This window comes from Lepidochelys kempii, chromosome 11, assembly GCF_965140265.1.
Source record: "Lepidochelys kempii isolate rLepKem1 chromosome 11, rLepKem1.hap2, whole genome shotgun sequence".
Taxonomy (NCBI): Eukaryota; Metazoa; Chordata; order Testudines; family Cheloniidae; genus Lepidochelys; species Lepidochelys kempii.
The window spans coordinates 1,519,600-1,658,879 of record NC_133266.1 but is presented as its reverse complement, the minus strand read 5'-3'; the positions used below and the strand labels follow the sequence as shown (position 1 = coordinate 1,658,879).

The 139,280-nt window shown below is 58.1% G+C and overlaps 3 protein-coding genes and 1 non-coding gene across 10 annotated transcripts; 1 reads left to right on the top strand and 3 right to left on the bottom strand.

Moving 5' to 3' along the window:
* Positions 1 to 2,751: 2,751 nt before the first annotated feature.
* On the bottom strand, positions 2,752 to 6,286 carry CRYBA2 (crystallin beta A2). The gene is made up of 4 exons (XM_073304679.1): positions 6,129 to 6,286; positions 5,493 to 5,634; positions 3,409 to 3,551; positions 2,752 to 2,899 (listed from the first exon to the last, which is right to left on the bottom strand). The coding sequence occupies exons 1-4, from the start codon at positions 6,284 to 6,286 to the stop codon at positions 2,752 to 2,754; spliced, it is 591 nt and encodes a 196-aa protein (XP_073160780.1).
* Positions 6,287 to 35,067: 28,781 nt separating this feature from the next.
* CFAP65 (cilia and flagella associated protein 65) lies at positions 35,068 to 91,934 on the bottom strand. 7 transcript variants are annotated; one of them, XM_073304873.1, is made up of 32 exons: positions 91,859 to 91,934; positions 91,424 to 91,611; positions 90,323 to 90,425; positions 88,375 to 88,541; positions 85,453 to 85,652; positions 84,719 to 84,864; positions 78,964 to 79,186; positions 78,364 to 78,629; positions 77,199 to 77,399; positions 76,177 to 76,539; positions 75,135 to 75,272; positions 73,946 to 74,191; positions 67,200 to 67,424; positions 66,502 to 66,660; positions 65,847 to 66,012; positions 65,032 to 65,160; positions 64,275 to 64,500; positions 63,274 to 63,402; positions 62,550 to 62,726; positions 61,828 to 61,894; positions 55,308 to 55,418; positions 54,249 to 54,440; positions 53,168 to 53,326; positions 49,768 to 49,911; positions 49,193 to 49,309; positions 48,477 to 48,614; positions 47,885 to 47,950; positions 46,132 to 46,346; positions 44,367 to 44,513; positions 37,633 to 37,956; positions 36,924 to 37,061; positions 35,068 to 35,738 (listed from the first exon to the last, which is right to left on the bottom strand). In XM_073304873.1, the coding sequence occupies exons 1-32, from the start codon at positions 91,931 to 91,933 to the stop codon at positions 35,615 to 35,617; spliced, it is 5,469 nt and encodes a 1,822-aa protein (XP_073160974.1). In that variant the 5' UTR covers position 91,934; the 3' UTR covers positions 35,068 to 35,614. The 7 variants fall into 7 exon arrangements, with proteins under 7 accessions (XP_073160974.1, XP_073160975.1, XP_073160976.1 ...); XM_073304874.1 differs by lacking the exon at positions 53,168 to 53,326; XM_073304875.1 differs by lacking the exon at positions 73,946 to 74,191.
* Positions 56,157 to 56,272, top strand: LOC140896004 (U5 spliceosomal RNA). The gene has a single exon (XR_012154418.1). It is a non-coding gene; the product is annotated as a U5 spliceosomal RNA (small nuclear RNA).
* Positions 91,935 to 100,555: 8,621 nt separating the features above from the next.
* Positions 100,556 to 136,909, bottom strand: LOC140895243 (uncharacterized). Its single transcript, XM_073304678.1, has 3 exons — positions 136,148 to 136,909; positions 102,987 to 103,147; positions 100,556 to 101,100 (listed from the first exon to the last, which is right to left on the bottom strand). Exons 1-3 carry the CDS (start codon positions 136,581 to 136,583, stop codon positions 100,804 to 100,806), a joined length of 894 nt encoding a protein of 297 aa, XP_073160779.1. The 5' UTR covers positions 136,584 to 136,909; the 3' UTR covers positions 100,556 to 100,803.
* Between the last annotated feature and the right edge of the window lie 2,371 nt (positions 136,910 to 139,280).

The window sequence follows — 139,280 nt, the reverse complement described above, 5'->3', positions numbered from 1 at the left end:
GGCCAGGGTCTGCCCGGGGAGCCGGGCTGCGCCCCCCACGAGATGTCCGGTAACCCCCCGCCCCCGGTGCGCCCCCAGATGTGCCCCTGGCCCCAGAGAGGGACTGCCCTAAAGCCCCCTGGACTAGCCCTAAGGCCCCCAGGGAATCCCCTCTTCATCCCCAGGGAATACCCCTAACTGCCCCACAACGCAGCCGTAACTTCCCCCGCGGATCCCCCCTAACTGCCCCCACGGATCACCCCTAACTGCCCCCCGGATCACCCCTAACTGCCCCACAACTCACCCCTAACTGCCCCCACGGATCACCCCTAACTGCCCCCACAACTCACCCCTAACTGCCCCACAACTCACCCCTAATTGCCCTCACAACTCACCTCTAACTGCCCCACAACTCATCCCTAACAGCCCCCACGGATCACCCCAACTACCCCTCACAGCTCACCCCTAATTGCCCCATAACTCACCCCTAACTCCTAACTGCCCCCACTGTGGTTCGTGTGACCATTTACTGCTTCTGTTAGGGTTATCCCCCCTCGCCCCCAGCCCACCTGCCCCATCACGCCCTGCCCAGCCCCGTCCCCTGGGCCAGGGCTGATGGTGCCAAGGGCAGGTGGGAGCCGTGGGACTTGTGTGCTAGTCCCCATTCACCCCCCCCCCCCTAACAGGTCAGCGCTGCACCCTGTGGGGGGGGCTGTCGGTGGCTGGTATTCATAGGGGCCCCAGTCCCGGCGCTGTTTGCATTGTTCCTGCATCTCATGGTATTTGGTGTTTCTCTTCAAGCCCCAGCTGCCGGAGTCATGGGACTTTGGGAGACTCTCGGCTTCCACGGAAAGAAAAGGAAGTTCCTCGCCCTCTGGACTGTGGTGAAAAACCCGAGAATCTGATCCCCGAGGACTCGAAAGCAAATCAACACAACCCCCCAGATCCTCTGTGAAATCTCCTGGTTTTTAATCCAGTCTTGTGGGCTGGGGGCCCTGGCTGGCGATTTCTGAATGCTTGGGATTGGCACTGCTGGTTCGTGTGTGGGCAGCCCTGCCCGCCCCATGCGGGCAAAGAAACTCCACTGCCTGCCACCCCATCTGCTGATCCTGCCTCACCACCCCCCACTCCCCCTTCTGCTGGCCCTGCCTCACCCACCCCCACCCCCATCCCCATCCGCTGGCCCTGCCACCTCCCCATCCACTTCCCAGCCGCTTGCTTCAGCTGCCCTGGCTCGGTCTCCCACCCACCCTCGCCCCACATTCTCCACTCATCCAGCACCGGCCTCCTCCCCTGCTGCAGCTTCCCTGTATCCCTGACTCTCCCCCTCTCCCTTCCCCTGGGCCTTAGACCTTCCACTGCCTCTCCTGCCACCTGCCCTGTGAGGCCTGGCTTGTACGCGCGCACGGCGCTGCACGAGCCCTGCACGAGGAGCTGTGCTCTGCTAAACAATATCCCCCGGGACGGTGATTGCAGAGGCACCGTGCGTCCAAGCCGGGGATTGTGATGGGCGCAGCTACACGTGCTGGGATCAGACCCCGCACCTCTCAGTGGCCACACTCCCACATCAGCCACCTTCCTTCTGCCCCAGCCGGGACCCACACAAGGGACAAGGGCCCCAGCTGAGCTGTTCGAGCCCTTTCTTTGGAGTAGGCAGTATAGGACGCTCACTTTGCCAGTGCCCGGCTTTTGATGTTACTGATTAAATGATCTGGGCAGTCCCTGTGTGTGAGAGAGCGCACTGCCCTCTCCTGGCTGCACTCAGAACTGCTCCACCATGTGTCAGACTCTATACTGCTAACAGCGAAGGGGATTCTCCGTTAGAGCAGGTGCTTTTTGGAGAAGTGGATCTGTCCCAGCTGTTGTGTATGGTGCCTGATGGTAATCTGGAGGGGCCAAGTGGCCTCTGAGTTGTTGCACTAATTTGCAACCAGAAAGGCCAGCAGGTGTGCATGGGATAGAGGCAAATTGGCACTGGCGGGAGGGGAAAGTGGAGGGGACCTCCCCACCGATTGATCCGCGAGGGGAGAACTGAGCTCGTGTGCCCAATGTCTCCAAGGGGGCTGCAGACCCGGTGACCCACCTGGCTAGCCGGTGTGTGGCTGATACAGTGCCACCCTGTCAGCTCGCAAAGACTTCTGGCTCCCGAGTGCGTGTGCACCAGTGTGCGTGCAGCTGCCTGAGTGCGCGTGCAAAGCCAGTGCTCCCTTGCACACTCACAGGGATGTCAAGCCCCGTCCCCCGGGAGGAAACTCAGCCACCAGGGGGAGAGTCGGACCCGACGATCCAATCCTTCTGGCCTCTTCGGCTCTAGGTTTCTGCCCACTCCTCAATTTCCCTTTCCCCAGGCGCCCACCCCCATCTGGGCTACGAGTCCCTCCACCAGGGACAAGCTTGGCTCCTGCGGCTGCTGCAGAGACCTGGGGGCAATGGGGAGGCCTCCCTTTTCATTTGCTCCTTTCCCTGCCCACTGGCCTCTTCATCCCAGCCAGCTAGGAGCCCGAGTTTTTGCTGGGGCTTTGCGCTCTCTTTCGGGGGGTGCAGCATTGTCCCCCCGAAACAGCCCGGAGTGGTTGGTGTTTTGTCCCAGCCACAGAGAAGTGGAAGAAAGAGGCCACAGTGGCACCGTTCCCCGCCACATCCCTGCCCCACGGCAGAGCTTTCACCCCCGACAGAGAACGCGAGCGGCCGAGTCTGGTTGAGAGACGCCTTTATTTGCTAGCGGGTGCGGGGCTCTCACCCTCCAGGCCCCGCGGCGGGGCCCTGCCCAGCTCAGTGCTGGATGCGGCGGATGGACTGGACCTGGTTGGTGTGGGCCTGGGTGCTGAACTCTGTGTACTTGGGGAACTCGCCATTCTGCCTGTCCCGCTCCAGCACGTACTGGTAGCCCCGGTATCCTGGGTACTGGTACGCGACCCACCTGCAGGGGGCAAAGCATCGCCATGGGGCAGAGCCCCCCCCCAGCTTTCCGTCTTCACTCCCACCCAGCCACCCTCCCTTGGGCCCTGGGCATCCTCCTGAGTGGGTGGGGGTCCGGCTTCAGGGCTGGGGAAGGGGGATGCTCTCCCCACCCTTATGGGGCCTCCCACTTCCTCCCTTTGGGGTTGACAGAAACATGCACCCTCCTCTGAGCCTCTCTTGGCCTCCCTCGAATTTGGGGCCCCTTTCTCCCACGAATGCTCGGCCCCTCACCCATTCTCCCCCACTCACAGTGCAGGTCTCAGCCACAACCTCTGAGCCGAGCTCAGGGACCAGGATGGTGCATAGGGACTACAATGAAGTTTAGTGCCCAATCCAGCCAGGTGCACCCTGGATAGCCAGTGACCCCAGTGGATGTTGGGGGTGCTGAGCACACTACCGGCCAGGCCCAGTGGGGTGACTGTCCGGGGTCACTCAGCCCCTGGCACCCCACGGCTGGAGGCTACTTACGCTCCCGAGTTCACCTTGATAGAAGCCACCTCTTTGCTGCCCCAGCCCATGGCCTGCAGCGAGGGGAAGTCGTCGCTCAGCTCAAACTTCCGCCCCTGGAAGTTCTCCACCTCGTAGAGGGTGACTTTGCTGTCGCTGTGGTTCTGTGCGGGGAGGAGGCCAGTCAGAACGGGCCCCCACAGCCAGACGGGGCTCCCTGCTCGCCCCCTCTCCAGCCCACTCCTCTCTCGTGCCCTCTGGGCTCCATGCCCGGCCCCTCTCCCAGCAGCTCTGCTCTGGACGGCCCTTGCCGCTTGGGGGCCGGGCTACACTCCCCCTGGGGCCTGTGGCAGGGCAGCCGTACCCCGCTTAGTCAGTGGGGTGCCCTGGGGAAGGGAGGGGGGAACTGATGCCCCGACAGCGCCTGGTCTTTTCTTTCTCAGCTGCCTCCTTAACTTGAAATCGCCGGCCACGGCTGGAGACACCTTGCGCTGACTCCCAGTGCGGGGGGCAAGCGGTGCCAAGGGAAGGGGCGACTAGGCTGGGCCAGGGAAACGCCAAAGGGTCCCACACTGGTGCCAGGCGCTGCACAGACCCAGCACGAGCCAGCCCCTGCCCCAGCGACAGAGACAAGGCGGACGAAGCTAAGGACACCCTGGGGAGCTGAGACACTCAGGGTCATGCGGGGAGGGCTTGGACCAGAACCCACTTCCCTTGAGTCCCAGCCCAGTGCGTTCACCACCAGGTCAGCTGTGCAAACCTCTCCTTTCCTCTCCAGCTAACCGTGCCCGTGTCCTGCGCCTCCCATTGCTCTCCTCTTCCAGAGACACCTGCCCCGGAGCCGCCCGGGGAGCTGGGGGCCGGAGCTTCAGGCCCATGCTGGCCATGTCCGTCTCGCTCCAGAGGATGCTGATGTGCTTGCCTCTCCCTAGTGCCCACGCCTGCCTGGGGGGTGCGCTGGTACCCCCGTGCCAGGGAGAGCCAGAGGCAGGCGTGAAGATGCCAAACGCCCAGTGGTCTCGCTGGCGAAGATGCCAAACGCCCAGTTGCTATCCCTGCTTCGGCTCTCAGGGCTTCTCGAGGCCTGAGTTGTCTCTGCTACAGAGGGACGATGCAGACGCTCCGGGCAGCCGTGGCCTGCGGCTGCCCGTTGGCACCGAGAGCCAGGGTTGGTACTTAGCCCGTGCCTGGGTGCCGGCTGGCTGGGAGACTGGCGGGCACCCAGGGGTTAATCTCAAGGCCCACACTAGATGTGGTGCTGTCCCCCACCCCCACCCGTCTGCGTTCTTCCCCACCGAGCAGCCCTGCCAGCGAGCAGCGATCTTATCTCAGCCCCTTTATTAAAGCCTGAGCATATCTGCCTGGCGGTTATTAAAACGCCGGGGCGGGATGCGGTGCTGGAGCCAGGGGACGTGCCAGGGTTTACAGCCCTTGTGTCTCTGCAGATGGAGTGATAGGGCTACAGGCTGGCATGGGGAGAGCCGAGACCTGGGTGGGAACGTCCGGGAGGCCCCAGCAATGTCCCTTCCTGGTGTCACTGGCCCCAGCTGGCAGGAGCGTGCACCCCATGCCAGGCTGCCCCTTTGCTCCTTCTCTGGGGAGCCTGGCACGGCCCAGACAGTGACACTTGGGTTCCCCTGCACTAGCTCCTGGGTTGGGGGTGGTTTAAACACCCAGCACTGCCGGCTGCCTGGTGTGTTTAGAATCACAAAATTGGTCCGTCAGAGGGATCCTAGAGGGGCTTTTAACCTCAGCAACCTACTGCTGTCCTGTAAAGGCAGTGACCTGGCAACTGTATGACTGTCTGTCTGTCTGTCTATCCATCCCCATACAACCCCTGTCTGTCTGTCTATCCATCCATTCCCATACACCCCTTCTATCTATCTATCTATCTATCCCCAGGCACCCCCTCTATCTATCCATCCCTGCTCATCACCCAGGCACAAAGAGAATATGAGATTTCCATGAGACTTTCCATTGTCTCCTTGGCCCCAGGCCCCCTGCTGGGCCGTGGCCCCTGGGCCAGCTTGATGGGCGCATGGGCCAGTGTGGGAGGAGATGGGGACGATCCAGGGGGGGCGCGTCCGAAGGCGCATCTGACTCACGGCGCATTTGATGGGCCGGAAGGACAGCAGGTGCTCAGTTCGGTAGCCGCTGTTTCCGCTCCAGGCCTCCCAGCGGGGGTAGTCGCCCTTCTCCAGGATGAACTGCTGCCCCTGGTACTCCGGGTACTCGAAACCCACCCAGCTGTGCGAGAGGGGGAGGGGACGGTGTCAGCAGTGACAGCTCGTCTGCAGGAACCTGCCCCGGAAAGCGGGGCTGGCAAAGTCCCCGGGAGGAGGGGGCAGGGCAGGCACCCAAGGGACCCAGTCTAAGCTGCCCCCTCCTGGACAGATCAGCTGCCCCTTGCCCTCAGTGTGGCCTGCGGGGAGGGAGCCCGTCTCTTGCCCCCTGCAGCCTCGGCCTCACCTTCATGCGCCCCATTGCACAGCAGGAGAAACCGAGTCACAGAGCAGGGAAGCAACTTGCCCAAGGTCACCCAGCGAGTCTGTGGCGGAGCTGGGGATAGGACCCAGGTGTCCTGCCTCCCTGGCGTGTGCTCTGACCCCTGCTGCGCTGCAGAGCTGCCCTACGGCCTGGCGCCTTGCGGGAGGCAGCGGCGAGAGACGTGCCATGCTGCAAAGCAGCTGCCAGCACGAAGGGGCCCCAGGGCGGGTGAGGCTGGGGCCTGGGGCACTTACGGGCCATTCTCCACCTTAATGGAACGGATCTTGCGGAAGCCACGGTCCATGATGCTGGGACACTCCTGCAGAAACTCGCTGCGCTTGCCCTGGAAGTTCTCCTCCTCCCAGGCCGTGAGCTTGAACTGGCCCAGGGCCTCCATGGGCGGGCTGGTCATTGGGAGCTCTCCAGCTGCAGGGACAAAGCCCACCTCAGCCCTACGAGACCTCTGCCCTGGCCCCCCAGAGCGACACAGCTCCAGCCAAGGCAGGGCACAAGTCTCAGCTAGGACCATAGGGGAATCTGGGGTCCTACAGCTTAATCGGCCCCATGGTTTGCCTTTGCCCTGAGGGGGAATAGCAGCACGGCTGGGACAGCTACATTTTGGGATTGAGGAGTTAGGGGCATGAAGCCCAGGGCTGGGCTAGCAGGGGCTGCGGGTCGGGAGTGAGGGGCACCGGCAGAGCTGGGGGTAGCCCAGGGCTGGGCTAGCAGGGGCTGCGGGTCAGGAATGAGGGGCACCGGCAGAGCTGGGGGTAGCCCAGGGCTGGGCTAGCAGGGGCTGCGGGTCGGGAGTGAGGGGCACCGGCAGAGCTGGGGGTAGCCCAAGGCCGGGCTAGCAGGGGCTGCGGGTCGGGAGTGAGGGGCACAGGTTGCATTGTGCCCGCCCGTCACATTCCCATCTCTCCCCAGTGCTCTCAGCCCCTCACATTTCAATCCATCTATTTCCTCCGACAGCTGGGAGAGTGACAGCCCCTCCTGCCAGCTCAGGGGGAGGGCTGGGGGGACGACGACAGGACAGACCCTGGCTGGCAAATTCCTGAGAAACTCACTCCCATAAAGGTGTGGCAGCAGCTGAGACCTCCCCAGCTCCCACCGCCCCAGGTCCAGGTCCTCCATCCTCTCCCCAGCGCCCAGCCCCAGTGGCCCCCCATTCCACTGCCCACAGGGGCCGGCAGTACAGTGGGGGTCCTGCTGGGGACAGTGCAGCCAGTGGGGCTGAGAGACAGAGCAGCCGCACAGCTCAGCCCCACAGGGTCCTGTCCTGTCCCAGCACCAGGGCAGGATCATCCCGTCTCTGGGGCAGAGCCCAGCAAGGGGCCTCCCGCTCCCCACCCAGGGAGGCTCCTGCTGCCCACGGTTGGATCCAAAGCAGGCTGTGGCTGGGGGTGGATGACAGCCCAGTAAATGGTGCCTGGATCCCCCAACAGTCTGAGCCTCTGCCCCATAAAGCTGAGGGGCCCCCCCTGGAAAGATGCCCCCCCAGCCCAGCCACCTCCCCGCCCAGACCAGAGGGGCTCCTCTTTCTCCCACCCTGTGTCCTCGGCCTTCCCAGCTGTGCCCTGTTGCTCTCCACATAGGGCTGCAGCCTGGCGCCCCTTTGCCCCAGGGCCCGGGCCAAGGATCCTTCCTGCCATAGCCTGTCTGCACCCAGGTCCTGTTCCCGGACAAAGACAGGAGGGGTCACTGGCTGGGCAGCGCCAGGTCCAGGAGCCAGGAACCCAACACAGCCAGGGACATGCTGCAGAGGTGTGGCACGGCATCGGGGCACCATGTGCTGGCTGCAGGCTGCCCCCCCACAGGAGCCCCCCACACCCTAAAATCAGGGCAGCAGGCAGGGCATGGGCAGGCTCTCTGTCCCAGCACCCACTGGGACGCTCACACAGCAGCGGGGTGACTCCACGGTGAGGTTATCGGGGTGCATGGCAGATATGCCCTTGTGGGAGGGCTCTGCCCCTCCAGCTTCCCTAATCCCATGCCGGGGGGAGCGGGGGGGGAGAAGGAGGCAGGGGGCTGTCAAGAACATGGGCAAGTCCCCGAAACCAGGATTCACCCCCAAAATACCAATGTGCCCCACACGCTGCCCCCCCAAGCACCCCTGGGGAGTCTCATGGGGGGTGGCTGCAGGGGCACCGGGGGTTCATAGCCGGGTACTTACTTGGTCTGCAGGGACAGAGGCGAGGGTGGCGCTGCGGGGCTGGGGGCCCCCCAGGGCCTCTTATAGCCCGGCCGGCTCAGTGCAGCGTGTGCACAAGCAGGCAGGGCTGAGTCAGCGGGTGGGAGCCCGGGGGGGGCGCGGGGGGCCAGGCGCCGGCTTGTCCATTCCACTCAGCCATTGTGGGGAGATCAGCCGCCGGGGCCGCCAATGGAAAGTGCTCGCTCCGGGGCTCAGGGGCACAATAGGGACAGGCCTGACGCGCCACTTTCCTTTCTCCCGCGGCACAATGCGCCCGCGCTGGGGGGGATTAGGGGCACAGCCCGGGCCAGTGGGACGCCAGCCAGGGCGGGGGGGGGGGATAGTGGTGCCATGGGGCGGGGGCAGGAGCTGTGCTGAGCACTGGGCCGCTTGACGAAATGCCAAAGGGACGCTGGGGCAGCCGCTTCCCTTCCTTGGGTCACTGATGCCACCCAGTGCCAGGCCCCAGGCCCGGGGCTCACCACCCTGGGGCTCCTGGGGGGCTCGGCCCACCCACCTCCCTCATCGGACCCTCTCGCCAGCCTGTCCCCCACCTCGGCGGTGTCGAGCTGGGGCGGTGGGTCACAGCCCTGGGCTGGGGATCGGCCCATCCCGGCGCCCCGCCTGCGGCCAGCAGCCAGCCAGGAACCCTGAGCCAGTGACCGGGGGGGGGGGGGGGGCTGTTCAGGGGTGGCCCCACAGCGGGAGCAAGGCTAGCGAGCCGCGGCGTGGGGGGGGGAATAGAGCAGATTTCAGGGGATTCCCCCTCCTGTGCTCCTATCGGGCCCCTCTGGCCGCACGCTGTACGGGCGGGGCCGGGCCGGCGGGCGATGCATGTGCCCAATTCCCATCCCTGTCTCCTTCCCACCCCCTCCCCGGGGGCACTGGGCTTTGCAGCAGGGCCAAGGCCGCCCTGTCCGGGGAGGGACCGTTTTGGTTAAACGCGGAGGCAACTGGGAGCAGCTTTGCCTTTAACTCCTGACGTGGGGCCCGGCCCCAGGCCCAGACTGGCCCCGGCCTGCCTCCTCCCCCACCGGCCGCCTGACGGCTGGGGTGTGAAAGGTTCCCCTTGGGAAGGGGCAGGGACCGGGCACTCCTGTCTGGGAATGCCCCTAGGAAATGTCTGGATCCCCCTGGGCTCCCAGGAGAACAGGAGAGCCGTTCTGGCCCATTTGGGGGGTGAGGGAGTGCTTAGAGTATGGGGCGGGGGTGCCCTGGGAGTCAGGACTCCTGGGTTCTCTGCCCTGTTCCGCCACTGACTTGCAGTGGGACCTTCGGCGAGTCCCTTTCCCCACCCCGTGCCTTAGTTTCCCCAGCCGGGGGTGACACTGGGGCGCTTTGTGAGCCCAGGGCGAGGCGCGCCAGCTCCCCACAGGGCTGACGCAGGAGCCAGACTGGCCGGCTTCACCCTGCTCCTGCCATGACCCCAGCAGCGCTGGGCCTGGTCCCAGGGGCCCGGCTAAGAGCGGACAATCCCGCAAGCCCCCACGAGAGGGCGCAGGAGGGCAGGGATTGCGCCCTGGAGGCCCAGACACCGGGGGCTGGGGCCAGGACATGGGCATGGGGTTGGGGGGGACCCACTTTGCTGGGTGTTTTCTAATGCAGGGGGCAGCGCGGGGCCCCCAGAGCCGGACTGTGGGGATGAGGCTCTGGTGGGGCCCTGCCACGCTCTCAGCCGGCCCAGGACCGGCAGCGGGACCCCACAGGCCGGGCACTGGCGTTGCTAGGGGTGCTTCGAGCATCTCCCTCCTGCCAGCCCCAGAGCCCCCGGCAGGGCTGGGCAGGGGCTGGGGAGTAGGGCTGGGAAGGGCATCCCTTGCCGAGGGGGGCGGGAGTGGGAGCAGGGGGTGTCCCTGCCCGGCGAGGGGGGGCGGGGAGGATGCAAACAGTCAGAGGGTCCTGAAGGTGATGCCAGGGCCCAGCGCCAGCCTGGGCCCCAGGGGGCTCTGGGTCCTTCCCAGGCCAGCGGCTCCGGCTGGGCTCGCTGGGCGTTGTGCGAAGCTGGGGAGAGGCAGCGGGCAGGGAGTGCTCAGCTCTGCCCCTAGGGCGCCGGAGCAGCCTCGCCCGCTCCCCAGCACCCGGGCAGCGATGCCGCCCGTCCCCTGGAACAAGGCAGCTCCCGGCACGGCTGCCCCTGCGGCCACGCTGCCAGCGGCAGGCGTCTCCAGGCCACAGACACCCCGGGCTGGGGACTCATCGGCCTCGAGGGCAGCAGCCGACGCCGGCTCAGCCAGCTCATTGGTGTGCCCGGGGCTTGCTGACCGGCTGGGCCCTTGGTCCTTCTGCCACCCTCCCCTCCCACCCCGGGGACCTGGGCCCTTCTGCCTCCCTCCCCTCCCACCCCGGGGACCTGGGCCCTTCTGCCTCCCTCCCCTCCCGCACTGGGGCCCTGGGCCCTTCTGCCTCCCTCCCCTCCCACCCCGGGGCCCTGGGCCCTTCTGCCTCCCTCCCCTCCCACACTGGGGCCCTGGGCCCTTCTGCCTCCCTCCCCTCCCACCCCGGGGCCCTGGGCCCTTCTGCCACCCTCCCCTCCCACCCCGGGGACCTGGGCCCTTCTGCCACCCTCCCCTCCCACCCTGGGGACCTGGGCCCTTCTGCCTCCCTCCCCTCCCACCCCTGGGCCCTTCTGCCTCCCTCCCCTCCCACCCCGGGGCCCTGGGCCCTTCTGCCACCCTCCCCTCCCACCCTGGGGACCTGGGCCCTTCTGCCTCCCTCCCCTCCCACCCCGGGGCCCTGGGCCGGTCTCGCCCTCCCTGGAGAAGCAGCAGGTCAGAGACTGGACGGGAGACAGGAGCTGGGGCTTCGGGGAGGCTGCTCCGGGGGCAGAGGGGCGGCTCTTGGGCCTGCAGTGGGGAGGGACGGAGAGGGGGCCGGTGCTAGGGAAGAAGCAGGGTGCCCTGTGGCTCATGGGACAGCAGGGGCCAGGGCAGCCCCATTTCCCAGGCGCAGACCCCAGCGGTGCCCTCCCAGCAGAGCAGAGCTGGGGACGGGCTCGAGACCAGGCGGGGCAATGCCAAGGCGCTGGGCAGGCAAAGGGAATGGGGGAGAGGATTGTTGCCCCCAAGGAGCAGGAGGGGCCCTCAGTGATATTGACAGGGATTGGTGGGAGGAAAGGCTGCCTCGTTACTCTGTGGGACTGCCCGCAGCAGGGTGTTTGGGCAGCAGAGGGGTCGGTGAGGGGTAACGATGTAGCGGGGGAAGGGGGCCAGCTGTACACACTGACAGCCTGGCTTCTTCTCTACTCCCTCCTACAGCGGCGATCACCGCAGGGTTCCCATGCTAGCCCCCAACCCACCCCCTTTGGGGTGGTGACGTCCCCGGCTGGGGCAGTGCCTGGAGGGGAGCTGGGCTGACCCCTGTGCCAACAGCAGCGGGCATTGGGCGGTGCTGGGGCGGGGATGGAGCTGTGCCCTGAGCTGCATGGAAGACACAGGTCAAGACCAGGCAATGGCTGGACAGGAGGAAGGATGGGCCATTGGCCTGATCCGGAGCAGCCGGAGGTGGGGTTCTAGACTAGCTGGACTGAACCAATGCAGCAGGAGGTGGGTTCGGGATTAACTGGGCTGAACCAAATCTTCAGAAGGTAGGTTCTAGATTAGCTGGTCTGAACCAATGTAGCAGGAAGGGGGTTCTAGACTAGCTGGGCTGAACCAAAGCAGCAGGAAGCCGGCCACCGTGGCCAGTGCTATGAGCTGGGGCCCGCGTCCCTAGTGAGCTGCCCTGACCCCACATCTCTGCGCCAGCCCCCTGGATTTTGACAGAGGCAGAGGGCAGCTCTGAGCCTCTGCCCCCAGTGCAGAGGGAAGTTCAGGGCCTGAGTGGGGAGCTGCCCCCACCCCCCCCAGCAGATGGAGCTGAGGCCAGGCCCTGTTTATCTTGCTCCCAGTTGCCTGGTGCCGTGTTTGCTCTGGGGATTGTTTCCTGCCACCAGCAGCAGACACAGGTGGCTTTTATTTGCAGGGTCTGGCTGATTAGATCAGGGCCGGTGCGGCCTGGGGGAGCCTCATTTCCCTGCAGACTCACCCTACAGGGAAGGGATGCAAATTCACCCAGGGCTGGGCGAGGCCGTTATCCTGCCGGGCTCACCACCGCCAACCCCCCTGAGCCCCAGATCGGGGCCTGGCGAGCTGACCCACTCCCCAGCCACCAGGCCGCCCTGTGCCTCTCCGCTCCAGGGCCACCAGGGAGCGGTCACGCCGAGCCCCGCGGCCCACACACGTGTTCTCACACACATGCTCGGTGCCGGCATGTGCACGGAGCGAGCCACCAGCCCCGCTGCACCCCCGGCCACCCCCCCATCATGTCGGAGCCCAGGCCCACGCCCCTCGCTGGCCTGGACACGTGCGAGTGCACCCAGCCCCCGCCTGCCCTGACAGCAGCTCCTGACCACAAACAGGCTGGCAGATGTTGCTCGGATTAGCCGCCCCCCCGCCCCCGTCCCTCCTCCTGCAGATGGGGAGCGGCTCTAACCTGCTCTGCCTCCGGCTGCTGCAGCCCCTTGGCCCCCCCAGCGCCTGCTGCTCTGTGCCAGGGAATTTGGGGAGCATGAAGATGAGATCAAGGGGGCAACGGCTGGCAAAGCTTCCCCCACACAGCTCCGCTGGTGCCCCTCACTCCCGACCCGCACCCCTGCTAGCCCAGTCCTGGGCACCCCCCGACACACTGCTCTGCCGAGGTCTCTCCCTCTGGACATTTAGCCCCATTGCTGGGAGATCCCCCCCCCGCCCCAGAGGAACGGTAGCCAGAGGCAGTGCGGCACAGCTGGGTGGGCGTCTCTGTACCAGGGAATGGGGAGCGGGGGGCAGCCGCTCCGGGTGGGGCTGTGCTAAGGACTGAGTGTGTCTTTGCTCTAAGTAGGGGGCAGGGGCGGGGCAGCATGGGGCTCAGCCCCACTGAGCTCCTGTTGGTACTGAGTGGGCCGGGTCCCTGCCCACGGAGCCGCCAGCCGGTCAAGACAGCACCCGCGGGGGAGGGGGGGGGGCGCAGCCGTTATGTTGGGGGCTGGGGTCCTGCCTGGAGCCAGGACACGCAGCGGGACCTTCCCCAGGGCACGTTCCAGAGCCCCTGGCACCCAGGCACTGTCTGTCCCCACCCCGTCCACCCCCACCCCCGCGAGCGGGAGCAGCCCATGACACGCGCCACGTTCATGCCTGCCAGGGACACCCGCTCTGCCCGCCTGCCCCAGGACTGGGGCATGTGCTACCCCCAACCCCCCCTCCCCGGGGACCCATCACCTGTCTCCCAGGTGTGTCCCCCCGGCGAGGCCCACGCTCCCCGCCCCACGCTCGCTACCTGGCCTGCGATGGGAAGCAGAGCCAGCCCTGGCTCCTGTTCCCATGGGGATTAATCCCGTGTGAAGGTCACCGGAGCCCCGCCAGCTGCCACGCTCCCGCCGGTGGATTACTGCCTAGGTGCGTACAGGGCCTGACGCCAGGACGGGCAGCACCCGCCACCTGGGGCCAAGTCCCAGCGGCACCTGCTGGGCGCCCTTAAAGACCCTCAGGGCTTGGAGACAGGGCTGGGGGGGGTCCTCTCCATCCAGCATTAGAGCTGGTCTACAAGCCACCCCCCAGGCCTGCCTGGAGACGCCGGGCTCCATCCCAAAGGAGGCAAAGACACCCAGCCCCTCATGGGCACCCACCAGCTGGGCACTGGGGGTCTCCGGGCACTGTCTGCCCTCCTTGCCAGCTGGGGCCTGCAGGAGTGAGGGGCTGGGAGGGTGTAACGCTGGGAAAGGCCCAGCCTGGTCCTGCCCTGGAGGCGGACAATGGTAACGAACCCCCAGAGCCCTGGGTGCCCCCTGGGCCCCATGAGGAGGCATCAGGCCCAGGGGGCTGGGGAGGGGGCACCCACCAGCCCATTGCCACGTCAGCCGCAGCCCGAGCTCCCTGGGCCCCCTGCCAGGCCCGGCCAGCCCCAGGCCTCACCCTACCCACAGCGCCCCAGGCCACGCTCACCCGGCCTGCCCAGTGCCCAGCTCCCCAGGGCCCACAGGGGCTAAAAAGGTGGGTGAACCATTAACCCTTCACTGGGCAGCTGCTCTGCCAGTCCAGGAACGTCTTCTCCGGGGCAGTTCGTCCTCAGGGCTTTGCCCAGCAATGCTAGCCGGCAGCGCCTGGCGCAAGAGTGTGAACCTGGGACAGTACCAGCCCCCCAGGGGAATCTGCAGCTGCCCCTCTGCCCAGCAACCCCCGGGCACCTGAGCCCATCCGCCTGGCGTCCCGCCCCCTCCCAGCGCCCCACTGATACAGGGCCCCGTGCAAGGTCTCTGGCCTGACATTCAACCCCCATCTCCACACGGGCTCAGCCCCAGCCTCCCTCCACGAACATGAATCCCCCCCCCCCCCCAAGGAGGCAGCTGCACCTGCCAGACGAGCCTGTCCACACAGACTAAGAACGAGCTTTGACCCTGCCATGGAGTGTGGGGGAGTCCGGGGCCTGCCCCCCTCTTCCAGGGATTCACTGAGACTCTCAGCCAGCCAGTAAAACAGAAGGTTTATTGGACACCAGGAACACAGTCCACAACAGAGCTTGTGGGTACAACCAGGACCCCTCAGTTGAGTCCTTCTGGGGGAGCAGGGAACTTAGACCCCAGCCCTGGGGTTCCCTGCGTTCCTCCACCCAGCCCCAAACTGAAACCAACCCCCCCCCAGCCGGCTCCCTCCTGCAGCCTTTGTCCAGTTTCCCCGGGCAGAGGTGTTACCTCCCCCGCCCCCTCCGGGCTCAGGTTGCAGGCTCTCAGGTCTCCCATCCCCAGTGAAACTCCCCTGCCACATTCCCAGGTCAACCCTCCCCCCTCCCTGCTGCGTCACAGACCCTCAGTGCCAGCCAGGGGGGCGGGGAAAGTTGGCGCCCCCATGGTGTAGTTGGGGAAACTGAGGCACTGGGCAGGGCAGTGTCACACCCAGCCAGTGGCAGAGCTGGGAATGTCTCACAGCTCTCCTAGGTCAAGCAGCCAATGCTGGGACTGGGGCACCGTGTCACAGGGAACCCTGTCTGGGCACATTCGATCGACACGGGGGAAGCCGGGGGGACCCTGCTCCCTTCCTGGTGCTGGGGCGTAGCCCCCCTCAGACGGGCCAGGCAGCCACAGGCCAAGTGCCCCTGCCCAGTGCATGCTGCGTGCACCAGGGACCTGGCTGGGGGCAGGGAGACGGGGACATGGGGTTCCTATAGTGGGGTGCCCAGCACCTCCTGGGCATTCGAGGGCCGGCCGTGGCAGCCCAGCCAGCCAATCAGAGCTGGGGTGGCCTCCCTTGCCAGCCAGCCAGGAAGCCCCAGGCCGGGCACGCCAGCTTGCTGAGCCCCATCCCGGCCGAGGCCTCGTGTTAGCCTGGCATTGCCCTCCGCCGGGGGTGCCAACCCAGCCAGTCCCACCCCCCCCGACAGCAATGTCTCCACAGCCGCGCAGGTGTTTCCAAGGGGGGGGAGGCAAGGGACGTTCGGCGGGAGGGGAAGAGCCCCACAGTGCATGGGGGGCTGCCCCCATGCCGGCCGCCCCTGCCCCGCCCGGGCGAAGGCCCAGCTCCCTGCTGGCGCGGTGTGCACCCGGATGCGGCTGCAGGACGCTCTCGCCCGTTCAGCTGCCATCACCCTGAGCAAACAGCAGCGCCGCTGAGGCGATAACTGCAGCAGGTGTGCCTGGGACTGGGCCCGGGGGGAGGGAGCCCGGCAGCCCCGGACCCACTGGACCGCCGGGCCAGAGCCACAGCCGGCGCAGGTCGGCCCCGCTGCCGGCCTCACCGTGGCTGCTCGCGCCGGCTGGGGATCTCGCCCGCCCCCTCGCTGCCCCAGCTCCAGCCTGGCCAGGGCGGGGGGCAGACAGGGCCTTTCCCCCCACAGTGCTGCCCTCCCCCGCCCCACCTTAGCGCTGCCCACATGCCCAGCGCGGGGCAGGGTGAGGAGGTCACTGGCTTCTCCTGCGCCCCAGCACGGGCATCCTTCTGCTGCTCAGCAGGGAAACGGGCCCGCAGGACTCCTGGGTCCATTCCCGGGGGAGGAAACGGCAAGAGGTCAGAGCCGGGGGAGTCGGGGCTCTAGGGGCTCCGCCCTGAGCCCAGGGAAGGCGCGAGGGCAAGTGGCTGTGTCCGTCTCCGGGCTGACACCGAGCTGGGCCAACTCCCCGGGCAGGGGCCGCCTTTCTGTCCTGTGTCTGACAGCGCCCAGCCTGGAGGGTCCTGGGCCGGGCCCGGGCTCCTGGGTGCTGCAGCTACACAAATAACAACCCAACACGACACAGTTAGGTACCTGGCAGTCTGCTCGGGAAAGGTCCAGGGCTGGGCTGGCAGGGGGCTGCGGGTCGGGAGTGAGGGGCACCGGCAGAGCTGTGGGGGTGTCCGGGGCTGGGCTGGCAGGGGGCTGCGGGTCGGGAGTGAGGGGCACCAGCAGAGCTGGGGGGAGCCCAGGGCTGGGCTGGCAGGGGGCTGCGGGTCGGGAGTGAGGGGCACCGGCAGAGCTGTGGGGGTGTTCGGGGCTGGGCTGGCAGGGGGCTGCGGGTCGGGAGTGAGGGGCACCAGCAGAGCTGGGGGGAGCCCAGGGCTGGGCTGGCAGGGGGCTGCGGGTTGGGAGTGAGGGGCACCGGCAGAGCTGTGGGGGTGTTCGGGGCTGGGCTAGCAGGGGGCTGCGGGTCGGGAGTGAGGGGCACCGGCAGAGCTGTGGGGGTGTTCGGGGCTGGGCTGGCAGGGGGCTGCGGGTCGGGAGTGAGGGGCACCGGCAGAGCTGTGGGGGTGTCCGGGGCTGGGCTGGCAGCGGGCTGCGGGTCGGGAGTGAGGGGCACCGGCAGAGCTGTGGGGGTGTCCGGGGCTGGGCTGGCAGGGGGCTGCGGGTCGGGAGTGAGGGGCACCGGCAGAGCTGTGGGGGTGTTCGGGGCTGGGCTGGCAGGGGGCTGCGGGTCGGGAGTGAGGGGCACCGGCAGAGCTGGGGGCGGGGGTGTCCAGGCTGTACCACTGTGGAGAATCAGGGGATTCAGCCCCCAGAAGCCGCCGGGCCGGCCCCTTTCACCAGCACAAAATTAATCTAATGAGAAGGGTGGAACCGCCCCTCCCCCACCTGCTATTAAAATCCCAGGCGGGGGCGTCGGGGGCGGGGGGGGTGAGCGCTGCAGCGAGAACAGAACATCCTGCCCCCGGCGCTCGGCTCTGCAACAGCTGGGCCTGGCCCCTGACAACAGCCCGGCTGCTGTGACAGCCTTGCACCCCCCACCCCCCGGCTGCCTGTCCCGGGCGCCCGCATCTCCAGCACCTCTGCTCGGCTGGGGCCAGCGGGGACGCCCCCAGCCCCCCCCACGCGCACCTGGTGGGAGCGGGACCCCCCACTCTAACAGGCTGGGACCCGGAGCCGCTGCGGCCTCTGCTCAGATTTATGCCGTGACCGGCTGGGGGCCGGGGAGCGCTGGGCTCACTCCGTCCGTCCACCTGGCCCCCGCCTGGGCCCCCCAACCTGCTTCCCCAGGGGCCGTGTGGGGCGGACTCCCGGGCTTTCCCCGCGCCCCTTCCCTGGGAGCGATGGGAAATCCAGCCCCTTGGGCCTGGCCACTCAGGGAGCCGCCCACAGCTGCATCCCCTGCCCAGAGCGCAGGAGCCCGGCCGGTATCACCCTGTGACATCTGCTCCAGTGGGGGGCTCCAGCCTGGCCCCTCTGCCAGCCCCACGCCCGCTGGCTCGCTGCTGCGGACACGTCTCCCTGGATGGCAAACTGTCGAGGATCCTCTCGAGGATGCCGGGGCCCAATAGGGGGCGCTCTCCCCCGGCAGTCACTGCTGGCCCCAATGCAGGGCTAGGGGGCGCCGTGCTGCAGGGAGCAGGGTGGGGGCCCAATAGGGGGCGCTTCTCCCCCAGCAGTCACTGCTGACCCCAATGCGGGGCTAGGGGGCGCCATGCTGCAGGGAGCAGGGTGGGGGCCCAATAGGGGGCGCTTCTCCCCCGGCAGTCACTGCTGACCCCAGCGCGGGACTAGGGGGCGCCGTGCTGCAGGGAGCAGGGCGGGGGCCCAATAGGGGGCGCTTCTCCCCCGGCAGTCACTGCTGACCCCAGCGCGGGACTAGGGGGCGCCGTGCTGCAGGGAGCAGGGTGGGGGCCCAATAGGGGGCGCTCTCCCCCGGCAGTCACTGCTGACCCCAGCGCGGGACTAGGGGGCGCCGTGCTGCAGGGAGCAGGGCGGGGGCCCAATAGGGGGCGCTTCTCCCCCGGCAGTCACTGCTGACCCCAATGCGGGGCTAGGGGGCGCCATGCTGCAGGGAGCAGGGCGGGGGCCCAATAGGGGGCGCTTCTCCCCCGGCAGTCACTGCTGACCCCAGCGCGGGACTAGGGGGCGCCGTGCTGCAGGGAGCAGGGCGGGGGCCCAATAGGGGGCGCTCTCCCCCGGCAGTCACTGCTGACCCCAATGCGGGGCTAGGGGGCGCCATGCTGCAGGGAGCAGGGTGGGGGCCCAATAGGGGGCGCTTCTCCCCCGGCAGTCACTGCTGACCCCAGCGCGGGGCTAGGGGGCGCCATGCTGCAGGGAGCAGGGTGGGGGCCCAATAGGGGGGCGCTCTCCCCCGGCAGTCACTGCTGACCCCAGCGCGGGACTAGGGGGCGCCGTGCTGCAGGGAGCAGGGCGGGGGCCCAATAGGGGGCGCTTCTCCCCCGGCAGTCACTGCTGACCCCAGCGCGGGACTAGGGGGCGCCGTGCTGCAGGGAGCAGGGCGGGGGCCCAATAGGGGGCGCTTCTCCCCCGGCAGTCACTGCTGACCCCAGCGCGGGACTAGGGGGCGCCGTGCTGCAGGGAGCAGGGCGGGGGGCCCAATAGGGGGCGCTTCTCCCCCGGCAGTCACTGCTGACCCCAGCGCGGGACTAGGGGGCGCCGTGCTGCAGGGAGCAGGGCGGGGGCCCAATAGGGGGCGCTTCTCCCCCGGCAGTCACTGCTGACCCCAGCGCGGGGCTAGGGGGCGCCATGCTGCAGGGAGCAGGGCGGGGGCCCAATAGGGGGCGCTTCTCCCCCGGCAGTCACTGCTGACCCCAGCGCGGGACTAGGGGGCGCCGTGCTGCAGGGAGCAGGGCGGGGGCCCAATAGGGGGCGCTTCTCCCCCGGCAGTCACTGCTGACCCCAGCGCGGGACTAGGGGGCGCCGTGCTGCAGGGAGCAGGGCGGGGGCCCAATAGGGGGCGCTTCTCCCCCGGCAGTCACTGCTGACCCCAGCGCGGGGCTAGGGGGCGCCATGCTGCAGGGAGCAGGGCGGGGGCCCAATAGGGGGCGCTTCTCCCCCGGCAGTCACTGCTGACCCCAGCGCGGGACTAGGGGGCGCCGTGCTGCAGGGAGCAGGGCGGGGGCCCAATAGGGGGCGCTTCTCCCCCGGCAGTCACTGCTGACCCCAATGCGGGGCTAGGGGCGCCATGCTGCAGGGAGCAGGGCGGGGGCCCAATAGGGGGCGCTTCTCCCCCAGCAGTCACTGCTGACCCCAGCGCGGGGCTAGGGGGCGCCATGCTGCAGGGAGCAGGGCGGGGGCCCAATAGGGGGCGCTTCTCCCCCGGCAGTCACTGCTGACCCCAATGCGGGGCTAGGGGGCGCCATGCTGCAGAGAGCAGGGCGGGGGCCCAATAGGGGGCGCTTCTCCCCCGGCAGTCACTGCTGACCCCAATGCGGGGCTAGGGGGCGCCATGCTGCAGGGAGCAGGGTGGGGGCCCAATAGGGGGCGCTGTCCCCCGGCAGTCACTGCTGGCCCCAATGCAGGGCTAGGGGGCGCTGTGCTGCAGGGAGCAGGGTGGGGGCCCAATAGGGGGCGCTCTCCCCCGGCAGTCACTGCTGACCCCAGTGCGGAGCTAGGGGGCGCCGTGCTGCAGCGGGTGCCATCTTTCAGCCGAGAGGCAGCGCTGGGGCCCTGACCCCTGTGCTCATGGCAGGACCAGGGCATTTTCTCCAGGAGTCAGGTGTCAGCCCGGTGTCCTGGCCAAAACACAGCGCAGGTGATTCCATCCTGCCGCCCTCCCGCTAGTTCTGAGCTGCCTCCTCACTGCCTGTCCTAGGCTGCCGCACACTGTGAAGCAGCTGCCATGTTCCACCCCAGAGGTGGCTACATTGCAGTGATGGGCAAAAGGATCCCTGTGGGCAGAGTCTGGGGCAGGCAACAAGAGGCCCAGCTGGCTCCCCTTGGCCTTCCCTTGGGCGACTGTGCCCCGGCCCTTCTCCTGCAGCCGGCTGGGGCCACCTACTCCCTGGGGCAGGGGCAGCATCTCGCTGTGGCCCCGGTGGCTCCCCATTGTTACCCAGGTGGATGCAGCCCCAACCCCAGGATGCCGGCTCCTTCTGCAGCCCCTGGCTTCTCCCCCATGGACAAACTCCTGAGCCCTGCTCAGGCTCCCAAAGCACGCCAGGGCCAGAGGCTGCCTCTCCGGTGGGCAGGGCAGGCTGGATCCAGGGAGGGGCACAGTCATGGGCGGTGCCCAGCACCCAAGGGAAGGCTGGTTTGCCCTCCCTGTCTGGTGTGAGACTGCTCGCTCTCCTGCAGCTCCCCCTCCCGGCTCTGGATCCGGCTGGCTCTCGGGGGGGCAGGCTGGCGTCTCCCGGGCCGGAATGCTATGATGCTGGCAAAGCACCCAGGGCAGTGCCAGTCCCTGGGGCGGTGCGACCCTCCTGGGTGGGGAGGACCCATTCATCACCCTCCTGAAAGCTGCAGGGGTGGGGCTGCGGAGCCGGCAGGCGTCCGCAGGGAGCAGCCTCTGCCCCGGGCGTCTGCACACCCCCATGGGCAGCTCGGCTGCACCCGCCCTTCGTCCATCCGTCTGTCCATCCGCGTCCCGCACGGGCTGCTGGAGAGGAGCCTTTGGAGGTGCCCCACTTGGTACTTAGCCCTCCCCAGAATCCCCCAGGCCCTGGCGCCCTGGGGAGCCTGTGAGCAGCCAGCGGCTGCTCCCAGCCAGGCCGTGCCCAGCTCCACCTGGCTGCCTCTGCCCACGGCCTGCTTCCCCGCCAGCCAGCAGCACCTCCGGGGCACAGCACGCTGCAGAATCACAATCAATCACACACATGCACAATCATCGACATGCACACTCACACACTCACACACACAATCATCCCACACACACAACTTCACGCACACACCCCGTCACGTGGCCGCAAGCACACACCGTCTCTCACATACAGTGGGGAGGGGGGCAGCAGGACGGTGACAGCTCCTCAGGCTCCCCCCAGCCCTGCGGCTGCGTGTTGCCGTTGCCGTGTGGGTCCCAGGACGTTAGGCGGACAAGGTGGGGCTGGGACCATCCTTTACTGGACCCACTCGGGAGGAGACGAGGGCAGAGACTGGAGACGGGGGTCTCTCTCACCAACAGGAGCGGGTCCAGTAAAAGCTCGTCCCTCCCCTGCCCCACCACTTGGGAAGACACAATCGCACACACATGCCCATGCAAATGCGCCCAGCCCGAATCCCACACACACTCTGCCCCAGCCATGCAAATCGCCCCGGCCCAGGCCAGGTCTCATACCCACATACACAAAACACATGCAAATCCCTCCCCACTGCCCCAGGCTGAGCCCAGCCTGTTGGTCCGGGAGGCCACAATACCACGCACTCCAGGCTCCCTCCCGGTGTCGCTCACACCAGGAATCACAGCAATATTCCGGCTACACCCAGCCCCAAAGGACCAGTCGCTTGCCTCAGGCCAGTTACACCTGAGATCTCGCTCCAAAGAAAACACTTGTAGCCAATCCTGTAATAAACTATCTCGAGGTTTATTAAACAGGAAAAGGAAACAAGAGAGTTATTTACAAGGTTAAAGCAGGTAACCACAGCTACACAAGGAGTTTCTATCTTAAGTTTCCAAAGGGAAGGGAAGGGGCTGTGATAGACAAGTTTTCTATGGCCGCTCGGGCTAACCCAGGCTGATTACCAGCGTGAACACACAGGGGAGCCAGAAAGGGAGAGATAATGGACAGAAAATATCACAATGCCACTATCTAAATCCATGGGACTCCCACACCTTGAACACTGCGTGTGGATGTGGTCGCCGCAGCTCAACAAAAGATACATTGGAATTGGAAAAGGTTCAGGAAAGGGCAACAAAACTGATGAGGGGGATGGAACGGCTGCCGTATGAGGAGAGATTAATAAGACTGGGACTTTTCAGCTTGGAAAAAAGACAGCTAAAGAGCGGGGCTGGGCGGATGTCACGGAGTCCCCGGGCGATGCTCTGGGACTGCTCCCCATGATGCCAGTCAGGACTCTGGGGAAGCCGCCTCTTTGTGAGCAGCCTGACTGCAGGACACACAGCTCACCCGGCTTCCACCTTCCTGGGTCTGACCTCGGAGCATTCAGCATCCTCTGCCCCTCCGTGCGCTTCCCACAGCCAGTCCGCCCAGGCGGGGTCCTGGAGAAGCCAGAGGGTCCTGCCCCCCAACTCCGCAGTCAGACGGGACTCTCAGCCAGCCAGTAAAACAGAGGTTTATTAGATGAGAGGAACATGGTCTAACACAGAGCTTGTAGGTGCAGAGAACAGGACCCCTCAGCCGGGTCCATTTTGGGGGACAGTGAGTCAGACAACCCCGTCTGCCCTTCACTCCATGTCCCCAGCCAGCCCCAAACTGAAACTCCCTCCAGCCCCTCCTCCTCTGGGCTTTGTCCCTTTCCTGGGCCAGGAGGGCACCGGATCCCTTTGTTCTCCAGCCCTTTAGCTCTCACCTTGCAGAGGGGAAGGGCCCAGGCCATCAGTTGCCAGGAAACAGGGTGTCGGCCATTCTCTGTGTCCAGACCCCTGCACACACCTGCCTCTAGGGCTCTGCAAGGATCACGCACCCTTATCCCACCACCTAGATACTTAAGAACTGCATAGGGGAAACTGAGGCACCCCACAATATTCAGAGGAAATATTAAGAACAGTCCCACTTTGTCACAGCGGACATGACAGAGGTCTATAAAATCATGTCTGGTGTGGAGAGAGTGACTAGGAAAGTGTTATTTGCCCCTTTGCGTAACACAAGAACCAGGGGTCACCCAATGAAATTAACAGGCAGCAGGTTTAAAACAAGCAGAAGGAAGGACTTCTTCCCTGTGACAAAGTGGGAATTTTTTGTAATATTTTTCCAGCACCTCAGTTTCCCCAAAAAGAAAAGGAGTACTTGTGGCACCTTAGAGACTAACCAATTTATTTGAGCATAAGCTTTCGTGAGCTACGGCTCACTTCATCGGATGCAATATGCTGCATTGTTACCAGGGGGGTGGGAGGTCTGTTCGCTGTCTGGGCAGGCTAAGACACAGGTGTGAATGGCTCCCAGCTGTCTGGCCTTAGGTCCCACATCAAGGGAGCTCTTGAGAAGACAATGGCAGCTCCAGTCGCCCAGACATGGACACCTAGCAACCAAGGAGGCAGAGAGATATGGACTTCCCCGCCTCTCAGCAGGGGGCTGAGCCACATCTCCGCAGCTCGGGAACAAAGGACTGGGCCAGGGGGGTGAGGTGACAGTCAAGTATGGGCTGTCCCTGCAGATGCTTACAGAGGTGCAGTGTTCCCTAAGATGGTACACGTCTCCCTCCAGGGCTGCCTCGCTGACCGCAGCTCGCAGTGTGAAGCAGGGGGGCTGAAGGACCAGGGGCCCAGTCTGAGGAAGTGGTGAAGCCACAGGGCCTGCCCTGGTGGGGTCTGGCTCACTGACCCCCAAGAGATTGTTCCAAAGGTGGGGTCACAGCGTTGGTCCTGTGGATATGTGACATTCACACAACGGCCAGTACACCTGTGGAACTCATTGCCAGGGGATGTTGTGAAGGCCAAAAGTATAACTGGGTTCAAAAAAGAACTAGATACGTTCCTGGAGAATAGGTCCAGCAATGGCTACTAGCCAGGATGGGCACGGTCACAAGCCCCTGCTCTGGGTGTCCCTAAACCTCTGACTGCCAGAAGCTGGGAGTAGAGGACGGGATGGATCACTCGATAATTGCTCTGTTCTGTTCATTGCCCTGAAGCGCCTGGCACCAGTCCCTGTCGGACGACAGGACACTGGGCTAGATGGACCATTGCTTTGACTCAGTCTAGCCATTTTTATGCTGGCTCGTTCCTGGACCCATGCCAAGCCTCACGCGTGAGTTAGGGACGGCGATGGGCGTGAACCAAGCGTGGCTGGTGAACTGTTATTAATTTGTTCTGCGGGAGCCTGGAGCCCTTGGCCCCGCAGAGCCCAGTGACACACACACAGACGGTGCAGGGACGGGACGGCTCACATCCCCGTCTGGGGACAAGACAAGAGATGGATTCTTGGGCACTGGGCCCGCTGCCCTGGCAGGCGCCGGGATCCCCAGGCCGGCTGCTGTTTGTTTCCATGGGGTTGGGGAAGCTGGACCTTGCACACGCTCTTTGGGAATAAACAAGCCTGCCCCAAAGAACGGCCCCGGCCTGCAGCATCCATTTCTCCTCCTTGTGGAAGGCCCCAAAACCGGGGGAACTGCTCGGTCATCGGGCACGGCCAGGGTCCTCGCCTTGGTTCTGCCACTGCCTCTGGCCTTGGGTGAGTCGCGGCGGTCTTTGCTGGTGCCTCGAGTTACCGTAAGGCCCCTGAAGACGCGCAGGGTTTGCCAAAGCACTGACGTGATTTAGGGGCAAGGTCCCAGGGACGTCCAGTGGGACACAGTCCTACCCAGCGCCCGTCTCCCGTCTCTTTAGGGCGAAACCTCCCGAGGAGGACAAGGGGTGTCTGGGCCAGGTGTCCTTATGTACCTGGCTGCGGAGCTGTCACTAGCGTGTGGGGCAGCCAGGTGTGTTATCTGAGCAAGCCCGGCGTTAGTGAAGGAGGCAGAGGCCCTGGGGTGCCAGGCTTTGGTCAGGACTTGTGGCAGGGTGGGGTGGGGTCGGGCTGGTCTTTTTCTGGGCTGTGTTTGTTGCAGGGGTTTTTCTTTCTTTCTTTTTAACTTTGTCAAACTTTTACCGCAAAAGGAAAAGGGGAACCGGGGCCAGAATCCAAACTCAGAGGGACGCCCCCCGGGGTGCGCGTTCAGCTGCCCCGGCATGGGGATGCCCTCCAGCACCACTTGTGTGGGTCAGAGAGCCCACCAGGCAGGTGCACCTCAGACAGCGCCCCCCATGGGGCGGCTGATGCCAGGTCAGCTGCATCCCGCCCTCAGACAGCTGCAGTCGGTCGAACCCCCTTCTGTGCAGAGGGAACCCCCCCCCCGGGCAGCGCGGCCTCAGCCCACTGGGCCAGCAGGGCAGCGGGGTGCTGCCCCATGTCCCAGCGGTGAGAGCTGCAGGAGGCCCGTCGGGCTGGTCCCTGGTGTGAAGCCCTCATGTCGGAGTCGCAGGTGCTGGGCTCTGCCTGGTTGCCTTGCTGGTGCAGTGCGATGCGGCCCCAGGGGGACCCCACCCAACCTGCAGGGCTTGGACTCCACGTCTTCCACCCACCCACCATCTCCACCCCGGCCCCTCTCTGCAGCAGGATCCCCGCTGAGCTTGCCAGGACTCCCCCGCTCGGGGGAGCCCCAGGATGCTGAGCCAGAGGAGGCCAGCGGAGGTGAAGGGGTCACCTCCAACAGCTCCCTCAAATCACACCCCATCACCAAGGTGCCGCTCAGGCTGAGCAGAGCAGCCCGAGGCAAAGCGCCAGGGCTGGGGGGAGCAGGGCTGCCCAGTGGAGGCGGTGCCAAGGGGAAGGGGGCAGGGAGGGAGTGCCAAGGTAGAGGGAGGCATGGGGGTGTCAAGTTGCCCCAGCAGAGGCCTCTGTGGCTAAGCCAAGGGCCCTCCAGGGCAGCGCCAGGCTCAGGGGCTCCCCCCGGCCTTCGCTGCTATCCGCAGGGACGTTCTGAGCCCAGCTCAGGCCAATGCTGCTCCTAGGCCTGTGAAACGGCTGCATCCCCCCTCCGCTGACCCTCCTGCAGACAGTTCCACAGGTTAACTGGGACCAAAGGCCTTGCCTGCGCTGTAACTGCCTTTTAACCTGCCCTGAGGTGGAGGCTGTGGGCATGTCTCCGGGGAAGGGAGTTGTCAGCAGGAGCAGTGATTTGTCCTGCAGTGTTGCTGAGGGGCCCTAGGCTGGGATCGGGGCCCGTAGTGCTGGGCAGGTGATGACAGGCAGCAGACAGTCCCTGCCTTGCTCAGAGACAAAAACTGGAGCCAGCCAGCTGAGGGGGCACAAGGGACCAGGGCAAAATCCATCCTCCCCCTTCCCCGCTGCCCCAGGGGCCTCCTCAGCCTTGACTCGCCCAGGAGAACCGCCCTGTGGGTCTCCCCGCTACACCACTATGGGGCAAGGTCCTCCCCAGGGAGTCCTAATGGCTCTGGGGGACCTGGGCTGTGGAGCCTTCCAGCTCCAAGTCCCTGGCCCCAGCATAGCCCGGGTTGCACAGAGGACAGCCCGATGGTGAAGTGACACAGGGGGTCTTAGCTCCGGCCCTAGGGGAACCAAGGGGTGCACATCACACCAGGCCCTGTGGCTGGCAATCCCAGCAGAGAGCCCTCTCACCCCCCAGGGTCCCTCTGGGGAAGAGGGGGTGCTGGGAAGCTCACCCAGGCACGGCCCGTGCTGTGGGTAAGGGCTTATCTTCCTGTACAGTGGTGGGGGTCGTCCCCCACCTCCCCAGGGGGTGGGCACTGGGCGAAGCTCTGTGCTGGCTGCCCAGGGGCTCGGTCGGTATCACTCCGTCGCTGGGGGCTGGATTTTTCACACCCCGGTGATGGAGTTACACCAACGGGTCTGCAGCGTAGACCAGGCCTTCGGGGAGAGCGGGCTCCCTGGGGCCCCCAGCCCGGCCCTCGCCCCTATGCAGAGTCAGTTACTGAGCATCTGACTGGGCACTGGGGCGGGGGGGTAGCACAGGTGAGAGCCAGGCGCCCACCGCCCCTGCAGCTGGGGCTGGCTAAGGGGACAGAGCCATGGGGGCCAGGCCCTGCTCTGTCACTGGGCACAAGGAAGCAGCTGGCTGCAAATACTTAATGACACCAAGTATGGGGGAGGGGGCTGAACTAAGAGATGCGACCCCCCACCCCATCCCCCTACCGCTGCCCTGCTCGCCCTCCCCGCCCTGCGGGGCTGCTGGCAGCTGCTGAGAGTTCCCTGAACTCGGGGGAACAGTGAGACCTGCCTGGGGCGAAATAGAGGTGAGCACCACCCCCGCTGAGCCGGTCCGCTTGGAATGGACGGGACTCACGGGCAGGGGGTAACTCTGGCATTCCCCTGTCTCTCCCCCCAGACTCGCTGCCGGGAGCTCCCTGGGGCTGCATGGTACCTTGCACGCTGGAGGTGTGCGCACTGCGTGGCTGGCATATTTCACGGGTGTGCATTGCGTGTACCTCATCTGACATGTATGTAGGGTCCCGGCATGTTGGCCAGGGGGCTGTATGCCACTGGTGTATGATGCACGTCACACATGACGCGCAGGTCATGACAGCGACACGCTGCATGTCCACCGGGTGTGCACCTTGCACGGGCATTGCACGGCGTGCACACACATTGCACATGTGTCACAGGTGTGTCACAGGCGTGTCACAGGCGTGCCGACAGGCTGGACCTGCCTAACGCGAGCCGAACGAACAAAACGTTCACGTCAGGTCTTGCACGTGGGGCTCGACGCCAGGCAAGTGCAGAGGTTGCTCCGGGCTCGGCCTGCTTGCGCCCGTCCCTGGCCCGAGCCGACAACTGGGCAGGGGGAAGACGCCTGGGCGGGTCCCTCTGCCCCTTGGATCTGACGTGCAGGAGCAGGGGTCCCTGCCATTGCCCTGGGCCTGGAACCGGTTCACCCCGGGGGAAAGTCCGGAAGGTGCAGCCTGGGGGAACAAACAGAGTAGGGAGAAGGAGAGTTAAACGGCTGGGGGCAGGGGCAGGAGAGTAGTGAAAAGAGAAGGAAGGAAATTAAATCCCCAGGGAGAGAGGGGCAGAGAAGGGCAGAGAGCAAGAGAGGAAGGGAAAAGCGAGGAGAGGGAGCGAGAGAGACACCGAAGGGGGCAAAGCAGGCGGATCAGTGACTCCGGCCGAGCCGAGCCCCGTTCCCTCTGCTCTCTGGGGTGAGTCCCTGGGGCAGCGGAGGAAAAGTCCCTGGGATTTCAGAGCCTCCCTTGCAACCCGACGGTTGGGGTGCAGCCCCCGGGAGCCCTGAGCACTGACCCCTCAGCCTGAGCCGAGGACAGTCCTGCTCCCAGCCGCAGCCCCAGGCCCCGAAGGCGGCAGGATCTCACCTGGTTCCGGGGACACGCTGGCAGGTGAGTCGCTCACCTTCTCCGGCTGGCTCCCGAGCAGAAAATGAGGGCGCCGGCGGCTCGGTGGGGCTTTTATAGCCCTGATAAAAATAGCGCTGACTCCCAGGGAGCAAGGGGGGCCGGGGAGCTGGGGCTGTGCTGAGCCCGGGGAGAGGGCTGGGTCGGCAATGGAGAGCTTCTCCCAGCACACCTGTCACAGGCTCTGTGTTTGCTCAGCGCAAATATTGACCCAGAGGAGGCAGGCTGGGCAGGGGAGGTGATTAGCCCACCTAGATTAGAGCCAGAGCAGGGCTCTCTGCAAACTCCCCAGGGCTGCTTTGTTAATGGGAGCCTGATGGGCTGACAGGAGCCAGGAGCCTGGGCGCTGGAGGGGGGCGGAGGGGGCCAGAGGAGGAGACACTCATTAACCTGCCCTGGAACAACACCAGCTGTCACTTTTCCGCCCACCTGCCTGGATCACTTTGCAGCCACGGGGCGGGGCAGGGGGGACGGGGGGGGAGCAGTGGGGGTGCGCAGAGGAGCCGGGCCTGAAGGCAACCTGCATCGTTCCAAATGGAAAGGAAGGAAGGATGGAATGGGGCAAAGGAGCGAGAGATGGGGTGAGGATAAACGGCTCCCCTCCTGGGCAGGCTCTGGCAGGGCCTGGCAGAACATGGGTTTGGCTGGCACTGGGAAAGCCCGGCACTGGGAAAGCCCGGGGAGAGTTCCCTGTCCTCCATGCAGCCTGCGTTCCCTGGATCACTCAGGATCCAGGACCTGTCACTTCATTATTTACCCCTCCCTCCACTCCCGTGTCACCTGCAGACCGTATCCGGGAGGTTTGGGGGTTTTCTCCCAGGTCATTGCCAAAGATGTTAAACAGCGTTAGGCCAAGAACCGATCCCTGCGGGACCCCACTGGACACTCCCTGGTTCGAGGAGGAATCTCTGTTCACAATTACACCTGGAGACCTCCCTGTGAGCCCGTTTTTAATCCATTTCATGGGGGCCCTGTTCATTTGATAGTGGTCTGGTTTTTTCATCGAAATGCCGTGCGGTACCAAGCCAATGGTAATGCCAGGGGATTAAGCAACCACATCTCCAGTTCCAGCAGACGCCCCCCAGAACGTGTCCAAGATACAGCCACAGGCTCCAGGAGAAACGCTCCAGAGCTCCCTGCCCGTAGGGCGCCCGCGGGATCCCCAGGGCCTGCTCTGACTCTGAACTACGCTGGGGTAAAGCAGGAGTCACTCCCCTGCAGTCGACGGAGCGACCCCAGCGTGAACACAGTGGGGGTGAGGGGAGCTCACGCCCAGCTCAATGAGGGGCTCTGTGCCAGGCAGCCATTGGATGCACTAGCTTCCCTCCACATGCAGGAGCCCTGGCAGGTAAATCGATGCTGCGGCTGTGTGTGACCCTTTCTCCCAGACAGACCGCACTGAGTCCACTATTTACCCAACAGCAGGGGCAGGACAAGCTTCCCCCAAACCTGCCAAGGGATGGTGGGCTTGTGATGCAGGCCCCTGGCCCCCCTAGGAACCAGACTGAGACACTCCCCCCACCCAACCCACTGCAGACACCAAGCAGCCATCAGGGGAAGGGCCTCCAGTCCCAGGTTAGACACGGCCAGGGAGGCTCCAGGCCCAGCTCTTAGAGCAATCCAGCGCCCTGTCCCAGAGCACTGAGTTGCTGGAGCTGTTCGGCCTAGTGGGTGGGGGCTGAGAGTCAGTTTGATGCCTGGCTCCGCCACTGTCCTGCTGAGTGACCTTGGGGAAGTTACTTCATCCTCTTTCCCCTCTCATCCTTTGTCTGTTTGGCTATTTACACTGCAATCTCCTTCAGCCAGGGACTGTCTCGTGGCATTTGTACAGCACCATGCGCGCTGGGGTCCTGATCTGCACTGGGGTCTGTGCAGCACTGTGTGCACTGGGGCCCTGATCTGTGCTGGGATCTGTACAGCACCATGCACGCGGGGGCCCTGATCTGTGCCGGGATCTGTACAGCACCCAGCGCGCTGCAGCCCTGATCTGTGCTGGGATCTGTACAGCACCATGCGCGCTGCAGCCCTGATCTGTGCTGGGATCTGTACAGCACCCAGCGCACGGGGGCCCTGATCTGTGCTGGGATCTGTACAGCACCATGCACGCGGGGGCCCTGATCTGTGCTGGGATCTGTACAGCACCGTGCACGTTGGAGCCCTGATCTGCACTGCGGTCTGTACAGCACCCAGCGCGCTGCAGCCCTGACCTGTGTTGGGGCCTCTAGGTACCACCACACTAATAATGAATTGTGCAGACCAAGGGACCTATGGAGCCATTCATTGCTCCTCGGCACACGGTGCCAGGTAACCCACGGCGAGGACTATCTCTAGGGCTGAGGCTCACCCCATCTTTCTGCCACACACGAGGCTGTGCCGGTGGGACGGACGGAGCGCGTCAGCAGCAGGCCCTGGTGGGGCTGCGAAGCCGTGTGGTGCAGACACAGGGTTCTCACCGGTGCTCCCAGCCCAGGTGCTGTTTTGTTCTCATCTCATTGTCTCCCAGACAATGGCATGACTCGCCTGGTGTTAAATGTTTTAAGGAGTCAGGATTCCTTCTGTTCTCCCCCCTCGGGCTCTCCCCAGAAGCGGGGCCCCGGCAGCAGAGCAGCGGGCCGAGAAGAAAAGGCTGGGTGTGCATATCGTATGAAATCCATGGCGACGGATCTCTCTGCTATCTAGCATCGGGCGGAGAGCATCTCATTAGCTGCGCCGCTGGTGAGAGCTCCCTGCTCCTACTCAGAGGAGACCTCAGTCCTCAGCCCTAGGAGATCTATCAATTGCCCTCCTGGGAAACATCCAACACCCCAACCCACAGGAAACAGACCACAAAAGTGCTCCCTTCTTTCCCTCCAAACATGCCCCAGGCAAAAGCAGGGCCTGAGTCTGCAGCACCTCCTAGGGCTGGAAATGACACTGCCCCGAGTGCTGGGCAGCCAGCATTCAGGCCTGGCCCAAGGGCAGGGTTAACGTGTGATTTCTCAGCAAACAGCAAGGCTACGTTCCCAAGCTTTCTCCCAGCAGAGCTGGGCAAGCAGGTTTCCAGCTGTCCCTCCATCCCTGCGGCTTCTCACGGTGTTTCCCTCTGTCCCTGGAGCTTCTCGTGATGACAGGTCACAAAACAACGGCACCCTGGCCCATCTTGAAATGGGCGCTTGGCATGTCTACAGCATCTTCCATCTCATGGCCCCACTTCCCAAGCCTCGGTGAATTCAGTCTCTCCTCCATGAACGAGCAAGTTTCCGTGTTGCCCATTGTACAAATGGGATAAACAAGATGAAGCCACTTGCCCAAGATCACATGGCAAACGGGTAGAAAGGCTGGGTGTAGAACCCAGGAGTCCTGGCCCCCACACCCTGTGGTGGTGCCATAAGGTTTAGCAGCTGGCTGGAGACATTCTCCAAGCTCTTTAGACCTTTGGTAGAAGTTTTGTAACTGCACCTTCTCCTGTCATGCCTGGCTATGGTACCGATGGCAACCTGGCTTTGCAGGTGGAGGGAGATGAAAACTGGCACCGAAGCAAAACGTTCAGCCACTTTTCTCCAGAACGGCCGAGGCAGAATCCATGATGGCGGGTGGCGCAAGCCGTATTTCCGACTTGTTAGCATCGTCTCTCAATCCCTCTGAAGAGATGCTCCCTGGAGAGCCAGCTCCCTGGAGAGCAGCATAACTCTGCTGAAGCCAGCAACCCCCGAGATTAAAACGGCCCAGAGGGAGAGAATAAGATTCGTTGTACCTAACAGCCATGGACCAATGTGTGAGAAAAGGCCAACAGGGCACCACAGCTGGGGGAGTCTCGGTTCATCACAGCCTGGTGCCAGAGAACGGACAATAAACATCAATCGCCTCTTTCTTGAGAAGGGTCGGATCTGTCACCAATAACACCCCCCCCCCCAGGACAGGATGTGAGCTGTTAACAACAGGAAAGCTGTTCCCCAGGCATCACACTGCATCTAGGCTACACACGCGGTCTGTTTGCTTTTCAATATTATGCCCTTAAACATATAATAATGCTTAGCACTTTCCAAACATTAACTCGGTCATCCTGCCGCCCCATGAGGGAGGGGAGCTGAGACCCAGAATGACTCAGCCCAGACAACAGAGCGCATCAGACTAGAAGGCAGGAGTGCTTGTTCCCATGCTGAGATGACTAGATCATCCTGCCTCTCTGAGCTTTCCAGGTCACCCCTGGTTCTGTTCCCCATCTCGATCCGGTGGGATCCCACCCATGGGGCGCACAAGTGCATCTTGGCCCAAAAGAGGTAGATCCAAGGACAGAGATGGAAGAGGGGAGCAGATCCCGGGCTGGTTTTACAGATCTAGGGCTGAATGTTGTGATCAAGGGTAGAGGACTGTGGAGAAATACCCCTTTGAGGTGATTGTCTGTCTGAGATGCTTGCTGAGCCCCGGGCGGGGGGATCCCCTGGAAGTCTGGGATCGTGCTGCTGGTGGGAGTTTGTGCATCTTTGTGCCGTTTCTCCCTACTGAATTTGCCCCAATCACTATATTTTAAGAGCACCGTACAGGGCAGAGCAAAGACTCTCCTGCCACGCCACCTCTACAGAGCTTTCTTCCAAGGGACAGACAGAATCGGGATGCGCCTGGGAAGAAATTAGCCAAAAGAATCCCTGTGAACCGCATGGTATGGGTCTGTCTGTCCAGGGGTAGCCTACTGTCTAAGTACTTCTGCGGCTCTCGGCACCGGTCTCTGGCTTCTCTGACAAAAGAAAAGTCTTGCTTTTCAGCCATTCTACTAGCCACGTGCTGTCACCAAGGTTAGAAATACCCACAGGAAACAGGGATCCCACCCACGACTGACACCCAGGAACCCTCCCTTTGCTGATTCAGCCCCATCCTCGCTGAGCTGGAGGGGTGAGGAAGAGCTCTCGCCACCAGGGAGCTGGCCTCCCCCGGAGTTCAAAGCAATCTAATGAATGGGATCCATGCTGCATGAGGATTGTCTGGGCCTTTCCCCTTCTAGGGGTCAGTTGGCTTAAGAGCCGTAGATTCCAAAGCCAGAAGGGACCATTGTGATCATCTCATTTGATCCCGTGTTTAACACAGGCCAGAGAACTGCCCCAAGTAATTAAGAGGGTAACAGTCTACTGCAGCTGCCAGCTAATGAAGTTGCCCCTTTAGCTCAAGCGGTAGAGGCCTGTGCTTTCAACCTGCTGGGCCCGGGATCACTTGCCACTGAGGAGCGGTTTGATGCCTTTGCTGGACAGCCCCCAGGATTCCTTTGGCCCAGGACTGCAGCAGGGCAGCCCTGAAGGTTATTACAGGAGGAGCCTGCAGCCAGCTGACATGGCAGGAGGGAGTCCTCTGTGTCAGGATTCCACTTGGGCACTGGGTTCACCCCCCTTCGTGGTGTGATCCAGGAGTCCGCAGGTCCATTTCCCACCTCATTAAAAGAGTGTTCCCTCCAGCGGCACAGTGCCCCATACCCCGAGCTGGGACACTGAGGTCAGCACCGACTCAGAGGGGAGGGGGACAGCACCCCCTAACGATTCACCCACCCTGCTCCCTGCAGTACAGCGCCCCTACACTAGAACCATGCTGGGTCAGCACGGATGGGAGAGTGCCCCCTATTGAATTACCAGCACCAGCTCTTCCCCTCCCCAGCCAGGGTGAGTGTGCATGATGTGCCAGGATCCCAACCCAAGCTGTGCCAAGCATTCCACTGGCCTGGGACAGGGTGACCCCGGAGCACAGGTTCCGCCCAGGCAGAGAAAGCAGCCAGCGCCCTGGTGCAATGAGCTGTGGATCACAATGGGCTGGGCTGGGCGGTGGGGACACCTCACGCTGTGCTCTCAGCTCGGGTGAGCAGAAGGCCCCGCTGGGGAGAACTGCAGCCCCAGCTCAGAGGAGGGGAGCAGGCTGCTCAGGAGAAGGATCCAGACTCCATCTGGAGCCCCCAGGCACCTGGCTGAGCTCTGGAGCAGCCAGATGGGCCCTCGCTGTCTCTCTGACAACAGGAACAGCCCAGCCCTGCGGCTTGGGGACATTTACAAACATGCAACTGCTGCTCGTAGCTGAGTGCTGGGTTCAGCTGTGTCATGTCCCTGGGTACAGCAAGCGGGTGGTGCCTCCTGCACCCACTGCCAGCACTGCTCCGGGCACCTGGGGCACTTCACCCCCCCTCACTCCCCAGGTACCAGGGGCATCGGGTCAGTACCACAGGACCCAACTACAGAGGAACATGCAGTGCAGCACTGCCCGGGCACCAGGCACGATGCACTGCCCAGGCTGCTGCACCAGGGCCATTTTGCCAGCCCGCACTGAGGCACAGCACAACTGGCCTGGCTCATGGCCAGGCACGTGCCCAAAAGATGGCTGGAAAAAGGGGTAGAGGTGGGCGGCCAGAGCTGTGTCTTGCACCCTCGTGTTACCCCACGCAGGAGCTGGCCGGAGGGGTGGGGCCCACTCTGGCTCAGCCGCACTCCGCAGCGTGACTCCCCTGCCCAGCCACTCCCCAGACCCACAAAGCCTGGGAGCAGGGGGGCCCTTGGCAGGTGTCTGGCTGAACCATCTGGTACTTTTACTCATGGTGCTGGTGCCACCTATTGGCCATTGCTAACCCTGCCTGTTTCGGGTGAATCTCTCTCCTCTAACACTCGGCTCTTGGCCTTGCCTGCCAGACCATGGGGTGCTGAGGGGGAGGCACAGACAGGCCATGCACAGTCCGCAGGGGTCCCTATTCCCCCCACCCCTGGGGGAGCAGCATGAACGGCTCTGCGGGGCCCATGGGCCATAACAGGACTCTGAGCGGCGAGGGGGGCGCCCAGTGGCAGCAGGAGCTCAGTCCAGACACGTTAGCCACCTCACACTCTCCCAGAGAAGGGCACAGCCATACAGCGCATTTTATTTGGGGGTAGCACCCGAGGGAGTCAGTGCTGCAGCCAGCCGTTCCTGAGCGGAGCTGCCCCAGTTTCACTGACGTGGGGCATTGTGGCAGCAGAAGGGCCCGGGTTCCTGCCGCCGCTGCAGAGAGATTGAGAACCGGAACAGCGCGCAGGGAGGGGGTCGTCAGCGGCAGGCTCAGTTTCAAAGTAGGCATGTTCAAAACCCACGGCCCACCCACAGGGACGACCTGGGGCATGCGGGGGACACTTCACCGACAGAGTCCCGCTCCAAATGCCCAGCTCGATGCAAGGCAAGATGCCCTCCACACTCAGTGCCAGGTGGCTGAACTCCCCTGGGCACAGCCACCCACCTCGGGTCTTGGGGCTGGCTCCTCTCTGACCTGGCCAGCAGTGGAGAAAGCCTGGTCCCCAGGAGCCGGCTGCTGTGGGGGATTCCAGTAGGGGCTGTGGCCGCTGCCATTCCTCAGAGACCAGACTGAGCGCTGAACTCAGCTAGCATGGGCAGCGGTTCTGAGCCACGCAGGCCATCTAGGCAGACAGGACCATCTGAGGGTGACCCTCAGTTTCCTTCCCTTCGGTGTGGAGGCTGGGCCCAGGCCCTGACGTGCGCGACAGCGATGCAGGGTGGCCAGGCGTGGCTGGGCTGATGCCTCTGAAAGAGAAGAGATTCCCTTTGGATCTGGCAGCATCCGGCCAGCGGCCTTTCCTCAGGGCCTCCTGCACGTCACCCTCCTCCTCCACCACACAGCCCTGGGGGATCCAGTAGGAGGAGCCGCCCCCGTAATGCCGGGAGATGGGCAGGTCAACCACCGAGCCTCTCCCACCCCATCCCAAACACTGTGCCCCTGGCCTAGCCCCGAATGCCGCTGCCCTGCCCATGCTCCCCTTCCTCAGCACCCACAGCTGCCCCTTCCCGCATGCAAATGGCTTCTCAGTGCCCGGCCCTGCTAGATAAAACCACTTGGCCCTGCCTCCCTTGGCCTCTCTGGCCCAACCCACAAGCAGTGGGCGAGAGCTCTGCCATTTAGGGAAGTGCCCCCAACCCCCCACAGGTTTCTCTCGGTGGATCAGAGCTCAGGAGAGGTGTGCAGGTTCTCAGCTGCAGTGAAGCCCTGGTGTGGGGCTGCCAAGCGTGAGTGTCGGAGCTTGGCTGCTGCTCCATTACGCTCTGGGATATAGACACCTACTGAGGATCGTTCGCCCGCTGACCCAGCCCAGCTCAGGACTTGTTGTGGAAATCCAGACTCGCACAGACACGCGTATGAAGGGTGGGATTTCGTCCTCACACACAGCCGGCCCCCTGGCCTCACCCAGCACCCCCTCCTCTGGCACATCCACAGGCGCTGAGATGCGGCATGACTGCCCGCACCTGGCGCCAGCAATTCCGCACGGACGTGGAGCGTGTGCCCAGGAGGAGGCTGGGGTTGGACCCACGTTCCTCCCCCACCATGCTCCCAATTTTAAAATGCGACCCAGCATGAGGAAGGTTTGGATGTTCGCTCAGCCACCCCCTATTAAACAGGGGTGCACTGTAGGGCTCCAAACGACGGGTGTCCACCCATCCTCCCCCTCCCCCTGCTGGAAAGGAATTAAACGACAGAAGGGGAGACTCCCCCCTGGAGCCTACACCCTTGGCCTGGATTCTCCAGTGCCCTGGCCATTCCTGCTGCCCCCCTCTGGATCCTGCAGCGGGGTGATGGTCGCACTCTCTGGGAGGAACCTGCCCATTTCACACCCGGCGCATGAGCTGCTGGCAGATGGGACGACAGAGTCAAGCCCTGTTGCCAGGAGTGGAGGTGTACTACAGTTGGACACAGGAAGCATTCCCTCCCCTTACCTTTGGGCGGAGGAGGGGGGCAGGGCGATCACCCTGGGACGGGCCGTCAGAACCACCTCGCCACGGCTGGCCTCCACCATTATGTTCTGGAGCGTGTTCTCCAGCACCAGCTCCAGCAGGTTCCCGAACGCTGGCAGCCTAGAAAGCCCAGAGGTGCGGGCGGGGGATGTTTAATGCCGCAGAGAGGGCAGCTGAGATTCCCCCAGCACACACCGGGCTCCAGGAGGTGCTCCTAGTGCACAAGGCGGGTGCCAAGGTGCCATGGCCAGCCACACGGAGAGCGGAGAAATGCAGCACCTGATCCCATGCCCTCCCCTGGAGTAGCCCAGCCACTCTCTCGGCACAGATTGTGCCTGAATCGGGGGCTGATGAGCAGGAGCCTCCAAACCGCCTCGTCTGAAAACCCTGCCTCGTCTGCACGAATCGCTGTGTGCACAGCTGCTCTCATCTGCAGTGCTGCGTCGGGTCAGGAGCACTGCATGCTGGGGCCTGTCGCCTGCACAGGCCGCACCGCTGGACACAAGAGGAGGGTGGCTAGCAGGCTGCGCGGGAGAACTCAGTGGGTGGCCACACGTAGTGCATGGCTAGCCCACTGGAGGTACAGTGTGAGAGGGGGAGACAGATTCGTGTCGAAGGTGACACCAATGCCACGCAGTGGGCTCCCCATGGCCATGCTCCCTGCATCACACCAGGCGGGCCTCCTCCTCACCTGGTGATTGTCTCCTTCTCCTCCCGTAGCTGTTCCTGTTGAAGGATGTCACGCAAGCTATCTGGAGGCTCCTCCCCAGCCGCCCTGGGAGAGGTGACCAGGCTCATCTCACATTCTTCCTGTCTCTCCCCCTCCTCCTCCTCTCCCGGCTTGTCCTTCGCACAAGGGGCTGGGGAAGGAGACGCTCTGGAGGAGCCGCCCAGGCTCTGCTTCCTGTCCTGGTGCTTTGCTGATCCTGCAGCCCTGACCTGCTGGAAATAAGGCAGGGGCTCATCCAGGCTCCTGCTCACCGCCTGGTGGAACTGGATGTCCTCCAGCAGGCCTCTGCGATGGGAGGGAAAGGAACAAAGGGATCAGAAATAACAGGCCATGGTCCCCTCTGACATAAGTAGACGCATGCCCGTGAGGCTGATGTCCTTGCCAGTGTAGTGATCCCTAGGGATCAGTGTAAGCCAGCTGCTCACACTTGAGTCAGTGGCCAACTTGGCCCCCTGCTAGCCCTGGGGAAGATGGCATCGATCCCTGAGTGCCTATGCCCAGAGCCTGTACAGCCAGTTAGTCGTAATGTAGCATCCTCCAGCAGGATCTCGCACTCCGCAGGTGGGTGGGGTGCAAAGGCCACAGCCGGGGGACTGGCAGTGCCTCTGAAGCCAGGACAAACGACAGTTCCAGAATCCAGCAAGCAGCTGGGAGCCACACAGGAGGAGAAGCGGCACTGACATTTATTACAGCTCCTCCCCAGCAGCTGGTGGGCATGCGAGGGCGCGCACACCCTCTGGTCAGCCCTCGCGCTCCTGGCTTAGCATGGCTGGCGATGCACAACCCCCAGGGTAGGGCTCCTGCGCTTCTGTCTTTCGCAGGCCCAATTTCCCATTCCACGCCACTGGTCTGACACAACGTTCCCGCCAGTGGAAGGTGTGACGATGTGACTCAGCAGGGAGGGGGGAGTGTTGACCTGGGAATGTGCCCTGGGGATGGGAGACCTGAGAGCCTGTCACCTGAGCCAGGAGGGGGAGGGGGAGGTGACACCTCTGCCCAGGAATGTGAACAGAGGCTGCAGCAGGGAACCTGCTGGGTGGGTTTAGTTTCAGTTTGGGGCTGGGTGGAGGAACACAGGGAACCCCAGGGCTGGGGTCTAAGCTCCCTGCTCCCCCAGAAGGACGTGATTGAGGGGTCCTGGTTGTACCCACAAGCTCTGTTTTTGGACTGTGTTCCTGTTGTCCAATAAACCTTCTGTTTTACTGGCTGGCTGAGAGTCTCAGTGGATCCCAGGAAGAGGGGTGCAGGGCCTGGACTCCCCCACACTCCGTGACAACTGGTGGCAGCGGTGGGATCTACTGCACCCCGTGAACGGCGCTTCCTGCAGTAAGTGACTGGGGAGCAGTAAAACGAAGGGGAATTGACGGGGACCCAAGACTGCAAGGAACTTTGATAAGTGCTTCCTGGCCCAGCGGAAGGAGGGGGAGGACATAGATAGCTTCCTGACGGCCTTTGAGAATGCCTGTGAGCTGCACAGGGTTGACCCTGCAGACAGGCTCCAGTTCCTCACCCCCTTACTGGACCCCAAAGCCGTGGAGGTGTACAGCCGAATGACAGGGGCGGAGGCAGGGGACTATGAACTGTTCAAACAGGCCCTGCTCCGTGAGTTTGGGCTGACCCCCGAGATGTACCGGAGAAGGTTCCGGAGTCAGCGTAAAACGCCTGAGGTCACCTACCTACAACTGGCCAACTGGATGCAGAGGTATGCCCGCAAGTGGACAGCTGGGGCCCGAGCTAAAGAGGACCTGCTGGACCTAATCGTACTGGAGCAACTGTATGAACAGTGCCCTTCCGACCTGAGGCTGTGGCTGGTGGACAAAAAGCTTGAGAACCCCCAGCACGCAGGGCAGCTGGCCGACGAGTTTGTGAACAGTCGGTCAGGGGGTAGCCGGGAGGAGTCCCAAAAGAACAGACCCCCCCCGATGCAGAGAGAGAGTCACCAGGGGGCCTCCCAGCGGGGAAATAGGGAGAACCCCCTCCCAAGGGGAACGCCTGGTGTCGGGCCCCTCCGACCCGCTCGAGGGGACCAACGTGACCTGAGCTGCTATCACTGTGGCCAGAGAGGCCACGTACGGTCCCAGTGCCCCGGGCTCAGGGACAAACTGAGCAGACCCAACCTACCCAGGGTTAACTGGGTAGGGACCCCGCTGGACGAGGGGAAGACGGCCCAGGCAAGGGGGGCTACCAGTTTACCACCTGCTCAGGAGGGAAGAGTACCCCCGGCCAGCTCCACCAGAAGGCTGGAGGCTCTGGACTCAGGGTGCTCAGTTTACAGGGTGGGCGCGGGGCTGTCCCTCCGGAGCGAGTGCCTTGTTCCCCTGGAGGTGGATGGGAGGAAGGTCAATGGATACTGGGATACGGGCGCGGAGGTGACGCTGGCCCGGCCCGAGGTGGTGGCTCCAGATCGGGTGGTGCCCAACACCTATCTGACCCTGACAGGGGTGGGCGGGACCCCATTTAAGGTGCCCGTGGCAAGGGTACACCTGAAATGGGGGGCCAAGGAGGGCCCCAAGGATGTGGGGGTACACCACCATTTGCCCACTGAAGTTTTGATGGGGGGAGACCTAGAGGACTGGCCAAGCAAGCCCCAGACCGCCCTGGTTGTGACGCGTAGCCAGAGCCGGCGAGGGGCACTGCGCCCTGACCTCGGGGAGGGTATCACACCAGAGGCGCAGGACCCTACCCTGGTGGGGAGGGAGGGCCGAGGGGCACGGCTCAGAGAGGCGGAGGCCTCGGACCTGGCCAGCGAGAGGGAACCGGGCCCCATCCCTTCCCCAGCCGCTGAGTTCCAGGCCGAGTTGAGGAAAGATCCCTCCTTGCGGAAGCTCAGGGACCTGGCCGACCTCAGTGTGGTACGGACCATGAGGAGAGGCTGCCAGGAGAGGTTCCTGTGGGAGAAGGGGTTCCTGTACCGAGAATGGGCTCCCACAAGGGAAGTAGAGTCCTGTGGGATCAGGAGGCAGCTGGTGGTCCCCCAGAAGTATCGCCGCAGGCTCCTGTACCTGGCCCATGACATCCCCCTCGCAGGGCACCAGGGAATCCGGCGCACCCGGCAGAGGTTGCTACAGAACTTTTACTGGCCCGGGGTCTTTACCACGGTCCGGCAGTATTGCCGATCCTGTGACCCTTGTCAGAGGGTGGGGAAGGCCCGGGACAAGGGGAAAGCGGCTTTGAGACCTTTGCCCATCATAGAGGAGCCTTTCCAGAAGGTGGCCATGGACATCGTGGGGCCTCTCAGTAAGACGACCCGGTCGGGGAAGAAATACATTCTGGTGGTGGTAGATTTTGCCACCCGCTACCCCGAGGCAGTGCCCTTAGCTTCCATTGAAGCAGACACCGTGGCCGATGCGCTCCTGACCATTTTCAGCCGAGTGGGGTTCCCCAAGGAAGTCTTGACAGACCAAAGCTCCAACTTCATGTCGGCCCTGCTCCGGTGCTTGTGGGAGAAATGTGGGGTCCGGCACGACTGGGCCTCAGCTTATCACCCCCAGTCCAACGGGCTGGTGGAGAGGTTTAATGGGACGCTAAAGATGATGCTGAAAACCTTTATGAACCAGCACCCGCAGGATTGGGACAAGTACTTACCTCACCTGCTGTTCGCATACAGGGAGGTGCCCCAGGAGTCTACCGGATTTTCGCCTTTCGAACTGTTATATGGCAGGAGGGTGAGGGGCCCCCTGGACCTGATGAGAGACGAGTGGGAGGGGAAGGCCACTCCCGATGGAGAGTCAGTGGTGGAGTATGTCCTGATCTTCCGAGAGAGACTGGCTGAACTCATGGGCCTGGCCAGGGAGAACCTGGCCAGAGCCCAGAGGAAGCAGAAGGTCTGGTATGACCGCACGGCACGGGCCCGTGCCTACGCCACCGGGGATCAGGTGATGGTTCTCATCCCAGTGAGAAAGAACAAACTATAGGCCACCTGGGAGGGCCCTTTCAAGGTCGTCAAGCAGCTCAATGAGGTAAACTATGTGGTGGAGCTGTCGAACCGGGCGCACCACCGCCGGGGGTACCATGTGAATATGATGAAGCCATATTATGCCAGGGGGAATGTGGTGTTGGCCGTGTGTGGACAGTGGGAAGAGCAGGGAGATGACCCTTTAGTAGATCTATTCCCTGGGACCAGAGCTGGTTTCCCCCTGGAAACAATTCCCCTCTCGGATCAGCTAACCCCTGCCCAGCAAGCTGAGGTCAGGGAGGTGCTGCATCCGTACCGACAGCTGTTTTCCAACCAGCCTGGACGCACTAATCTGACTGTCCACCGGGTGCAGACAGGGTCGCACCCGCCGATAAGATGCTCCCCCTTCCGAGTCACAGGGAAAACTGCTCAGGACCTGGAAAGAGAGGTCCGGGACATGCTGGCTTTGGGGGTGATCCAGCCATCTGCCAGCCCTTGGGCCTCGCCGGTGGTGCTGGTCCCCAAAAAGGACAGGTCGGTCCGGTTCTGTGTGGACTATCGGAAGCTCAATGCCATCACTGTATCTGATGCCTACCCCATGCCCAGGCCGGACGAGCTCCTAGACAAGCTGGGAGGAGCTCGGTACCTTACCACCATGGACCTTACAAAGGGCTACTGGCAAGTGCCGCTGGATGCAGATGCCCGACTGAAATCGGCCTTTATCACCCCTCTGGGGCTCTATGAGTTCCTGACCCTGCCTTTCGGCCTCAAGGGAGCACCGGCCACCTTCCAGCGCCTGGTGGACCAGCTCCTGAGGGGGATGGAGAGTTTTGCCGTGGCGTATATTGATGACATCTGTGTCTTTAGCCAGACCTGGGAGGACCACGTGTCCCAGGTTAGACAAGTGCTGGACCGACTCCAGGGGGCTGGGCTGACTGTAAAAGCGGAGAAGTGCAAGGTGGGGATGGCGGAAGTATCTTACCTGGGCCATCGGGTGGGGAGCGGCCGCCTAAAGCCGGAACCAGCCAAGGTGGAGGTGATCAGAGACTGGCCCGCTCCCCACACCAAAAAGCAGGTCCAAGCCTTTATTGGGATGGCAGGATACTACCGAAGATTTGTGCCCCACTTTAGCGCCATCGCCACCCCCATCACGGAGCTATGCAATAAGGGGAAGCCAGACAAGGTGGTCTGGACCGAGCAGTGCCAGGTGGCTTTCCGGGCGCTGAAGAAGGCTCTGGTCAGTGGCCCAGTTCTGGCAAACCCAGACTTTGACAAGCCCTTTGTGGTGTTCACCGACGCCTCAGACACGGGACTGGGGGCGGTGTTAATGCAGGAGGATGAAAAGGGGGAGAGACACCCCATCGTGTACCTGAGCAAGAAGTTGCTACCCCGGGAGCAACACTACGCGGCCATCGAGAAGGAGTGCCTGGCCATGGTGTGGGCCCTCAAGAAACTAGAACCCTATCTCTTCGGGCGACACTTCACCGTCTACACCGACCACTCTCCCCTGACCTGGCTGCACCAGATGAAAGGAGCCAACGCCAAACTCCTGAGATGGAGCCTGCTCCTGCAGGATTACGACATGGACGTGGTCCACGTGAAGGGAAGTGCCAACCTGATAGCGGATGCGCTGTCCCGGAGAGGGGGCCCCGAACTTCCCCAGGTCACTGGTCAGCGTGACCCCGCTCAGTTCAGTCTCGAAGGGGGGAGAGATGTGACGATGTGACTCAGCAGGGAGGGAGGAGTGTTGACCTGGGAATGTGCCCTGGGGATGGGAGACCTGAGAACCTGTCACCTGAGCCAGGAGGGGGAGGGGGAGGTGACACCTCTGCCCAGGAATGTGAACAGAGGCTGCAGCAGGGAACCTGCTGGGTGAGTTTAGTTTCAGTTTGGGGCTGGGTGGAGGAACACAGGGAACCCCAGGGCTGGGGTCTAAGCTCCCTGCTCCCCCAGAAGGACGTGATTGAGGGGTCCTGGTTGTACCCACAAGCTCTGTTTTTGGACTGTGTTCCTGTTGTCCAATAAACCTTCTGTTTTACTGGCTGGCTGAGAGTCTCAGTGGATCCCAGGAAGAGGGGTGCAGGGCCTGGACTCCCCCACACTCCGTGACAACTGGTGGCAGCGGTGGGATCTACTGCACCCCGTGAACGGCGCTTCCTGCAGTAAGTGACTGGGGAGCAGTAAAACGAAGGGGAATTGACGGGGACCAGGCATGCTGAAGATTCAGAGAGAGACGGTTTCGGGGGGCGGTTAACCCCTGGGAATGTGTGACCAGAGAGAAAGACTTTTGCAGTAACAGGGTCCCCCGGGGGATTGCAGCGAGCGGTCCCAGGGGCGGAGGAATCTGCAGCTCGACCCTGGCAAAGAGGTGGTGACCTCGAGAAGGACTGGCACACGAGGGGCTTTTCCTGGAAACCGTGGGAAGCTGCCCGGCCTGCGAGGGGCCAGCAGGGAGATGTACGCTAAACGCCTGAAGAGCGACCTGGTGGAGCTGTGCAGGCAGAGGGGGCTGCGCATCGGGAGGTCCACCAAGGAACAGCTGATTGCCCAGCTGGAGGAGAGGGATCGCTTGGATGACCCGATCCCTGTCCCTGAGGGAAGCCGCCCGGCAGACGCAGCGTGGGCCCTGGGGCCTGACCGGGCTGGGAGGGGTCAGACTGCTGCTGAGTCACATCGTCACAGAAGGCCAGTAGAACGGAGCGGAGAATCGGGCCCATCTGCAGCAGTCCCCGTCCCAGCCCCCCCCAGCCCCCATTACAGCGGGGAGACACTGACTCCGAAAGGAAAGGGGAGCCTGTACCTGATCACAGCAGCCAGCAGGTCAGTCACCACCTGCATCTCCTGTTCGGAAGAGCCAGCCAGCGCCAGAAGAACAGGGTCTGTCCTGACGCCTCCCTCGTCCTTCCGCCTGCCCACAGCCTTGTCTCCCACCATCTCCTTGAGATGCCTTCAAAATAAGAAAAAGCAGAGGGGGCCTCAGAGACAAAGTACAGTGCCTGGAACTTGGGAGGGGGCCTGAGGGAAACCAGGACATGATCAGGTAATTAGAGTTGGTAGCATCAAGCACATCACTAGGGGCTGGAGCGGGGCACCTGGCTCACCCAACCTTGCACCGAGTAAGTTTTGGTGCAGAGAGAATCGTTTTTACCACAGCTCTGAGGATACATAACAACAGGGCTTTGGAAAGACGTGGGACCCTGCAGCATCCATCGGAGGGATAATGCTGTAGACTAGAGGGCTTGCAGTGCTGGCAAACAGCTGGAAGCAAAGGGGAACAAGGGAGGGCACAGAAGTGTCAGTGTGGAGCAGAGAGGCACCTCTGGGTGAGAGAATGGACTGAAAGAGCGCCCCCCTGTGCCACACACAGGCACTGCTGAGACAAGCAGCAACCACCTCCGTTGACACATGCAATGACCAGATCAGCTAGTTCCACAGGGATTTACGGATGCCAATAAATTGCAGCCAGTCTGAAACCTGGCTCTCAGCACCTGGCTGAGGGACCTGTGCTCCCTGCCTACGATTCCAAGCAGCAGCCTTGTGCACCAGCCGACATGCATTACCTGGGCCAACAGAAGACTCAGGGAAGGTGTGAGCAGGGAGGCTGCCAGCAGGAGAGCGGACATGTGCTGGCAGCTCACTCGGGAGAGCTATGATTGAAGCCCTCAATCACCATCCCCCAAAGGGCCCGAATTGCCCCTCCAGAGGAACAGCTCCTGATTCACATCAGGACCAGTGAGAGGGGACCCAGGCCCCAAGTGTCTGCCAGGAGCCTTCCCGGTCTGTTCCCAACTCCCCAGGCAAGCGTCAGTGCATGCGGGGCTCACAGTGCATGTACGTCGATGGCAGAGAGTCGTGAGCTCAGCCCTTGCTCAGCTCCAACCCGAGGCACTTGGCGTTGAGGGATTTAATGCTGCTGACAATGAGCAGAGCACCTTGAGCCCCACCAGCATCAGAGCCCTGCAAGCACAGATCAGACGATAGTTTTTCCTAGGCGAGGCAGGGAATCAGCTGGTGGTTTCTGAGCTAGGGCTGGAGGCAGCAGAGGGGAAGACAAGGTGCCACTTGGTGGTTCTCAAACTTTTGTCCTAGTGACCCTTTTAACACAGCAAGCCTCTGAGTGCGATCCCGCCATATAAATTAAAAACACAGATTTTTAAATATTTAACACCATTATAAATGCTGGAGAGAAGCAGGGTTTGAGGTGGAGGATGACAGCTTGCAACCCCCATGTAATAACCTCACGATCCCCTGAGGGGTCACAACCCCCAGTTTGAGAACCGCTGAGGTAAAGGGACACAGTGGCATTACAGATCCCTGGGTTCACTTCCCAAGAGCCAGGTGTCAAGCCAGATCTCAACTCAGGTTTCTGGATTCAGCCACCCTAAATTCCTCCTGCAGCTCACGGAGAAACATCCTTGTCCCGATGCAATTGCTGTGCACTGTGAAACAGCTGCCATGTTTCTAGTCCAAGGGTTGAGTCGACGTACACGGGCATGCGTCGCAGCAGGAAGAGCTCTGGGTCAGGTGGAGATGTAATTCCAAACAAGAGGCCTGTCTTTTCTTACCGGCAAAGGAAGTATTTGGGGAGCTCGGAGCAGAAGTTACTCAGGAAGTCGTCCATGGAATGGGACCTGGCTGTCACTCCGAGGTGTAGCAGATGGGACTTGGGAGGCTCTGGTTTGGCCCACAGTCTACTGGCTTCTTTGTCCATCAGGTGCCTCCTCTGACTGTGGCTGACAGGTGGATTGGGCGCAGGGAGGTTTTTAATGGGGGGCAGAGTCTGTTGGGGAAGAAGTAAAATTAGCCTTTTACTGAGCTTACTGCTGGCACTAACTTCTCCTTCAGCACTGAGCCCTGGTGCAGGAAATGACCAGAACTGGGTGTGGATACCTGATCTCACATCACCATCCACACAGTGACCAGAGAAGGAGGAAGCGTCAAAACACGGAGGCCAAAAGGAATGAAATGGAGACTGACCCCTCTACCCAGCCTTGCAACAGGTTAGCAGCAGGGCCAACTTCCTCTTTACACTGCCTAAGACCCAGGGCCTCAGCTCCTTTCATGGCATTATTAGCCTGGGTGATTGGCGCCCAGGTCTGAGTGCCTGGGTTAGTCCAGCCCAGGGGTGAGCAGCCGCACTGCAAAGCCCTGCCCAAGTCACTGCGCACCCCCATGTGTGCGGCCTGGACCTCTGGAGGCAGACCCCAGAGTTCTCTGTGCTGCATTAAGCTGAGTCCCTCTGATTCTTTCCCAGTGAACTGGGGGACAACTTGTCTGTCCAGCTGGATACAGGTGGAATTGTGGGAAGGCACTGGAAGACTGTCGGCACTCGAGTGATTTAGCCTGCATCTTCACTCCAGAGTGGACTGCTACCAGCCCACGTGAAAGCCTATACTCTCAGTCATGCCAGCTAGACTCAGTTCCCAGCATCATCAGTCTCAGGTGAGAGGGTTTTGTGTACAGATGGGAAAGGGTTGGGGCAACACCCAGAGAAGAGTTTGTGTTAACTCTGCAGTGAAGTCAGATCCACAGGTGAAAGGGCAATTCAGTCTCTATGGTCACGCCCTGGCTTCTCCACTGACAAGGGAGAATTAGTAACATTTCTGTCAAGGACGCCCAAGTAAGCAGAGATCTCCCTACACATTTCACACAGGGAAGGTGGGTCATTGCCAGCAGGTTCCAATCAGCCTGCAGCTTCCACCTAAACTGCTCATCCCTTCTCAGTCATCTCCCTTCCCCAGCCAACCGCCCTTCCATTCCAGTCTGATGTATGGTGAATGCCCCCAGCTCCCCAGCCCCACCCTCAGCCCAGGAAACTCCCCAGGCTGGCTCTGGCAGGTCGAGAGACTCACCATGCTAGATGCACAGAGCCATCTTCAGTCTCAGTCTGTCCTACAGTCCCTGCTCTTGGAACTCCCTGGGTCCTGAGACCCTCTCTAAGGTCACACCCTTCATCTCACAGCCCTTTAGTACAGCCCCCCACAGAGCCACCCCAAGACACTGCCGATGAACCGCATGACAGGCAGAACCCTCTGTCCACGGTACCAAAACTTTCACTCCGCAGCATCTTATCTCCAGCCATCAATGTATGTTTGCTTCTAATTTAACCCACCTCTTCTGTAAAGCTAGCAGCCAACAGTCACAGCCAAACAGCCTAATTCTTCTATGTACGAACATCTCCTCCCAGCGTGGCAGTCTAGCCTTTCAAGCAAGCGTTTTACTGGCTCTGTGCACCCTGTCAAGCCAGCCTCCTTGCCCCACATTCCCCAGGATCTCACTGCTGGGCTCGGTCTACTTCCGGGGATGGAGCCATCTTACCTTGCACTGTCTGGTCACAGCGGGCGACTTAGTGAGTTTTTCTTCTGCAGAGGAGTCTGATGAGCTCTAAACAGAGGAAAGGAAATGAGAACCAGGTTCTGTTTTACCCACTCCCAACCGCAACAGAGCAATCTCACTTCCCAGTTAGTCAGTTTCCAGAGCCTCCAGTTCTGCTCTTCACCAGGCTCTGATCAGATATTCCCTTCCAAATGTCAGATGATCTTTAGTAAATTCAGAGTTTGCTGGATGAGGATCATTTTGATTTCCTTACAAAGCTACCACACATGCCAGCCCTTCTCAAGTGTTACACATACAGCGGAAGGGACTGAGGTATTCTTGTGGGTAAAACAAAAGACAAGGAGCCAAGATCATCTTGGGTTTTAGTAGCCATGGAGCAACTGACCACAGGAAGCTTGGGAAAGTCACATGACCCCCTTGCCTGTCATCGGCCCAGAGGGGTTTATTTTTAGAGAAGGCTCCTCACTGAAACCCAGATGCTCCTCTGCAGCTGAGAAGCTGGAAAAACAAATTACACACAAAGAAGCATCTTGTGCCCTTGGGGCGCTGAGAATTCCCAGGAACTGTTCCTTACTCTGGCATGCTGCTTTAGATTGCTCTCGGCCCCCAGGTCCTGCTCGGTGATGGTGAATTCCACAGTTTGCCGTTCCTTCTCAGCCTCCCATTCCTGGAGCACCTTCTCGTACTTAGCCAGTGGCTGTTGCATGACAACCTAGGAAACTAACCCGAGATTAGAAGGAACAAGGCCAGCAGGAAGGCGTAGAGAGCTGCCCATGCCACATTCTTCCTGCAACAGCATAAGGCCATGGACAGTGTATGGTTCATGCTCTCTGGCTCATAATACATGATCGTCAATAGTCATGCGAACCAGCATTCAAACCCGCGGTCCTTTTCCCTTGCCGTGCCTTCCAGGACCTTGGAGGATATGCCCTGAGTCCTGCAGAGAGGTTGACCGATCTCATATCAAGAGAACTCAAGAGAGTATTAGCAGCATGGGTGTGTCACACATTCTGCTCCTAGCAGTACAAGAAGCAAGCGCCCCAATTCAGTGACTGCCCCAGCTCAGTACATTACTCATTACACAAGCATTTCTCACAGTTAACCTTAGTGTGACGAGCCACAGCCACACCTCCATCACGAGTGGGGATCGAACCCCAAATGCCTCCAGCCCATGAGCTAAAGAAGAACTCTGTTGTCAGCAGTAGGCTGTTAGTTGCTGGGGGCAGCCCTAGAGGGAGACATGACAGCATCACTGAGCCGATGAAAGAGGCAGGTACCCCCACGTCTCACCTCACACACCAGATCCGCGTTGTAGAAGCATGGGTTCCCAGATGCTTGCAGCGTGATGATGCAGTGGGTTCCGTCCCCGGGCTGCACGACCCCCATCTCTGGTACGATCTGTAGTGTCTAAGACACAGTGTGGACTCATTACAGTGACCTCTGTCCGGTATGTCTCTCCTCACTGGCTGGGTAACACAGGCCTCGGGAATTCTCCCAGGCTGCCCTCCACATGAAATCACTAGACCTGGGAGGGATCCCGGAGCTACCACAGGTTTCACTGGTGTGGAAGGGTTATGGGGACCCAGGCTGCCGAACAGGAGGCGTGATGCACTACTGCTGATTCTGCGCAGCTAGAATCCACTCAAGTCCAGTCTCCAGACCTCCCATTCCCTGTCTTCCTCTGAGCTCTGCTGCTTTGCCCAAATCCCCAGTCAGCTCCTTCAGGTTTCTAAGTACCCTTCTTCCCCCATGTGCTAATGTACATGCCACCTCCATCAGACTGCCCGCTCTCCCCTTGTTCTGATGCAATCAGAGAGCAGGGCCCTTTCACGGCCCAGCGTGGCAGAGCTGAAAGCAGAACTTACCTCACTGGCGCTAGAAGTGCCGACGTGCCAGGCAAAGATGACTGCCTCGCTCTCAGAGGCATTGTTGAGAAAGACGAGCCGGCTGGACTTGCTGTAGACTGGGATGTTTCCAAGGCAAATCCTGTGCTGGGATAAGAAGGCTGTCTGGAAAAGAGAAACCAGGCAGGAACTTCAGCCAGAGAAGATGGGTGCACGTTCCAGAGAGATGAGCACAGCTCTACCCTGTATCTGTCTGATGTCCAGCAATCGATGGGTCACGTTTGGCTAGCACCAGATACACTAGTCATTTATATAATGCTGGACATACTGTTCCAACAAGACAATTACTGCCTGGTTCTAGGGCCATTCCTGTCCTCCAAGGTGGGGTTCGCAAACCGGGGCACTGCCCTGCCCAGGTTACAAAAGCTGTCTCTTTTCGGCAAGGTGGCAACCCTTTCCAGCAGCAGGAGGTTCCAGGCCGTGCAGTGTAACGACATGGAGGATGTCATGCTGCAGCTGGGTTAGGCAAGAGACATCCCTGGAGCACAAGAGCTGCAGCTAAGCCAGAGTCTCCAATCAGAGCAGCTGCTCTTTTGGCAAGTTCTGAAGACCCCCCACTCAGTAATAGCGGGCAAACCCTGGGGTCCTGACTTGGACAAAATCCCCACTGACCGGACTGCGAGTTCCAGGTAAGTACTCCATAACTCAGCCTGGTGCAAGGTGCTGCAAACACTAATTAATTACACTGAAGAGTTAGAGAAGTTTAACAAGCTTCGGATTACAAATTTCAGAACCCCCTAGGGACACTGATATGCATGGCATTCTAGAGCACGTTGTAAATTGTCCTGTTGGCTTTCCACAAGAGTGCGATCTTCCTTACAAAAAAAAAAAAAAAAAAAAAGGAGTACTTGTGGCACCTTAGAGACTAACAACTTTATTAGAGCATAAGCTTTCATGAGCTACAGCTCACTTCATCGGATGCATTCAGTGGAAAATACAGTGGGGAGATTTTATATACACAGAGAACATGAAACAATGGGTGTTACCACACACACTGTAACGAGAGTGATCAGGAAAGGTGAGCTATTACCAGCGGAAGTGCGGGGGGATGGAACCTTTTGTAGTGATAATCAAGGTGGGCCATTTCCAGCACTTTACAAGAACAGTAGGAGGGGAAATAAACAAGGGGCAATAGTTTTACTTTGTGTAATGACACATCCACTCCCAGTCTCTATTCAAGCCTAAGTTAATTGTATCCAGTTTGCAAATTAATTCCAATTCAGCAGTCTCTCGTTGGAGTCTGTTTTTGAAGTTTTTTTGTTGAAGATCTCTATCAAGCATTCTTACAAGTACAATACCCACCTGCGGAAGTGAAGAAATAGACTGACAGAGCCAGAAGAGTACCCAGAAGTTACCTACGATAGGACAGGCCCAACAAAGAAAATAACAGAATGCCACTAGCCGTCACCTTCAGCCCCCAACTAAAATCTCTCCAGTGCATCATCAAGGATCTACAACCTATCCTGAAGGACGACCCATCACTCTCAGAGATCTTGGGAGACAGGCCAGTCTTTGCTTACAGACAGCCCCCCAACCTGAAGCAAATACTTCCAGCAACCACACACCACACAACAGAACCACTAACCCAGGAACCTATCCTTGCAACAAAGCCCGTTGACAACTGTGTCCACATATCTATTCAGGGGACACCATCCCAGGGCCTAATCACATCAGCCACACTATCAGAGGCTCGTTCACCTGCACATCCACCAATGTGATATATGCCATCATGTGCCAGCAATGCCCCTCTGCCATGTACACTGGCCAAACCAAACAGTCTCTACGTAAAAGAATAAATGGACACAGATCAGATGTCAAGAATTATAATATTCAAAAACCAGTCGGAGAACACTTCAATCTCTTTGGTCACTCGATTACAGACCTAAAAGTGGCAATTCTTCAACAAAAAAACTTCAAAAACAGACTCCAATGAGAGACTGCTGAATTGGAATTAATTTGCAAACTGGATACAATTAACGTAGGCTTGAATAGAGACTGTGAGCGGATGTGTCATTACACAAAGTAAAACTATTGCCCCTTGTTTATTTCCCCTCTTACTGTTCTTGTAAAGTGCTGGAAATGGCCCATCTTGATTGGTTTCAGAGTAGCAGCCGTGTTAGTCTGTATTCGCAAAAAGAAAAGGAGGACTTGTGGCACCTTAGAGACTAACCAATTTATTTGAGCATAAGCTTTCATGAGCTACAGCTCACTTCATCGGATGCATTCCTTTCCATCTTGATTATCACTACAAAAGGTTCCTCCCCCGCCCCCCACTCTCCTGCTAGTAATATCTCACCTTTCTTGGTCAGTCTTGTTACAGTCTGTATGGTAACACCCATTGTTTCATGTTCTCTGTGTCTATAAAATCTCCCCACTATATTTTCCACTGTATGCATCCGATGAAGTTAGCTGTAGCTCACGAAAGCTTATGCTCAAATAAATCTGCTAGTCTCTAAGGTGCCACAAGTCCTCCTTTTCTTTTTACGGATACAGACTAACACGGCGGCTACTCTGAAACCTGTCATCTTCCTTACAGGAAGTCTGCTCAGCTCTTACTAAGACCTTGTCTACATTACAGGTTATATCAGTCTAACTTTCACACCCCTGTGTGATGTAAATAATCCACCCCCTGAGCAATGTGACCTAAATGCCAGTGTAGACAGAGCTCTCTCAGCAAAAGAGCTTCTCCTGCTGACAGAGCTGTTGCCTCTTGCCGAAGCAGCATTAATAAGCCAACCGGAGAGCTCTCTCCCGCCAGCTTAGAGCATCTCCACCGTAAGTGATCACATTGAATCCTCTGAACTTGTGTTACACCACTGGATCCGGGCTCTGGCAGGCCAGCTCTCAGCTGGGCCAGGCAGCCCGCAACCAAGTCTCACGACACTTTTCACTGTGAACAAGTTGTTAGTTGCCTGTTTAATTAGCAACCCTGCTGTCTGTGTCTGGATCAAGTGATGCCTAGTGTACTGCTGTTAGCACATGGATGTGCGAGCCTGGCCCAGGAACGAAAGGAGCATAGCTTTCTTTTAATGAATAAATGACCACGGAAAAGCTGCCGTACTCACTAAAGGTTACCGTTAGCTAGCTTTAATCTTTAATAATGCGATGGTCACATGACAACACCCCAACAACCATCTTGATTCTGGTTCCAGTGGAGATGGAATTGCGAGTAAATCGTCTTTCGGGACAACAGCTACCATGGGCAGGAATCTGGCTTTTCCAATATCAGGCCAAGGCGCTCCCCATGCAATCAGAGCCTCTAGAAAAGAGGCCACCCACCAATTTCAGACCTTTTCATGCACTTCTGGAATGACTGCCCTTGCCATGCTGTGGCTATGGTAACATCACACCTGGTGCTTACCTGCCCGGGCACTGTTAGTTTTGAAGAACCTGGAGTCACTGAAGGAGACAAGACTTGGTCGAACTGGGCAGTCTGTCCCATAATATTTGGATCGTAGCCTATTCCCTGGAAGGTGATCAGAGCCGAATCTCCCTCCAAGATGTGGATGGGAACATCCACCTGCCACAGAAAGGGCAACCGGGATAAATTCAGGGCTGCATTTTGAGGGACCCCCTTACAAAGCAATGTCTATGCTAATGAAGCTGGACTACAGCCTCCTCGTTTGGAATAAGTGACCTGTGCAGTGGGATTCTTAGAGACACTGACTAGCCAAGTCCCCCCGAGACCCACTAAGTGCAGGGACACTAGCTGCCTGCTGGGTATGTGGGTTACGTAACAGCACTGTACAACAGACACCTCTTTGGAGTAACTACCTTTGAAAGACTTCCCAGTCTGATCCTATAGCCAGTTTTGGATGTGTTGCAACTTCAAGAGCCTGATTCTCCTTTGCACCAAGGCCCCTTTAAACCACGCAGACCCAAAGTCTCTAGTATTTAGGCTCTCTCTGTTCTCATCCTGATTCCTCGCCCCCCAGTTTCATGGTGGCATTACAGGGGGCCAGTGATACTAGATCCCTGCAAGCACAAGGTGCAGAGAAAGCTAAGATTCTGGCGAGGTAGAGCAGAGACCCCTGGCCAGGGGCACAAGGAGGAGGACAAGACCCCAGCTGTGGGGCACACCACCCATTGTTGAATGGCTCCTGCCAGGGGATGGCCCCGCACTCCCAGCAGCGAGTGCGTGAGCAGGGTCATGGCAACAGGGCTGCAGAGGGCAGCTGAGGAGTATCAGACCCAGGAGTGACACCGGGCCCCTGCAGGCGCTAAGTCCAGCAGGGGCTGTGCTTGCCCACTGTAACCAACAGACTTTTTTTTGACAGTGTCAGCGTGCCAGGTGAAATCAATGTTTCGCGAGGACAAATGATTTAAATCCTACCAAGCCAATTTCTGATGTGAACAGAGAGGGCTGCAGGATCTTGGCCTCTTCAGCCGCCCCAGGGAAAGCACTTTACACAATCACTCGTTTATACTGAGGAGCATCTTACCGAGTATGTTCTGGCTTCCAGTGGTGAGAAGACCCACTCAATGTGGCTTGTCATGCCGGGAGGGATCTCCCCCCTGGGATTCAAACAGACAAACACGGGGTGCTGGAAATTCTCCTCCTGGATTTTCATCACAGAGTCCAGCTGAACCTCATAAGCCACAGCCATGGAGCCCCCGTTGTACAGCTCATAGATCTGCAGGTAACAGAAGTTCACTGTACCACGCTGCAGTTAAACTAGTTAGCAACAGCCCTCAGGCCTGAGATGAGGATTAATGAAGTTCATAAGTCAGGGCATTTAATAGAACAGAGGTTCAGACGGAGGAGACCCCATAACGCCAGAATTTATAACAAAGGGTCTGGTAGGTGACCATACAAAGCCAACATCTATCACCACATCTACATACACTCTTTCTGCTACAGCTCCTCCCACACACTGCCCACCGAACGCAGTTTTACTCAGGTCCAGTGGCAGCAGGCTGCAGGAATCAACAATATATGCTAGCATCTTATGGGACAATCAGTCCAGTCAGATCTTTGGAGATGGGAACCAGAGTTCAGAGATGGTGACCTCCCGCCCGCCTCCCCAGTGCAGAACAGGCCCTACCGCCCATCTCCAGGGCTTGGGCTAGTTCCAGTCTCAAACCACCATGTGATGGGGCCTCACTACTTCCCTTGACAGGTTTCAGAGTAACAGCCGTGTTAGTCTGTATTCGCAAAAAGAAAAGGAGGACTTGTGGCACCTTAGAGACTAACCAATTTATTAGAGCATAAGCTTTCGTGAGCTACAGCTCACTTCCTCAGATGCATATCGTGGAAACTGCAAGCCTGCTGCAGTTTCCACGATATGCATCTGAGGAAGTGAGCTGTAGCTCACGAAAGCTTATGCTCTAATAAATTGGTTAGTCTCTAAGGTGCCACAAGTCCTCCTTTTCTTTTTACTTCCCTTGAGAGGCTATTCCACAGCCTAACAAGTGCCGTTGCTTCCTTCCCTCCCCAGCACAGGCCGGCATTCTAGCTATTTTGCTCTGCCTGCTGGTAGCTAAGAGTCATGGCCGCTCACCTGTTTGGGCGGGCTGGAGCTGCCGATGGCGATGGGGGTGAACAGATGCTTAGTGGAGGTAAAATGAACGTACCGCTGCTCCCGTTCCACCGTCACGCCAATGAAATTCAACTACAGTGCAGGCCAGGGAAAAGAACCAGTAATTCTCTCCAGGAAGAAAGCATCATGCTATCACAGTTACAGAACTAAATCAGTAATAACAGGAGAGGCAGATAGGAGCTAAGAGGCATAAGCAAGGAAGGTAAATATTACTGACCTGTACAGTCTTCCTCTCGGAAGGTTTGAATTGCACCAATCCCCACCCCCGCCCCATAGGTGCACACTCCCAGCCCGACAGCTGTGAGACAGAGCTTTGGCGCTTTATCCCCTATACCAGGAGATGGTACCAGCCTTATCAGGGAAGAGCTGTAAGTGATTCCCTTCCTCCAATTCTCAGTCACAGGCCCTCACGCTTGGACAGTGACCCATTCCAGGGAGCTCTCTAACGCGGGGGAGCCTAGAAGCTGCCACAGGAACTAACAAGCATAAATGTGAAGTGGCAAACCAGTGGAGTTATCAACAGTGTCCCCTCTGCAATGCAGCAGAAAGGAACCTCAGAGGCTGGATGTCCTCCCCTCACCAACTCTATGAAGCCCCTGAGAAGGCAGACCTCGAGCCACACGGGGCAGGGAACTGCAGGCTATAATTTCCCGTTGGAGTGCATCGGAGAAACCCAGAGCTGTTTGATCTAGAGCGTGACTGCAGCGTTGAGGTGGAGACTGCCGAGGAAGCCCCAGATACAGCTGTTGGACAGGGAGTAGGCAGGGTTCACAAGAAGCTTGGAGGCCTCAAAACTCCACAGCGAAATGGTGGAGCCGGTTTCTCTTCCAATCGTATAAATCTTTCGCCTTTTACTAAAGATTTCCGTGGACAGGAACATTTATGAGTTTCTACCCAATTTTTTTGTGAAACTTTTTTAAGAGCCCAGGTGGGAGAGCTACTAAAGCAAGGGGGAGACAGGAGCTGCGATGACCCACAGAATTCCTGGGTTCTCAGAAACCCACGGGAGATGCTGATGTAGTTCTGTAGTTAAACAAGAGCCGAGTAGACAAGAGGCTGGTGGTGCCTCTAAAGTACCTCCTCACCCTGATCAGGAAGTTGAGCCTGACACAAGAAGAGAATAGGCACTAACGGATTCCCAAGGCACGATATCAGTATTTATCATCTCAGAGCACCGTACAAATACTTAGCGCCCCAAGGATCAGGGCTCCATTGTGCCAGGCTCTGCACAAATACAAGGGAAGACAGTTCCTGCTCCAGACAATTCACAATCGAGACAGACAAGCAAGAGTGCCTGGGCATGCGATAGTCCCCAAACCCGGCACTCCGATGAGAGTGGAAGATTCCATTTCCTGAGTTTGACTCAGGGAGCCAGGCCTGCTGGCTTTATCCAGCGGGCCCTGCTTTCACAGGACTCTGATCCCCAAGGTGAAACACCTGTTCCCCTGGACACAGGGGATGTTACCTACAGGCGGTTGTCTCCATACAACTGACAATCAAAGTAGCAGGATGGAACTTAGAGAAAGAGATCAAAAGGCTCAGGCTTGCTGAGATCAATACTTTCAATCCTGGCTGAGACCAATACTGATGGACTCTGTTAGCACTGGAAGTCTGCCCGTGATGATCACTGTCTGTCTAAGCATGCAGAGCCCAGAGACGGACACCCACGCAGGGAGCAGGGTTGCTCAGAGAATGCCAGCTCCAGGTAACTATATGCAATGACCAGTTAATAAGCTTTTGAAAGCTTGAAGCATTTAGGGGTCCATCCCGTGGATTCCACATGCCAGTGGGGATCCCCCAAAGATCTTGCCCTTCAGTGGAAGTGATCAAGCCCCTGCTCTAATCTGCGCTCTGGGAACCAGGCTCTATGGCTCAGACTCTCTCAGCATCTACAGCCTGCAGTCGGCTTCCTTTCAAAGCCGCTGATGGCAGCAAATTCTGTCCAGCCCACTTTCCTACTCCACCGCTGTGCTCTGACAGTGAAGTCAGAGCTGCAGTGCCTTGGATAATGGAGACTGGCCAAGCAAAGGGTTTCCCATGCCAAAAGCTACCACCTCTCTGGAAGAGTGGGGCATGAAGGTTCCCAGAGCTGGGAATTTGCTCCTGCAAAAAGTTTCCTGCAGGAAATCAATGTGGTTTCCTTCAACACCCCCACAAACCTAGAGTCACCTCAAAGCCAGAACAAGTCACTTTCGACCATTAGCCTGCACCCCAGTGGGAGGGGAGGGAGTGAAGGCCCCATAAGAGACCAGGCTCCAGATGGAAAAGGTCACTTATGAAGAAAGGCAGTGCCAGGGGAGGGAGAGAGAGGTGGGAACAGATCCATCATCTTGATCCTTTCTGGGCTGGCTTGCTAATGATCAGCACCAAGCTGTGCTTAGGGCTCAAAGATGGACAAAGAAAATCCATGCCTTGGGTTGGCCCACATGCCCCTAACATAGAATCATAGAATAACAGGGTTGGAAGGGACCTCAGGAGGTCATCTAGTCCAACCCCCTGCTCAAAAGCAGGACCAATCCCCAACATCATCATACAGACCCCGGCCTGCAGGCAGTCTGCTCTCCAGTCTGGAAGCACACAGACGGCAACGACCCTCACCCCAGAGCTGCTTACTGATGCCATCTGAGATATCCCGGGTCCAGTTCTTGGGACAAACACTAAAGCAGCTGTTTCCCTTGAGGCTACGATGGATTCTCCAAATGGCTCCAAGCCTCAATGAATTCCCAGGCATGTCTCTGTTCCCCTTCTTTCCTATGAGTGCAGGCAAGGAGCAATCTTCTGCACCATTCCTGCTCCTCTTGAGGGGAAGGAGCCATATTAGCAGGAGTGTGGTAAGCAATACACAAGAAGTAATTGTTCCGCTCTACTCCATGCTGATTAGGCCTCAGCTGGAGTATTGTGTTCAGTTCTGGGTGCCACATTCAGGATAGATGGGAAAAATTGGAGAAAGTCCAGAGAAGAGCAACAAAAATGATTAACGGTCTAAAAAACATGACCTATGAGGGAAGATTGAAAAAATTGGGTTTGTTTAGTCTGGAGAAGACTGAGAGGGGACGTGAGAACAGTTTCAAGTACATAACAGGCTATTACAAGGAGCAGGGTCAAAAATTGTTCTCCTTAACCTCTGAACAGGGGTCAGCAACGTGTCCATGGTAAAAATTTTGAGGTCTGTGGTAATTTTGAAAGAAACGTTGAATGACTGATTGACATAACCCCCCCACAGTGTCTGTCACTAAATACGGTAATTTGTCAAGTGTCCATTGCGCAACATGGTGGTGCATAGGACAAGCAGCAATGGGCTTCAATTGCAGCAAGGGAGGTTTAGGTCGGACATTAGGAAAAACATCCTGTCAGGGTGGTGAAGCACGGGAATAAATTGCCCAGGGAGGATGTGGAATCTCCATCACTGGAGATTGTTAAGAGCAGGTTAGACACACCCCTGTCAGGGACGGTCTAGAGATAATACTTAGTCCTGCCATGAGTGCAGGGGACTGGACTAGATGACCTCTCAAGGTCCCTTCCAGTCCTACGATTCTATGGTTCTATATCATGCTTCAGCTCCTGTCTAGCATCCTCCATGTGCCATGGGCGGGGGGGGGGGCATGCAGAAGGGTTTCCTCAATACCTCTCCCTTTTCTCTCTCTTCCCTTCTCTCTCTCCCCACAATATATCAGTGCAGGAGAGGGAAAGTGTGGGGGACGGGCAGCTCCTTTCTGATGCAGCATATCAGCACCCTTGACACACGGGTGCACCGTAGCCTGTGAGTGCACGGGAGGGTGGTGTTCCCTTCAGTGCACAGATGCTGCATCTGCCCCTCCACTGGTCCAGGACTCCCTGAGCACGGGGGCCAGAGCAGCTCTCTGTGTAGTGGCTGCGGCCGCTCCTACAGCACTGAGCTCTCTCCAAGACTCCTTCAGCATCGTTCCATTCTCACTCTCCTCTGCACCTCGGTCTGGGGCAGGGTGGTGGCCACTGGTCTTAAGCCACTAGAGTCTCTACCGGGCAAGTCAGGGCCATGTGCCCCACTGTCCTCTGGAGCTCTAGGCCTAATCCCTTCCTGGCTGGCTGGCAGAAAGCTGTCGGCCCCTCTCTGGAGTGTGCCAAGCCGGCATCACACAGGGAGCCCATCCAAGGGCTTCAGGGGCAGGTACAGTTAAGCCACTGTTTGAACAACTTGTTCAACGGGCTGGATTTCCAGCTGACGACAGCCCTGAAAGAAAGGAACGGAAAATAAAACACAATGTGAACACAAAGCTCTCCGAGGAAACTTCAGAGACAGACAGGAAGGCTCACGGAGGTCTGAGCCGTGCCCAGAAGAGCACAAGGTGACTTTGGCTCTAACTGAGAAAGAGAAATTAGTTCCAATCCCAAGGAAACCCTCAGGGAAAAAGGCAAAACAGGAGCAGCTCTTAGCTGTTTTAGTGATCTGCAAGGCAGGGAGAACAAGTGGCAGCTCCTCACTCACGGTTGCGGAGAAAAGAACTGACAGATGAAGGCACGTGGGCTGCTGTCCCCACCTTTGTACAGGCAGGACAAAATGCACCACCTGCCGGCACTGAAGGAATAGCTGCCTTCACACCTCAGAAGCTGTGGGAGATCCTGACGATCACACGCTGGAGCTCAGAGGGATTTGAAGTGAGACGGTGTTGATGAGGAGGAGTGATGAAGGGAGGGTAAATATACCAGAGAGAGGGCATGAACTGCAGAGGTGAAGACTCTTGCACCAATTGTGTGGAGCGGCAGAGAACCAGCCAGTGTGAGACTAGGAAAGGGAGTCTGGAAGCAAGTAGAGAAGCAAGGTCCATGAGATACTGCAGGGTGGGCAAGTGTGTGGAAGATTGAAAAACCAGGAAGGCTGTTCTGAGCTGGCTCCTGAAATGAGTGTGGAGCCAGTGGAGCCGTGGAAGGATGGGGCTCCTCTGCACCGGCTGTACCATGTAACAATCCTCAGGGCAGAATCCCAGACCCCCTCCAAGGAGAACGCCAGTGGGGTTCAGGTGGCAGGACGCTGGCACCCATGCAGGAATTTTGCCATGGAGCTGACATTTGTAGCCCACTCTACAGGGTTCAACTGATAAAGGATAGGAACTTAATTAATGCCAGTCAACGTGGCTTATGGAAAATTGGTCTTGTTCAACAAAGCACATTTTAAATGTATTGAGAACTGACTAACTCACAGATCTCCAAAAATAGCCATCGGGGGGAACCCTTGTCGAATAGGGCATTTCTATGGGGTCCAACAGGGAGCAGTTCTAGGCTTGATGCTATTCAACATTTTCATCCACGATCGGGATGTAAATATAAAATTGCTGCTGATAAAATTTGCAGATGACACAAATGTTGGCGGAATGGTAGTAATGAGGGAGGGCTGTCCTACAGAGCGAGCTGGATCACTTGATGAGCTGAGCTCATTCAAACAAACTGCATTTCATTACAGCCAACTGCAAGGTCACACATCCAGGAACAAGGACTTCAGGCCACACCTACAGAATGGGGGACTGGAAAGCAGGGACGCTGAAAAGGGTTTAGGGGTCAGAGTGGGTAAGCAGCTGAACGTGAGCTCCCAGTGCAATGACATGGCAAAGAGGGTCCATATTTTAAAGAGGACGTTGAAAAACTGGAGATGGTGCAGAAAAGAGCCACAAAAATTATTCAAGGGCTGGAAGAACACCCTAGAGTGAGACTCAAAGAGCTCAAAAAGAACAGGAGTATTTGTGGCACCTTAGAGACTAACAAATTTATTTGAGCATAAGCGTTCGTGAGCTACTTATATGCTCAGATAAATGTGTGAGTCTCTGAGGTGCCCCAAGTCCTCCTGTTCTTTTTGTGGATACAGACTGACAGGGCCACCGCCACACTGGCACCTGCCAAAGAGCTCAGTCTGTCTCGTTTCTCAAAAGGAAGGCCGAGGGGAGAAAACGCTAGGTAGTAGAAGGCATGTAATCTCAGTAGTCAGGGAAAGGCAGAATAAGAGCCAAGGGCTGGAAGCTGAAGCCAGACAAAGTCCAATTCCAATAAAGCACAATTTTTTAACAGAAGGTGATTAACCAGTGGAACCAACTCCCACGGGAAGGGCTGGATTCTCCTTCTCTTGATGTCATCAGCTCTAGACTGGAGCCTTTCTGGAAGCTGTTCTAATCAAATGAGTTCTTGGGCTCAATCCTGGTGTAACTGGGCGAATGTCAATGGCCTGTGCCATGCAGGTGGACAGACTAGACGATTTAGTGTTCCCTAATCTATGAAAGGTGCCATGGGACTACAAACTGATTGAATCTGGGTTTCATGCCTCATCTGCAAGAAGGCACCTCCATCACAACGCCCCCTAGCCCCAGGCTAAGGTACTGGTTCGGTACTGACCCCACGGGAAGGCCACCATTTAGTGAATGCTTCGCAGCTCCTGTGTAAAGTGCCTCCGTGTGAATTCAGCTCCTGGAACTCACTGGCCTGCTAGCTGCGCGACAAGCAACGCCTGCTATCTTACCAGAATCTCTCGGCCATGGGAGACCTTCAGCAGGACCGGGAGCCGATCAGTGCCGACGAAATCATGTCTAGCAGGGCAAGAAAAACCACCAGGGTCAGCGAGAGAGAGAGAGAGAGGAAAACATTAAAAATCTAACCCTGTGCCTGGAGTGACAGAATCGAGGGTCACACAGTGAATGCGAGACAATTCATCTCCCTGCTAAAGAGAGTCACCGTAGAATAAGGGCCATTGACGCAGGGAGGGGCACAACTGTATTTGATATAGACACGCACCAATGTACAGGCCGAGCCCTGGAGCTCCTGGAGTCCAGAAGAGTTAGGGGCAATCAGGGTTAGACCCCAAGGGAATGCAAAGCTGGTTCATTTTTCTATACAGCGCCGCTGTCACTGACTCAGCCAGTCCCTGGGCCACCCTGATTTTTTGAAAAACTACTAATCGATAAAACCACACAAACCGGCTCTGGGAAGCAGCTCCCCAGCCACCTTTCCAGTCCCCACTCTGTCCAGCTAGCACAGTTTTAAAAGATATTAACGTGATTGCTGTAAAGACCACACTGGGGTCAGAAAAAAGGGGACAAAGTCAGAGGGACTTCTCTGGGGGCCTGCTGGGGACGCACCGTGTGATGGGAATGTTTCCAGCATTGAGGTACAGGAGGATCCTGGCAGGTACGCACTGACTCCTGTGGAAGGGAAGGCCCAGGAGAGGGGGGCATGAACTGTCACCTGTGAGAGAGCTGCACTGTTTGCTCCTGTCCTGGGAAGAGTCTTCCTGACTTTGGGGAAACACTGAAGAGCTGGTTGTCCTGAACTCTCATCTGGTGCAGCTCACTGGGGTTGAATTCTGTGTTTTCTGCCCAGTGCTCCACATCAATCTTCTGGTCAGACGGGAACAGAAAGGCCCTATGGACTCAGCAAAGCCAGTCAGCCAGAGCAGGAATGAGAATGGGCATCATTCCCCTTGTTCTGATGGTAAATATGCCAAGGTCTGGGATCATGAAGATATCAGCTTTAGCACAAGGCATGGAAGTGCTGGAAACTCCTCACCACTGCCATCCTGCCAGTCCCCCCCAGGCTTGGTCTGCAGAACCCTCTGGAACCCAATCCTGGGTTCCCCACACAGATAGAGCCATGAGTCTCAGGCCTGACCTGCAGGACACAAGATGGAGCCATGAAAACTGGGACAGTCCCGCACAGTTTGTGATGGGCAGCGACCCTTGCTTTTCCTCTGTAGAAGGGCCCCAGGTGGGTGATGGGACGGAGTTCAGCCCAGCCGGGTATTCAGAACCCTCCCGCTGAAGTCCCCTGTCAAATCTCCTCCAGCTCACCCCCTCAGAACACAGAGCCCCTTAGATGCCAAGTGCACTCAGTGCCCTGGGAGCAGCTCCGTGTCCTGGGGCAGCAGCTCTGATTCCAGAGGAAGGCACTGGGTTTAACGAGAGCTACGTACCATTCCACCGGCACCACCCCATTGTTCTCCAGCATGAGGATCACCACAGACGGCTCGGCTTCGATTGGAGCAGCCCCAAAGTTGAAATCCAGCAGGACGGGAGTGTGCACGGGAGGGACTGGGCAGATGCTGTGCAGGGCAGAGAAAGAGGAGATGAAATCAAGCCAAGAGGAAGGAAAGCTCCCTGGAGGTGCTGCTGGAGCTGGACATAACACAACTGCTGGGAGGCTCCTCCCTTGGGTAACAGCAGAAGCTCGTGACCTTCACTCCTCTCGAGGGCTCCACACTCCAGGAACATCAGCTGCCCAGAGGAGGCACCCAGATGCTTAAACACTTTCCCCTCCTCCTGAGAGCTGCCTCTGTCTAAGGTGGCTCTTCCCTTCACACCCATAAACTGCCACATGGGGAATCTCAACACCCAGAGGGGGCTGAGCGCGCTGGGTAGGCACAGCACACTTAGTGCCTAGAGCGGGCACAACACAGGTCACAGCAAGGAACCCCCCTGGCTGACCCAGGAGCGCTACTGCCCTCCTGAAAAGAGAGATGACTCCACACAGCACAGCCAGAATGGCAGCTCAGCCAGACGCTGGGCCCTGGAGAGGAGATGGGGGCCTGAGGGAGAGCAGTGCCCACCCAGGCTCACTGCATCACCTCTGGATGGCTGCACGCAGGGGAGCGGGGTGGGACTCATTCCCATTCTCCATGCCCTGCTACTATCCAGCAGGGCAATGCTGAGTCCATGGAGATGGGCCCAAGAAGAGAGGGAGAAAGGCGAGGTGAAATTCCAAGGTTTACAGCCTCCCCGCAGAGGGGAAAGGACAAGACAGGGCACACAGGCAGCGGGCCAGGGAGAGGTGAGGAGCTGCCTGCTTTGGGGCTGAGAAGGAGTCAGCAAAGATTTCTAGGTAACACCGAGCTGCAAATCAAACCCTCTGGCCATGCTTTCCCTGCCTGGATTGTACTGCAGGTTACAGACTCCTCTGGGCCAGGTCTCAAGTCACCTGTGCCTTGTGGGAACCCTGTAGGTGAGCTCTGCGGAGGTGGGGTCTCGCTCCAAGTACTGGTTCAGAGTTTCCAGTGCAAAGAGCCTCCAGAGGTGCAGCTTGCTGATGCCGCGGGCACTTCCTGCTGCACACACATCCGTGACGCAGACAGAGGGGTAGACGCCCGTCGCTACTACACAGCAGAGGGCCTGCTGCTCCCCTACCGTGTTTGCAGGATCCAGAGCTTGTGGGAGGAGAGACAAGAACTAGTCAGTGCAATGTTGAGGGAAGCTGCCCAGGCTGGGCTAGAAGTAGGGTCTGGATCCCCAACAGAGAGCCAGACCCCTGCCTGGCATGCCCGGGCACAAGTTTCAGAAGCAACCAACACATGACCATGTCTGTTATAAGACATATAAAGGGAAGCTGCCTGGGTGGGACATCGGCATGTGGAGGAGAGGGGACAATGTGGGGCCTGGGTGGACTGGGAACCATCTCTACCTCAGCACCCCAGGGCTCAGCTGTGTCAAACACCATCTCTGCAGACAGCATAGGGGCAAGGGAGAAAGCAAAACATCCCCTGTGAGTCCAGCCAAGCTGTTCAGCACAGAGACTCCCGCCGGCAGGAGTAATCCACTGGGAATGGAGGGAGGGACGCAGCTGGGAGCTGACATCTTCACAGATTCAGACACAGTTTATGTCTGGCGTAGAAAGGGCCCCCTGGCTGGATGGGATGGAATGGCCCTTTTGGTTCTTCCCGGCAAGCCAGGGCTCTCACCTTTAGGCATGGAAATGGTGTAACTGATTGACCAGGTGTAATGCAGTTGACGGGCTGGGCTGACGGTTACTTGAACAATGGCCTTTGACCTTGCAGGAATCATTCCCTTGTAATGATCCAGCTCTAAAGCTACATGAGAAAGGAAAGGGAGTCAGTACCGGGAGGGCACTGACCTCTTGGTCTCAGTATAATTCTCTCTCTATGTATATATCACACTATATCTGTATATACCGTGTTCAGAATGTACATATTTGTTCTGCACACACCTAGTGTGCCATTTTCAGTCCAGACCAAACACGGACACACACGAGTCCTCATGGAGGACTGTCCAGGACAAGCTCCAAGTGTCAATCTGGAGATTGTTTTGCTTCTAGCCCTGTTTAAAAAGGTGTGCACTGGTATTATTTTTAAAAGAAAGGTTTTTCTCCCCAAATCCAAAAACTTCTGAATTGATTTTGCTCAAAATTTTACCCTTTGAGCTGAAACTTTGAGCAGGACCCCAGCATGGAAATTTTCAGCTGAAGTGAGCAATACTGGTGGAACTGGTGAATGATGAGAACAGGAAGCTTTTGTTTTAGTAGACATTTGTTACACCTTTAACAATAGTGGCAGAGGTTTGTACAAGGTACCCAGTATAGAATGAGAGACAGACAGACAGACACACCTGCACCTTCTCAAACAGACCAGCTGTCACAGAAAGAATAGGTGTTTCTCGAGCTGGCAAGAGCAATTCATCCATTTTAGAATGCCTTTGTCTGCAATAAAAATGAGGCCCAATGCCCCCCACTCTACCTCCCCAAACATTCTTTCAATACCTAGCGGATCGCTGAGAACTTCCTCAGGGTCACACGGTCCTGTGATCATCTGCTCCACGTGGAGGATGTAGTTCAGAGAACAGGTCCCATTATTCAACAATACAAGGTCACAGGACTGCAGGCCGCCAACCAGAATGTTCCCTAGGTCCAGCTGCTCCTCTTGAGCCTAGAGCCCAAAGGCGGCACACAAGAATCAGGGTGGTATTGTTACATCACTGCCGACTGCTCAGGGGGCAGGACAAGGCTGCTATTTGGCTAGGCCAATATACACAGTGTAACGCAGCGATGTGCAAAGTTTGACTCCAGGACCCAATATGTACCAAGGAGATTATAAAGCATTGCCTGCTGGGACTTGTAGTCTTAATATGGACCTTTGCCCAACACATAGAGCAGGGGAGCTGCATAGGCACCTGATAACAAAAGGAAGGATGGGTGATGGATTCCTGCTGAATGCAAGGCCAACCCAGAAGCACAGCAGAGCGGGAGTAACATTCTTTCCTCTACCACCACCTCCCTCTCTCTGGAAAGAAGCCGCCACTGGGCTCCAAGTACCCTCCTCTAGTACATTACTAGGAGGCTGGAGATTCTGCTTAGCCAATTAATCCCCCGGGGAGATACTCCTTCTCTTCCCCCTCTCCCACATGCTGGTACTTACCCCAATGGTGCCCAGTGCCCCCTCGCCAATAACCCGCAGGGTGTAGCGGGTGCTCTCAGGAGACTCAGGGGCTGAACTCCCTTGGGGTCTCCACACTGACACCCAGCTTCGCAGGAGATACTTGGTCTCCTTGCCAGGAGTAAAGGTCCATGCCTGAGCCTAGAATCACAGGAGGGAGAGGGCATTCACTGGTGTACCCAGCCTCTCTGCTGCCCGGGCCAAGGAGTCAATTCCAAACACATTATGGAGCAGCTGACAATCCTGAGTGTATAAGACAGACAGCACCTTCCTCCCTCACTGCTGTCTTGGTCACACTCCAGCTTACCACCTGCCAGCTTCCATTCAGCTTTGGCCTGATCCTGATTGTGTCTCTGCCCATTACCTGACCCCTGTTTTGGGGGTTCTTACTGGGAACACACGCCCAGACATTCACAGCCAGGCCTTCTCAGAGGCTCCAGTTCTCGCTGCCCTCCACAATATATTTGCTCCTAGTGTCTGGAAGGAAACAAGCATGTGGTGAACCAAATCTACTTCAAGATCAAGCTGGAGGAAGCTGGCTAGGTCCTCTACCCAAAACCCGTACTGGCACCCTCCGCCCTTGGCCTATGGGGCTGTGAACTACTGCCATGTGTTTTTGCTCTCAGCTCTCTACAGCTGTATGGTGGGTGGCGAAAGAAAATGACTTCAGCAGAACTCACCAAGGCTTCGCTGGGCTGGATGACCCCTGTGGCGGGCTTGACGGACAGGACCTTGCTGTCAGACTCCTGGATCTTCCACTTGAAGTGCATTGGCAACCTTGTGCAGTTCTTTATGGTGTAAGTGCGTGTGGTTGAGGTTCCCACACAGGTAGGCTTGAAGTACAGATTCCCATCTCCTTCTAAGAGCAACAGAAGGGACTCGCCATTGCTCCGGAGCAGGATCTCCTATGGGACTCAGGGAAAGGGAATATACAGTAGCAGAAAATCTTAGCTGAGCTCTGAAAGAATCAGGCAGATTTGCATCTCCTTCCAAAAGGCACCTGGGATCACAACACGGCTGAGCTCAGAGGGGGAAGGACTCCGGGCCTGCCTGTTGGGCTGTCACGGACAGTTCTGGAGAGCAGGCACAAGGCAAGCAGGACAACAAGGGGCACCAGGCCCTGGAAGGCACCTGCTGTGCCAATAAGAAATGGGCACATTGACAATACCCAAAGGACATTTTAGAAGACTTTTGTCACGGAGTGTGGGGGAGTCCAGGCCCTGCACCCCTCTTCCTGGACTTCACTGAGACTCTCAGCCAGCCAGTAAAATGGAAGGTTTATCGGACAACAGGAACACAGTCTCAAACAGAGCTTGTGGGTACACCCAGGACCCCTCAGTCAAGTCCTTCTGGGGGAGCGGGGAGCTTAGACCCCAGCCCTGGGGTTCCCTGCGTTCCACCACCTAGCCCCAAACTGAAACTAACCCCCCCCAGCAGGCTCCCTTCTGCAGCCTCTGTTCACATTCCCGGGCAGAGGTGTTACCTCCCCCTCCCCCTCCTGGCTCAGGTGACAGGCTCTCAGGTCTCCCATTGAAACTCCCCTGCCACATTCCCAGGTCAACACTCCCCCCTCCCTGCTGCGTCACATCTCTCCCCCCTTGAGACTGAACTGAGCGGGGTCACTCTGACCAGTGACCTGGGGAAGTTCAGGGCCCCCTCTCCGGGACAGCGCATCCGCTATCATGTTGGCACGTCCCTTCACGTGGACTACGTCCATGTCATAATCCTGCAGGAGTAGGCTCCATCTCCGGAGCTTGACATTGGCTCCTTTCATCTGGTGCAGCCAGGTCAGGGGAGAGTGGTCGGTGTACACGGTGAAGTGTCGCCCGAAGAGATAGGGCTCTAGTTTCTTGAGGGCCCACACCATGGCCAGGCACTCCTTCTCGATGGCCGCGTAGTGTGGCTCCCGGGGTAGAAACTTCTTGCTCAGGTACACGATGGGGTGTCTCTCCCCCTTTCCATCCTCCTGCATTAACACTGCCCCTAGTCCCGTGTCTGAGGCATCAGTGAACACCATAAAGGGCTTGTCAAAGTCTGGGTTTGCTAGAACCCCTTCTCCCACAGGAACCTCTCCTGGCAGCCTCTCCTCATGGTCCAGACCACACTGAGGTCGGCCAGGTCCCTGAGCTTCCGCAAGGAGGGATCTTTCCTCAACTTGGCCTGGAACTCAGCAGCTGGGGAAGGGATGGGGCCCGGTTCCCTCTCACTGGCTGGGTCTGAGGCCACAGCCTCTCTGAGCCGTGCCCCTCGGCACTCCCTCCCAACCAGGGTAGGGTCCTGCACCTCCGGTATGGTACCCTCCCCAAGATCAGGGCGCAGTGCCCCTCGCCGGCTCTGGCTACGGGTCACAACCAGGGCGGTCTGGGGCTTGTTGGCCAGTCCTCTAGGTCTCCCCCCATCAAAACCTCAGTGGGCAAGTGGTGGTGCACCCCCACATCCTTGGGGCCCTCCTTGGCCCCCCCATTTCAGGGGTACCCTTGCCATGGGCACCTTGAATGGGGTCCCGCCCACCCCCATCAGGGTCAGGTAGGTGTTGGGCACCACCCGATCTGGGGCCACCACCTCGGGCCGGGCCAGTGTCACCTCCGCGCCCGTATCCCAGTATCCATTGACCTTCCTCCCATCCACCTCCTGGGGAACAAGGCACTCGCTCCAGAGGGACAGCCCCGCGCCCACCCTGTAAACCGAGCACCCTGAGTCCAGCCCTCTGGTGGAGCTGGCCTGGGGTACTCTTCCCCCCCGGAGCAGGTGGTAAGCTGGCAGCCCCCCTTGCCTGGGCGGTCTGCCCCTCATCCAGCTGGGTCCCTACCCAGTTAACCCTGGGTAGGTTGCGTCTGTTCAGTCTGTCCCTGAGCCTGGGGCACTGGGTCCGTACGTGGCCTCTCTGGCCACAGTGATAGCAGCTCAGGTCACGTTGGTCCCCTCGAGTGGGTCGGAGGGTCCCGACACCAGGCGTTCCCCTTGGGAGGGGGTTCTCCACATTTCCCCGCTGGGAGTTCACAGGGTGACTCTCTCTCTGCATCAGGGGGGCCTGTTCTTTTGGGATTCCTCCCTGCTACCCCCTGACCAACTGTTCACAAACTCGTTGGTCAGCTGCCCTGCATGCTGCAGGTTCTGTAGCTTTTTGTCCACCAACCACAGCCTCAGGTCGGAAGGGCACTGATCATACAGTTGCTCCAGTATGATTAGGTCAAGCAGGTCCTCTTTAGCTTGGGCCCCAGCTGTCCACTTGCGGGCATACCCCTGCATTCGGTTGACCAGTTGTAGGTAGGTGACCTCAGGCGTTTTACGCTGACTCCGGAACCTTCTCCGGTACATCTCGGGGGTCAGCCCAAACTCAGGGAGCAGGGCCTGTTTGAACAGTTCGTAGTCCCCTGCCTCCGCCCCTGTCATTTGGCTGTACACCTCCATGGCTTTGGGGTCCAGTAAGGGGGTGAGAAACTGGAGCCTGTCTGCAGGGTCAACCCTGTGCATCTCGCAGGCATTCTCAAAGGCCGTCAAGAAGCTATCTGTGTCCTCCCCCTCCTTCCGCTGGGCCAGGAAGCACTTATCAAAGCTCCTTGCAGTCTTGGGTCCCCCCACACTCACAGCACTCACCCACCCCACTGCTCCTTAGCCTGGCCAGCTCCAGTTCATGCTGTCTTTGAATCATAGAACCATAGAATATCAGGGTTGGAAGGGACCCCAGAAGGTCATCTAGTCCAACCCCCTGCTCGAAGCAGGACCAATTCCCAGTTAAATCATCCCAGCCAGGGCTTTGTCAAGCCTGACCTTAAAAACCTCTAAGGAAGGAGATTCTACCACCTCCCTAGGGAACGCATTCCAGTGTTTCACCACCCTCTTAGTGAAAAAGTTTTTCCTAATATCCAATCTAAACCTCCCCCACTGCAACTTGAGACCATTACTCCTTGTTCTGTCATCTGCTACCATTGAGAACAGTCTAGAGCCATCCTCTTTGGAACCCCCTTTCAGGTAGTTGAAAGCAGCTATCAAATCCCCCCTCATTCTTCTCTTCTGCAGGCTAAACAATCCCAGCTCCCTCAGCCTCTCCTCATAACTCATGTGTTCCAGACCCCTAATCATTTTTGTTGCCCTTCGCTGGACTCTCTCCAATTTATCCACATCCTTCTTGTAGTGTGGGGCCCAAAACTGGACACAGTACTCCAGATGAGGCCTCACCAATGTCGAATAGAGGGGAACGATCACGTCCCTCGATCTGCTCACTATGCCCCTACTTATACATCCCAAAATGCCATTGGCCTTCTTGGCAACAAGGGCACACTGCTGACTCCTATCCAGCTTCTCGTCCACTGTCACCCCTAGGTCCTTTTCCGCAGAACTGCTGCCTAGCCATTCGGTCCCTAGTCTGTAGCTGTGCATTGGGTTCTTCCGTCCTAAGTGCAGGACCCTGCACTTATCCTTATTGAACCTCATCAGATTTCTTTTGGCCCAATCCTCCAATTTGTCTAGGTCCTTCTGTATCCTATCCCTCCCCTCCAGCGTATCTACCACTCCTCCCAGTTTAGTATCATCCGCAAATTTGCTGAGAGTGCAATCCACACCATCCTCCAGATCATTTATGAAGATATTGAACAAAACCGGCCCCAGGACCGACCCTTGGGGTACTCCACTTGATACCGGCTGCCAACTAGACATGGAGCCATTGATCACTACCCGTTGAGCCCGACAATCTAGCCAGCTTTCTACCCACCTTATAGTGCATTCATCCAGCCCATACTTCCTTAACTTGCTGACAAGAATACTGTGGGAGACCGTGTCAAAAGCTTTGCTAAAGTCAAGAAACAATACATCCACTGCTTTCCCTTCATCCACAGAACCAGTAATCTCATCATAAAAGGCGATTAGATTAGTCAGGCATGACCTTCCCTTGGTGAATCCATGCTGGCTGTTCCTGATCACTTTCCTCTCATGCAAGTGCATCAGGATTGATTCTTTGAGGACCTGCTCCATGATTTTTCCAGGGACTGAGGTGAGGCTGACTGGCCTGTAGTTCCCAGGATCCTCCTTCTTCCCTTTTTTAAAGATTGGCACTACATTAGCCTTTTTCCAGTCATCCGGGACTTCCCCCGTTCGCCACGAGTTTTCAAAGATAATGGCCAATGGCTCTGCAATCACAGCCGCCAATTCCTTCAGCACTCTCGGATGCAACTCGTCCGGCCCCATGGACTTGTGCACGTCCAGCTTTTCTAAATAGTCCCTAACCACCTCTATCTCCACAGAGGGCTGGATATCTCTTCCCCATTTTGTGATGCCCAGCGCAGCAGTCTGGGAGCTGACCTTGTTAATGAAGACAGAGGCAAAAAAAGCATTGAGTACATTAGCTTTTTCCACATCCTCTGTCACTAGGTTGCCTCCCTCATTCATTAAGGGGCCCACACTTTCCTTGGCTTTCTTCTTGTTGCCAACATACCTGAAGAAACCCTTCTTGTTACTCTTGACATCTCTTGCTAGCTGCAGCTCCAGGTGCGATCTGGCCCTCCTGATATCATTCCTACATGCCCGAGCAATATTTTTATACTCTTCCCTGGTCATATGTCCAACCTTACACTTCTTGTAAGCTTCTTTTTTATGTTTAAGATCCGCTAGGATTTCACCATTAAGCCAAGCTGGTCGCCTGCCATATTTACTATTCTTTCGACTCATCGGGATGGTTTGTCCCTGTAACCTCAACAGGGATTCCTTGAAATACAGCCAGCTCTCCTGGACTCCTTTCCCCTTCAAGTTAGTCCCCCAGGGGATCCTGGCCATCCGTTCCCTGAGGGAGTCGAAGTCTGCTTTCCTGAAGTCCAGGGTCCGTATCCTGCTGCTTACCTTTCTTCCCTCCGTCAGGATCCTGAACTCAACCAACTCATGGTCACTGCCTCCCAGATTCCCATCCACTTTTGCTTCCCCCACTAATTCTACCCGGTTTGTGAGCAGCAGGTCAAGAAAAACGCCCCCCCTAGTTGGCTCCTCTAGCACTTGCGCCAGGAAATTGTCCCCTACGCTTTCCAAAAACTTCCTGGATTGTCTATGCACTTTGTTTCTCCTTCTCCTCCTGCTCATGCCTACGTTGCCTCTCCTTCTCCTGACGTTCCCTCTCCTTCTCCTAAAGTTCCCTCTCCTTCTCCTCCTGCTCATGTTGACGTTGTTTCTCCTCATGTTGACGTTACTTTTCATGATCCTCCAGCTCCCTCATTTTCATCTGCCTCTCCCATTCCAGCTGCATCCGCTCCAGGGATGGGGAGCTCCGTCGGGAGGATCCCCTGCTGGCTGCCGGGGTCAGGGTGCCCTCGGTATTCGCCGGGCTTCCCCCAACCCTTTCCCCAGGCCCAGGTAGGAAGGGTCTCGGGATGTCCTCGGCAGCAGTCTGACCCCTCCCAGCCCGGTCAGGCCCCAGGGCCCACGCTGCGTCCACCGGGCGGCTTCCCTCAGGGACAGGGATTGGGTCATCCTTCTCCTCCAACTGGGCAATCAGCTGTTCCTTGGTGGACCTCCCAATGCGCAGCCCCCTCTGCCTGTACAGCTCCACCAGGTCGCTCTTCAGGCATTTAGCGTACATCTCCCTGCTGGCCACTCACAGGCCTGGGCGGCTTTCCATGGTTTCCAGGAAAAACCCCGAGGGTGCCAGTCCTTCTTGAGGTCACTACCTCTTTGCCAGGGTCGAGCTGCAGACACCTCTGCCCCGGGACCACTCACTGCAATCCCCCGGGGGACCCTGTTACTGCAAAAGTCCTTCTCTCTGGTCACACACTCCCAGGGGTTAACCGCCTCCTGAAACCTTCTCTCTCTGAATCTTCAGCACGCCTGGTCCCCGTCAATCCCCCTTCATTTTACTGCTCCCCAGTCACTTACTGCAGGAAGCGCCATCCATGGGGTGCAGTAGATCCCACCGCTACCACCAGTTGTCACAGACTGTGGGGGAGTCCAGGCCTTGCACCCCTCTTCCTGGGATTCACCGAGACTCTCAGCCAGCCAGTAAAACAGAAGGTTTATTGGACAACAGGGCACAGTCTCAAACAGAGCTTGTGGGCACAGCCAGGACCCCTCAGTCAAGTCCTTTTGGGGGAGCAGGGAACTTAGACCCCAGTCCTGGGGTTCCCTGCATTCCATCACCCAGCACCAAACTGAAACTAACCCCCCCCAGCAGGCTCTCTCCTGCAGCCTCTGTTCACATTCCTGGGCTCACATTCACCTCCCCCTCCCCCTCCTGGCTCAGGTTACAGGCTCTCAGGTCTCCCATTGAAACTCCCCTGCCACATTCCCAGGTCAACACTCCCCCTCCCTGCTGCGTCACAACTTTAAATTCCCATTTCCAAAACAGAAGAAACAAACTACCAAAAAGGAGAAATAACCAGGCCCACGGTGAAGGTTATCACAAAGAGAGAGACCAGAATACAAAACAGCCCTTCTATCCTTGCTCTACCTGGGTGTACTTGGGATAGGAGTTCAGCTGCAAGGACAGGATGTGCTGGTGTGTGGCCATGTCCACCGGCTGCGTTGAGAGAAGGAAGATTTGGTGGGCTCCTGGGGCTACGGACCCTGAGCAGGGTTTGACCAAAACGGAGGGACAGATGTCCTGGTTCATGCAGAAGGTGATCGGGGAAGTGCCAACGTTCCAGAGCAGCACGCTGCGGTAGGTGTTGGTGTTCGGACCCACCGCAGGGAAAACCTGATGGACAGAAAGCGAGCCGGGAGGGCTGGGTTCATTTCAGAAGGCCAATTTACACAGGAAATCTTTGTCTAGTTGAATTTCCCTTTCCAAAGTCTGACAAGTGCCAGCCTGAGCCCTAGGTGAACCCTGCCACTACTTCTAAGGAAGCAAGAGAGGAAAGTGAATTCACTCTAAAGTGGGCAAAGTGCGGCCAACAGCAACCCATGGAGCTGTGAGGACTGCACCTGCCCACTCCTTTATTTGTCTGAAGTGGCCTGCTGAGACTCCAAGCCCAGCATGCAATGCTTCTTACCAATCCAAACAGCCAGGCTGCACACTGGGACCAGCGACCTCTGCAGGCCCTGCTTCTGGGTTAAAGACAAAGATGGCTGCAATCTGCTCCACTTTATGCAAATCACATGTGGCTATTGGGTTCTTGGCAAGTTACCCAGGCAGCCCCTGGGCTAGCTGGGGAGTCTCGCCTGACGTCTCAGGAGGACTCTTCCTAGAAGGCTGCAGGCTCCTGGAGTCGGATCTTCCTTAGCCTCATGGGAAGGACGACGACCCCTGTGCCGGAGAAGCAGCAGCAAGAGCCTGGCTTACGTCGCACTTTGCCTTGCAGGAGACCTCTCTTCCAATGAAGTCTTGGTGCACCGCTCTGCTGCTGACCCCCCAGCCCAGTGGACGGAGAGGGGAGAGGGGCGAACTCAGCAGTCCTTACCAGTGACGAGATCAGCTTTGACAGGAAGGACCAAGATGTTCACTGCAAGCTGGGACACAAGAGAACTGGGATACAGGGGGACCCCCCGACCTGTCCTAAGCTGGGAGTCTCCATACAGTAGGAAGCCACCCAAAGCATGTCTCTGACTAGGACAGCAGGAAAGAGGGTTCTGTACTCCAGGACTCTCCACATCAAAGATTCACCACATACTTCCATGTGACACACACTAACCACACTCACCTTGGGGGAGTCCAGGACATAATGCGGAATGAAGTGCTGCCGATCTGCTTCAAAGGTGTGGCCCCTCAGCCGGATGGTCAGGCACCAGGATGGACACATGGTGCTGTCCTCCTCAATGTTACTATAGTGTCTCAGCACCTGCAGGCAAAGGAGAAAGAGAATCGTGCATCTGTGGGGAGGGAATGTGCCACAGAACCATCTTTAAATGAGATAGCACATGGGCCAGCATGAGCAGCCATTCATGAGATTGCCACCCTCAGGGGATACAGAGGAGATGACATGCGTCAGGGAAGCAGAGCTGGTCAGGGCGGGATCAGGAATGACCTCCAGAGAGTGACATCCCAATGCCTGGAGACCTTCGCTGTCTATCTTATGTACTTATCTGGCCCCCACTACTGCAGGTATCTGAGCTTCACAATCTTTAATGCATTTACCCTCACCACGCGCCTGTGACATGCTCTTATCGCCATATTACAGCAACTGAACCCCAGAGAAACTAAGTGACATGCCCAAGGTGACACAGGAAGCCTGTGGAAGAGCTGGGAACTCAACCTTGGTCTTCTGAGTCCTGGACGAGTGCCTCAACCATTGAACCAACTCTTCGCTCCCCAGCCATCCTGCCGCTCACACTGACTGGCCTGAACTCAGGACATGGCAAGAGGAGGGTGTCAGTGAAATGATTCTCAATCATTTTGTTGTCAAACTTTGTGGGTACTTCCAAGCCTGCCCACAGACCGGGAAGGATCAGCAATGGAACAGGCAGCTGGTTGGGGAGCATTTATCCTCCTTAGGTTACTCACTAAGACCAGAGAAAGTCTGATATAACAAAATGCCATTTAAAGAAAGCCAACTCAGCCTAACCCACCCAAACAGTGTTGTGGCAATGTGATTTCTCCTTAACTCACTCCCTACCTTGGGACTGGAGCACTGGGGTGGACAGATCTTAGGCCCAACAAGGTGAAAGCCATAGGTCTAGATTTCAGTCAAGCCCTTGACATTAATGCTGCTGCATTTGGTGTGGATACTGGTAACTCCTACTGACCTTGTAGAAGGCAAAGCCTTCCAGCTCTGCTGCATACAGAGTGTTGAGCTGAGAGGGCTGGAAAATGAGGCGAAAGGCTGTGGATTTCAGAGGTGGGATGTCGCAGGTTTCAGGGGTCACTAGGAAGGGACTCTCCGGCCTGCATGTCCACGTAACAGTGATCTTTCCTTTGGTGTGATTGGTCAGGCAGAGAGGAAGTGGTTCCACCTCTTGGAGCCGCACACAGCAACCAAAATCAAACTCCCTAACGCTGACACTGACGTGAGGGGGAAAGATGGTGAGGTCGCTGGTTATGCCATCATGGAAATATTCAGTCATGGGGTCAATGTATGGGTACTCCTCAGGGGGCTTGTCTTCAGGGACCTAGGAGAAGGAAACAGATCTCTGTCTACCTCAGGGGTAAGCACTATAGTAAAGCACACTCCCTTGAGGGAAATGATTCTCAAGACATGGGAGCCAGGAGACCCCACAGCCCTGACTGCCAATGCAACCGACAAGCTGTAGTTAAGCACAGAGGACTTCCCCTTTATAGCATGTTTCCCAGGAAAGCTCAGCATTTAGGATCCAAGAAGGCTCCTGCTTTTTAGCCAAATTTCAATCTGAGGTTGACTGAGGCAAGAGAAAGTCCAGTGATTCATTCAAAGGCACACAGTGGGCTACTAACTGAGTCGGGATAAGAACTCAGGCAGATGAATGCCAATATATGCTATGTTTCAGAGTAACAGCCGTGTTAGTCTGTATTCGCAAAAAGAAAAGGAGGACTTGTGGCACCTTAGAGACTAACCAATTTATTTGAGCATAAGCTTTCATGCATCCGATGAAGTGAGCTGTAGCTCACGAAAGCTTATGCTCAAATAAATTGGTTAGTCTCTAAGGTGCCACAAGTCCTCCTTTTCTTTTTGCAAATATATGCTATGTACATTTGTAACTGCACAATTAGCATGAAGGCATCTGCAGTGAGCAACCGGTACCCTGCTGGGCAGAGCAAGGGCAGCGTGGCATCTGCCCAAGGCAGCCCATACCTGTGGAGGCAGCTTGAGGGCTCTGTTTTCATCCATCTGCAGCTTCCCCTCCCTCAGCATCGAGCTCAGGATGTCGGGTGGGTAGAAGGTCAGCCCTCGCGCCATGTTGGTTCTGTACCACGAGAGATGTCTTGGCCGCAGGATGGCTGGTTTAGTTGTATCAGAATGGCAGGTACCAAACAAATCCAGGAACAATGGATTCTGGGGAAGTGCCAGAAACACTTGCAGGAAACAGGCTACTTTGACTGCCCTCCGGTTGGCTGCTTTTCCTGTTACGCAACACCCCACCCCCCAAAGTGTAAGTTACGACTTAGCACTGTGTAAACACACACCACCATTGACATTGCCTCTGGATTTGGCCCAATATCTTTGCTAGAATTAGGGAAGGATGTAGGTGGCACACGATGCAAGGTCAGTGCACCAGACTTTCACTTCCAGACACCTAACCTGACTCACAAGGGAGAGGAGTTTGCAGATCTCCCTCTAGTACTGGTGAACATCAACAATCTACCACACCACCTGGCAGAATACACCCCAGTGAAGAGTCTGCTCAGAAAAGGCCCAGGCTGGATTAGCAGGAGACGCAGTGATGGATTTACAGGGCTACGTAGGGGAACCCAGGACTAGAAGAGAAGGAAGCATTGCAGACAGGTCAGGGTTGAGGTGGGGGGCCCTGTAGGCCAGGCTGTGAAAGAGAGCCCCACCCTGGAACAGGAGGGTACTGCAGGTCAGGATTGAGGTGCGCTGGCAGAGCCATGTGGGGGAAGCTCGTGTACCACAACCCGTACCAACACAGTGTGTGTTCATAGCCCTACATTCATCAACAAACAAGGGGAGGGAAGCAATTTGTGTTTCATTTTTTAACCTGGTGTTAGAGACAGACGTCTTGCTCTGAAATGAGCGCAGTTGCCTGGTACCTAACACAGCCAGATCGAATAGATGACACTAGCCCTTGACCCTATACACATCTCCTCAGCAGAATGACGGGCAGCACTCTCCTGTCACTTACAGATCCCTTCCTTCTCTGGAGACACATAACCACGAGATGAGCAGGGTTCTGTAACAGCATGTTACCCATCCCCTCTCTGATGCAAGTTCCCAAACAGAAAAGATTTCCTTCATTCTTGGACATCTCAGTAACAGCGTCACCCGTTGCCCCTCCTACCTGGTGATGGACGAGGCAAACCACTCTGCGGTAACAGATGATAGGGTGAGCAGGCCGAAAGGTCACCCTCAGGATGAGAGTGGCCATCCCGCTCAGGACTCCACATGGGCAATCAAAGGAGAAGACGCTCTCTCTGCCATCAATGTCAAACTGGTAATAGGCAGGGACATCCGAAATGTTGCTGATTTCCAAAGGCTGCGTCAAACACTCTCCAAGGTTGAGCCAGCCAAAGTTCATGAAGGAATGTTGCAGGAACACTAAAGGACCTGGAACAACAACCAATGCCTGGGTCTTTCATACTAATTTCTGTCCCTGCAGCACACTCTATTCCAGCCAAAGTGGATCATCCCAAGTCAGAAACGAATCATCTGACAGGTTCCCTGAATCAATCTGCCTCAGCAAACAGCTGGACGTGCTCTTCCAATAGCCTCATGCCCAAGCACAAGCGGGTGGTAGAATTTACACCCCACTACGGCCAAGAAGAACATGGAACCCTGCAGAAGGCCAGTCCCAGCCCATGTCCTGGGGCACTCCGTCAGCCACTCCCCTACCCCACAATGAGAAGGGGGCCTGAAGACGTGGGGGACTGTCCTTTGATACCTTTGCATGATCCAATCACCTTCAGGACCGTTTGGGTGAGGTTCCCTACCGGCTTGATGGTGAAATAGTCCACACTCTGCACCCCTACTGTGTGGGGGCTAAAACGCACAGAGATAAGCAGCTTCCCATTGGCTGGAACAATGGCCTGTGTGACATCACAAGAGAAGACATAATCCCAGAGCAGGGGTTCCTTTGCTCTCTCAATCCTAAACGGGACGCTGACCTGTGAGGGGAAGACGAGCAGGTTCATACAGTTCTGGTCCAGATTAGGCTGCTCTGCATTTTGAAGACTATCAGTTTAAGATCTGTGTTCTTATGTCAGCCGAGCCCTGCGTAGGCAAATGTACTTGTCTTCCCCCTTGGAGAGCTGGGTCTTATTTACAGCGAGTCACAAGTGACGTGAGTTGGGGAGAACCTCCCCCTGGTTTCTAGTGGGCATCTGCCTACGTTCCCAAAGCAGCAAGGTTAGCTGCTTCTGTTCAGGAGACACCAAGACCGGGTTTGCCACAGGGTGAGGCAGCTCAGAACTGTGGTGCATCAGCCCTGCTGGGTGAGGTCCAGCACTGGAATAGCACAGGGTCCAGCACTGGAATAGCAGGTCAGAACTGAGGTGCATTGCAGAGCTGTCTGAGGAAGCCAGCACAGCACCCACCTGCATGGTCACTGACTATCTGCCCCTCAGTCTGTTCAGCACCCAACTCAGCCAAAACACTAAGCAGCCAATGAGGCCTGACAGCAAAATGCCCATCCGGAGAAGGGAGCTCACCCTCCTTTGGGGTCAGCTGGCTACACAGTGTAAAGCAGGTGCCTTTCCTGATTTCCCAGGAAATGCTGCCATCTGCTGGGCTGCTTTTAGGGACAGTAGAGAGACAAGGTCAGCGAGGTCATATCTTTTATTGGACCAACTTCTGGTGGTGAGAGACCAGCTTTCAGGCTTACACAGAGCTCTGCTCCTTTAGGGATGGTTGTCTTTTGTGTCCCAGAAAGCATCAGCCAATGGAATGTAAAGCTGCAGAAGGGGCCGGCTAACTACTGTTATTCCCACTCAGACTGATACCCATCTCTACTGCTTCCTGTCCCCTATCCCCGTCTGGCTGTTCAGACACCTGTTTTACCCTGTAAGAATCTTAGACAAGGACAGGGACTGACTGACTGACTAACAGGGCCCTCGTCCCTGCTTGGGATTTCTGGATGCTTTCACAACAGAAACAAGAATAAAGGAGAAGGCTTCCTTAGTCTGTTTCTCAGGCTTTACAACCTGTGGTTGATTCTCCCCTCCTCTGTGCTCTTATCTTCTAAATCGATGATCCCCTTCCACATCCAACCCGTAAAGTGAGTGAGAACCGGCTGGCCTAACAGTGTGAAACAGGCGGTTTGTTTTGATGGAAAACAACCAAGGTTCTTGAGCCCCAAGGTAGAGCATGTCCTCCTCGCCAGCAAGGCTCAGCCAAACCCCAGGGGTACATCAAACAAGCTGCAGGAGAGGCACTTGGGTATGAAAAACCACCAACCCAAGAAAGACATCTCTCTGGCACCAGGACAGACAGAGATCACTCTGAAACCCAGGGTTAGAACTATGCAACCCCAACGAAGTCAGCAGGGCTCCTGGGTGTATCAGAGCAGATTTTAGCCCCATCACTAAAGAGCATTGAAAGGCAGTTTACTTGGCGAGTTAGGACACCATGGTATTATTGTGGTATTATTTATGTCGTGTGTTGCCACCTCTGACATTTGACTGATCAGCACTGGCAGATCGGGGTGCAGGGTGGCCAGGACCAGAATAGCAGGGTGTCAGGAAACAGGGTGTTGGCCATTCTCTGTGTCCAGACCCCTGCACACACCTGCCCTCTAGGGCTCTGCAATGATCATACACCCTTACGCCACCACCTAGATACTTAAGAACTGCCTAGGAGAAACTGAGGCACCCCCACACTATTCAGAGGAAACATTAAGAACAGTCCCACTTCATCACATCTCTCCCCCCTTCAAGATCGAATTGAGTGGGGTCACTTTAGCCAGTGACCTGGGGAAGTTAGAAGCCACCAGCGTTCCCATGGATGCCCCAGCATCTCTCCCATTCCTTGGTGGGAGTTACACCAGGCCCTTCCAGTTTCATGCCCTCCCTTAGGTCGGGGGTGATCGATAGCACTCGCAGGCCGCATGTGGGAAGGTTTATCCGGCCTGTGCCCTTTGGCCACTCCAAAACCCCAGGGGATCAAACTGGGATTGGGTCTTCTCCCCAACAAGCTGGCCAAACACAGCCACTTGGTTATTGGACTGTTTAACTTTCCTAACAGTTTTCACTCCATCTGAGATCTTCTCAAAGCTATCCACACTGGATCTTTCAACAGGACAGTCAGTGGATCCATTCACAACAGAAAATTTCTGGCTGTTAGGAACTGAAACTGTCTTAATTAAATCACTTTCACACCCTTCAGTTGCAGTAAACTGCTTGTAAAGACTCCATGAGGATTCCTTTCCCTAGGGCTTTTCCAACAATTCACTCCTCACAGAAATTCTGCTCTTACCCTTTTCACCTAGGGCTTGCTCTAGAGGAACACTTTCCTGAGCAAGAACAGACTCTTTCTGGGTCTCCCTTACATCCAGAATTACCTCTGGCCCATCCAGCGGATTCCTACACAATCCCCTTTCAGGCAAACTTACAGACTTCCTAGATAAAAGGTCAGAAGCATTCTCCTTCCCTTTGCCACACACAAGTTCAGGAATCTTTTCCCTCTTGCTACAGGTTTCCAGACCCTCAGTAGGTAACACAATCACATCACCTTCATGCTCTCCTTGTGCCCTGGCTAGGATCTCACCCTGATTAATCAGAGTTGCGACACCCTTTCCCAACAACACACTAGCAACAGGCAAAATACAAGCACCAGAATTGTCGGGTCTCTGGGATTTTACATAGACACTGACTGGATGCGACCTAGTTACAGGGCCATTCTCCCGAGCAGACACAAACTTAGGACCCTTCCCTTCCTGGGCTTTAGCTGAATCCAGAACCAACTCTGAGACAACTGCACGACCCTCAACCGTCACAGGCTGAAAGGCCCCTTCTGTCTGCTCCACAGACAAAGAAGAGCCGGACACACTTTCTCCTTTACCAGACACACAGGTTGGGATCTCTTTCCCTTTGTCCCAGCACACAAGGCTGGTCACAGACAACTGCTTGGAGATCAGGGTAGCTCCCTCCAGAGGCAAGTCAATACCCCAGACAGACACAGGCACATTTCCTTCACTGTCACAATTCTCCACCCAGCTAACAGGAAAGGTCCAGGGACTCTCATCTTCCACTCTCCTCGCCTTCCCACGCTGCTGACCAGACACAGCCATCAGCTCACAAGGCTGCCTAGGCTCATCCAAACTTTCCTTACCAAGCACCTTGCCACTCCCAACAGATCCCCTGCCCTGCCTGTGTCTCCCCCCACTCAGCTGGGGTCTCAGCTCCCACTGTGCTCAGCGCTGCCCTTGCTGTCCCAGTGGGGGTAGGCAGCGAGCTCGCTGCTTTCCTCACTGCATCAGAGCCAGCGTGAGCCCCCTCTCCAGTGTGCAAGGGGGGCGGGGGGCCCCAAGGGTCTGGTTACAGGCAGGCAGGTAGCCTGAGCCCAGCAGCTCCTCCCTGCTGCCAGCCAGGTCATCTGCATTTTCACTGACCGTTTCCCTCTCCACCAATTGGTTCCCTGGATTCAAATTCAAACCCTTGGCAGTTACAGGAGCAGGGCCTGGATCCTGTCCCAAAGAGACACAGTCATCCCACAACAGGGTCTCGCAGATGGTGTCCTGGAGCACCCCAACGACCAGCCAGCCCAACCCCTCCTGGGTCTGCACAGGGATCTGGGTCATAGGCAGGGCGAGGGGCTTCATCCCTGGTACTCTCACCCAACTCACACAGCCCCTCAGCATCTGAAGCTGCACCACCCAGGGCCTGATAACAGTTCTCTCTGTCCCAGGATCTCGCCACCCCAGGAACGTCTCCCCATTGACCATCACCTTCTGCTCCCACTGGAGGTCCGAGGGGCCCGACCCCAGGGAACTCCACACAGACATATAGGTTGGGGGTCAGGAGTGGGAGCCTGTCCACCTCCCCACCCATCTGGCTGACGGAGTCTATGGCCTTGCGACCCAGCAAGGGAGCTATACACCGGGGCTTTTCCGCAGGGTCCCCCTGGTTCAAATCGCCAGCCTGCTCAAAGGCAGTGAGGTGGGCATCCACATCCCCCCCTCCTTAACCAGGGGCAACAATTTAGTCTCGAGGTTCCCTGCGGAACTCGCACCCCGGGGTCTATCCCCACTCACCCCTGGGAGGTCCCCTAGGCCTCTCCGCCGCACCACCGCCAGTTCATGCTGTTGCTACTTCTGCAGCTCTTCCTTGGACTATCGCTGTCTCTCACAGTACTCTTGCTCTCTCGGACTCAGCTCCAATCCCGTCCGTCTCCGATCCCCCAATGGGGAACCCGATCGTGAAGACCCCCGTCTGGTCGGGGACAGGAGTCTTGGCGATGCCTGGCTCCCACTCCAGCTGCTCCCAGATCCTGCTATAGCCCCATTTGGGGTCAGGAATCTGTTCCTTAGAGCGGTCATCCCCCTCCAGCTGCACGATTAACTCTGCTTTGGTGAACTTTCCAATGCTCAACCCTCTCTTTCTGCACCAGGTTACAATGTCCTTCTTGAGGAGACAGTGACAGGCCATCACTCCGCTCTTCCCAAGTTGTTGTAAACTCACAGGCCTGTGTGCTCTCAGCTTCCCACAGTTTCCAGGGAGAACCCCTAGCGTGCCAGCCCTTCTCGAGGTCACCACCTCTTTGCCAGGGTCGAGCTGCAGACTCCTCCGCCCCTTGGACCGCTCACTGCAATCCCCCGGGTAACCCTGTTACTGCAAAAGTCCTTCTCTCTCCCAGGGCCAAGCCGCAGGCTCCTCCCCCCCTGAGACTGCTCCCCGCAGTCCCCAGGGGGACCCTATTACTGCACAGTCCTTCTCGCTGGTCACACACTCCCAGGGGTTAACCGCCCCCCGAAACCGCTCCTCTCTGAGCCTTCAGCATGCCTGGTCCTCGTCAATCCCCCTTCGTTTTACTGCTCCCCAGTCACTTACTGCACGGAGTGCCATCCATGGGGTGCAGTACATCCCACCACTGCCACCAGTTGTCAGGAAACAGGGTGTTGGCCATTCTCTGTGTCCAGACCCCTGCACACACCTGCCCTCTAGGGCTCTGCAATGATCATACACCCTTACGCCACCCCCTAGATATTTAAGAACTGCACAGGGGAAACTGAGGCACACCCACTCTATTCAGAGGAAATATTAAGAACAGTCCCACTTCGTCACACAGGGGGCTAAGGGTCAGGAGTGAGGTGCCCTGGCAGAACTGCAGGGGTGCAGGAAGCCTGCGCAGTGCCTGTCTGCACTATGCCTGGCTCGAGCTCACTGCTAACCGCACCCACCCACGCTTTTCTCAAGCGTATTATTCATTTGCAAAGTCCAGTTTTGCTCTGAGAAGTGGCTGATGCCCAATGAAACAAGAGAGAAATGCATGGCTTTTCTTCACTGGCTATCAATCGATTGGTCTCTCTCGAATTCGTCAGCCTTATTCCGTGCCCACGCTCCCAGCTTCCTGACAAAGACCCCCCACCTCGCTCTCCCCTGCACACACCCATGTTATTTGTACAGCTTTGGTAGGGAGAATAAAGCACGCTAGCTGCCGAGGTCTGGGAGGAACACAGACTTACACCCACCTTGCGAACTCACCATGGTTGGGTTGCAGATCTCCACATGTCTCTCCACGGTGGCACCGACAGCCACAGAACCAAAACACAGCACATCCCGGAAGTCCCCAGGCTCGACATCTTCGCACAGGTCCCCAAGCACACTCACCAGAAGATGAGGATATTTGGCTATTAAAAATTAGAACACACAATCAAGAGGCAAGTCCTTTTGTTTGTCACTCTACTGATAACGCACATCAGGCCCCTAGCTGTTCTCTTTACGTCAGCAGGGCCCTTGGCAAAGAGCAGTTCTATATCTTAGTAATTGTGGTTGTTCAAGACAATCGCCCGCATGGAGCCACACTTTGGCCTTAGAAAAAAACTCCCATTGGCAGCACTCATGAGAGCCCTAGTATAGGCAAGGCTCCTGCCATGTCTAGTGTTTTTACTACTGTGAAAATTAAATCATCTTGTCTACCCCCATCAAGTTACTGAAGAGCAAGAGAATTGCCAGTTTGGACCAAGCTGCAGCATTGCATGCTGGGTCTCCAAACTCTCTCTGTATTAAAGATGAGGATGACCACAAGTCATATTACAGAATTTCATGGGCCAATTTCAACCTGTGGGCTTCACTTTGGCCACCCCTGGTTCACATGGGACAACAGAAAGGCCATTAGTCATGGCCTCTTGATGCATTTGTCTTGAATATGATTCCACAGACTCCTGCGCTTATGGACTGTGTGGCTTCTTTTGCCTTTACACTCTAGAAAGCCTCACCGATGGCTCTTAGCTTGATGGTCCTCTTCCATTCCTCATTGTCTCCAAACCAACACACTGCTATCGCATCATACACCAGTGCCATCTGCGGCTGGAAGGTCACCTTCACCACGCACTCAGAGCCTGGCTCCAGCATGCCACTGACAGGAGTCAGGTGAAAAGGGCTTGCCGTCTCCCAGTTAAATAAGGTAATTAGATCGCTAGGGAAATGGAGATGTGTGGTAAGCAGACATCAAAGCCCCAACCCATCTCTTGGTGCTTCTCTCCCAGCATATTCACGCCAAGGCTGTGCCTTCCCAGTTGGCCCTTTGGGGCCAGTGCCCCGCCTCCTGCAGCAGCCAACCCCTGTGGTTTCAGCAGAAGGCAAGAGCCCTCCACAGTGCACTTGGACACTCAAAATAGTTTGTGGCAGATCCATCTGCACCTGGCTCCCTTTGTGCCATCTATCCACAATTTACTGCCAACGGCCCCACACACTCACCATCCCAGGTTTAGAACATGTTAGAACACATGACAGTTTCCAAACAAGAAAGGCCATTTCACTCCAGGGGAAGCTGGGCTCGTTCCAGCTGGCCTGAAGCCCACCTACCTGCTTTCCCACCATAGCCCTCTTTCCATACCTGCCCTGAATGTCCTGTCACTGCTGGCCCTCTGACCAAGCCCTTCCCACTGCTTTGGTGATCTTCTCTGGTATGACACCCCCTGAGCCTACTGCCCTTTCATTAAAAAATAATCAAACCCATGACGACTCCTAGTTTCCTTATCTTAGATGACATCCTCAGGTGGCTGAGTCCCTCACCAGAGTAACCGGTTTGTACCGAGAAACCGTCAGCCCACTTTACAGCATCCCTGGGGCACCCATCCAGTTCAAGAAAAGATGATGTAAGCACAAAGCAGTTCAGTTACTGTGTGTGCCGCTGCAGCATGGCGAGGAGCTAACCCGTCCAATTCTCGAGTGACAGTCCTTGGCATAGATAACACAGACGTAAGGCGCCGGGCCAGAGGATACCAACACACAACCAGTGCTCGATGCTTGCTACGCTTTCCTCTTCACTCTCTCTGCCTTCCTTTCTCTCAGCCACCTCTCTTCAGCCTCTTTGAGAATCAGCAGTTTCTATGCTGTCTGCCTCAGCGTGGAAGTGATGCACTAGAGAACGGACTCGGTCCTGAAAGCCCTGCTGTCATTTCTGTGCTGCTCATTTGCTAGGGGATGAGAGGCAAACTCGGAGAAGGGCTGAATGAACAAGCTCAGCCACCAGCCCATCTGCCTGCTCCCTAGGAAGGGGCGGGAATTTACTAACAAATATCTCCACCCTTTTCTGTGGGTTTGGGCATTGTTCAGGATCCCAAATCTTTGTGTACGGGGAAATCGGGGTGCACACATGGAGGCTGGAGGCAACTGAACCCCAGGGGCTGAACAGTGAAATCAGAGACCTGCTCACACAAACAGAGGGGAACCTCACGCCTCAGTGAAATGTATTGTACAGCGATCTCCAACACTCCCCTCCCCGGGCACACCTGTGCATTACAAAGAGAAGCGGTTGTTAGCCAGATATCGGAGGGGAGGAATGTTCAGAGAGGGTAGGAAATGTGGTTGTTTGGACAGACAGTTATTATGTGTGATTCACAGAGAAAGCACTTCGACCCCGGAGCAGGATTCGCTTTTTCAAATCAGATACATTGAAAGACAGAACTACGGACCACTGGGCCCGGTTGAAAGGCTGTGTTGAGGAACAGACACTAGAGTGCCCTGGAGGTTTGGATCCCTTGGATAACTGGGCATCTCCCTGCCACCATTCCCAGCATCAGAACCCCAGCCCGCACAGGAGACACTAACTGCCAGCAGTAGGGCCAGCAGGCTTTCACTCTTCTTTCACTAGATGAAATTAAGGCTGGATTGTCAGCCCTAGAGACTGAAGGCATCTGTTCACTCACAGAGCAGGCTCAGTTCAGCAAGCTTCCCACACACTCTGCCCTGCCAACGTGCCCCAGCCCTGCCCTGGAGAGTCCACTTCTAGAAGTGAAAGGAGAGTTCAGTCTACAGGGCTTCATTAGCCAAGACTCCCAGCAGGGTGCCTGGTGCTCTGGTGGTGGGTGATGTAGACACCTGCCCTGTGAAGAATCACAGAAATATAGGGGCTGGCAGGGGCCTCGAGAGCTCACCTAGTGCATCCTCCCCCATGGCCTGTTATGCAAGTCAGACTGGATAGAACAGTCCCTTCTGGCCTTAAAATGTAGGAGAGCCTCCCAATACATTCTCCAGGCCAGGTAACAGGCTACAGAGATGAGCCTTTCAATCAACAAAGGCCTAGGCTACACTAGAAAATTTGGTCAGCTTAGTTATGTCAGCCAAGGGTGTGAAAAATCCACACCCCTGAGAGACATAGTTAAGCTGACCTAAATCCCTGTGTAAACAGTGCTAGGTCAACAGCAGAAACCGTCCATTGACCTAGCTACCGCCTCTCAGGGGGTGGATTACTTACACCGACAGGAGAACCCCTCCCATCGGTGTCAGTAGTGTCTACACTGAAGCGCTGCAGCTGTCCTGCTGTAGCATTTCAAGTGTAGACAACCCCTAACAAAATAGTGACCTAGATCTGAAAGGTTGTTTCCCACTTCCGTCCTCTGGAGCCAGCCAGTCCTCTTGATCAGGTGGAACTGGTGCACAGCAACGAACTGGTGCCTCGTATCCCAGTCCCAACCCCTGAGCCCTCCCCTTTAGAACCTAACCCTGGAAAGTCTTGCACTGCAGAGGTGGCTTTCCAGAGGAATGATGTCAGCCTACAATGGGAATCGTGGCAAGATCTAAACAACGAGCCAAAGAAGCCAAATTGGCCCAAGGGCACAAAGAGGATGGCTCAGCCCTGGCAGGTCTGGAACGTGGTTCTGCTCAACCTGCAGCAGCCTTGCAGACTCACTCACCCAACATTGCACAGGGGAAACAAGGCTTCTGTAAAATCGTGGACGGCACAGAGAGGCAGCTGGATGGTGTCTGGGAAGAGCAGCTTGTGGCGTGGAAGCGTAGCCCGCAGGGCAACAGAGAATTCACCCTCAGGCTTTTCAAAGCAGATGCTGTCTTCATACTCCTTCTGCACAAAAAATAAGGAGAGAGAGAGCTGGGCAGTTAGACAGGACCCAGCTCCCACCTCACCAGCTGGGGCTCTTTCCCTGGCCACTCACCCTCCTCTGGGCACAGGGGATTCTGTCATTCCAGCACCTTAGGAAGAGTGTTGGTGATGGAGTATGCACGATGGAGGGTAGGACGTGAGAGGTGCTAGGGACTGGCAATCACTGTCTCATGGAAGTGAATCATGCAGCCCCAGAGAGCACAGCGTTTGAATTACCAGATACATTCATTTAACCTTTGTTTGCTTCCCGGCAGTTTTCTTTTTTCAACCTCTTTAAGACCCTGATCCAGCAAAACACTTTTGCATGTACTTAATTTCAGCCTGCAAGACCTCCCCTTGCCTTCAGTGGGGCTCCTCTAGCACAAGCAGTTATGCATGTGACTAAGTGCTTTGCTGGCCTGGGGCCTAGCTACAATTTATGTGGGTGGAAGGTGCCAGATTGAGTGTTGCAGACTGATGGCCTCTGTTTATCCAGTGAAGAGTTACAGCACAGGGAACTGCAAGGCACACATCTTCCACACACCACAACCCCAGCGGGCCACACTCGTGTAGGTGAGACGGCACCCCACTCTCTATGGCCCAGTCAATCCTTGGTGTCTCTGCCAGCAGGCGGACAATTGCACAGGTGGCACGATGTGATGTGGACCCCTGCCCACCTGAAAATGGAACGAGACCATCAACTCATTTCACACAGGCCACCAAATCAGAAGCGGAAGGTAACACCTTTCATGTCACCACTGACATAGTCCTGACTCAGACACAGACTTCTAGGCGAAATGTTCCATATCCCCTGCCCAAATGCCTAAGCCAGCCAGTCCACCAAACTCAAGCCGGAGTGGAACCAATGCCCTCAGGTGAAAGGCTTCCTACCGTATATCTGAGCCCCCACAACATACAAGTTCATAGTACATAGAGTTATATAAAGTAGCTGTGCACCTTGGCCAAGTTATAGATGCTGTGGGAACCAGCACTTTGAATCCCTGACTTTTGTTTTATTTAACATGCACTCCACACACACACCGCCCCATCACCATCTCTCTAGTCCCAGCGCATGGACAATACACATAAAAGCACACAATAATAATCAAGATTAACACACGACCAAAATGAGACTAAATGAATTCCCCAGTCGACTGGAAAAAAAAGTGGGGAGAGGTTCTTGCCACTCGACCTGTCCTGCAGCCAATTGACAGCCCACGCACTGTGCCCAGAAGGTCAGTGGACTCAGGCTTTGTCGGGCCAAGGGGGAAAGTGAGTTCCAGAATCAAGGGTTCTTCACTAAACCCTCCCAGTTCCAGGCCCCATATGGACAACAAGGGATTGTCAACTCAAGCATCACTGAGTTGAGAAGGGAGAGGCAATGTGTAAGATACAGAGACTGTACCCTGTGGAAATCGTGTGTTGGCAAACTCTGCAGAGAAGCCATGCTCCCTCCATAGGAGGTCCCTTCAGGGCAGGCCTGAGGCATACTAGCATGGGGTGTAAAGTTACCGTGCTGCTGCCCAAGCTGTACCCATTCTGAGGATGGACAGAAGCTGTTGGTCTCCAGGGCTGCCATTTCAGCACCTTCCCCCCGTGATGTATTTGCTCAATAAATTAAAAAAAAACCCTAAAAAACCAAAAAGGACATCTGAGAAAGGGATCTGCTGACCCCCACGGCCAATTCTCTCCCTTCCCAGAGTCTCGCCTGGATGCAGATGTGATATAAGCAGCAGAAAGGGCTGTGGGAGGTATTGTTTTACCTTTTCCAAGGGGCGGAAAATGATGGGAAGAGTTAAGGACATCCCAGGGCTCAGGACAATCGGTTGTGGGAAAACAGTGATGAAAAATCTTGTGGCAGGAGGTCTAGAAAATCAAATCAAAACAAGAGAGCCATCAGAGGAGATGATGTCAGCACCTGGGTCAATTACCCCAACCATGATAACTTTTACCCTTTCGTATCACCTTCCTCACTCTCACCTCCCCCCGGCAGGCAGGGAAGCAGCATTACCCCATTCAACAGGGCACGGAGATGCTAAGGACAGTGTCTCCAAAACCAGCCTCTAATTTCAGGTGTCCAGATTGAAAACCTTTAGACCTCATCCTCAGGAATCCTGGGCACCCAAACTCCAACCAAAGGCAGCAGGAGCTGCAGTTGCTCAGCACCCCTGAAAAAAATCAGGCCCCGGGTATCTGAAGAGGAGCATCCAAATACTTAAGGAGCCCAAAATTAAAGGCCACTTTCAAAACTTGAGTCCAAGGTCACCCAGCAAATCAGCAGCAGAAGCAGAAACAAACCCCTGGTGTCCTGACAATTCCCATCTCTAAGCACTAGACCCCTTTCCTTCCCTGAATAATATTTTTGCACTACCCCCCCCCCCAGGCAACCCAGCATGACTTATAAAGCTGCAAAGGGCAGAAGCATGACAGTCAGAGCTGAGATGGTCTCAAGGCATCCGGGAGTGGTGGGCTTACCAGATGCACTGGTTCCAGGCCACACCAGCGAGAACCTAATACACATCCTGCCTGAGTTTCTATCCCCACTGGAAGCTGATTCTCCTTTGGGTTAGAAACAGCTCAAGGGCAGAAGTATTATTTTAAAGAAAAAAGCCATTTCACTTGAACACCTATTGCCAGAAACAAAGCTGTCTGTACCCACATTGGCACGTTTCAGATGGGGCATGCCCTGAAGCAAAGAGCACAGCCCTGCCCTGCGATTCGGAATGCCCATTCTCCATCCCACAGCAAATGGGAGAAGGGGCAGAAGGGACCCATGGAAGGGTCCATGAGGGTATCAGCATGGTAGGAGGGATGGGGATGGATTGTTCCCACTAGTGAGGGGGATCTCCCCTCCCCCCACCTACCTGTAACTCAGCTTCTGGGTTTTCACGTGAACATTTTTCAAGGATAAATGTTTGGTAAACTCCTTTCCCAGCTCCCAGCCATGCCAGTGGAGAGCCTCTGCCACTTCAATGCCCCAGAAAGTGCCTTTCTTCTCCTTGGCCTTCCTCGCAGAGCGTTCGGGAGGCCTCAGTGCAGACATTGGCTCTTCCTGAAGGATGAGGGAGAAGTCATTCATACTGGTCACTTGCCTGTGCTGGGATCTCCAACTGCTACAAGGGGGGCGAGGGTCCATCCATCCTACAGCTCAGCCCCGAGGGTTGCTGGATGGCTTTCATCACCCGGTTTCACGACAACGCAGTGGCCTCCCCAGAAAACCCACAGAAGTTATAGGGCTCCATGAAACAGGCAAGTAGCAATGAGAATGTCCCTGAAGGCCCCTGGCTTTAGCCACTCACCTGCCTGATGCTGCTGCACCCAAGTCTCTGGCCGGAGTCGGAGCTTGGCAGCCCCCTGGGCATCTGAGCGAGCATCAGGCACCTGGAACAAATGGGGGCAGGTTGTTCCTGCGTCCTGAGGGAACGTCCCGCAGGGAACAGCCAGGCCCGGGAAATGGGCTGAACGGGACCGACAAGCCCCATTTGAACCACTGCCCGGGGCCAGGCTGTTCCCCCATGCTCGCTCCGGTCCGGCCAGGGGGCCCCCCCAGGCTCCCACCCTCGACACCCGGCAAGTTGGGCGCGGGAGCAGGGCTCCCCTCGTGGGTCCTGGTCAGGGCCCTGGCAGCCTGCAGGGAGCACAGTGCTCTGGGCAGGTGCTACCAAAACAGTGCGGTCCTGGGGTGTGAGCTCCCGGGGTGGGGGTCCCTGTCCAGGTGGCGAGGGGTACCTGGGGCTCCCCGGGGGGCGGGGGTTCACTGGGGTCCTGGAGTGGGGGCGGGGCACCTGAGGAGGGGGGAGGGGTACCTGGGGCTCCCCGGGGGGCGGGGGTTCACTGGGGTCCTGGAGTGGGGGTGGGGTTACCTGAGGAGGGGGGAGGGGTACCTGGGGCTCCCCGGGGGGCGGGGGTTCACTGGGGTCCTGGAGTGGGGGCGGGGCACCTGAGGAGGGGGGAGGGGTACCTGGGGCTCCCCGGGGGGCGGGGGTTCACTGGGGTCCTGGAGTGGGGGCGGGGCACCTGAGGAGGGGGGAGGGGTACCTGGGGCTCCCCGGGGGGCGGGGGTTCACTGGGGTCCTGGAGTGGGGGCGGGGCACCTGAGGAGGGGGAGGGGTACCTGGGGCTCCCCGGGGGGCGGGGGTTCACTGGGGTCCTGGAGTGGGGGTGGGGCACCTGAGGAGGGGGGAGGGGTACCTGGGGCTCCCCGGGGGGCGGGGGTTCAGTGGGATCCCCGGGCGGGGGCGGGGGTACCTCAGGAGGGGGGAGGGGCGGGGGTTCAGCGCCGCGGGACCCCGCACGCCGCCATCTTGCCGTCTCTATGGAAACTGGACGCGGCGGCGGCGTCGCCCCGAGCAACGACGGCGGCCGGGAGGGGCCCGGCGAGCAGGAGGCGAATCGCGCCGCGGCAGGAGCAGCCGCCAGGGGGCAGCGCAGAGACTCCCCGCCCCGCCCCGCCCCGCCCCGGCCGCAGCGCCCCTGGGGGCTGGTCACCCCGGGCCGCCGAGCGCTGCGGGGGGAGCTGGGGGGAGGGGTGTTAGACGTGGGGGGGAGCTGGGGGCCGTGGGGGGAGGGGTGTTAGACGTTGGGGGGTGAAGCAGTGGGGGGAGCTGGGGGCCGTGGGGGGAGGGGTGTTAGATGTTGGGGGGGTGAAGCAGTGGGGGGAGCTGGGGGCCGTGGGGGGAGGGGTGTTAGATGTTGGGGGGGTGAAGCAGTGGGGGGAGCTGGGGGCCGTGGGGGGAGGGGTGTTAGATGTTGGGGGGGTGAAGCAGTGGGGGGAGCTGGGGAGGGGCTGGGGGAGCTGGGGGCCGTGGGGGGTAAAGCAGTGGGGGGAGCTGGGGGCTGTGGGGGGAGGGGTGTTAGACGTTGGGGGGTGAAGCAGTGGGGGGAGCTGGGGGCCATGGGGGGAGGGGTGTTAGATGTTGGGGGGGTGAAGCAGTGGGGAGAGCTGGGGAGGGGCTGGGGGAGCTGGGGGCCGTGGGGGGTAAAGCAGTGGGGGGAGCTGGGGGCTGTGGGGGGAGGGGTGTTAGACGTTGGGGGGTGAAGCAGTGGGGGGAGCTGGGGGCCGTGGGGGGAGGGGTGTTAGATGTTGGGGGGGTGAAGCAGTGGGGGGAGCTGGGGGCCGTGGGGGGAGGGGTGTTAGACGTTGGGGGGGTGAAGCAGTGGGGAGAGCTGGGGAGGGGCTGGGGGAGCTGGGGGCCGTGGGGGGTAAAGCAGTGGGGGGAGCTGGGGGCTGTGGGGGGAGGGGTGTTAGACGTTGGGGGGTGAAGCAGTGGGGGGAGCTGGGGGCCATGGGGTGAGGGGTGTTAGATGTTGGGGGGGTGAAGCAGTGGGGAGAGCTGGGGAGGGGCTGGGGGAGCTGGGGGCCGTGGGGGGAGGGTTGTTAGACTTGGGGGGGTAAAGCAGTGGGGGGAGCTGGGGAGGGGCTGGGGGAGTTCGGGGCGGGGGTGAAGGAGCAGGGGTGACTGGCGGAGGGCATGGGGAAGGGATGTTAGGGGTTGAGGGAGAGGGGGCTGGAGGGGCGGTGGGGGGGTGAAGTAGTGGGGGAGGGGCAGAGGGAGTTAGGAACTGCGGGGTAGCTAGTTCCAGGCATGAGAGCACTGCGTCACCCAGGTGGGGCCTCAAGCCCCATGGCCCTGTGTGGGGCTGGCTATTAAGCTGGCTCTGGGGAGTCCAGGCAGGCCATGTGGTGTGGGAATTGGGCCCAGTGATGTCCGGAGCCTCTGGCCTGGGATGGGATGGGAGAATGGAGGGATTTCCACAGCAGCGGGGCTGCCAGCCGGCCACATTCCCCTTCTGACCCTCTCATCATTAAGAAGCCAACAGAGCATCTGGTCCCATCACTGTCTCCTGCATGGACTAGAGCAGCCCAAGGGCCCCTTGAAGTTGGTGCCCATATCAGATGAGACTAATGGTCCATCTAGGTGGTTGACCCTGACTCCTGTCTCTCCTGGTTGGTTCAAATTAGTTGGTCTATCTGGAGCAGCAGCCCTGTCTCCTGCCGAATCAGATCAGACTAATGGTCTATCCAGCCTTGTTTCCTGGCTCCGCTTGACCAGTGGTATCAATAATTAACAGAGCTGAGGTTGCTGGTGCACTCATACCGCTGCCAATCATGCTGACCAATACTGGCTCATTGGTTCCCTGAAAACCGCGGTCTGTCTGCCTCTCCCCTGTTCTCCCTTAGCTGATAGTGAGGTTCTGAGCTCTTTGGGGGCAGGGGTTGAAAGTGGCTCCCCAAAGGCAGACTGAACGTGACAGGACAGAGTTCCCAGGGAAGGGGCCACACGTATTGCACCCCATTGCAGGTGGGCAATGGGGATTCCCTCCCCCACCCATCCTGCTTTTCACAGGCCAATACCGTGTCCTGCAAGCTCAGGTAACTGGCCTTTAACACGTCGCAGAACATCTCCAGGCCCAACCCGAGACGCTTTCCAAAGGGGAGGCCCAGTGCAGTGGTAGGGCTGGGTGGATCTCCTGTCCCTGGTGGGGTTAGCAGAGGCCTTTGAGTCGGTACTGCCTGGCCAGGGTGCCCTTGGCCTGGCAGAGAGTCGCTCGGGTTGGAGACCTGCATGGCAATGTGGACAGAGGGGGTCGGCAGGAGAGAAATGTGTCTTTAATGGCATTTGTCTATGCTTACATCATGAGTCATGCGGATAAGTGGCTGTAAATCAGCCCCCATCTCCCCCAAGACATCGAGAGCGTCCCCTCCCCTCATCCCCCCCGAACTGGATGTGTGCCCGGATCCTGCAGAAACAGCCTCATAAATAACAGCAGCAAAATAAACCCTTTTCACAGCAGCAAAGGCCCCAAACACACTCGGCGCAAGATTAACGCCTCCCATTCATCACTTTAATGGTTGTACTTTGGAAATTAAACCTGTCACGGCCCATCAAGGTGAACATTTTAAACCTGTGACATCCCTACGTGCCTCCCCGCCTCCCATCTCGTCCTGGAGCATGCTCCCTCTTTCTTCTCCGGCTCATTCCCACGTCCTTGCTCTCCTGGCCGGCCAGCCAGCCCCATCTCCTGCTCTCTCCCCTTCTCGCTTGGCCTCATTCAGCCCTAGACCATGGTGCCCGCTGTGCCAAGGCACAGTGCTGGTTTGGAGTTACAGGAAGTTGTGTCTTACGTCAGGAGGGATGCGTATAAGGCCACAGACCTACCCAAACCCCAGGCCACAGCGCCGGGCTGGCAGGGCTGGGAATGGTGCGATGCGTCTCGCCCAGGCTCAGTGCTCCGGAGGCAGGGCCTGCGTCTCTCTCTGCAGGGGACCCTGAACTCCCCCAAGTCACTGGGAGCTCCTGTAAGGCTGCAGCTCCAGGGGTTTACAGGTGCTGCGGGAGGGAGGGAGATGAATTGGGGTCTGCGAGGAGGGACAGCCCAAGGGGAAGGCATCCACCTCTTACGGCCTTATTATGGGAGGCAAAATGCCCACAAGAACCCATGGGCAGACCCCCCCCCCCCCCGCCACACCCTCTGCTCTCCCCAGGCTCCATGCTGCCCGTGCCAGATACTCCGTGCAGAGGGGATCAGGGTGCCCCCAGCGGAGCAAGTGTGACAGTCCTGCTCAGACGCCGGGGCCTGCTCCTTTCCTGGCTATCCTGCCAGCATTCATCTTCTAGCCCACTCTTCCCTTGCCCTGTGATCGTTAATCCTCCTGTATTTCCCTTGTTCGTTCTCTCCTTCCCTCGCATCCTGCACCTCATTACAATCCTCTGTCCCTCCCCCGTCCCTCTCTCACTCCATTCATCTCTTGCCATCCCTCCGGAGAGCCCATCATGATGGGTCCAGGCCCCTCATTCTTTGCCCCAGGCCGTGTACAGGCTGGGCTGTGTCCCCTCTCCTGGAGCGAACGTTAACCTTGCTGCACACCATGGGACTGTGTCACCTTGTGGCTGACTAAAGCTGCTGCTGGGGTGTCTTCCCAGCAACTCTGGGGCCTAGGTTCCTGGAGCAGAAGGTCCTGGGTTCTAGGCTGAGAGCTGACCAATATGTCTGCATCGCTCCTTACTGTGGTGCCCCCGCCTTGGTCTCCTGCACAAGCCTGTGCTGAGGTGGGAGTGCTTCACGTTATCCTGCAGCCCTGGCGGGGCTTATGGCATTTGGGATGGACACTGCCCCATGCTGGGTGTAGGGCAAGGCTGCCCACTTCCCCTAGGCTCCTCAGTTCTAGTCAGGCCTTCACAGAGCCCTTGTCACTGAGGTGTCTGTTATTAGGGGCACCCCCCAAAGGACCCTGCAGCAAACACCTGCCCTGCCAGGCTCTCTGGTGACGTGTGAGCTCCACCTTCCTGTCGGTGGGGCGCGGGAGCAGCCGCCCCCATGGAACCCTGCTCCCTCAGACCCCTGCTGCTGCTGGGAACACCAAGGTTTTGCTTTATCTTGTCAGCTCTTTCCAGCTGTGCAGCATCCCAGGTGCCCCCGGGCCAGGAGGACCAGGCCCACTAATAACCCAAGGGGCTTAGGCAGGCTACAAATGGGGCATGCAGATCTGCAGTACTTCCAGGCAGCCACCATGGGTCACGCTTGCCCCACGCAGACAGCTGGCTAGCTAGTCATTCCCACCGAAAGGCAGGCACTGGGCTAGAGAGGGCCTGACAAACATTGCAAGGCTTAGACTGATTTTTCAATGTCCTCCACTGTCCCCCTTGGGTTCCCCTTTGCTGCTGTTACTGGGACAGGCTGGGGTTTGCACTTGGACCTGGAGGTCACAAGGATCAGGATGAGGCTCGTTCAAACCTCATCTCAGCTCTGTGTGGATGCGCTGCTCCACCAAGCACTCCCTGCTCCAGCGCCCCCGTGCCCCTATCCCGCTTTCCCATCGCTGGGATAAGCCTCCAGCAGAGCCTGGTGCTTGGGCACCCAGGGGTCTCGGTGCAAACCTTTGCCAGTCTTTGAGCCTCCTGCAGGGTACCAGGTGCAAGCGAGACAGCTGGAGGCTGCAGAACCCGCAGGGGACGTGTCAGGGCAGCGAGTGGACGCTCTCAGCCCGGAGCCTGGGCTGGAAGGTTGATCTGCCAGCTGCAGGACTGATGGGTAAAAAGAGAGCGAGGCAGGAGAGATGGAGCTGGGACAAGATGTATAAGCAGGACCCGCATGCAGCCGGCTCCCGCATTGTGCCCTAACCCCATGACCTACAGAGCCCGGCCTGCCTCCCACATCTCCTGCCTCTGTCCTTTCCAGCGCTCCTTGCGTTCCTCTTCCTTCTTTTCCTTCCTTCCTCCTCAGCTCCTCTCCCTCCCATCCGGTCTCCCCTTCCCCATGAACTCACGCATTCACATTCTACCTCCGCACTCGGCCTCTCTCCCCGCGCCTGCCCCACGCAGCCCCCCGGCAGACCACACTCCCCCTCCCCCAGCAGCCACCGCTCTCTGGGGCTGCAACAAGGAGCGTGGGCCACTGCAGGGCGCCTGGATCCCTCTCTGGGGCTCCGAGGTGGGGAGAAGGGGCCTGGCACATGAGGCTGTCTGCATTAGAGCCGCAGTCACTGGCAGCCTGGCCAGGGGCTGCTCGGCGCTGCTCTGCGGGCAGGCTGGCTGGGCCCTCCTGGGCATGGGTCTGGAAGGGGGGAAGGGAGAAATCGCCTCCCCCAGGGAGGACAGTCAGGGGTACCAGTGCGGCCACTCACAGCTGGGGCAAGCCACTGCCCCCTGCTGCACCTGTCTGACGGGGGAGCAACTGACTCGCCTGCCTCCGGGGGCTGGGAGGGACGGGCGGGCAGACCAGCACTTCAAAAGTGATTCCTCACTCTGCATGCCCAGCTCGAGACCCACACACAGAGCTCCAGGGAGTGTGCGGGGGTCCTCTCCGCAGCCCGTGCCCTGGGGCTGAGCTCTCAGAGTGTGTGGGGCTCCCCAGGGCTGTCCCACTGTGGGCTCCCCAGGGCTGGCTAGGACGGGCTCCCTGGGGCTGTCCCACTGTGGGGCTTTGCTTCGGTTTAGCTAGTGGATGATTTACAACCAGAAAGGGTGTGCGAGGGGCGGTGGGGAGGTGCTGAACTCCGTCAGGGGTCCAGCGGCCTGTGCTGCACATGATGTGGGGCAGGCTGATTTTCAGTGTCACACTCCAGATGCAATGGAGACTGCTTGACCAATAGGGACTGCCTGACCCCCACATCACAGCAAAGATGTTCCAGCAAGCTCGAAGAAAGTATAAAAGAGGGGAAGTGACATCATCACTTGGCATCTCCCCCCCACCCCCAACCCAACCTCAACACAACACCTGGAAGAACATCTGGAGGACAAAGATTTTGAACTGGGGAAGTTTGTCCCCAGGCTGGAAGGGAGTCCCAGCCCGTGTATTGAGGAACTGTGACCTGCTTGTGCCATCTGTCAGGGTGAGAAAAGCTGCATGATTCAACTCTTTGTTAGACTAAAAGTTTGGGATTTAGAATGCGCGTCTCTATTTTTATTTCTGAGGTAAGGATCTCTGACCTACCACTTAGAATGCCGTACAGTCTCTCTGTCTGGAGTTAATAACCCTGTTTGACATTTGACCTAAAGCCGTGTGTTTCGGTGGAAGCACTTGGGGAATCTCAGCTCAGGTTACAAGGGTGGTTGCACGTCCAGTACCCGGTTGTCGGTTTGGCGAACTAGCAAATGGACTTACACTGGCCAGACTTCTGCACAGTGCAAGTCGGTACCGTTCTGAGGTGCAAGGCTGTGGAGCGGGGGAACTGGCTGGAGCCTCCCTATTGATGGTCCATGAGTGGCTGTAACTCAGCTGGGTGTGGATGGCTGTGTGAGTGCAGTGCCTGTCAGAGGTCTGCAACTTGAGGTTAGCATCACACAGTGTGAGGGCCAGCCCAGGTTGGTGGGACAGGGGCTCAGCAGTCCCACAGTTCAGGTTGCACCCCAGGGATCCGTCACAATGGGGATTGGCAAGATGAACAGTTGGCTAGTTGGATGGCTGTGTAGGGGCTGGCAGGATGGGTGATTGGTTAGTTGAATGGCTGGGTAGTGGGTGGCAGCTCAGGCGATTGGTTAGTTGGATGGCTGAGTAGGAGCTGGCAGAACAGGTGATTGGTTGGTTGGATGGCTGGTTAGGGGATGGCTGGACAGGTGGCTGGTTAGTTGGATGGCTGGGTAGGGGCTGGGGTAGTTGGTTAGCTGCATGGCTGGGTAAGGGCTGGCAGCACGGGAGACTGGTTACCTTCCAGCGTTTGATACATTGCTGCAGAGCCCTTAGAATTGGCAAAATGAGAGTGGTGTAGTTGTCCCTCCGTGGCTCTGACCCTGGGGCAGATGATACCCACCTCGGTGCCGGCACACCAAGGGTCTGCGTTACCCTCTGCATACACTGTCTAGCAGGGTTCCTAGGCTCACAGCCAATGCGAAGGGAAGTCAGGGTGAGCAGATACTTCCTTGCATGCATCAGTAAGGACCAAATCCTGCAGCTCATTGATCAAACCCCCTTCTCCATGTGCAGGCAACAAGAAACTGACCCTGCAGCAGCTCCGGCAGCCAGCAGGGCACTGGCCGTGGATCTGCACCATAAAGCATTAAGGAGTCCATGGCCAGCCACTGCTCTCTAGGGGTCAGAAATGCATTGAGAGGAGTCAAAATGCAAAACAAGGAGCCCTGGGCTCTCTCTCCCGTGAATTCGCTGGGGGTCTTGTGGAGAATGTGGGTCAGGAAAAGGGCAGGGGGTGTCCCACACAGGGCGGGGGATGAGTGCGGTGGCATGGGGCCGGGGCTCCCTCCTGGGGGGCATGTTAATGTCCACCAGCCAGGGCCTCCTCACTCAGCACCCGGCAGAGGCTTTGATCTAGGCCTGTCCAGCGCTGCCCCCTCCAGGCCTGCCCTTGCACCCTCGTCTGTGAGACCCATACCCCCGGCTCTCAGCAGAGCCGCTCGTGGTGGGGGGAAAGGAGGGGCCATACCCCGTATTTATTGGTCTTGGCCCCCTTGCAAGGAAAAGCACCAGCTTGCTGATACACTGTAGCAAACATCTTTATGGGGGAAGCGCGGGGGAGGGGTCTCAGTCCAGCCCCCCCTGCCCCCAGCCCCCCAGTACACACTGACAGAATAATTACGAGTTAAATAGAATCCAAACACACATAAATTAAAGGAGACGGGCAGGTGCCGCAGAGTCTCCCCAGTGCCGCGGCCTGGGCTGGGTCTCTCAGTCTGCTAGCAGCAGAGGTGGCCCCAGAGCCGGCTCCATCTGGCTGGCCCCGGCCCCCTCGCCCCGGCTCCGGGCTGCTCTCCCTGCTCTGTTTCCTGGGGTGATCGCCCGGGGCTGCCTTTCATAACGCTGAGCCGATCTTCCTGTCTGTGGAGCTGAAGCGCTCCTCTTCCTCCCCGGAGCACGAGGAGCCCGGGCTGTAGCCGAGCTCTGCGGCACAGCGGTGCAGGATCTCCACGCTCGCACCGTGCCTGTTAAATCCAGGGCCCTCCTCCTGCCGCTGCGGCTCGCTGGGCAGCAGCTTCTCGGCAGCTTTGCTGACCCCTCTTTGCTTCTCGGCCTCGGCTTGGGCCACCTGCTCTTTGGCTTTCCGGCTGCGTTTCCACTTCATCCTGCGGTTCTGGAACCAGATCTTCACCTGCAGAAGACCGACAGGAGGGCGACTATAGAGCTTCCCCAGCCTTGCACCCGGGGGCAGCCTCTCCCAGCGCTGACAACCACCAGCCCCGGGGCGGGGCACGGCACACGCTTCCTTGTTTCTCACTGAGACACCTTATACTGCCAGGAGCACAGAGCCAGGCCCTGCTGGGCCAGGCGCTGACCGACACCCGGTGAGAGAGTCCCTACCCCAAGGGGCCGAACAAATTAATAGATCACCCCCTCCCTGGTCACCCGCCCTGGAGATCACCCCCTCCCCCGGGTCACCCGCCCTGGAGATCACCCCCTCCCTGGTCACCCGCCCTGGAGATCACCCCCTCCCCCGGGTCACCCGCCCTGGAGATCACCCCCTCCCCCGGGTCACCTGCCCTGGAGATCACCCCCTCCCCCGGGTCACCCGCCCTGGAGATCACCCCCTCCCTGGTCACCCGCCCTGGAGATCACCCTCTCCCCTGGGTCACCCACCCTGGAGATCACCCCCTCCCCCGGGTCACCCACCCTGGAGATCACCCCCTCCCTGGTCACCCGCCCTGGAGATCACCCCCTCCCTGGTCACCCGCCCTGGAGATCACCCCCTCCCCCGGGTCACCCGCCCTGGAGATCACCCTCTCCCTGGTCACCTGCCCTGGAGATCACCCCCTCCCGGGTCATGTGCCCTGGAGATCACCCCCTCCAGGGATAACCCCACCCAATCCCTTCAGTACAGCACCCCACTCTGGGGTCCACCCCAAGAGCAGCCTGTACCCATTCATTGCCACCCTTTGCTGCAGCACTCTGACATTTCCTCCGAGGTCTCGCAGCCAAGCACTGACCTGACCCCGCCCTGCCTAGCTGAGGAGCTGAGCCCAGAGCCCGCAGCTCTCTGGCTGAAGGAAGGGAAGCAGCGGGTGACTGTCCTGAGGCCAAATCCCCTTTCCCCTGCCCCGGGGCCCTCTCCAGTCGAGTGCCAAGAGACCGGGGCAGGGGGGAGTCACATGACTGATGGTAGGGAAGGATCTGAAATACCTATTTCCATGTAGCTGCGTGGGCGCCCTCCCTGACAGGTGCTCTCCTCCCAGGATGAGGCTGCTGGGTCGGATCCTGAGTTACGCCTTTCTGGGAGTGTAAAGGGGCTCCGGAGTAGGCACAGACAGCCCCCTGAGGATCCCCCCACACACACACACCAGAAGCTGGTATAAAGGGTTTATAACTGCCCTGCTCCCAGCCCCCGGTATACGGGGTGGATCAAGGGCATGGCCAGAGTGCTCCACGCTACAGCTGCCCTTTGCCTCCTAGGTCCACCGGGCACTGGGGAGACATTTAGAGCAGCTCTGAGGCTGCTCTAACTTACACTGGGGGCTGGGCAGATGCCCACACTGCCCTAGAATACAGGGAGCAGAAAGGTTAAAGCCGCCTTAACTACCAGCCCCCAATGCCCACTCCAAGCACAGACACGGTGTCGCGGAGAATCAGGGTCACGGGGTGGGATTCCAGTAGCCCCAGCGCTAGAATGTGGGGAGCGCGGCTGCCCTGGAGGTTGGGGTTAGGAGGGGCCCCAGGAGCTGAGTCTTAGGGATACAGCATTTTGTAGGGGACACACACACGCCCGCAGACAAGAGGGGCTAGAATCAGCCCAGGGTCCCAGAACAGGGCACACGCCTCCAGGGTGCCAGACCAGCAGCCCCGGAGCACAGCGCGGGGACGGGCCCTGCCGCTGGCTGACTGGCTTCTGGATGGAGTCGCTGTGCCAGTAAAAGAGCCAAATCTTCTGGGGTCACCATTGCAGGACGGGAGCCCAGGGCCCATCGGCTCCGCCCCTCGCCCGTAGGTGCAGAGGGAGGCCAGTGGGCGACTCCCGCCCCTCCCCCGCCCGCACAGGGACGGTACCTGGGTCTCGGTCAGCATCAGCGACGTGGCCACCTCGAAGCGCTTAGGCCGGGACAGGTACTTGTTGAGCTTGAACTGGTTCTCGAGCTCCAGCAGCTGCTGGCTGGTGAAGGCCGTGCGGGGCCGGCGGCATTTGCCCATCAGGCCGGACTGCGGAGTGGCTGAAATGCAACGAGCGGGCACAGGTCAGCGGGCGGCTGGACCCAGGGCCAAGTCCCTGCTTTACCGCACCTGACCTTGGGCAGGGCTCGGTCGGATGCTCACGCTGCTCTGCCCTGCAGGGGGGCACCCGAGGGGGCAGCCGCTAAAGAGTGGAAGGTGCTCAGCCCCCCTCCCCACCCCCCAGCAGCAGGCGCTAGCTAAGGGCCATGGCTAGACACGGCAGCGGGGGAGCAGACGGGGCTGCTGGGGAAAGGGCGCGGGGCACGAGGTGGGGCTGGGCAGCAGGAATTCGGGAGCCGTGTCCCATGAAGACAAGGCTGAGCCAGGAGGCATTTCGCTGAGGTGACCCAGGGTTAGGCGAGGCGGGAGGATGGGGCAGACGGGACGCCCTTGCTAAGCTGACAGGTGGGCACTCGGGGGAGATGGTGGCTGGCTGGAGGGCATGGGCGAGGGAAGCCTGATGCCCCTTTGGGCGGGGGTGAGAGCAGGAGGGGGGCAGGCGCTTCCTGAAGATGGAAGAAGTGTCCTGGGCGGAGGGACAGTGCGGGTGGCGGGACAGCCTGGGTGCGGGACGTCACTACAGGCAGGCGGGAGCCTGGGCCTGAAAGCTGGAAGCTCCCTAGAAGTGGGAGGAGCCACCAGTGCCTGAACCATGGCCCCGCCCCCTGCCCTGCCCCCGCTCACCCTCCGAAGCCCCGCCCACGCTCCACCCCTATTCCACCCCAGACCCCGCTCCCCGCTCCGCCCCTATTCCACCCTAGACCCCTTGCCTACCGCCTGCACCTCTCTGCCTCTCTGGGGGTGAAGAGGCACAAGCAGTGGGCGGGGGGTTGCGGGGGGGAGGCGAAAAGGTGGGGGGGATGGGGAGAGGAGCCGCGTGGGCGGGGCCACAGGGAGAAGCATGGGCGGGGCCACACTTGGCCTCCCCTGGCCTACTGTGCCTGCCGCCCGTGGGGAGGAGAATTCGTAGCATGTGGGCACTGAGGGTCGCTTCATCGCAGACCCGCCGAGGGGCACAGAAAGGGGAAGTCACGCAAGGCCAGACCGTGCTGGGGCCCCTGGCCCAGCAAACTGGCCCCGTCCCAGCTGGGATTCTGCTGCCGAGACTGTCTGCACCCAAACCAGCTTGGGTGGAGCTCTCCCGGGCTGAGCAGGGCCAGCCCCGGGGGCCAGGCCCCACTGGCCAGCCCATGTGCCGGAGGACGTGGTGGTTCGCTAGGGGACGCTCTCCCTTCGGAGGAGCAGAAGCTGAGCAGCGCGTGTGTGAACACCTGGCGCAGTCCCAGGGAAACGAGGCCTCTCCCTGGTAGCCAATGCTGCTCCCCATGGAGCCCCTGCCCGGCCACATCCCAGCCCCCAAGAGCCAGCAGGGCTCCCCAGAGGACCCCGGCGCAGGCTGGCGATGCAGTGCCCCCCGGCCCCGGGGCACAACAGGGGGTGCGGAGCGCTAAGTGTCGCTGTCATCGCCTGGTTGTCCAATAATGGTTTTATTGCCCAGCTGATATTAAACTGGCAGTGTCGTTATCAGGGCTCGTTTGGCGATTAAAATCGATTCCGTTAGCGAAATGAAAACTCCTTGATTAGCGTGAAGTGTATTTGATTACCCCCAGCTGCCAAAGTCTGCGATAAGGGCAGCAGCCCACGGAGCGGGGCCCCGGGCCTGCTATCTCGCTAATCACCCTTTATCGCAGGGCCCTGCTGAATCAGGAGGGAGAGGAACAAAAGAGTCTTTGAGAACCCGGCGCGCTCGTCTCCCTGCATGGCAGGGACAGGGCACGCACTGTTTGATTCCCCCTTCATCTCCACTCAGCCCTCTTTATTGTCTCTTTGGGGCTCCACTTTTACAGCCCTTCTTTAGGAGAACAGCAGCTATTGAAACCAGCAGGGCCCTGGCGGGGTGTGAAATGCTGAGCAGGAGATGGAGGGGTGACAAGAGAGACTGCCCGGGGTCAGGCTGCAGCCCAGTCCCTGGGCGTGTCACAGCGCTTGGAGACGGCTCCGGGAAGAGCGAGGCGGGGGGCTGGGAATGCAAAGCTGAGGCAGATCCCCCCAAGCAGAGAGAGCTAGTGAGCATTATCAGCCTGCAAAGCTGGCAGCATGCCCATGCTGGAGAGGCCGCATGGGGCTGATCCCCACCCATGCAAGGCACATGTGCCACGCTGCAAATGCAGGCCGTGGTCTGTTGCACTGGTGCAATGACGGCACAAGGGGCAGGGTGGCAGCGAACGAGGTGGGCGAAGGGTAGGATCTCCAGATCAGCTTTTAGCTTCCCAACCAGAGACGCTGAAATGCCCATCGGAAAAGGGAGCAAATCCACAGTGCCGGAGCACCAAGTGGATTTAACACCATGAGATTGCAGGGTGCTACTCACCACTGAACATCTGACACCCAGGAGATCTGCCCCAGGGCCCCGGAACCAGCGGCTCTGCCAGGAGAGTTTGCACCACCCTTCATAACCAGGAATACTGAATACATTGCCTGCCTCCAGCACTTCTCCGCCAGGCGGCTCAGAGCCAGTCACACACTTTAGCTCCGTTTTAGCAGATGCATCTCACATCTAGCCTGCGCCCATGGCACCTTGAACATTGCCCTTCTCTGGTCCCATAAACTAAGCCAGGGGGGCTGAGCCAGGATGGGAGTCCCAGGGGGCTGTAGAAAGTGAGGTCAGTGATGCTCTTCCCTCTGGCTCCGAGCTGTAATGTTGAGGTTTAATAACAGGTCACTAACGATCCAGAGATGCTCGTTGTGAGAGCTGGGGTGTTAACCCCGGAGTCCTGGCCCCACTCCAGCTCTGGTCATCCTATTCCTCTTCCCTAGAGCCCCCTGAGTGAGGCATTCTGCTCACTTCCTGCCCTCCACTCCCCTGCTGGGGCATTTAGCACTGCCCAACAGGCTGCCCTCCGGGGGTAAGGGAGTTGATTCATATGGTTTGTAAAGCACTTTGGGCCTTTTGGGATGCAGGGTGCTTTACAGGTCTGTCACTGTATCCCATGCAGCTGTCAGTCACTACTCTCCCCCCTCGGACTTCCAACAGATCAGCCATTGACCTCACCGGCCTTCGCCACACAAGCTGACGGAAGGTGTCACCAGAAGGTGGTGATTTCATGTTTTAAACCCTACTATAGACTGGACACCCCTGTAAAATCGAAACTTGATGCACATTGAGATACCACTGCTCTTTACGAAGCACTGCATCGCACTGAATCAGGATGTGAGGCTTTGGCACCGAGGGTTATTAGTGGCTTTGGCGTGGGAGTGTAGCTAGGAGCTCTCAGGCAGGGAGACTCAGACTCCGGCAGGGAACCACTTAGAACTGCACCACAGCTGACAACAAACATTGTTGTCATCTCCAGATCTATCCGTCCCTACAGTCAGGTAAATGAAACTTGTCAGAATATCTGTAACAGCACTGCCTGGTGGCTCCCAGTAATATTACAAGGAATACACCGTGCCCTCCTTTCCAGAAGAAGCCCCCTTAATACGCAGGAGGAAATGGATCTTTGTAGGAGTCTGCAAAGCGCAGCTGCTACCCGCCCGCCCCACATCTCCCAGTGGCTGATAGTGAAATCAGGGGCAGAGGCTTGGATGAAAACAAACCGACACACATGGAATTTGCCCCTTTTGGTTCTACAAGAGGATCAACCTTTGCTATCTCCAGGCAAGAAAACACCTGAAATAAGCGGAGGGTCTGTTAACCTGTTGCCACCCGCAGTGCCACACACCCCAAACACTGAGACCTCCTTGGGCCAGCCAGCTGCAAAGTGCCAGGGTTCGAAGGGTTAAAGCTGTCAGTTGATTCATGGACTGACATCTGCAGGGCAATCATCTCAAGAAGTGTACTGAGGAAGCAGATAGTAGCCAGGAAGGCAAGGGGGAGGTTGGGAGGTGTTAAAGGAACTGAAACATGGATGTGACCTGGATCTCATGGATAGATGGGGCCAAAAAGGGCGGAATTTCATAGGCTCTGCACAGGGACACCCCTCCTCTGCCCACCCGCACTGATGCAGGCGACCCTGAAGTGCTTGCTCAAAATTCACATGCCCATGAGAAGTATACGGACAAAGCAGCAAAACAGGGAAATTGTCGGCATGGGAACTGAAGTCAAAGGTACCAGGAAGGAACCTCCCTGAGCTAATAACAGTGTGCAGCCCTTAGACAGCACTTTCCATTGTCAGCGCTCTTTACAAACAGGAGTCAATTAACTGGGGCTAAGCCACTGAGTTAATGATGTGTCAGGCGGGAATTTATGGATGTTGCATTAACTGAACGTTATAAAGTTGCACTGGGTTGACTCCTAGGTGTCCGGATGCCAGGTGCCATGTAAGAACCTAGAGAGATCAGACTGTGTCATACACCATGGCTAATAGGAAACTCAGCAAAAGCAGGACTAGAACTCAGACCTTCATGACTCTGGCAGACCAGGGGCCAGCTCATGCCAAGGTCCCCATGTTTCAACTGAACCCTGAGATACATAGCTAGGACTAGCCTGGCTACCCTGTGTTAGAGCTATTCAAATCTTTATTAGAATTATAAGAACATGTTTAGTGTTTAGACTTAATTGAATGCTTGTGAGTGGCTTCCAGCATTAATCTCAGTTGTAACAGTGGTGTGCCGTGTTGCATGGTAATATATGAGCATTTGTATTGAGAGTCTCTGTGACTCTGTAAATCACCAGGCAGGAGATAGACATTAACTAGTGTGAAGTGCTGGTCTCCAGCTGAAGGTGTTATGTCCTGGCCAAGAGAGAAAGTCCAACTCCCTATGGCTATTGTGAGACGAAAAAGAGGACAAAAGACATTGCTGGTTTTGCAGCCCCCATGAAGATAAGTCTTGCAAGTGGATTCCTCCCACCAGCTGAGCTTGAAGCTCTGGACACAGGGGAGAACAGGAATAAAAACCCCTACCAAGAAGGAACTGTATCTCTGTGCTTCTTGGACTCTCAGGTGCAAAGTTTACTAGGCATAAGTAAGAGATCCCCAGTGTTTAGCACTGGTTAGTCCTAAAAGACATATAATGAAATATATCCTAGAATACTCCAGGTGCTGACTGAGGACATTTCTGAGCCATTAGCAATTATTTTCTAAAAGTCATGGAAGATGGGAGAGATCCAGGGGTCTGGAAAAGGGCAAAGCTAGTGCCTATCTATAAAAAGGGAAATAAGGACAGCCCGGGGATTACAGACCAGTCAGTCTAACTTCTGTACCAGAAAAGATAATGGAGCAAATCATTAAGCAATCAATTTGCAAACACCTAGAAGATAATGAGGTGATAAGTAACAGTCACCTAATAGAAAAGGAGGACTTGTGGCACCTTAGAGACTAACCCATTTATTTGAGCATCCGATGAAGTGAGCTGTAGCTATTGGTTAGTCTCTAAGGTGCCACAAATCCTCCTTTCCTTTTTGCGAATACAGACTAACACGGCTGCTCCTCTGAAACCTGTAACCTAATAGCTTGCTCTGACAGGGTAACAAGCCTTGTGGCTAGGGGAAAACGGTAGATGTGGTCTATCTTGACTTTAGTAAGGCTTTTGATACTGTCTTGTGTGACCTCATAAACAAACTAGGGAAATGCAACCTGTACTATAAGGTGGGTGCAAAACTGGTTGGAAAACCGCTCCCAGAGAGTAGTTATCAGTGGTCACAGTCAGGCTGGAAGGGCATCACGAGTGGGGTCCCGCAGGGATCAGTTCTGGGTCCGGTTCTGTTCCCTATCTTCATCAATGATTTAGAAAGTACACTTCTGGTTTGCGGCCGATAGCAAGCTGAGAGAGGTTCAAGTGTTTTGGAGGGTAGGATTAAAATTCAAAATGATCTGGACAAACTGGAGAAATGGTCTGAAGTAAACAGGATGAAATTCAATATGGACAAATGCAAAGTGCTCCACGTAGGAAGGAACAATCAGGTACACACACACACAATGGGAAGTGACTGCCTAGGAAGGAGCACTGCGGAAAGGGATCTGGGGGTGATAGTGGATCACAAGCTAAATATGAGTCAACAGTGTAATGCTGTTGCAAAAAAAGCAAACATCACTCTGGGCTGTATTAGCAGGAGTGTTGTAAGCAAGACACGAGCAGTAATTCTTCCACTCTGCTCTGTGCTGATTAGGCCTCAACTGGAGTATTGCGTCCAGTTCTGGGCACCACATTTCAGGACGGATGTGGACAAATTGGAGAAAGTCCAGAGAAGAGCAACAAAAATGATGAAAGGTCTAGAAAACATGAGCTATGAGGGAAGATTGTGTTTGTTTAGTCTGGAAAAGAGAAGACTGAGGGGGGGACATGAGAACAGTTTTCAAGTACATAAATGTTCTTACAAGGAGGAGGGGGAAGAATTGTTCTCCTTAACCTCTGAGGACAGGACAAGCAGCAATGGGCTTCAATTGCAGCCAGGGAGGTTTCGGTTGGACATTAGGAAAAACATCCTGTCAGGATGGCTAAGCCCTGGAATAAATTGCCCAGGGAGGTGGTGGGATCTCCATCTCCGGAGACCGTTAAGAGCAGGTTAGACACACCCCTGTCAGCGACGGTCTAGGTAACGCCTAGTCCTGCCATGAGAGCAGGGGACTGGACTAGACGACCTTGCGAGGTCCCTTCCAATCCTATGATTCTATGATATAGAGCTTGCTTATTACCAAAGCTTCTATTACTTTTTGAAATTTAAGATTGTAACTCATTTGCATATATATGTTTACCTGCTTTAACCTCTCTTGTCTCCTTTTTCTATTTAATAAATCTTGGTATAGCTTATTACAGGCTTGGCTACAAGCGCCCGGTTTGGTGTGAGATCTAAAGAGCAACTGGCCTGGTGTAAGTGACTGGTCCTTTGGGACTGGGCACAGCCAGACTGTTGCTGCGATTTGTGGTGTGAGGGACGAGCTATCACAGAGACACGCTCACCGGGGTGACGAGGCAGACCAGGGTATCCAAGGGGACTGTCCCAAAGAATGGCTAGAGCTGTGAAGGGGACTCCAGCTGCCCGCTCTGGGGAAGGGTGTGCAGACAGTACTGGGGCTCAGTGCTATCCAAGGCAGTTTATGGGCCAAACAAGAGCCGGCAAGGAAACTCGATCCTCATCCATCGGCAGGAGAGATCACTAACCAGTGCCACCAGCAGCTACTGTCCCACAGCCAGGCCAGGCCAAGGGGTCCGAGAGCTCCAGATGCTGCCAGAGCTACCCCCTTGTGCCCCACTCAGCCCCCCTCCCCAAACCAGAAGACTGAGCCCAGAGCAATAGCGAGAAAGCCTGTCAGAGCCAAGGGACGGCTCCTGAGAAGAGAGAACTGGGCCAGCCAGGAGACTATGTTAAACATCACACTCCCGGCTCACACCTTTGCAGGGATCTTCCCCTCCCCAAAATCCCAGCAGGGATCAAAGGGCCTACCCCCCCCCACACACACACCAATATCCACTCCCACCCCCAAATCACCTGTTGTCCCAGGGTCACTGGTCCCTGTAAGAGGGAACGGGCCCAGTTCACCTGGGACTAGTTAGCTGCCTCCCAATGGAGCCTGATAGGGGGCCTCTGTAAAGAGCCAGGCAGCAGTTAAGAAGGTGCTGGTGAGAGCACATGGAGACACCTGGAGTTGGGAGCTGGTGGGAAGAGACCTGATGGGAGCTGTGGGAGAGAACTGGCCAGAGCTGAGCAGAAGGCCCGCACCAAGGCCCGGGGGCAAAGGGAGACACCAGTGTGATGTTGCACCCCATGTGTTTTATGGAAATATGCTGATAAGTGTGAATATGACGTAACTGGAATATGCTTTCTGCAAAAGGTCTCTTGTAAGGTATCATTACAGAGCTTATAATCTACTGAACATATTCCTCCTGTTTGTATGGATGCATCATTCTTGTATCTGAAGCTAGAAATATAAAGTATAACTCTGAGGTCCTATTGTAATCATGCAAAGTGTGGGCCATTAATGGGGGTTTGGAAGCTTGATGGTTCCCATTGACTAGGACAATTGGTTGTAAACGGTCTGTTTACTTGCAAGCCTTAGTGGGTGCCTGCGAGTCAGGCCTGGAAGAATGAAGGCTGGGGTCTGCCAGGACATGTGACCATGTCACATGATACTGGAATCCATCTTAAACCTGGTGCTTTTCCATTGAGAAGGGGGGGTGGGGACCCAGAAAGACAAAAGATTCCTGCCTTGTGCCAGAGATATAAAAGGCGGTGGAATAGAACAAAGGGGGCTACCAGTCATGAGAAAATCCCTAGTTAACACCTAAGGTCCCTGCTGGAACTAGCAAGGGCTGTACCAGGGGAAAGGATTGGACCCAGACTAGGAAGGCGTCTAGTCTGTGAAAGAAGCTTATTGGAACATCTCTGAGGGTGAGATTTTACCTGTAATCAGTTTCTTAATGTATTAGGTTTAGACTTGCATAGTTTTGCTTTATTTTTCTTCGTGACTTACTTTGTTCTGTCTGTTATTACTTGAAACCACTTAAATCCTACTTTTTATACTTAATAAAATCACTTTTGTTTATTAATTAACCCAGAGTAAGTGATTAATACCTGGGAGAACAAACAGCTGGGCATCCCTCTCTATCAGTGTTATGGAGGGCGGACAATTTATGAGTTTACCCTGTATAAACTTTATACAGAGTAAAATGGATTTATTTGGGGTTTGGATCTCACTGGGAGCTGCGTGTCTGGGTGCTGGAGACAGGTGACCTGCTGAGCAGTTTTTGGTTAAAGTCTGCAGCTTTGGGGGCATGGACCAGACCTGGGTCTGAGTTGCAGCGGGCTGGCATGTCCGGCTCAGCAAGGCAGGGTTCTGGAGTCCCAAGCTGGCAGGGAAAAAGGGCTCAGAGGTCATTTCAGCGCGTCAGGTGACAGTCCCATGGGGGTCTCTGTGACTGAACCTGTCACAACCAGCTCAGTCAGGGCAGGCTGGGCCCGGAGAAAGAGGTTGACTCCAGAGGGAGGTTCCCATGAGAAGCTGCTCGGCAATAGCAGGACTTGCCCATGAAGGGGCCTGGGGAGTGGAGCGCCGCAGCGAGGCCAAGCTGAGGCTGCAGGAGAAGAGTTGCACCAAGCGAGGAGAACTGCCAGACGCAGCGGCCCTGGAATAGGAGCGCTGGCCCTGGGGAAGAGGCCTGGCCTCTCACAGGTGGCTGGCCCAGGGAGGGGGGCAGAAGAACTGGGGAACGCAGTAGGTGGGGGATCTCGGGTGGGCAGCCTGGAGGCGGCCCCAGGAATGGGGGTGGGGAATGGCTGCATTTTACTTTGAGGCTTTGGGAATTGTTTGAGGGTTGCACCGATACAAATAAATTGTGCCCAGAAGCAGGGCTTGAACATGACTCTGGGAAGGACAACATTCCTTTCCTGGGTGGGGGAGGTGACCATTGGTCTGATCGGTGGCGGGGAGGATGGGCAGCTCCACCTGCCTTAGGAAAACTGAGGCAGGAACTTTCTGCCTTGCTGTGGTTGGCCACACAAGGGTGCCCTGGCACGGGCGAGCCCTGTTACACCAGCTGAGGGCAGCAGCTGTGAAATTCCATGCAGAGACCAACTTGAATCAGATTTCAGACCCACCCATGGCTTCCTGTGTCCACACAGGCCCCAGAAACACACGTACCTGGAGGTCTGCAGGAATAATACATGCAGGACTCCAAAGCAAACGCTGGGCGTGTGTTTCGGGGACATGGGGGACGTAAGGCCTGGCTGGGCTCCGGCTGTGTCTGCAGGGAGCCCTGCCCGCTCTCTGCCTTGCTGCACCGCGTGGGGCAGGGAGGGGCCTGTAGCTAGAAACTGAATTGCGCGTGGGAATTGTAAAACCATCAGTTCCAGCTCTGGGCTACCCGTGCGGCCTGAGATGGTTTCTGAGTCGAGACTTGCCAGGTGGTTCGTGGCTGTGGGCTGACCCCTGACCTCACTGGCTCAAACACAAGGACCTGTGGAGTCCTTCTGAGACAGAAAGTCCCAGAATGGGGCGGTTCTCACCTAATCCAACCCCACTGGGTGAAGCCAGTGACCTCAGAAGGAGAACACCCCATTCTGATTTGCCAAGAAACTCCCTGTGAGGATGTGACGCAGCAGGGAGGGGGGAGTGTTGACCTGGGAATGTGCCCTGGGGATGGGAGACCTGAGAACCTGTCACCTGAGCCAGGAGGGGGACGGGGAGGTGACACCTCTGCCCGGGAATGTGAAGACAGGCTGCAGGAGGGGGCCTGCTGTGGGGGGGCGGGTTTAGTTTTCAGTTTGGGGCTGGGTGGAGGAACACAGGGAACCCCAGGGCTGGGGTCTAAGCTCCCTGCTCCCCCAGAAGGACTTGACTGAGCGGTCCTGGGGGTACCCACAAGCTCTGTTTTGGACTGTGTTCCTGTTGTCCAATAAACCTTCTGTTTTACTGGCTGGCTGAGAGTCTCAGTGGATCCCAGGAAGAGGGGTGCAGGGCCTGGACTCCCCCACACTCCGTGACAACTGGTGGCAGCGGTGGGATGTACTGCACCCCGTGGACGGCACTTCCTGCAGTAAGTGACTGGGGAGCAGTAAAATGGAAGGGGGATTGACGGGGACGAGGCGTGCTGAAGATTCAGAGAGAGACGGTTTCGGAGGGTGGTTAACCCCTGGGAATGTGTGACCAGAGAGAAGGACTTTTGCAGTAACAGGGTCCCCCGGGGGATTGCAGCGAGCGGTCCCGGGGCGGAGGAGTCTGCAGCTTGACCCTGGCAAAGAGTCGGTGACCTCAAGAAGGACTGGCACACGAGGGGCTTTTCCTGGAAACCGTGGGAAGCTGCCCGGCCTGCGAGGGGCCAGCAGGGAGATGTACGCTAAACGCCTGAAGAGCGACCTGGTGGAGCTGTGCAGGCAGAGGGGGCTGCACATCGGGAGGTCCACCAAGGAACAGCTGATTGCCCAGCTGGAGGAGAGGGATCGCTTGGATGACCCGATCCCTGTCCCTGAGGGAAGCCGCCCGGGGGACGCAGCGTGGGCCCTGGGGCCTTACCGGGCTGGGAGGGGTCAGACTGCTGCCCAGGACACCCCGAGACCCTTCCTACCTATGCCTGGGGGAGGGGTTGGGGGAAGCCCAGCAAATACCGAGGGCACCCTGACCCCGGCAGCCAGCAGGGGATCCTCCCGGCGGAGCTCCCCATCCCTGGAGCAGATGCGGCTGGAATGGGAGAGGGAGATGAAAATGAGGGAGCTGGAGAATCATGAAAAACAACGTCGACATGAGGAGAAACAACGTCAACATGAGCAGGAGGAGAAGGAGAGGGAGCGTCAGGAGAAGGAGAGGGAGCGTCAGGAGAAGGAGAAACAAAGACAGCATGATCTGGAGCTGGCCAGGCTGAGGAGCAGTGGGGCCCCGGCTGCGGTGAGTGCGGGGGGACCCAAGACTGCAAGGAGCTTTGATAAGTGCTTCCTGGCCCAGCGGAAGGAGGGGGAGGACATAGATAGCTTCCTGACGGCCTTTGAGAATGCCTGTGAGCTGCACAGGGTTGACCCTGCAGACAGGCTCCAGTTTCTCACCCCCTTACTGGACCCCAAAGCCGTGGAGGTGTACAGCCGGATGACAGGGCTGGAGGCAGGGGACTACGAACTGTTCAAACAGGCCCTGCTCCGCGAGTTTGGGCTGACCCCCGAGATGTACCGGAGAAGGTTCCGGAGTCAGCGTAAAACGCCTGAGGTCACCTACCTACAACTGGCCAACCGGATGCAGGGGTATGCCCGCAAGTGGACAGCTGGGGCCCGAGCTAAAGAGGACCTGCTTGACCTAATCGTACTGGAGCAACTGTATGATCAGTGCCCTTCCGACCTGAGGCTGTGGCTGGTGGACAAAAAGCTCGAGAACCCCCAGCATGCAGGGCAGCTGGCCAACGAGTCTGTGAACAGTTGGTCGGAGGTCACAGGAAGGAGTCCCAAAAGAACAGGCCCCCCCGATGCAGAGAGAGAGTCACCAGGGGACCTCCCAGCGGGGAAATAGGGAGAACCCCCTCCCAAGGGGAACGCCTGGCGTCGGGCCCCTCCGACCCGCTCGAGGGGACCAACGTGACCTGAGCTGCTATCACTGTGGCCAGAGAGGCCACGTACGGTCCCAGTGCCCTGGGCTCAGGGACAGACTGAGCAGACCCAACCTACCCAGGGTTAACTGGGTAGGGACCCAGCTGGACGAGGGGCAGACGACCCAGGAAAGGGGGGCTGCCAGCTTATCCCCTGCTCAGGAGGGAGGAGTACCCCCGGCCAGCTCCACCAGAGGGCTGGAGGCTCCGGACTCAGGGTGCTCAGTTTACAGGGTGGGCGCGGGGCTGTCCCTCCGGAGCGAGTGCCTTGTTCCCCTGGAGGTGGATGGGAGGAAGGTCAATGGATACTGGGATACGGGCGCGGAGGTGATGCTGGCCCAGCCCGAGGTGGTGGCCCCAGATCGGGTGGTGCCCAACACCTACCTGACCCTGACGGGGGTGGGCAGGACCCCATTTAAGGTGCCCGTGGCAAGGGTACACCTGAAATGGGGGGCCAAGGAGGGCCCCAAGGATGTGGGGGTACACCACCATTTGCCCATTGAAGTTTTGATGGGGGGAGACCTAGAGGACTGGCCAAGCAATCCCCAGACCGCCCTGGTTGTGACGCGTAGCCAGAGCCGGCGAGGGGCACTGCACCCTGACCTCGGGGAGGGTACCACACCGGAGGCGCAGGACCCTACCCTGGTGGGGAGGGAGCGCCGAGGGGCACGGCTCAGAGAGGCTGAGGCCTCAGACCTGGTCACTGAGGGGGAACCGGTCCCCATCCCTTCCCCAGCCGCTGAGTTCCAGGCCGAGTTGAGGAAAGATCCCTCCTTGCGGAAGCTCAGGGACCTGGCCGACCTCAGTGTGGTACGGACCATGAGGAGAGGCTGCCAGGAGAGGTTCCTGTGGGAGAAGGGGTTCCTGTACCGAGAATGGGCTCCCACAAGGGAAGTAGAGTCCTGTGGGATCAGGAGGCAGCTGGTGGTCCCCCAGAAGTATCGCCGCAAGCTGCTGTCCCTGGCCCATGACATCCCCCTCGCAGGGCACCAGGGAATCCGGCGCACCCGGCAGAGGTTGCTACAGAACTTTTACTGGCCCGGGGTCTTTACCACGGTCCGGCAGTATTGCCGATCCTGTGACCCCTGTCAGAGGGTGGGGAAGGCCCGGGACAAGGGGAAAGCGGCTTTGAGACCTTTGCCCATCATAGAGGAGCCTTTCCAGAAGGTGGCCATGGACATCGTGGGGCCTCTCAGCAAGACGACCCGGTCGGGGAAGAAATACATCCTGGGGGTGGTAGATTTTGCCACCCGCTACCCCGAGGCAGTGCCCTTAGCTTCCATTGAAGCAGACACCGTGGCCGATGCGCTCCTGACCATTTTCAGCCGAGTGGGGTTCCCCAAGGAAGTCTTGACAGACCAAGGCTCCAACTTCATGTCGGCCCCGCTCCGGTGCTTGTGGGAGAAATGTGGGGTCCGGCACGACTGGGCCTCAGCTTATCACCCCCAGTCCAACGGGCTGGTGGAGAGGTTTAACGGGACGCTAAAGATGATGCTGAAAACCTTTATGAACCAGCACCCGCAGGATTGGGACAAGTACTTACCTCACCTGCTGTTCGCATACAGGGAGGTGCCCCAGGAGTCTACCGGATTTTCGCCTTTCAAACTGTTATATGGAAGGCGGGTGAGGGGCCTCCTGGACCTGATGAGAGACGAGTGGGAGGGGAAGGCCACTCCCGATGGAGAGTCAGTGGTGGAGAATGACCTGATCTTCTGAGAGAGACTGGCTGAACTCATGGGCCTGGCCAGGGAGAATCTGGCCAGAGCCCAGAGGAAGCAGAAGGTCTGGTATGACCGCACGGCGCGGGCCCGTGCCTATGCCACCGGGGATCCGGTGATGGTTCTCATCCCCTTGAGAAAGAACAAACTACAGGCCGCCTGGGAGGGCCCTTTCAAGGTCATCAAGCAGCTCAAGGAGGTAAACTATGTGGTGGAGCTGTCAAACCGGGCGCACCACCGCCGGGTGTACCATGTGAATATGATGAAGCCATATTATGCCAGGGGGAATGTGGTGTTGGCCGTGTGTGGACAGTGGGAAGAGCAGGGAGATGACCCTTTAGTAGATCTATTCCCTGGGACCAGAGCTGGTTCCCCCCTGGAAACAATTCCCCTCTCGGATCAGCTAACCCCTGCCCAGCAAGCTGAGGTCAGGGGGGTGCTGCATCCGTACCGACAGCTGTTTTCCAACCAGCCTGGACGCCCTAATCTGACTGTCCACTGGGTGCAGACAGGGTCGCACCTGCCGATAAGATGCTCCCCCTTCCGAGTCACAGGGAAAACTGCTCAGGACCTGGAAAGAGAGGTCCGGGACATGCTGGCTTTGGGGGTGATCCAGCCATCTGCCAGCCCTTGGGTCTCGCCGGTGGAGCTGGTCCCCAAAAAGGACGGGTCGGTCCGGTTCTGTGTGGACTATCGGAAGCTCAATGCCATCACTGTATCTGATGCCTACCCCATGCCCAGGCCGGACGAGCTCCTAGACAAGCTGGGAGGAGCTCGGTACCTTACCACCATGGACCTTACAAAGGGCTACTGGCAAGTGCCGCTGGATGCAGATGCCCGGCTGAAATCGGCCTTTATCACCCCTCTGGGGCTCTATGAGTTCCTGACCCTGCCTTTCGGCCTCAAGGGAGCGCCGGCCACCTTCCAGCGCCTGGTGGACCAGCTCCTGAGGCGGATGGAGAGTTTTGCCGTGGCGTATATTGATGACATCTGTGTCTTTAGCCAGACCTGGGAGGACCACGTGTCCCAGGTTAGACAAGTGCTGGACCGACTCCAGGGGGCTGGGCTGACTGTAAAAGCGGAGAAGTGCAAGGTGGGGATGGCGGAAGTATCTTACCTGGGCCATCGGGTGGGGAGCGGCCGCCTAAAGCCGGAACCAGCCAAGGTGGAGGTGATCAGAGACTGGCCCGCTCCCCACACCAAAAAGCAGGTCCAAGCCTTTATTGGGCTGGCAGGATACTACCGAAGATTTGTGCCCCACTTTAGCGCCATCACCACCCCCATCACCGAGCTATGCAAGAAGGGGAAGCCAGACAAGGTGGTCTGGACCGAGCAGTGCCAGGAGGCTTTCCGGGCGCTGAAGGAGGCTCTGGTCAGTGGCCCAGTTCGGGCAAACCCAGACTTTGACAAGCCCTTTGTGGTGTTCACCGACGCCTCCGACATGAGACTGGGGGCGGTGTTAATGCAGGAGGATGAAAAGGGGGAGAGACACCCCATTGTGTACCTGAGCAAGAAGTTGCTACCCCGGGAGCAACACTACGCGGCCATCGAGAAGGAGTGCCTGGCCATGGTGTGGGCCCTCCAGAAACTAGAGCCCTATCTCTTCGGGCGACACTTCACCGTCTACACCGACCACTCTCCCCTGACCTGGCTGCACCAGATGAAAGGAGCCAACGCCAAACTCCTGAGATGGAGCCTGCTCCTGCAGGATTACGACATGAACGTGGTCCACGTGAAGGGAAGTGCCAACCTGATAGCGGACGCGCTGTCCCGGAGAGGAGGCCCCGAACTTCCCCAGGTCACCGGTCACAGTGACCCTGCTCAGTTCAGTCTCGAAGGGGGGAGAGATGTGAGGATGTGACGCAGCAGGGAGGGGGGAGTGTTGACCTGGGAATGTGCCCTGGGGATGGGAGACCTGAGAGCCTGTCACCTGAGCCAGGAGGGGGAGAGGGAGGTAACACCTCTGCCCAGGAATGTGAAGACAGGCTGCAGGAGGGAACCTGCTGGGGGGGTTTAGTTTCAGTTTGGGGCTGGGTGGAGGAACACAGGGAACCCCAGGGCTGGGGTCTAAGCTCCCTGCTCCCCCAGAAGGACGTGATTGAGGGGTCCTGGGGGTACCCACAAGCTCCGTTTTGGACTGTGTTCCTGTTGTCCAATAAACCTTCTGTTTTACTGGCTGGCTGAGAGTCTCAGTGAATCCTAGGAAGAGGGATGCAGGGCCTGGACTCCCCCACACTCCGTGACACTCCCCAGGAGAAGCCTCGCTCAGGAAAAGCCCCAAAGGTGAGGAACCAGCCAGGCCACCATCTCCACAAGGGAAAGAAGAACCCTGGTTTCCACCTGCTGCCGTGGCTGCTGTTGACCACTCGTCCCTGGCCATGCAGTGCCACCATGCCTGAGAGAGGTCTGGGCTTCCCAGGCTAGCCGCCGAGGGGGAGCTGCCCAGAAACACGCAACATCTAGACTAAGCCAGTAACTCATGGCCAGCCAGCAAGTCCATTAGTACTAATCAGCCAACACGATAAAACCGCCAGCTGATCTATTCGACCCTGTACTAGCTTCCTGAAAGAGAACAAAACTACCAGGGTCACAAGACGCTCCCGCCCCCCGCAGAAATATCAACCTGTTTGTAGATTCCAAAGCCAGAAGGGACCTTTGTGATCACCCAATGTGAAGCTCCTGCCTGCCCCAGGCCATGGGGTTGCCCTGCATTAATTCCTGTTTGAGCTACTGCAGCTCTGAGTAAAACATCCAATCTCGATGTGAAAATTCCTAGTGATGGAGAACCTGCCAGAACCCTTCCTAGGTTGTTCCAGTGGTTAATTACCTGGAACAAGCTGTCTCACCTTGGGCTCTGCAAGACCGCGTTAAGCCCCATCTTGCTGTGGGGAGATTCACTCTTTACCTACCCACCTACCGTTCGGGCCGGCTGTCTTGACTGACATCCGAGCTACTTTCCACATTTGCTGCAGGCTCGAAATGATTTGACACCCACCACACCCGCCATTCGTCTGGAATATCAACATACTGCCTGGCCGTCAGACTGGGGCTTTGGGGGCCGAGCGCTAAACAACACAGCTGCCTCCCTAGATTATTAGGTGACGTTCATAAAGAATTGCTGGCTTCTTTGGTATGGTTCAGACTGCTGGTACCTAGGTTCAGCGGGGATCTGATATTAGCCGACTGTGTTTTCACTGGGTCTCTAACACATGTTGCTTGATTGCTGTAGCTAACAGAATGTATCACACTAGAGCCGGGCTGGGCCGGGTGGGCTTTGCCCCCAGTGTCAGGGTCAGGACTCTGAGGAGCTGGGGCAGACAACAGAGCTGACGCTGAACCACTTGACCCACTGACCTGGCTATACCGGCCTGGCCCGTCTGCATTGCAGCTGGCTCTTCCGCCCTGAGCACTGCACGATGCTGCCAGCACCACAGACAGCGCTTAATGGCCACCTTCTACACCCTGTCATCTTGGGCCTCTTGCCTTGGCTTTTGCTTCTGGGACCTGGGCTCCCCCGCTGCCTGGTTTCCTTCCTCTCACTTCCCCCCTGGTGGTCTTAGCCGCTGGACCATTCTGGGCAGTTCCCCGAACCCCCACTTACCCCTCGCTATCTCCTCCCGCTTGGCCACATCCCTGTAATTTAACTGCACTGCACCCCTCCCGGACTCCCTGCGGCTCCCGCACTGCCAAGCCTGGCTCTCCCCTGCGTGTCCCACTGGGCCATCGCCATACCAGGCACCGTCCCACCGAGCAGGCTTCTCAGCCAGGTGCCCAGCTCTCCCGTCCCCTCTCCCACATCGCTCCTCCAGGCAGTCTCTCAGACCCACGACTCACAGAGGTTTAAGGCCAGAAGGGGCCATCTAATTCTAGTCTGACCTCCTATAGATCACACCCCGCCCGCCCTGCACTTAACTGAATAACTAAGGCAGCTTCCAGGAAGGCCTCTGGGCTGGCTCTGGAGACCTCAAGAGCTGGAGAAGCCACTGCTGCCCTTGGGAGTTTGTCCCCGTGGCTAATGGCCCGCAGAGCTAACAATTCCTATGGGAATGTGTCTGGCTTCAGCTCCCAGCCACTGGCTCTTGCTCTGCGTCTCTCCCCTGCAACAGATTAAAGAGCCCTGTTAGCACCGCCGTGTTCTCCCCGGGAAGGCACCCACACACTGCAATTCACTCGCCTCGCCCTCTGTTTGGGGAGCTGGACAGATCGCACGTCTGACGTCTCCCACTCTAAGGCGTTTTCTCCAGCCCTTGAATCACTCCTGTGGCTCTGTTCTGTCCCGTTCACGTGGGGACCCAGAACCGGCTGCCCTATTCCTGGCGGTCTCACCAGTGCTGTGCACAGAGGTAAAATCACCTGCCTACTTCTACTTCTAGTCCCCTATTTATACACATTAGCCCTTCTGGTCACCGCTCATATTCAGCCGTTTGTCCACGAGGACCCTGTGGCGGGGTGGACACCCGCTCGGGCCCAGAGGGGTTTAAGGCAGCCCTGGGAGAGGGCTGGGGCAGGGGAAGAGCTGGGCTGATTGGCAGAGGAGCCGCAGCTGGGGGTCACGCCCCAAACAGACCCAGCGGGCCTTATCAAAGCCAGGAGCAGAAGAGCACTCTTCTCCAGCGCTGAGAGGCAGGGACCTGGCTGCAGAGACCTGAATAGGGGACCTAGTTTGGAGCAGGGCTGGGGAAAGGCCAAGGGAGCCGGGGAGCTCGGGCCGAGGAAAGCCCCAGGCTGTGGGCCTGGGAAGGTCTATTAGATATGGGGGTTGCAGGGGCAGCCATGGGTAGGCAGAGGCAGCAGGTCTAAACCCAGCCTTGCCTGGGATGAGTGGCTCACACTGCAGTCTGCCCCAAGGCGCGGGGGCTAGCTGGTGGCTGGAAGGAGCTTACGACTGAGGTGAGGTAGGGATGGCGGGGGGGTTCCCCTGGGAGGGGGAGACCCAGAACTGTGGGGTACTGCCAGGGGGCAGCACCCAGTGAAAGGGGCACCGGGGTCCTGGGAGGGACACGAGAGCCAGCAGCAGGGTGAGACACTGGCCTGAAGAGGGCGCTCCGGAGGCTGGTGAGCTAATTCCCTTAGACGACCAGCAGGAGGCACCGCCTGTGAGTCTGCGTCCCGTTACAGACCCCAAAACCCTTTTCAGAATCACTTTTGTCCAGGATCTGGTCCCCCATCCAGTCCTTCATCCTTGGTGCACGACCTTGCATTTGGCTATATTAAAATGCATTTTGTTTGAATGGGCCCAGCTTACCGAACAAGCCGAATCACTCTGTATGACTGCCCTGTCCTCAGTATCATTCCCCACTCTGCTGGTCGGTGTGTCACCTGCAGAGATTTGATATTTTCTTCCAGATCACTGACGACAATCTTGAACAGCATCAGACCTAGAACTGATCCCTGCAGAACCCCACGAGAAACATCCCCATTCAGTGAGGATTCCCCATTCACAACTACCTTAGAGATCTGTCAGTCACCCACTTCTTTGTTGATTTGTGACGGTACTGAGTCAAACACCCGACAGAAGGCTCTGTCTGTTACATCTACACAATCACCTTCATCAACCAAACTTGTAATTGCAAAGAATGAAATCGGGTTTCTTTGAGAAGACCAATTTTCCCCAGCGCCCAGACCTCTCCCAGCCTGGCATCCCCAGCACCCAGACCTCTCCTAGCCCTCCCTCCTCCTGCTCATCCTCACACTGTGGTACCCACTGGAGGGTGGGACTTAGCTGTCTGAAATGACAGTGCATTGGGCTGCCGATGCAAGCCAGAAGCTGCCCCAGGGCACTGTCCTGTCTCTGACCTGCAGAGCTGAAAAGGAACCACTGTCCCCAGCTCCCAGGGTTTAAACCACAATGGGGCCGAAGCGCCACAGATGGATGAGCATCACGCCCACTTCCAAGCCGCCGCCCAGAGTGTAAAAGGGACAGGCCAGCGAGTGTTAACTGCCAGGATCTGGCTTGAATCCAAACCAGGGGGAGTGCTGGGCGCTGGTGCTCTGTTGGCCTGGGCAGGCAGAACTTGGGCACTGACCAAGACCAGGGTCCAGGCACATAGGAGGAGACAGAGCATCCCGTTTACATGGACACAACAGATGCAGGGAGGACGGGTCATTGTCCCCACTGTACAGCTGGGGACCTGGAGCCCAGCGAGGCCGAGTGACTTTCCCAGGGTCACACGGGAGCAGGTGGCTGATCTGAACCTAGATCCCCTAGTCCAAGTCCAGTGCATCATCCTTGCTCTGGGAATCCCCTGTCTGTTTATCCCATCCTGCCGCTGATGGAGCAGGAGGGGCCTGCCCTGCAGTAGGAACCCCGGATTTCTTTCAGCTGGGGCAGGGGGGCTCTGACCCTAGAACGACACCCTCCCCCCACAGAAGTGTGACAGCCCTGTGCCTTCCCAGCTGCTCCCTTTGCAGGAGCTCAGCAGGCAGAGGCGGATGGCCGGCCTCTCTCCTGTCCAAGGTCTCGCTGACTCCAGCCAGGCACCGGTTGCCCCAGTGGGAAAGCCGAGAATGATTCACTCTTGCAAAGAGCTTTCACACGCTCACCCGCCCGGGGACATAGATCAAGTCTCTCAATGCCCATAAATCTCCAGCTTGGCAGCTCTCTGCATAGGGCCTCACCGGCCTGCCTCGCACTTCCTTACTGCTGACAGGGGGCACAGAAATCAGCCTCCCCCGCGAATCTGAACACACCCCGGCTTCCTGCGCCAGCCGCCCCTTCACACGTGGCCCAGCGGGTCCCCAGCCAACACCAGCTAAGAAATTCCTACGGCTTGAGGAGAAACGCAGCCATGGCAGAGACTCCCCTCCCTTTGGCTCCGCTGGGCCCCGGCTCACGCCTGCCTGGTCTGGATCCCTCCTGTCTCGATGTGTGACAGAGCAACCGCACTAGCCTGTGTGGTAAAAGGCTTCTATGTCCAGTCCCTGGGAAGGATCAGCCCCAACGGCTGGAAGCAGCAAAGGCAACGTGATCTCTCCTGGCTCGGGAAGCAGAAGAGAGGCCCCCTCCCACAGATTCCCTGAGCTGCCTCAGGGCCAGACACCAAGCCCAGTGCCCAGGCTTGGATGGCTCAGGAGGCCAGAGCCTTCCTGCTCCACGCTACCTGGCTGGACGCAGTCTAGGCTGGCTTTGAGGGGCAGCTGTCGCCCCCCAAGCCAGGATGTTCTGCTAAAACTTCAGGGAACCCCAAAAGAATTCCTCCCCTCAGCTTGTGCTGAGCTCTAGGTCCTGGGGGGGCCGTGGAGAGGCAGGAGGGGAGAGGGGAATCAGATCATTTGTTTTCGCACTCAGATAAAACAATTTCCGGGTGAGCCTGGGAGAGTCGCTGCCCCTGTCTGGGCCTCAGTTTCCCCCACCTGTGTCATGGGGATGAAGAGACTGACCCCCCTCCCCTGGGTGGGTGATGATATATTCATTAGTGAGGGAAGGTCAACCTGTGCAGAGGGCCAGAGCAAAGCTTAGGGTGAGTTTTGCCCAGGAAGTGACAACCAGGGGGTACCAGGGTGAGTGCCACCGAGAGGAAGGATGATCCAGTGGTGAGGGCGCTAGCCTGCGACTCTGCTCTGCCACAAATGCCTGGGTGACCGCGGGCAAGTCCCTTAATATCTGAGCGCCTGAGTTCTCCAGCTGTTCAATGGGGGAATAGCCCTGCCCTGCCCCACAGGGGTGTTGTGGGACTGCATCCACCAAAGCTCGTGAGGGGCTCAGATGCTTTCTGGGGGGGTGGGGCAGATAAAGACCTTTCCTCGGTAGCAGCGTTTCCCTGATGAAGTGAATTTTGCTCACACAAATTATTCAGAAGGGGGAGCTCGATGTCGGGTGGTGCACAGGTGTGTCTGTGCGTGTGTGTCTGTGTGCACGTGTGTGCCTGGTGTGACAAAGTTCCTCCTCTACCTCGGTGGGTCTTGCGCTTATTGGCGGATTTGCTCACCTTGGAGCTTCACAGCAGCCCTCAGCTCGGCCGTTTTCATGAACCCACAGTCCAGGTCGACTCCTCCTGTGTCTGACCAGGAGTTGGGAGGATTTGGGGGGAACCCAGGCCCGCCCTCTACTCTGGGTCCCAGCCCAGGGCCCTGTGGAATGCAGCTGTCTAGACTGCCTCCTGGAACAGCTGTGTGACAGCTACAACTCCCTGGGCTACTTCCCCATGGCCTCCTCCCAGCCCCTTCCTTATCCTCACCACAGGACCTTCCTCCTGGTGTCTGATAATGCTTGTACACCTCAGTCCTCCAGCAGTCCGCGTTCTCACTCTCAGCTCCTAGCACCTCTTGCTCCCAGCTCCTCACATGCGCACCACAAACTGAAGTGAGCTCCTTTTTAAAACCCAGGTTTTTAAACCCTGATTAGCCTGCCTTAATCGATTCTAACAGGTTCTTGATTGGCTGCAGGTGTTCTAATCAGCCTGTCTGTCTTAATTGTCTCTAGAAGGTTCCTGATTGTTCTGGAACCTTCCCTGTTACCTTACCCAGGGAAAAGGGACCTACTTAGCCTGGGGCTAATATATCTGCCTTCTATTACTCTCCTGTAGCCATCTGACCCAACCCTGTCACATATCACCCCCCTCTGCTCAACACTACGGGGTTGGGCAACTTGGGACGTCAGGCAGTGTACTCATGACAAGCCATCTGCATTGCCATGGTGACTTCCATCCCGGTGTTGTATGGTGAATTGGAAACGTTGTAGGGACAGGAACCATCTGGTCACCCTTGCTTTCTTCTCTTTATTTCACTGCATCCACTGGAGGGGTGCATGGTCGGTCACAAAAGTAAACCGTCGACCCAGAAGGTAATAACGTAGTGTTTCCATGGCCCATTTCACAGCTAGGCACTCTCTTTCAACCACGGCATACTTCTGCTCTCTCGGGAGGAGTTTCCTGCTGCGGTAGAGGATTGGGTGTTCTTCATCTCTGACCATCTGCAATAGGACAGCTCCCAATCCCACTGCTGACACCAGTTGTGACAAAGTTCCTCCTCTACCTTGGTGGGTCTTGCGCTTATTGGTGGATTTGCTCACCTTGGAGCTTCACGGCAGCCCTCAGCTTGGCCGTTTTCATGAACCCACAGTCCAGGTCAACTCCTCCTGTGTCTGACCAGGAGTTGGGAGGATTTGGGGGGAACCCGGGCCCACCCTCTACTCTGGGTTCCAGCTCAGGGCCCTGTGGAATGCAGCTGTCTAGACTGCCTCCTGGAACAGCTGGGCGACAGCTACAACTCCCTGGGCTACTTCCCCATGGCCTCTTCCCAACACCTTCCTTATCCTCACCACAGGACCTTCCTCCTGGTGTCTGATAATGCTTGTACACCTCAGTCCTCCAACAGTCCGCGTTCTCACTCTCAGCTCCTAGCGCCTCTTGCTCCCAGCTCCTCACACACACACCACAAACTAAAGTGAGCTCCTTTTTAAATCCAGGTGCCCTGATTAGCCTGCCTTAATTGATTCTAGCGGCTTCTTGATTGGCTGCAGGTGTTCTAATCAGCCTGTCTGTCTTAATTCTCTCTTGAAGGTTCCTGATTGTTCTGGAACCTTCCCTGTTACCTTACCCAGGGAAAAGGGACCTACTTAACCTGGGGCTAATATATCTGCCTTCTATTACTCTCCTGTAGCCATCCGGCCCGACCCTGTCGCACTGTGTGTGTGCACACGTGTGTGTCTGTGCGTCTGTGCATGCATGTGTATGCCTGTGTGTGCATGCATGTGTGTGTTTGTGCACGCATGCGCATGTGTCTGTGTGTGTGTGTGCATGTGTATGTGCATCTGTGTTGACGTGTGTGTGCGTCTGGGTGTGGGTACATGTGTGTGTGTGAGTGTGTGTGTGTGTGTTGACATGTGTGCGCGTCTGTGTGTGGGTACATGTATGAGTGTGTGTGTGTGTGAGTGAGTGTGTGTGTGTGTGCTCTACACCAGGATTAAAAACACCCGACTCTCAAATCCATCTGGTGCCCTTGTTATTTATTCCTGTTATTAATTAGGGCGGCAGCCAGGAATGCCATTCACGGATGGGGCCCTCTTGTGCTGGGAGCCGTACAAAGGAGTCACCAGGAGGATAAGCCCTGCCCCAGAGAGCTTACAACCTACACATCAGACAGGGTGTGACAGGTGGAACTTGCTCCTCCAAAAGATTTTCAGGAGCTGTGGGAATTTTGTGGCTGTGGCAGATCCAGGGGGGCCCAGGCTGCATGGCCCCAAATCTCCTTTCAGTTTGCTGGAAGAAGCTGCCCCTGCAGCCCAAGGGCAGCAGTAAATGTGGCTCTGGCACTGGGGAGAGAGGCAAGGGGTGCAGTGACTGGGCTGTATTTGGGGAAGCATCTGCCTGAGCTCCCCCCTGCACCCGCTCCCCAAATCTCACTGGTCTACGGCCCTCCTGCACCAGATTGTCAGCCACCCTAGGGAGTGAGGAGCCATTGAACATTGGAGCAGAGGGGTTGCCAGTCTGGGTCGGCCCAGGAGTCCATCTAGCCCAGTATCCGGTCTCTGACCATTTCCTGTGCTAGCTGCATCAGAGGAAGGTGCAAGGAATCCGCTATCTAGAATAACCGACCGATAGGGGAAATTTGTTCCTAACCCCGGTCACTAGAGATTGGCAGGAGCCCTGCAGCAGGAGATTTTATAGCCCCCACATGCTTATTGTGTCTAAAGTACCTGTAGCTTGTTCATATCCTTGTCTGCAGGCTTTTTAAAATCCTGCTAAGCTCTTGGCCTCTGCATCATGTGGCAATGAGTTCCACAGGTTAATTATGCATTGTGTATAAATAGTGAGCCTGATTTGTCTCCTGATTTACACAGGCATCAGCCAAAATAACTGCACTGAAGTTAAAGCTCTGGGATGAACCATCCAGTCCTGGTGACTTGTTGCAGGGAGAATTATCATGATGTTCCAGGCCTTCCTCTTCTAACCCTTCAGTCTCTGACTCCCCTCACCTCTCTTACCTGGAAAGTAGGTATTTTCCCCAACTCTTCTGTGCTGGAGACTGATATAAAGGGATCATTTAGCTTCTCTCCAATGTGCTAATCCGCTCTGACTGCTCCCTTTGCCCCAGCTGGACTCACGGACACTCGCCGGCTTCAGCTTCTGCTCTCCCCACAGCATTTATTTGTTTTTCTGTCTCTGGCGATTTGCTCTTCAAATTCTACCGTTCCCCAAATCGCTCACGCTCATTTTACTGGTCCCCACTCAGGCTTGTTTCGGTGGGCCTAGGGCCGCAGCTCCAGCAACCTCTTCACTTTGCGGGTTAGCCACAGTGGTTGTTTCTCCTCCCTGCTTTCTGTTTGCATTTCTGGGTGTGGGTGGCTTCTGGGGCTCCAGTGCGTCCTGCTGCGTAAGGAGCCCCCATGGGGAGGGCCAGGATTTTAATGCGAGGCTCCAGGGTTCGTTCTTTCGAACAAGCTTCCGCAGAAGTTTTTAATCCTCTTTCCTGAACATCAGCATCAGAGGGTTAATTTGTGAGGCTGTTCTTCCCCCAAGGATGCTGAACGTAATTACACTGTGGCCCCTGCCACGGAGTGACTCAGCTGAAGGACACACAGCAGACTCCTAGCCCTACCTTTGCTTATATTTGGACCAACCTCCCGTGGACTCTGGTACACTTTGCCCCAGTACAATGAAGAGCTTCAGAATCTGGCCCCTGGGTGTTGCTTAGGACCCAGTCCAGACCAGTCTCTTCGCTCATTACTGCAGACTCAGCTGTCCTGAGAAGATACCATTTACGGTGGCAAGAGATTGCCGCTTCTGGCTGCATCCTGCTGGGACATATGCCAGTTCGGAGCTGGAGTTATTCCTGCTTCAGCAGCTTTGGTGGCCTCTCCATGTTTCTTCATCGCTGTCTTGGTCAGGTGCCCACCACCGGTGGGACCTGCCCCAATTATGGGCCCGATCCTGCAATCACTTTGGTTCACAAATAACTTTATTCCCACGTGGAGTTCCGATGGGCCCAGTCCATTCCTGCCGGGGGCGTCCTGCGATGCTTGGAGCGTGGGCCTTATCTAGTTTCCCAGTCTCAGGCCAGTGTAGGAATAATGCAGCACTGGGCCAGCCCCATAGACTTCAGTTCAGCTACTCATGGGAGTAAAGCCATGTCTTTGCAAGGCCGTTGGCATTTGTCTGATCTGGGATTTGCCTCCTTGCCTGCATGTCTCTGGGGACAATCAGATTCCCAGTGTCTGGGGTCAGTATAGCCCAGGAGTTCTCAAACTGTGGGTCGGGACCCCATTTTAATGGGGTCGCCAAAGCTGGCATTGGTCCTGGGACCCAGCAAGTCTGAAGCCAAAGCCCCATCACCCAGGGATAAAATTACATACCCCTGCCCAGAGCAGAAGCCCTTGGGCTTCAGCTTTGCCCCCCCCCCCCCCCGCCCAGGAAAGCAGGGCTCAGTGGGGCTTGGTCTTCAGTCCCCGCTCCTGGGGTCGTGCAGTAATGTTTGTTGTCAGAAGGGGGTCGCAATGAAATGAAGCTTGAGAACTGCTGGTCTAGCATTTGGGAGTCCAGTTCTTCCAGGCAACAGGTGCAATATTAATAACAGACCGAAAGCAGACAGGCACCGAGCGGTGACTATGCCCCGTCTTGCAGGTGTTCAGATTCTGCCCAGTAAATGTGATTAGAAGAGTGAAATTCACCCCTTTTACCACAAGGCCGAGACACGCTGTAGCCCCGCTTTGGCCCCTGGGGCTCAAGGGGCATCTCACCCTCAGGTCAGCCTTCAGCAAAGGGGCAAATTCCACCTGGGAGTGAATATATTCATATTTAGTCCCATGAAGTATGAAAATGCAGCCAGTTAACACCTGATGCTTTGTAAATGCAACACTAAGTACAAGCTGTAAATGTATCTGTCTCCCTCACCTCCACCCCACCTCTGCACCGGGAGGAGAGAGAAAACATTCCATAGGAAGGTGCCTATCCCCAGAAAATGGCCCCACTGGCTGTCTTGGACCCGATCACTAGGTGTTTAATTTCAGGAGATGGGCGATAATGGGCTTTTCCTTTTAACTTTCTACACCATTACTCATCCAGCTGGGCTTTTAATTAACCAGATTGCCTGGCTGTATTTTTTTAAATGGGCTTTGAAGTTATTAAATCATGAAATTTACATAATAAATCCATGCTTTTCATAGCCAATTCATCAAAGGATCGGGCTTCATTTTAAAGATTCAGGATCTAATCCCTGCAGTCTTTGCACAAGCAGGATTTCCACTGACTTCAACGGGAGGTACAAGGGCAAGGACAGACCTGGGATACAGATATATAAATATATATTCCTATCAACTAGAGTGAAAACTCAGGACAGAATAAGGTTCCAACACCTCAGGCCTGCAGTACTTGTGTGTTGGCTAACACGCTTGTAAAGTATGTTCCCAGTCCCATTCCTGACTGGTCCACTCGAGGACAACAGCCTACTACTGAGGCATGTTAATAGAGTTACACTAGAGTAATATGATGGAATTGGAAAAGGTTCAGAAAAGGGCAACAAAAATTATTAGGGGTATGGAACGGCTTCCCTTTGAGGAGAGATGAATAAGACTGGAACTTTGTGGCTTGGAAAAGAGATAACTCAGGGGGGATATGATCATGAGTGGTGTGGAGAAAGTAAATAAGGAAGTGTTATTTACTCCTTTTCATAACATAAGAACTAGGGATCACCAAATTAAATTAACAGGCAGCAGGTTTAAAACAAACAAAAGGAAGTATTTTTTCACACAGCGCACAGTCAACCTGTAGAACTCCTTGCCAGAGGATGTTGTGAAGGCCAAGACTAGAACAGGGTTCAAAAAAGAACTAGTTAAGTTCATGGAGGATAGGTCCATCAGTGGCTATTAGCCAGGATGGGCAGGGATGGTGTCCCTAGCCTCTGTTTGCCAGAAGCTGGGAATGGGCGAGGGGAAGGATCACTGGATGATTCCCTGTTCTCTCCATTCCCTCTGGGGCACCTGGCCCAGGCCACTGTCGGCAGACAGGACACTGAAGGACCTGACTTCTGAAGGACCTGACTTCAAACCTGCTAATGACCCATTGAGGGGAGCAGTCATCGCAAATAAATAAAGGCAAATTACAATTCTGTTATTGTCACAACTAGAACAGAGCAGAGCAAACTGCGGAAGAAACGACCAATATTTGTTTGAATTTCAATTTTTTCCCTGCAAATATCCACAAAATGGAGAGTCACTGGCACAGAAACTTGTGAATGGTGACATGTGAGTTTGAACATTCCTCAGAAGCACAATTCAAACTGTACGTTCAACTGGACCATCCTCCGTCCACACTGGCCTGGTTGGCTCTGCGAGCCACGCAGACCGGGACCAGAACAGCCAAGCAGGACCCGGGTAACCCATGGGAAGAATTCCCTGGTCTGCAGAGCCAGGGTCACTGGCTGGGGCTATTTACGGAATTGCCCCTCATGAATCAATCCCAACAACCTTCTGGCTGGTCACGGAGAAGAGGAACGGCTCTGTTCTGACTCACTCACTGTGACTTCCGTGCTCAGCTGCGCCCAGGCCTCAAGGGTGACCCACCAGCCATGGGGTGAAATGTCTCCGTCTGTGCTCCGCACATGGTCAGCCCAGTGCCCTTGCTCCTGCTCCAACTGAAGCCCAGGGCAAAAGTCCCCTTGCAGCCCTCAGCCCCTCCCTGGGCAAAACCTCCACACAAGTCAAGGAGCAATTTGCCTGAGGAGCCAGCCCCCCTAACAAACTCTCCAGCGTTCCCGCGGCCGGGTATGGTGCTCTAGGAACCAGGGATGGGCGCCGTGGACACAGGTCTAATGATCAGCATTGTCAGCCTGGTCTCTGAGGCCCCTGTCAGTCCCCTGCAAGCCACCCAAAATCTGCCAACAAAGTCACCGTGGCGGCCTGTCACCACAAGGGCCTTGTCAGGCTCTGTCAATAGGCCCCAGCTCCCCTGGCCGCCCGCAGCAAGTGGGCAGGCCCCGCACTCCCCTGCAAGGCTGAGCCCTGACTGCATGAGCAGCTCTCCTGGTGCCAACCGCTCCTCTTCCCAGCCTCCCTCCCCTACCCCCTGCGCGGCTCCCGCGGGCAGAGGATCAGCAGGAACTTCCGGGCCATCACGCCCCTGCCCGGGCTGGGCTGGGTGAGAAAGGGGCAGTGGTGCCTTCAATCCCGCTCAGGACACCCCCCGCTGCCCGGGCACCCAACCTGATTTAAATCCCGTCTGTGGCAAGTGAACTGAAATTGACCAAATGAAACTCAGCTGATTTCAGAGATTTAAACCAGGAAGTGCCTCCCTGTTAGGGGGTCGGACAGGCATGGTCAGCTCTGGGGACCAGCCCAGCTTCTCCCATATAGGCCGCCCGCAGCGCTTTGGGCTGAGCCTGCAGCTAGGCCCAGGGCCCTGCCGCCCCTTCGCACAGGGGCCGATTTCACCAGGACCCAGCCTGTTTGCGCCTCAGAAAGTCTCCAGACCTGGCCTGGAACATTCTGGTTGCTCTCTCCCCACAGCGTGGGGCTGAGCCCTCCCGAGGCAGCTGGGGCGGGACAGGGCTTCGCCGGGAGAAAGCTCCCCCCACCCTGAGTCTCCCCGCTTGGGATTCACTGACAGCTTTTAACTGGAGACTGGCTGGGTAAAAGCTCTGCTCTGGGGATGGGGGCGGGCGGTTCTCTGGCCTGCCCTGTACAGGAGGTTGGAGACGATTCCTCCTGGTCTTGGCATTGCTGGCCTGTCCGCAGCTCAGGGGCTGGCATCCCGCGTGTTTAAAGCACAAACCTTCAGTAACCCCCCCGCCCCCCTTTCATTGTCTAGAAGCTCCCCCAGCCGCCCCTTTCGGCCCACAGGCTCGCAGCGCTTCCGCAGGAGCGTCCCAGCTTGCCCGGGGTCCAGAGGTTGTGAAAGGAACCGGTCTGACCCGCTCCCTGCTCGCTCCGCCGCCCGGTTAATGATTAAGGCGCGGAGGCAGGAGGGTTCCCGGGCGGTTCTCACCCTGCCCCAGGCGATGGAAAGTGTCTCCCCCGCTCCAGCGCGACCCGTCGCCGGCCGCGCCAGAGCGAGCGCAAGGGAAACTGAAAGCAGGCTCCGGGCTGGAGAAAGACCCACACTGCGTCTCGGGCCCCGCTCCGCTCCGGGTTCAGACACGCTGGGTCGGCAGCCTTTTCACACCTGTTCCCAGGGGCCCAACCCCGGGAGGGAAACACTGGGCCACGCTGCGCTGAGACCCGGGCTCGGGCTCCTGGGGTCGCCGCTAGTCCCGAGGGGAGCAAAGGAAACGGAACCCCCCACGGTGGCTCTCAGTGTGAACGGCCCCAGATGCGCTGCCCCGGGGGGCTGGGCCCCCCTGCGGGGTGCTAGAGCGGGGGGGTGGGGGGCGTTTTCCCGCAGGTTCAGGCTGGCTCCCTGCGGGGAGCCCAGGTCTGAACCATGCTGCGGACAACCAGCCCCGTCCCTCCTCCGTGGGCGGGTCGGTGCTGGCCCTGCAGACCCCTGGGGTGGGGGGCAGATCGCGATCGCTGGGGACTGCTCCCTCCGCCCCTCACTCCTGAGCCCGGGCGCTTTTGATCGCCACGAACCGACCTACCCACATACCCGTGAAATCCGGGATTTGGCTGCGGGTGAAACCTGCGTCAGGGAGTGGCAGAGAGACCCGCGCACCCAATAACCCCGAGGTGGCCGGGCCCGTTCACACTGGGACCAGGAGCAAAGCCCCGGAGCAGGGGGAGGAATTGGCAAGGCGTGTGACGGCCGGCAGTGCTGCGCTGGGCAGAAGCTGGGGGGGACGGGACGCACCGAGATCATTAACAGTTCGCTTCGAGTTTGGGGGGCTGTGGTCGGTTGACCGCGCCAGGGACCGGCTAAGGAGCGAGGCTGGAAAGTGGGTTCACAGTAGATAAGGTTTTGGGGGAGCGGAAGCCCCCTAATTTCCCGTCGCTTCCTCCTGAAAAGCTTTGCTCTAATGAGAAAGGAAAGCCCGGACTTTCGGTCTTGGAGCCTGGCGGGGGCAGATGCTGAAGCCAAGGCAGGGTCCCAGCTAGGCTGCCAGGCCCCTGGTCCAGTGGCGCGGTGCGGCGCAGGTCGCTATTATTGCGCAGTAACGCAGGGATCGAAAAGTCCCGTGCGGGGAGCCTCGCGGGTCTCTTCCCTCTCCTGCCTTGTGTTGGAGCAGCAAGACCCCCGGGAGCCCAGAGCCGGGCACAGAGGCAGGCAGGGCAAGACCCCCAGGGGCACAGAACTGCCGGGCTGGGGGCCTCGGCACGGGGCATTTCGCCTGGAGCTGCCTGGCCCAGGACCGGGACCCAGGGAGCGAGGGAAAATGAGGAATCGCAGAACCCGCTCCCGCCCCCAAGCGCCCTGCCCTGCGGGACTCGGGGACCCCGCCCGGGAGCGGGTTGTGTCCTGGGGCCGCAGGGTTTCCGAGGGCTCTGCCCGCAAGGTCCCGGCCAGGTTTGTTGCGGGTTTCGCTGTCAAACGCACGCGCCGCCCTGTGCAGATTTTGACCCCCCGGGGCCCCATTTCCCCGCCTGGGGCTCGGTGACCGGGAACCCAGTCCCGGCCCGGCCCCAGCCCGCAGGCCGGGGCCCCGCGGCGGCCGGGGCAATTCGCTGGTTGCAAGAAAAGGCCGCTCCCGGCAGGAGAAACCTGGTGGCTGAGGCGCAAACCCGCGGGCGCGATTTCCCAGCGGGACCCGTTCCCTGCCCGATCCCCTGAGCGCGGGTGGCCGCCCGCCCGCCGGGGCCTCTGGCCGTCCCAGCTTCTGCTGCTCGCCCGTTTCGCGGGGATTTCCATTTCCAGTTTTTGTAATTTCCGTTTAATTCTATTGGACCCAAACGCTTTGAAAATGTGCGGGCCGCAGCTGGCAAGGCAAAGGCCCGGTGCCCCCCGAACCCCTCGGTCCGTCTAAACGTCATTCCTCGGTCATTCTGCCGGCCTTGTGAGACCATTGCCGCTAGACAGAGAGGGGGGTGCATGGGGATAGATAGATAGATAGATAGATAGATAGATAGATAGATAGATAGATAGATAGATAGGTGTATGGGGATAGATAGATAGATAGATAGATAGATAGATAGATAGATAGATAGATAGATAGATAGATAGATAGATAGATAGATAGATAGATAGATAGATAGATAGAGGGGGTGGATGGGGATAGATAGATAGATAGATAGATAGATAGATAGATAGATAGATAGATAGATAGATAGATAGATAGATAGAGGGGGTGGATGGGGATAGATAGATAGATAGATAGATAGATAGATAGATAGATAGATAGATAGATAGATAGATAGATAGATAGATAGATAGATAGATAGATAGAGGGGGTGGATGAGGATAGATAGATAGATAGATAGATAGATAGATAGATAGATAGATAGATAGGTGTATGGGGATAGATAGATAGATAGATAGATAGATAGATAGATAGATAGATAGATAGATAGATAGATAGATAGAGTCCGATCTTTACACTCTAATCTCTCTGTCCCCACACCCCCTGTCTGTCTCTCGGCAAGGATCCCCTACTCCGGCAGAAGGAGGGAGGAATGGAAGTGGCAGGACCGGCTCACAAGGCGGCCCTCTGCGGTGTTGTGGCCCTGTGGACCCCGGGAGAGCAGAGAGACCAGGGCGGGGCTGTGATAGTTTTGGGCCCAGCTCCTGAGCGTGCGGACCGGGCTGTGGAGCCGCAGGGGACCCGCAGAAGGCGCCCCGAGGCTGACCCCAGGGAAGTGGGCCCGATGAGGAGAAGGCCGCACCCAGCCGCGGCCCACTGCGCTCCGGGATCGTGCCCTGCTCCGCTGCGGGCTCTGTTGTGATCCGAAAGCAAAATCCCGACCCCCCCAGCAGCCCCCTTCGAGTGCCCTGAGGCCGAGGGGTCTGGGCCCTGCCTGTGACTCGGGACTGGCCAGGCTCTGGGTGCGCGGGGCGGGCCGTGTCTCCAGCCGACCCTGCGGCATCCGGGACCCCTCGGGGAGGGAGGCGAGCCGGGGGATATCAGCGGGCAATGGGGGGACCCATCGGAGAGAGACATTTCCTCCGCGCCCTGGGCAGCGCGTTTGGCAGCTGGCGGTGGCCAGGCTTTACTCCGGTTTCCCCAAGTGGGATTCCCCACTTCCTACCTCTTCCTTCTGCCTAAAATCCCCCCCTGAACCCGCCTGGCTCCCAGCCTCTGCCCCGCAGCGAATGCGAGCCGGGGAGCCCGGAGCTGGCACACGAGAGGGGGGCTCTTTCCCAAGGGGATGCGGCCGCCCTGGGGAAGAGTCCCCGGGAGTTCCCTCCCTCTAGGGAAGTTACTGGTCGCTGCGCCCTGGGCCCCCGGTCTCCTGCCCCCTTGAGAGCTGTTACTCACCGTGGAAGTCTGAGAGCCGGGGGACCATCATTCCAGCGCGGATCCAGTGCTCCAGCGGGAACGATCCAGCCACTGCCGCGGCCTTCAGGTGCTCCGGGCCGGGCTGAGGCAGGTGGGCGAAGCCGGGATAAGGGAAAGCAGGGTGCTGGCCCCCCAGGGCCCCGATCGAGTACAGGGGGGACGGGTACATGGCCGGCAGGGCGCTCAGTCCGGGAGGGGGCAGATGCAACAAGCCAGGCTTGGGGATGAATCCCGGGGCAGGCAGGGGGGCCGTGCCCTGGGGCGCACGGGGAGACGGCGTCTCTGTGCGGGCACAGGAGCCGGGGCTCCCCGCCGAGCTCTCGGGGCTCAGCCCCTGCGGGGAGGCGCTCGGAACGGGCCGGGGGGGCTCCTCAGCCAAGAGGGCGTCGATCCGAAAGTTCTTGGACTTCTCCATGGGGGCTGCACGGCCCGGCCCCCTGCGGACCCAGCGCCCTCGGGAGAGACGCGGGGGGCCCCTAGGCCACCCCAAGCCCCGCAGACTCGCTGCTCCCCGGAGGCAGGAGCTCCCCGCTGCGGCGTCACTCCTCACGGGACCGTCCGCAGCCTCCTCCCAGGGCAATCCCTGCTTCTTCTCCAGGGGGCCGCCCGGGTCCCTTCACCAGGGCTCCCAGCCCCAGGGCGCCTTCACCCCCAGCCTGAGCGCACCTGCAGCGGTTCCGGCCGGGATGGGGGTCCTGGTGCTAGAAAGTTTCGCCGCTCGAGCGACTGGTGGCTTCTTTGCAGGCACCTCCCTCTCTCCTCCTCCTCCTCCTGCTCTGGCTCCTTTCCCCCCCCCCCCCCCGCTCCCCGCCCGGCCTCTGGACAGCCTCCCCCCGCCCCTGGACAGCCTTCCCCCCTCCCCGCCTCTGGACAGCCCCCTCCTCCCCCCCCCCCGGCCTCTGGACAGCCTCCCCCTCTCCCCGCCTCTGGACAGCCCCCCCCCGGCCTCTGGACAGCCTTCCCCCCCTCCCCGCCTCTGGACAGCCCCCCCGCTCCCCCCCCGGCCTCTGGACAGCCTCCCCCCCCCGCCCCTGGACAGCCTTCCCCCGCTCCCCGCCTCTGGACAGCCCCCCTCCTCCCCCCGGCCTCTGGACAGCCTCCCCCCCCCGCCTCTGGACAGCCCCCCCCGCTCCCCCCCGGCCTCTGGACAGCCCCCCCCGCCTCGACACAGGGTGCCTTGGGTTCATCTCCCCTCCACCTGCCCCTTTGCTCCCGGGTCTTCATTGGCTCCCACCGCCCCCCGCAGCCCCTCTGCTGCCCCCGGGCTTTGGACTCCTCCCTGATGCTCGAGCGACACCCCCTTTGCGGGTCAGATCAGAGCCAAACTCCAGTTTGGAACAGGTGGGATCCGGAGGGCGAGGCTGGGAGACCAAGGGCAGGGGGGACTCGGGGCCTGAGCACAGGCCCGTTACACCAATGCCCGTCTCCCCAGGACTGCAGGGCCCCGGGGCTGGCGTGTGCGGTGCCTTTGGCTGGTGGTTGTCGGACCCGAGGTGGCGGCCGCCCGGGAAGAGACCGTAGCCAGCACGACACGGGGAACGTCAAACACAAAACGAATTCTGCGAATTTTCAGTCCGAATCTCGATGAAATTTCAACACGAATTTAAACACCCAGGCGGCCAACGGGAACCGGCGAGATCCGAGGAACAGACTCGCCAGTAACTCGAGGGCGCTTAAGTAATTGTTACTATGGGGGGGGGCTCCTTAGCTCTGAATTGCGTGGCAAAGAGAGACCCAAAATATGTTGCTAACTGTAAAACACCCCCACCCCCACTGGGACCCCCTCCCGGCAGCCCAGCTCTGCGGCCGGAGCGATCTAGTCTGCTTGGGGCAGGTCGGTTGCACCCCAGCGCTCGCCCTGTTGTTGTGTGTCCCGCCCGCCCCAGCCCCTGCCTGCTGCTCAGGGCCCCTGGCTAGAGGACGCGACTCGCCCCGCCTGGGCTTGTCCGTTTGGTGCGTTATTTGATTTGGCCCCGTTACTACCCGGGCCAGGCAGCCTCCTACCTCCTGCCCGGGGGGCGGGTCTGGCCCTGCTCCGGGGCCAAGGGGGGGCGGTTCGCAATAAGGTGCGTTTCCAACCCTCCGTGGAGCCAGTGGAAGTCTGGGGTCGCTGGCTTTGGGCCAGGCCCGAACCGTTGGGTCTGAGAGGGAGACTGAAGCCCCCCCCCCCCCGCCTGGCTACTCCCCCCCACACACACACACAACCTGCCTCGCAATCAGGCGCTGTCACCTGCGCAATGACTCGCTAGCGGGGTCTTGGGGGCGCATGGTCGGTCCCCCCCCAGCAGCACTAGGGAGGGGTCTGTGCGTGTCACGGTGGGGGGGTGTTTATCCACCTCTTGTGGCATGAGCCACAACCCAATTCCTGGGCACGGGCCACACGCCGATTCCAGGCCCAGGAGCTGCAGCCAGGTCGGTTCGGGTCCCGGTTTCTCGGCCGGGTGCTGGGAGCTGCGCGCGGGGAGGGGGGTCTAAGTGAAAGCGTGGGAACAACGCGCCCCCTCCCCATAATCCCGCAGCGGCCTCGCGCTAATCCTGCGGCCACGCTTTACACGCCCGCCTCGTGGTGAGTAGCGCAGGACTGTCCTAACCCGGAGCGGAGCCCGTGTGAACGGAAAGCCAGCGCGCGGCAGCCCTGCAAGAGCCGTGCTGGCCGTAGGAGCGGCTGCCTCTGCTTTGGGGAGAGAGGAGGTGTCCGTCTCTCTGGCCCTCGTCCCAGGCTGGCTCCTCCGAGGGGCGAGGTCCGGCCCTGGACCCCCTCCTGCGCCAGCACCGAGTCCAGCCGGGCCCTTTGCCTTCGCCTTCGCCTGGTGTCCGCTCCCAGCTAACAAGGGGGCCTGAGGCAGAACCCGCCCAGGGTGCGTGGGGGGCTGGTGCCGGCTGCACGGGCCTCCCCTTCCCCTCTTCCCCCCTCTCCTTCCCGGCTTTCCCTCCCCCAGCCTTTCCTCCACCCCCCCCCGCTTGCCCCGCACCGCTCCGGACTCCTCTGGCCCATTCCTGCCTGGACGCGGAGCTGCGGGGGGTGAAGGGGCGCCAGGAGCCCTTTCCCGGGGCTCCCGCTCACTCCCTGCCCTTGGGTGCTTCTTTTCCCACACAAACGTGCCTTTATCTG

Coding starts and splice junctions, on each gene's coding strand:
- CRYBA2 (XM_073304679.1), bottom strand. CDS start 6,286: ATGACCAGCCCGCCCATGGAGGCCCTGGGCCAGTTCAAGCTCACGGCC. Junction 5,635..6,128: donor ATTAAGGTGGAGAATGGCCC/GTAAGTGCCCCA, acceptor CCTCTCGCACAG/CTGGGTGGGTTTCGAGTACC. Junction 2,900..3,408: donor ATCAAGGTGAACTCGGGAGC/GTAAGTAGCCTC, acceptor TGCCCCCTGCAG/GTGGGTCGCGTACCAGTACC.
- CFAP65 (XM_073304872.1), bottom strand. CDS start 91,695: ATGGACCCTCGCCCCCCTTGTAGCAGTTGGAGATCCCAGCACAGGCAA. Junction 48,615..49,192: donor ACGCGGATCTGGTGTGTGAG/GTGAGACGTGGG, acceptor TTAGTTTCCTAG/GTTGTCATGCAACAGCCACT. Junction 37,957..44,366: donor CTGCTGGCTGCTGTGATCAG/GTACAGGCTCCC, acceptor CTCCCATCGCAG/AGGCCTGCTGGAGGACATCC.
- LOC140895243 (XM_073304678.1), bottom strand. CDS start 136,583: ATGGAGAAGTCCAAGAACTTTCGGATCGACGCCCTCTTGGCTGAGGAG. Junction 103,148..136,147: donor CCGGCTCTCAGACTTCCACG/GTGAGTAACAGC, acceptor GTTGCATTTCAG/CCACTCCGCAGTCCGGCCTG. Junction 101,101..102,986: donor TGATGCTGACCGAGACCCAG/GTACCGTCCCTG, acceptor GGTCTTCTGCAG/GTGAAGATCTGGTTCCAGAA.